The 102625-nt window shown below is 54.5% G+C and overlaps 1 protein-coding gene and 1 long non-coding RNA gene across 2 annotated transcripts; both read left to right on the top strand.

Annotated features, from left to right (window-relative positions):
- Positions 1-7173: 7173 nt before the first annotated feature.
- LOC136023654 (uncharacterized) lies at positions 7174-16058 on the top strand. The gene is made up of 3 exons (XR_010616653.1): positions 7174-7269; positions 8500-8605; positions 12954-16058. It is a non-coding gene; the product is annotated as an uncharacterized LOC136023654 (long non-coding RNA).
- A 395-nt stretch (positions 16059-16453) lies between these two features.
- On the top strand, positions 16454-62531 carry GRM4 (glutamate metabotropic receptor 4). Its single transcript, XM_065698447.1, has 11 exons — positions 16454-16560; positions 23989-24782; positions 32466-32682; positions 43741-43876; positions 46119-46273; positions 46755-46895; positions 51832-52032; positions 52797-52933; positions 53443-54378; positions 59605-59851; positions 62362-62531. Exons 2-11 carry the CDS (start codon positions 24264-24266, stop codon positions 62409-62411), a joined length of 2739 nt encoding a protein of 912 aa, XP_065554519.1. The 5' UTR covers positions 16454-16560; positions 23989-24263; the 3' UTR covers positions 62412-62531.
- Positions 62532-102625: the final 40094 nt, after the last annotated feature.

The following is a 102625-nucleotide window of genomic DNA, read 5'->3' as shown; positions in this document are numbered from 1 at the left end:
GGCTGGGGCGAGGGATTCGGGTCTCCGGAGGGGCTGCGCCACGCACCGGCTCCAGCACCCATGGGTGAAGCATGATGCTCTTCCCTTTCGCTGCATCCCCGCCGGGTTAAGCCTCATTACACACACACCAAAAAAGCCTCCGGTCCCCGTCTGTAGGCTACTGGAGGTGGGGGCTGCATCCCTAGGGCCTCCCAGGCCTGGCGGGGTGGTGGTGTGGTATTTAGTGTGGTTTTGTACTGCAGCACCATAGGAGGCTGGTGTGGAAGTGCTGCCCGCTGAGCACAGAGGGGGTTTAGGAGCTGGTGAGCAGCCCAGGGGCTCTCCCTGGGGTTTAAGCAGATGGTGGGGTTGGTCTGCAGTGAAAGAGCTTTATTGTGAATTCCTGTGATCTGGTTTGAGAGCGGTTTAGGTCGGTCTGGAGTAGGAGCTGGGATCAGCTCTCCAGGTAAGTACCCTGAAACACCATTGTGTCAGGGGCAGGGTTTTCCAAAGCGTGCACTGGGGGTCTCATGGAGTGTTTCTGGGTGGATACACGGAAATCCAGATGTCCTCTCAGCATCGAGACTTTTCCCCAAGCTCCTGCAGAAACTCCAATCACAGATTTAATGGAAGCTCCAGTTTAGGTGCTTTTGACTATCCCGACGTGAAATCTGAAGTTAGGAGCTGAACTTTAAACTGCCTGAAGCTGGATTTGGGTTTCAGGCAAGTTTTTATTAATGAAAAGGAAAAGCACCTTTAAAACTGGGAAACTTGGGAGCATCAATACCTGCGTGTGCAAAACTGCTTCAGTGGGGAAGGTTTGCGGTGCGAAAAGGAACAGATCAACGGAGCCGGGCTCGTGGCACTGGTTTTGCTGATTTTCGCTTGGCTTTTTCAAATCCCCTGCAAATTCCCCTGCCCAAAGCACAATCAAGGCACTGTCCCTTCGGAATGATTAAAAACTGAAAGCAAAGAAGGGGGAAAAACCACCCCTGTGAGAGCCTGACCTGTTTAAAAATGCCTGCACAAAGGGCCGGCATCGCCCTGCTTGCACCAGAGCTGAGCCTGGCTCCAGGTCCCCAACTCGGGAATGGTGATGGATCTCCTTCACCTGAGTGCCTTGCACCCAGATAGGGGGGTGAGTGCAGACCCTGAGTATCTCTTTAACCCAAATCGGTGTTCCCCTGCATTTGGAGGTGCCAGGGTACCATCTGTCAGCAGCAACCCCAGCCCTGCCCATGGCCACACTTGGGCTTCTCCCCTTTGCTGTGGGCCTGGCGAGGAATTTGGTTTCTGTCCCTGGCAGAGGCTCGTTGTTATTAATAACCCTCGTTATTTATTCTGCAGCAGCAGCGAATGGCTGTAACCAGAGAGCTGCGAACAACCTGGGCTGCTCCTTCTTGCTTTAATCCCTGGAACTTTGAGCAATTCCCTGCTCGGTCAGGCCATGCCAGAACCACCCCCCCCCCCACAAGCCGGGTTACCTTTGGGGTGACCGCTTGGTCTTTGAAACAAAACAGTGGTCCCCTGAAACTAAAGAGTGGTGCGGAGATGCTTCCAGCAGCCGTGAGCAGCGTTCCGATGGGAAACCAGCACGCAACTGTGTGCGAGGAGGGGAAAAAGGGGAAATAAACAGGGATTTTGGGAAATGGGATGGATTTGGTGCTCAGGGTATGTTTGCCAGGCCAGGAGGACCCAGGGGATTTTGGAAATTGCCTGGCAATGGGGTCTGCACCCGCGGGAAGGGGGCTCAGGGCAGCATCCCCTGTGTTAAACAGGAAGGAATCCCTATGCGATGCCCATGCAGCGAGGTGGGGAGCGGAGCGGTGCAGGGCGCTGGGATTCCAGCAGATCCCAGTGCTGGGCCCAGGGCTTCAGGCCGGCAGGATCATTTTCACTTTTGTTTTTGGAGTTTTCCCGAGTCAAAGCCTGCGCCCGGTGCGCGCTCGGGGTGAGATCCGAAAGCGACAACGTCTGGAAGCAGGGAAACAAGAAGTGATTTGTTCCCCCTCCTTCCATGGCGGCTGAGCCCAGTGCAGGGGTTGTCCCTGGTGGGGGTGCTTGTGGGGCCGGCCATGGCAGGAGGGAGGACAGGGATGGAGTCTTTGTTTCCCCTCCCGGCTTTGTTTCCCGCTGGCCCCATTGATGAAGTCCCATGTGGCCAAACAGCCCCAGACCCACCCCGAAACTGTCCTTTTAACTTGATTAAACAGCTCCTTCCTTCTCCCCCACCGAGTAGATTTAACACTCACCAGAGCAGTGTTTTCCCGTAGCCCTGTTCCGGGGGCAAATTCCTAAATCACCTGATAATTATAGGCTTAATGCTGGTGCTTTCAAGAGTGCGAGCCCTTGAGTTTGCAGGACGCAGTGATGCCGGATGGGGGGGTGCATGTGTGAATTAGCGGGTATCCCTATTTCTCTTTTGTGTTTCAGGCCCGGAAGGAGATCTGATGGGGAAAAGGGTGCCCAGTGCTTAGGAAAAGCTGCACCTCTGCCAGATCCCCAGGAAAAGAAGGTGCTTGGAATCATTCCCTGCTGCTTCAGCTCAGCAGGGCTCTGTGAAACTGCAGGCACTGATGGACTGCCCTTGTCGGGAGGGATATGGGGGACCAGAGGGTGGCCCTGGGGAGGGGGGCACCTCATCCTGCTCTGCCACTGAGCCCCGCAAAGCTGCGTTTAGGATTCGGGTGCCTAATTCCTGCTGGTGACCCTCGGAAAGGGGAAACTGGGTCCTCTGAGGCAGCTCTGGAAACAATCTCAGCCCAGGCTGTTGGGTAACTGCTGCGGGCTAATGAAGAGCGGGGTGTGTTTGTCACCTCCAGAGCCCTCCTTAATCCGGTAGCTCTATTGTTACCCTCATTGCACTGATAGGGAAACATCAGTGATGCCACCGATGTGGCTCAGAGGTGGGGTGACATGTTCTAGAGCACGTTTCACCATGGTCAGTGTCTGCTCTGGGACTGCACTGGGTCCCTCTTAGGTGCCTTTACGCTACATTGCTGTGATTTTGCTGGCTGGGGAGGTTTCATCGGGTGCTTGAAGCATCCCCCTGTACTGCTCTGGTCCAGGCTGCATCATTGGGACCGTTTGTTGGGGATCCTCCTGCTGCACAAGCCACAGGCAGGACCCAGCACACTCTGAAGCTGAGTTTTCTCATTTCCAGCATCCTTGGGTTGATGCAGGCATGTATTTGGCTCCTCTATATAGAGGAACCCCTCTCCTGCAGCCCCTTGGATGTTCCTGATGTCTCTGAGGAGGGGACACAGCTTCAGGTCAGGGGCAGGAGGACAGTGGCAAGGTCTGACCCAGGCCTGAGCTTATTGCTTCAGTCTTGTCTGTCTCTTCCAGCGCAGGAGTTGGCTGAGCTTGGCATGGCCAGGATCAACGTTCATGGCACTATGGGACCCAGTGTCCCCCCAGTCGCTGCAGGGATGACTGGAGGCACCCCCCACCCCCCCGTTTCCACCCATTTCTGCTTTCTCTCTGCAAGGTAAGTGGTGGCTACACAAGCAAGAAAGCTCTGCAGATGGGTCCATGGTTAACTGCCTTCATTAGTTCTTGCCCAGTGCAATAGCGTGAGCGCTGCGTTTGCCACATTCCGTGTTTCTTAAGGCACTGCAGGGCTGAACTCCTCCTCCTGGGAGGACATCTCCAGCGTGGAGCATCCTGAGACCGCAGCCCTTGGGAAGGGCTTTCCTGAGGTTTGCCACATCCTGAAGAGCTTCCAACACACAAGAACAAATACGCTTCCTCCAAGAAGCAGAAGGACTTGTGTAGCTCTGTGCAGGAGAGGCGGCAGTGAAGCCAGGCACACAGGACCCATCCTTCCTCCCACTGCTGTTATCTCGGAGCTTGCGTGCAAATCCCTGCTGAAATATTTATTACTGGCCACAATCAATGATTAACCCCCAGGAAAAGACGCTGCTGGGAGCCTCTTTGCTTGCTTCCAGAGTGGGATGGGGCCAAGGCATGCGGGTTGCTGAGCGCCTGTCCCCCATCTATACCCAGGGGGGACTGGGTGCTGGGCAGAAGGGTTGCTGGGGCTGTACATGGGTCTCTATGGTGCAAAGCTGGAGGGGAAGGACGGGGAGATTACGCCTTATGCCTGTCTCAACCCTCCGGCACTGAGGGGCCCGGCTGACCAAGAGCGTGGGTGCCCTTTGTGCCTGGAGAGAAATGGCCAAATCTGCCTGGACCAAGCCAAACCCATTGGGCGCTGTCTTGTTTCAAAAGCTCTGCAGGGAAGTCTCCCCTGGGGCAGCTTGGGTGAGAGTCACAAGGCTCATCCCGGTGCTGCCAGGCGCTCGTGGCACGTTCCCTCCCTCCTGCCCCTCTGGATGTGGCATTTTGTGTTTGCGATGAGGAGGTGATGGGGGCTTCATCCCCTGCCTCCGGGAGCTGCGGGTTTAGGGGAGAGCTTGTCCACTTGGCCACAGGTCCGGCCCTGCCATGGCAACCAGAGGTGAAGCCATCCCTATGGGCACAACGCCCCTGGTGGGGGGACAGAGGCTGGGGCAGGCACAAGGCCCCCTGAGCAACCACAAACCTGTCCCTGTCTCATCCTTCCTCTTGTTCACAGTCCCTAAAACCCCTGCCTTCAGGGGTGTTCAGCTGCTGCTGCCTTCCCATACTGTGGGGCTTGGGCTTCAGACCCCCTTGATCCCAGAACCAGGTCTAATTCCCCCTCCTTCTTTAACAAAAAATTGGGATTTGCTTGCTTTTAATCTCCTGCCCACAGGAGCTGGGCTTGGATGTGCTCACCGCCCCAGCTTGCTGCTGCCCGGGCCTCCAACATGTATAACCTCATATATGTAAATAGAGATGTAAACCTCATGTGCAGCTCAGGGAGTGCTGGTGCAGGGGGAGCCGGATGAGCCGGTGGGGCTGGAAAGCGGCTCTGGCTCAGGCGGGGACGATGCTGCCATGCCTGGGCACCCCCCCGCCTGCACGCCCTGACCTGCTGCTGCCTGTGGGGATATGTCCCTGCCTGTGCACCCGCTTGGTGCGGCAGGGGCTGCATCACCAGCCTGAACCCAGCGGGTGCCTCTCCCATCCCCTGCGATGGCGAGGATGAGCTTTGGGTGCTGCTGCCCAAAGAGAAGGGGTCCATGGGGGAGGCTGCTTTGGCTCAGGCACCCCAAGGTGGAGCATCCCATCGGTTCTGGGGGGGCTGCTCGGTGTCCCGCAGAAGGGTACCCCATGCTCCTGGGCCACCGGCTGTGCCACCTCCCCGGGTAGGCTGCTGGGAGCTGGGATGCTCTGGGGCTGCAGCCACACTGCGGTGCACAATGGCCTTTTGTCTGCGGGGCTGCCCCAGGAGCATCCCGACATCCCAGTTTTCCAGTAACATGAAACCTCCTCGGGGCTGCCTCCAGGAGCACAAAGACTGGGGCTGCTGCGGGGGGGGGGCCTCTGCCGGCACCGATAGAAAGGGGTGGCATAAATCAGGGCACCACCAGGAACGGAGCCGTGTGCCAATCCCTGTGTCCATGGATGCACCCAGCCCATGCTGGGGGGATCCGGCACCTTCTTCACCCCGGCGCTCCTCATCTTTAGCTTTAGCCTCACCTTTGCTCTCAGGTCACCCAGGGCACATGCCAGAGAGTGAGTAAATACTTGTGGGTGCTCCCTGGAGCCCCTTTTCCCTCTGCAGCTCTCACCAAGCCTGCCATGTGCTGGGGCTAACAAAGAGGGGTAGGAAGAGAGGTTCCGGGCAGGAACTTCTGTAAATCATTAACGGGGGACGTGGTGGAGGAGAATGCAACGGGGCCATTACTTGAGGACTTGCGTCTGACTCACGCGGAGTCTGATTTCTGTTTAAATCAAGGTGTTTTACTGTGAGTGGCGCATCAGAACAGGGCAGCAGAGAGGCTGGTGGTGGCTGCAGCATCGCAGCGGGGCAGCAGGGGCAGCGTGGAGGGAAGCGTTGCAAGGGACGGGGGGCATATGGTGCAAGGGGTTGGGGGATGCACTGTAAGGGGGTTGTAGGAAGCTGGAGGGCCTGTGGTGCAGGGGGATTGGAACACACGGTGCAAGGGACAGGGGATATGTTTCTCCTGCCCTTCCCCATTCAGGACTCTGTGCTTTGGAGTCTCTGCAGGCCCCGTGTGATGGGTAAGGAGCACCGCAACCTCCCTGGGCTGCCGGTAGCTTCACTGCCCTACGTGCAGACCACCCATCCCAAGCTGTTCCTACTGGGCCCCAGCTTTGTGCAGGGGCATGTCCTGAGCTCATCCTCCCACCCGGCGCAGCACCGCAGGGGATGCTCTCAGCCGCATCTCTTGGTACCTCTGGCACCCCGCGTCGTGGCCCTGTTTCCCTTTGGAGGGGTGCTCCTGGCAGTGCCCCCCATGCGGGTGTACGGACACAGGCGCCGTGTACTTGTTTGCTCCGGGCTGCGCTTGCTGCCGGTAACCCCGAGTTCACTGTGGCAAAGGGGATGTGAGGAGAGGCTGCTCCTTGTCGGGGCTCCAAGAAAACACTTTTCCAGCCAAATTCTTTGACACTTTCCCTTTTACTCAGCTCCGGTTGGAAAAGCATCGGGGTCCGAGGGACTTCCCTCCGTCGCGGTGACTCAGGTACTGGTCACGGGTGACTCAGCCGCTGGCGCTGTCCCCAGCTCCGGGGGTGACCACAGAGGCAGGGACCGGAGGTGGGAGGGGACACGGGGGGGACGGGGACAAGCGGGCTGCGCTGTGACAGAGGGAGCCGGGGCAGCCCCGCTCTCCGCTGCGGATGCCGTGACTCGTGTCCCCCCCCACGGGCCGGGGGGGGTTAAACCCCGCCTTTGATGGGGCGGGCGACGGCTGCAGCATCGCGGTCCCCTGCTGCCACCTAACGGGGAGCGGCCTCCTGCAGCGGGGCGGGCTTGGAGGGGGGGTAAAGCCCTTTCCCCGCGGCCATGCTCCCCTGTGGGGTGCGGAGCCCCCCCCCGCCCCGGGCTGTGTTTGGTCGCACCCGAACCAAAGGGAGCATCCTCCTGGAGCGGTGGGGTTGAGGGGGGACCTGCGAGGCAGTGAGGGGAAACTGAGGCACACGAGGGGCTGGAAAGGGACACGGGTGTCCTGGTGCTCATCCCAGCCCTCCGGCAGGGTCAGCTGCACCCGGCGTGGGGCTGGAGGTGCGGGAGCGCTGGATTGAGCCCAGCTGGGAGCCCACGAGGTGAGAAGTGGGGCTGGTCCCTGCTCCTCAAAAGCAGAGTGGGCAGCAGCCAGCCCTGGGTAGTCTCTATGCTGCACCCTGTGCTGCTGGGCTTTGTGCCCTCCTCCTGCCCGCAGGCATGGCCGCATGGTGAGTCTTAGCCTCCTTCTCTGGGGCGCAGGTTGGTTCTGAGGTGGGCTTGGGGATGAGGTAACGCTGGCCAGGACTCAAACCGCCCCTGCTTCTCCCATCCTGCATATGGCAGTCCTCACAGGGGCTTGCTTGATCCCCTGAGGACAGGATGGATGGACAGGGGATGCTGGTGGCCCGGCTCCAGGGCTTAGCTCTCCACAAACTGCTTGCTTTGCCCCCCAGGGACCGCAGCAGCAGCATGTTTGTCCCTAGCAGAGGGCAGCCCTGTGCTGTGGCTGTCCTGTCCCTGGGGAGGGTGTGATATCCAGCCTGGCCAGAGGATTAGGGCTATAATGGGCCGGGTGGTCACTGGTCTCTCCCGGCTCCGGTTACGTGGCGCCTGGCCTGAGTGCTGCCTGGTGATGCTGTGGGTCAGCTTTCAAATGGCATGGACATGCTGGAAGAGGAGCAGAGCATGGAGGGAGGGGGTGAGGGGCTGGGGGCATTCCACAAGGCTGGAAGCCACCATGGGGCTGAGCATTGTACCCTTCTGCCCCCAAACCTGCAGCGCGAGGACCACTGCAGCCCCTGCCCGGTCTGGGGTTCTCACATGGTGCCTGTGCCTTCGTTGTAGTGGGCAGGAAGCTTCTCAGGTGCTCCGGTGCCTTCCATCCATCACTAGAGCAGCTCGGTGGGAGTTTGTGAGGCTGTCACCTGCCTTCCCAGCCAGCTCCAGGGCCTGATTAATTGCTCACTTAGCAACTGCTGCTCTATGTAGGTGCTGGAGCCGAAGAGGCGCGTGTGCATCTCTCTCTGGAGCATCACGACGACACGGGCTGGGGGGTGGCTTGGAATGACTCGAAGCAGCGTTCCCATTCCCGATGAGAGGGCCCAGGGTCCCTGTGTAGGGAGAGCACCCCTAAACCAGGCCAGCACCCAATCATTGCCACTGAATAGAAGCATGTATTTAATGGGTGCCTGCTCCAGAGCAAGCTTGGGGAAAGTGCTTGGGATGCATTGGCTGGGGAGGGGGGTGGTTCCTGAAGGTTTCGGGGAAGGTGCTGAGGACATGATTTGTGTGGCACCATCTGCAATGAGGGTGCTGGGAGTTGGGTTGTGCTCATGCTGTGCAACACCCTTTGCATGTGGGGCAGGAGAGGACAGTCCTCACCATGGCCATGTGTGAAGGGGGTGTTAGGACACTGAATTGCCCCAACTGACTTTCTCCCTTTTCCTCCTGGTCTGAAGGGAGCCCAGCACGGCTGGATCCATCCTGCCGCACGCCTGCAGTGAGGACGGCGGCCACAGGAAGGCACTGGAAGCCTGGAGATGCGAGATGCTGAGTCGAAATATGGTACCAGAGGGCTGGTGTGGGCTGCGGTATGCGGGAGGCTGTGGGTCCGGCTGGGGCCCCCTGGGGCTGGCACTGCTCTTTTGGGACCCCTTCATCGCTGCTCCCGTTAGATCCTTGCTCAGTACAAACCATCCCACCCTGCTGAGCCCCATGGAAACCCCATCCCTTGCTCTGGATGCTCTCTTCTCTCCTCTCCAGTACCAAGCACCCTCGGAGCTGAGGAATGCACCTGCCTTTGTCACCCCCTCTTCCCCTTGTCCCAGTGGATGGGGGCTTTGTTGGACCTTACCTTGCTATCACCAATGCACCCCTTTGGAACCCCTCACAGGGATGCAGGGATCTGTGCTGGCCTGGCATGGTGAGGTTTGGCTGCTGCAGGCAGGTTGGTGGCGAACGTTTGTTGGTTTTGGGCGATGTTTTAGGTGCTTCGCCTGCTTGTTTTTAACTGGCTCATGGTGTAGGAGCTGTGCGATCTGGGCCATGCTTTATTACAGCACAGGTTGCACTGGGCAAGATGCGAGTGATGAAACACGTGCTGCTTCTTGCCCAGCCAGTCCCTGAGCAGTGGTTAAAGGAGGCCCCTGTCACCATGCTGGGGGCTCCGCTTCATTGCGGGTGCCCCCATGTGCCAGTGACTGGAGAGATGTCCCCAGCCCCACTTGCCGCAGGGGTTTGGTGCCTGGTGGTTGCTGAGCACATCTGGGTGCCAGTGATGGCAAAGAGAAAAAGGAGGCAAAAGTAACGCTGCCAATAAAGGGTTTGAATATTGAGCAGGCAAAGGGGGCCAGGGCCCTCTGCTGAGCTCTGCAAATGGAATGAAATATGAAGGAGCTCTTCGTTAATTGTCCAGCATCCAAATTGTGAGCAGGAAGGGGGTTTGGAAAGGTGTGTATTTACAGGCATGTTTGTACTTACAGGCACATTCAGCTGCATGTAGGAATGAGAGAGGAGATGGATGTGACTGGGACGGAGCTGGATTTGGGTTGAGGGGATGCTGGGGGAGTTGGTCCCTTCTGGGGTGGCTTTGCTGGTGCAAAGTGATGCAGCCATGAGCATGGGGAATCTCTTGGGATGTAATTTTATGGTACAGGATCCATCCCGCCTCTTCCCAAGCCCTTTAATTGCCCCTTTCAAAAGCCTCTTTCTTGCATGGGGGACGCATGCTGATATCGGATGGGGGGACCTTTCCCAGTGCAGCCCCTCTTATTGCGGCATCCAGTCGATGAGGAACATAATTACTCCTGCAAAGGCAAATCCGTGCCAGCCCCGGCTGCTTGGTCGCACTCCAAGGAAGGCAGTGTTTCCTTGCAAAGTATGAGCCCATGAATATTTAATGCCCAAGGAAGATATTTCTTTCAGGAGGTTGTTGCATGAATTATGGAAAAGTTGGGAGGAGAAGACGGGTGTTGTTGTGATGGGGTCGGCTCCATGGGGGAGGCTGCCCTGGTACCATGGGGCTTTGCTTGCCCAAGATGCCTTTACCAGGATGGGGAGGGAGCTCTGCCCCTTGCCCCCTGCTGCAGCAGCAGGCAGAGCTCGCTGGAGGAGCCCTTGGTGCAGATCCATCCCAATTTGGGGCATTTTGCTTTCTAGCAGAGCAGGTTGGTGCACATGGAGTGAATGGGGCAGTTTTGGGGGTGAGCACCTTTAGGTGCTGGCTTGGAGGCCTTTGAGAGGGGTCCTGCAGCTTCCCCAGGCGCTTGTGGGGAGAAGCAAAGCGATGCAGCCTCTGCAGCCTGTTCCATGCTCTCCTTGCTTTCCCAGTCTCCTGTGTGCCCTCATGCCTGGCTGGTGTTGGAAATGCCAATGCTTGATGCTGGGCTCATCCAACATCCTGCAGTTTTCCAGTGCTGGTCTCTCCCTGACAGCTCATGGCTGTTCCTGGCTGGGAGCTGGCAGTGTGATGTTGATGTGCTGCTCTTGGGTCCCCTGCCCGTGCCCTGCATCCTGCGCATGGCTGGTCAGGAAAGAGGAGGGGGTTAGTTAGTACACAAAGCTATTCCTCTGATGCTCTTGCTGGTGCAGAGGGAGTATGTGCTGTGTTAATTTTACCACCAAATGTGCTTTATCCTTCCTTTTCTTCCCTCTTATTTTAATCTTTGATTTCCTCAAAGAAAGCATTTCCAGCTGCCGATGGTCCCTGCAGGTAGAAAAACCTCTCCTCCATCCAGCTGGAAGTGCAGAGAGAGCAGTCTGCCCCTTTTCCCTGTGAAATTCCCCCGGAAGACATCTCTTCCCCAAAGTAGCCTCGCGCTGCTCATCCCTGAACCCGCCCCATGCGAGCCCATGCTCTGACACAGAGCGGCTCCTCCAGAATCACTGAATCAGCCACGGCTATTTGGTTTTTAAGGACCGTTTAAAGGGTTTCAGGGCTGGAAGGTGCTGCAGGGTGTTCGCTGCTGCTTGGCCTTAGCCAGAGAAGCATCCATGATGTTCCATGCCACGGCTGGATCCTGCTGCAGATGGCTGCTCGTGGGAGAAGAAGCCTGTCCTCTTCCCTCTTCCCTTTCACCCATCAGCTCCCTTGGGAGGATGGGAGCAACTTGGGTCCGTTTCCAGTTTTCTCTGCCTCTGGGTGACGGCTGGCATCTTGCTCAGCCACACATCCCTGTAGGAACGGGAGGAAATCGATGTCAGAGATGTCCATGAACGCACACACCCCACTTTGACAAGGCACAGGTTCTGCCTGGAGATGTCCCAGCGCATCCCACACTGGTAGTGGGTGAAATAACTGTGATTTTCATGGTACCGGGTCACGGTGTCGGCAGCTTGGATTTGAGGGACCTGGCCTCTGCCCCCCATGTGGGGGCCGTGGGGCTTCTCCTTGCTGGCACTCTTGCCGATAGGTGGGAGTGTTGTCGAGGAGAAGAGCGCTGGTGCTGCCTGACTCGGAGCTCAGCGGGGTACGGCAGCCAGGCAGGAGGCCTTTGTCCTGAAGCACGGAGGCAGTGAGGTACAAAGGGGAGCCTTTAGGCTGCGTACACCCAGAAGAGTGCAATAAACCCTCGACAAGAGGCTCCTATGTGGCAGCTGGAGGAGGTTTGCCCGGGATGGGTATTGCCACAAACCATCGGTGCTTGCTCCATCCCCTCAGTGTTGTGGGCATGGGGAAGTCCCCACCTTGGTCTTGCTGCTTGGACTCAGCTGGGGTTCTTCTGGAGGTCCCACATCAATGGGATGTGGGTGCTCGGCAGGACCCCAAGATGCAGGGGAGCCACTGATGGGGCTTAGGAGCTCTCAGTGTTGGTGAGGGGTGAGTGGGGGGCTGCTGGGGAGCTGGCACGGCTGCAGCAGCCTTCCTCACGAGGAGGAATTGTCATCACTCACAGCCTGCAGCCAAATCATCCCTCTTTCATTGTTATTCCTCCCTGCAAGCCCCTATGGGCTTCCCCCCCTCCCAACTGCTTTTCTTTAAAATGCAACTCTTTCCGTCAAAATCCAGTTAGTCGTGAAGTCTATAATGAGTTTTATATATATTTTAAATGGTCTGACATTCGGCATCCCATTATCCTCCCTCCTCAAGAGAAACATGGACTCGCTGTGTGAATGTTGATCCAACGCGAGTGCGGTCGGTGCCATTTTTGCTCTCCGAAATATCTGTATCTATCACCCGTATTCATGCGCTGTTTGTGTGTAGGAGTCTCTTTCTTTCAGAACGAAATCAAAGGCTGGGTTCTGGTGGTTTCTTTCCCTCGGGCCTGCTATTTAGGTACCTTTTGAGGGCAAGATGAATTATTTCGTTGCTTGGTTTTGTTTCGCAGTTGTGTTGATTCCTTCAGTAACTCCCATCCCTGGCTCTAATTGCCCAGCGCAGGATAACTCAATGGCTTTTGCAAGCAGCTCATGCAATTTCTGCTGGTACATGGCAGTGGGGGGGCTGAGCCGGGTCACCCTGCCCTATAACCAGCCTGAATCACCCTGCAAGCTTCCAGCAGAGGCTTTTCCTGTTCCCCATCCTCTTGCTTAAGGCTCTTCTCTGCCTGCCATCACTGAAAACCTTCCCTTTGCTGACATAAAAGCCCCCAAGGAACATGATAAAAGTGTCAATGTGCTCCTCGTCCGTTCTTTTTCCCTCTTAAATCCTTCTCCTCCTCTTCTCTTTTCTTGCAAACCAGCTTTTTGTTTCCTCCCGTCACTGAACACTGCGCAGGAGGCATCGACCAGACAGAGCCCATGTTTTTCCCCCAGATAAACCAGGAAAACATTCCCAGCCCCTCTCCCTTTTACCCTGCAAACTTACTTTGTTTTAAATACACATGAAAATAGCTCTTCCTGGGACTCCGGCTTTTTAATTGTGTGGATATTGCACCTCATTACAGCTCTATTAATATTTCACTTTGAATTAAAGGTTTATTTTCCCCACTCTCCTATCCAAGAGGGAATTAAATCCACACCCAAGGCAACTACAGGCGCTGGCAACGTGTCCCACTCTGTCTGTCTCTGTGATCCATGAAGACGAAGGTGGTGAGTTGGCTATGAATTATTCAAGGTCCTTCTGCAGAGCAGAGCTGCAAAGTCCAGTCCATGAGATGTGGTTTCATGTTTTCCTGTATTAAACACAAGCAATGAATTAAAAATGGCAAATCTCCCTGTAAGTGGCTTTAGCAGTGGACACAGTGACCTTCCTTGTTGGAATGGGGCCCAGGCAGTGGGAGGCTGGATGCTGCATGGCCGGAGCGGTACCTGTCTCCATGGACTAAGGGGGCTCTGGGAACACCAGAGCATCCTCCTGGGGTCTGCCAGCCCCAGAGGCTTGGGAAACGCTGATGGGGACCTCGAAGAGGCTGGAGCACCCTGAAATCCCTGGATGGAGTTGAACATGGAGCTGGGAATTGGCTTGGGGTGCACACCTCCAACCCTGGAATAGGCAGTGACTTGTTCAGTTCCTCGTCTTGAGGCTGATGAAGCCGTATTGATCCCACGGAAGACAATGCTGCATCCATTTGCTGACAGTATCGAACTCTCCTGGAGTATGTGATCATCTCGTGACCTGCGTGCCCAGGCTGCAGCACCAGTGACCTTTGCTGAACCGCTCATGGGGTCAACCCATTAACCCTGTGCATGGGCTGCTTCATGGTATCTCCGGGTATCTCCTCTTGGTCCCTACTCATCCTGCTCAGCCACTGGGGGAAGCTCAGCAGCACTGTCCTGAGCCAGGTTTCCAAATGTTGATTGGGTTTTGACGCTCTTGATGGTGACACAGGCACTGTGATGATATTTTGGCTTCCGGCTGATGGCAGGGAGAGGGGTGTGAGAAGGGGAGATGTGTGGTCCATGAGGCTTGGAGAAGAGGAGATGCTGCATGGTAGTAAGAGCATCCCCCACATCCCTGGGACTCTGGTCCATAAGGCTGGGTAGGGGGGGCCTACATAGTGATTATTTGCTATTGGAGCCAGTGAGCACCAGGCATCTCCAGGTAAGCAGGCTGCTGCAGCAACGTGGGTGATGCCCAGACACCTTACCCCAGCTGTTCTTCAGGACCTGAGCAAAACAGAGCAGGCACAGCCTTGCCCTGTGCTGCCAGACCCCAGGCTGTGATTGAGATGCCCTCATTTCTCCCTGAAGGCAGAGCACAGGTCTTTGAAATCCCCTGGGAGTTCAAGGCTTCACCTGACCTGGAGCAGAGCTCTTGACCTTAGGGTGCCTCTGAGAGCTGCTTTTGGCAAAGGGATTTATCGCCCAGTTTATCCCATGGTGGCTGGAGCCCCCTCAGCCCTGCCTTGTGAGTGACCTGAGGATCTCTGGGGCATGAAGCAGTGGCACAGACTCCTCTCTTCCCAGTGGCCCTGGGCACTGCTGGGCGCAAACCCCCCTCCTGCCTTTGACTGTGCCCTACTGGTCCAAGCAGCATCCTTGGGTCACCAGGTGATCCCATACATGGGTCCTTGTTTTGGTCCCAGGGCCTCTTCCAGCCCCATTGCAGTGTTTCAGGTGCTGCCTGTGGTGGGGACAATGTGGCTCCTTGATGTTCAGACCCCCCCACCCGCTGCTCTGCTCCCTGTGCAGTGCTTGCCTCTTTGGAAGTAACCCATGGACCCCCAAGGCAGGCAGACGCTGGGTGAAAGCTGCTGCCCTGAGGCCCTGCTTGGGGACAGGACACACTGCTCCTGGTGGGACAACTTGAGGCTAAGAGCTGGGCTGTCACCATCATCCATCCTTGTGTCCCCTCCCCACAGCACCAAGGCCCTTTTGCTTCCATTCCTGGCATGGATGAGGGTTGCGCACTGTGCGTGCAACTGGGGGTCTGGATGGGGCTGCCCCTGTCCTGGGGCTGCACTCCCCTGCACCAGAGCAGGATGACAAGGAGGACTGCTCCGGCTCTCCCTGTAAATGAAATCACTGCAACAGCTTGGTCTGTCCGCAGGAGACGGTGCTCTGGCATGATCCCGTGAGCATCTGAATCCATGGGAATATTGCCACTTATTTTAATGGCAGGAGGGCGGCTGGCCAGCTCTTCAGGTGAGTGCATCTTGCCGGAGAGCACGTAGCTCCTCCAAAGGCTCGGCCAGGGAACTGTGTTGGGAGCCGGGCACTCCTGAGTGCTTCTGGAAAACCAGATTGTCTCCAGCCTCCTAAATAGAACTTGAGCAACAGGGCTGCCAGCACCCAGCCATCTGCAGCAGCTCCCTTGCTGCCTGGGACCTGGCTGATCCCGCACCAGGAATTGCACTACTCCAAGCAAGCAACACAAATCAACTCTTTGGGAAGATGAGGCTGGAAAAGTCTATTTGAAGGCCTGTGCTTTGCTTTTTTATGCTAGGAGGGGCATCTCGGAGCCCTCCCTGCAGCCAGATCCTCCCTTTGTGTGCAGGGACCGAGGACCCTATGGGTTGAGTGCTGAGAGTGTGACCCCTAATAACTCCCGTGACCAATTCTCTTGCATTCATTATTGTGATGGATTGGAGCACTTAATGTGTCAATGGCCATTACCAGGGGGCTGTGTTTGCTCTGGATTAATGAATTGACACACCACGATGGGCTCCTTGGAGCTGCCTGGGGCTGGGGGGTGATTTGGTAGGGAAAGGAGGTGATGCACAAGCAGTGCTCCATGAGCACGTGTTCAGAGTGGGATGCTGGCATCATTTTCTGGGCGGCTGAAGAGAAGGGCAACGGCTTGGGGTGACGAGTCCCTTGTCACTGCCTTGGGGAACTGCTCCCACCGTGGGGAGGGGAATTTGGGGACGCCAGGCCTTGGCAAAGGTTGGCGTGTTTGCGCCTACGGGAGCTGCTGTGGGCCTCTGCTTCTGCAGATGCTGAAACTGGACACTGTGACCTGCGAGGAACTGTTTAGCACAGCAGGGTCTGGAGGCCCCGGACTCGGGCAGTCCTGCTGCTGTGCTCATGGCCGCGGTGGTGGCTGTAGGCGATGGGCAAGGATAGAAGGACACGTACAAGCAAAATACGTCCCGATGCAAAGACCAGGAGTGGAGGGGTGCTGGGGCTAGCAGGGCATGAGAAGAGCCAGGTCCATCCCCGTTCCTGCCGGCCGGGGTTTTGGAGCCCTTTGTGCCCGGCGGAGGGGGATTTGAGGGGCTATAGACCCCTCCCCGCTCCGGAAGCCGGGTCCGGGTGCGGGGGGTCCCCCGCAGCCTCCCCGCCGCGGTGCGCTAGTGCTTTAAAAGGCTGGCAAAGCCGGCGGCGGGCTTCCCAGCGCCTCTTCATGCAAAACTTCCACGGCCCCGGCCCTCCTCCCCCTCCTCTTCCTCCTCCTTCTCCTCCTCCTCCTCCTCCTCCTCGCCGCGGCTGCGGTGCGCGGAGCGCGGCGGGTCCCGCCCGGCTGCGGCTCGCTCGGCTCCCCGGGCCGGGGCTGGGGGCCGCGGCTGCCCCCGCCGCATGCCGCAGGGTCCCCCCGGGGTGCCCGCGCCCCTCCGGGGCCGGAGATCGATCGCGGCACCGGGCAGCGGCCGCGGGAGGAGACGGGGTCGGCGGCGCCGCCAACTTCGCGCTGCCCGCGGGTAAGTGCGGGGCGGGCGCGGGAGGGGCGCGGAGCAGCCCCGGGACCTCCGGTCCCCCCCCAGCCTTCCCGGCGGGGCTTTGGGGCGCCCCCTCCGCACAATCCCTGCGGCCCCGCTGCTCCCGGCCCCCCTCCCGCAACGCTCCAGCAAATTTTCCGCCTTTCCTTATTCTTGTTTCGGGGGGGCTGCGACAGCCGCGGCTGCAGCAGGGAGAGACCCCAGCGAGCCCCAGCCCATCGTCTGCAACCCCCCCCCCTCCTCCCCAGGGTGCCCCCCACCTCCCCGCGGCTGCGCCCCGGCTCCCCCCTCTCCCACTCGTGGCATTTTTGGTGGCTGTGGGGCTGCTCCTGGCCGAACCCCGCCGTGGGGGCACGCTCCCTGCTCCAGTCCTCAAGCTTGTCCCCAGAGGTACCCAGAGCTCGGGGGATGGCGGGGGGGGGGGGCTGAGCGGGGATGGGGCAGGAGGCACCGGTGGCTGGGGCTGAGCCGCCGGCGGGTGCCTGCCCTCGCCTCGCCGCAGCGGCCGGGGCCCGCAGAGCCCATTGCAGGGGCAGAGAGCTGGGGCTTTGCCCAGGTCAGTGAGGAGGGGGCTGCCCGCTTTGAGCTTGGAGGGGCTCTGCGGGGGTGAGGCCTCTCCGCGGAGCTGGAGGGACCCCGCGGGGGCAGCCCCGGTCCCGCTGTGCGCGGACACCAGCTCCGGGTTTGTTTTCCTGCCGTAGCGCTCCCCTGCTCCCCGATGCTCCTCGGGAGCGCGGATCCGCGCAGCCCCGGGAGCTGCTGGGGAAGTTGGCAGCCGTGGGAAAAAAACGGAGAACTCTCCCACCGCCTGCCGGGGCACAGCCCCGCCGCCCTTCCTCCTCCTCCTCCTCTTCCTCCTCTTCCTCCTCCCGCTGTGATGAGTTTGCCGTGCTCCGCCAGCCGGGCTGTTTTGCTCTGTGTTCGAGGGGAAAGCCCGGCTGCCCTCAGCGGCGGCTGCGACAGAGGCTGCGGAGTGAGTCACTGCCACCGCTGCCGCGGGTGACCTGTGGCTCGGGGCTTGGCCGGGGGAAGGCTCGGGTGGCCCGAGGAGCTCACCGGTAGGGCCCTGGGGAGGGAGCGAACGGAGCCGATCTGTTGAATGCAGTGAGGAGCTCGGGAAGATGCCAGGAGAGCTGCCAAAAGCGAAAAAAAAAGCTGAATTTCCTTTGCTCCCTGTAAGCAGGGATTTATCTGCTGGGGTGAGACCCTCCTCCCTGAGCTGGGAGCTGCGGTCCGATGGGATGTGTGGAGATCCTGGCTGCTTTTGGCTACCCTGGTCATCCCCATCCCTGGGAATGCAGGGCAGGGCTGTGGCATGAGGGGGTCTGTCTTTGCCAAGGATTCCACTTCCCCACAGGCAGCAGTGTGCTCCAGCTGCCCCTGGCTGGGGGGGGCACAGGCGAGCTCGTTATGGGGAGGGCAGCAGGCGCTGGGCTGGGGGTGCTGAGCTGCACCCCAGGGTGTCAGCGCAGTGGAGGGGGAAGCTTCAATGGGATTTTACAGCAGGAACCGAAGCTTGGGTGCAGCCGTGGTCCGGTCCCGCATTCCAGGAGCCAGCATCACCCTGCGGAGGAGCTTGCTGGCTCCCCAAAAAAGAGCATCACGTGCTTCAACTTTGGCATCAGGCAGGAGGAGGATGGATTTGTCAGCTCAGCCACCCCCTTCCAGCTCTTCCCAGAAAGGCAACGGCTTGGAGATGTGGCAGGTCCTAATTATAACACATGCAAACCTGCTCCTGCCGCCCTCCCTGGCTTTCGCACCCACTGCGGGCACCGTCTCTTCCTCTTGGGCTTCGTGTTTAGTGGAGGGGTTTCCTCTGTGGACTGCTCCAGTTTCCTGCTGCACAAAGCCAGGCTCAGGACTGGGGTCTCTGCCCCCGTTGGGCACTTCCCATTGGGCTGGTTATGGGCAGGGGCTCGCACTGGTGTAGGTGTGATGGGAGCAGAAGCGCTGCGCCGTGCCGCGGGCACCGCTGGGGACTGGCAGTGAGGCTGCGCTCCCGCTCCGAGCCAGCATCGTCCCAGTTTGCAGAAGGTGATCAAAAATTAACAGTGGGATTTTGCTGCACGTGGCAGGAGTGGGGATGAGTCCCGGCTCCTTCCCTCCCTCCGGCTGCTCCCACCTGGAGCTCTGTGCCTTGGCTGCTGGCAGAGACCCTGCACTGCCTCCTGCAAGGTGAGCCACTGCCATCGCTGCTTGCTCCGTGGCCGGATCCTGCTCGCCTTCTCCACACCGCTCCATCTGATCCTTCAAAGTGAGGGATTAGCTCTGGCCCTGCTTGGCAGCAGGGAGGGAGGGGAAAGGAGGGAGCTTGCTTGCAGTTAAGGATATTTTATATATGTATATATATATATCTTGCATGATAAATATTCCCTTCTCTGATGGAAGCTTTTTCTTTGGTTTTCAGCATCCTTTGGGGGATGCTCAGGGGCAGAGAGGAGGCTGGTGACACCCGGTTTCCCCGCTGTGGGGCTGTGATCCGGATGCTGGCAGGACCTGCTTGCAGGGAGATCGAGTCAGCACCCTGGTGATGGGCTTGGGCTTATGCAAGCATTGCAATACCGGTTTTAGCATCGATTGAGGGGTTCCTTGTGGGGGGGAGGCTGTGTCTTGGGGCATGTTTGGTGGGTTTTGATGGTAAAAGCTGGGGTCTTTGCTCACCGCTGCCTGCTGAGCCATGGCCTTGCTTTTCCTCCAAGCGAACGCTGGGGTACTTGACCTGAATACTGAAGGTTTTGCCTGTAGAGAGAACTTAACCTGGCGTCCCCTCTCTCCGTGTCAAAATTCTGCTGTATTTCATGGCGCTTTTGCAATGAAAAACCAACCCAGGAGCCAAAACAAACTTCCCTGGAATCGTTTCGAGGGTGGGGAAGAGCAAGTGTGCGCTAATTGGGATATTGTGCTGGTGCCGGCTGGCCCTGCTTGCCGAAGGAATTGCAGGTGGGGAAAGAAACGGCCTTGATTTTCAAAGAGCTGCCGGCAACGTGGCACAATCCGGCACAGCCCTCTCAGTGCTGGTGCTGGGCTGGGAGGTCCCCATGGGGGTGAGCTGATGGGTGGTCTGCTCCTCGGCAGCCAGAGATGGGGTTGTGCTGGTGAGTGCTGGGCGCAGGCTCTTGGCTGCTTATTCCTGCATCTTCTGGACTCCATCACCCGCTCAGCTTTTGCCTGGTTTAACAAACCCAATGCAACTGGGTGGGCTCAACGCAAAACCAGTGGGCGCCCTGGCTCTGAACTGGGAGCCAACAGGTCCTGTGCAGCTGAAGGAGCCCGGTCCTGCTGCAGGCAGAGCTCTGTGGTCCATGGGAGCAGGGTCTGCGTGGAGAAAGGTGGGATGCTCGGGCCACCGTGTGATAAGCCCTGGCTGGGATGCGGATAACTCACCTCCGGCTTTGCCCGCTGCCGGCGGGCGGTGATAAAGCCGCGGTGATAAACCCGATGATTAGCGCTTAGCCAGCGCTTGGGTTGACGGCACATGAGACGTGAACTCGCCTGCCTGCAGCGGCACCGGCTCCACGGAGCTAATGACAGTAAAATGACTTGGTTTTGGCTGGGAGTGGAGAGAAATGGGCCGTTTCCTTCCTTATTTATTTATTTCTCCTTCCCCCGAAGGAGCTTTTTCATTGCTGCAAAATCCCTGCTCTGTGTGTGGGGTGTCAGCAAAGAGACCCCTGTGCTGTGCAGCCACGATGGGCCAGGTCTCCTCTGCCCCCAGGACTGGGTGCTGGGGTCGGTTCGGTGTGACCTGGGGGTCTCTGTGGGCTCTTTGTTCCAAGGGCTATGGCAGCACCAGGCTGGGGATGCTCCAGCTGCACCTCCTGGAGATGCGCCCACCCTAAGGAGTGACCTGGGCACTTGCCTTGGCTCCAGAGCTCTGGGGTCGTGTGTCCGGGGGCTGCATCCCAGGGCCTGTGAGTACTATGGGACATGGGGAGCCCAGGCTGTGCCTCGCTGCAGCCCTGTGGGCACCAGTGCAGAGCTCACAGGGATGCATGGAAGGAGGATGGGAAGGAACTGGGGAGGTGAAGCCCGGGATGGCCGGTGCCTGCCTCTGGGCACTGGAGATGGTTTTGCAGCAGGAGCTCAGTGCAGCGCAGGGAGGGGGTTTGATCAGTGTTCACTTTCTCTTGCCCAGCTGAGCTTTTGCCCTCTCCCGATACAGGGGCCTTAGTGGATGGTGATGCTGGTGCTGGCCGGTGGCTTGTTGGCACGGCCACCACTAGAGGGGAACAGGATGACACTGAGCAGGACTGGTCCTGTGTCCTGCGGTGCTGGGGACCCACAGGGCAGAGGCATAGTCCAGGAGCACTGCCTGTGGCCCTCCTGGCTCTGCAGTAACCCCATTAGATCAGTTGGGCTCAGGCAACATCCCATGCCCAGGGTCTGGAAATCTGCTCCGTTTGATTAATTCTTGCACTGCTTTCAGGCTGTGGATCCAGCTGTGGGATGGCTGGGAAGGGGGTGATGGAAAGGCTTGTTCCTCACTGATGACATGCATTGGGAAGTGGGAGGAAGCAGCATTGCTCCTTCCCTTGGTGCTGTGATAAGTGAGCGTTTATCCCACTCCATTATTACCACCTTGGAGTGTGTGCCTGCACCTGACTTGTTGCAGTGGTGCTCCCCCGGGGCTGTGCAGATGGGGCGGGAGGGTGCCTCTGGCCCCTCGCTGCCTGTAGCATGTTCCCTGCTGTTCCCTGCTCCATGATCACCTGCTGTAGGCAGGTGTCTCCTTCCAGATGTGCATCTCCTTCCAGATGTGCAGGACCAGCCTCAGGACCCACTCGGGGCATCCCCAGCACAGCTGGGACCAAGATTTGGGCTGCGGCTGTGAGGATGCTCGTGGCAGGGGGGGAATGTGGAGGGGGGAAGCGAAGGGGACACTCATCTCCTGCCCCTTCCTGATGGGCCTCAGGCCATTCGCAGCACAGGCTTGTCGGGTAATTCAGGCTGCATCTCCCCTAATGATTCAGTGAGGGATTCAAACCAGCTCCTCCTCCCCTCCCCATTATTTGCGCTTTCTTCTTGCCTGCCGTGATATTTTTACCTTCGGTTCATTCAGATTATATGATCAAAGGAGGCACAAAGGGGAGAGAACACAGAGGAGAAGGCTTAAAAGAAGAAAGGGAGAGGCTGTGGGCTCCGGGGGCACTGCCAGCTCTGCCGTGGGCTCGGAGGACTTCCCTAGGAGCGGGTCCATGTGGTGACCATCGCACCCTCCCCGCTGGGCAGAGGTGCCGCAGCTCCAGGGGTGATGGTGTGGGAAGCGACCTGATTTCAGCTGGTGCGAGGCTGCGGCTCTTGAGCATCCCGGGGTCTCCCCATCGTCTGCCTCCTCGCCACAGGCAGAGCCTGACCCGCTTCCAGTCTATGGCAGGAGCTGCTTTTCCCCGCTGGTGATCACGGGGTGGCTCTTGCAAAGGAGGGGGACCATGCAGGGGGGTTGATCATTGGTCCCCATCCATGTGTGCGTGGGGCTCTTCCAGCGGTGGGGCAGGTTGGGGAGGGCCGTTATCGTGCTGCAGCACTCCCGAGCTCCTGCCTTTTGAAGCAGAGCTCGGCAATGGGTAATTCTGGCTGCTTAAAAGCCCTGGCTGTCAGAAACGCTTTGGAGCTGGGCCTTCAAGTGGCTCCAGCGGGCAGGGATGTGCATAATTTATGGAGGTGAGTTGAGGCAAGGGCCCTCCTTGCCTTGCAGAGCTGGGAACCTCCTCCATGGTGTAAAGGGGCTCAGCAAGGCCGGCTCTTGCGGGCAGCACCCATGGGGGTGGATAAGAATCTGACCCGGCAGGCACAGGCTCGGATACCGGGCTCTGCACTTGAGCTAAGATTCATTTAAGCTGTTTCTTTGGTCTTGCTGTTGCAGCCCGTCCTGCCTGGGGAATGCATTTGCCTGCTTGGCTCTCCTCTGCTTTTTGGTGCCTTGCATTAATCATGCGCTGCTCTCGCAGCATCCATCAGTGACTGCTTGGAGACAGCAGGGATGAGCTGCACAGGAGAGCCTTTCCCAGAGGGGAAACTGAGGCAGGGGCTGTGCTGGTTGGGCAGGGGCAGCTGTGTGGCATGGGGAGATGGATGAAGGACTGTACTGCAGTGATCTGGGGCTCAGACTGTGGCAACATCCTGTGCCCACTCGAGTGGCTCAGTGGTGAGAGCAGAAGAAGCAAAGTGAGGGCACAGGGGGTTGCAGGAGGATGGTGAGAGGTAAGACCCCCCTCAGCTGCGAGCAGAAGGCTCCTGCAATGGTGTGGGGCCCGGATAGAGGTGTTGGGGTGTGGGTCAGGATGCAGCCTGTGTCCATGGGCACAGCCTGGGGGCATCTCACTGCTCCCACGGCCTTCATCACCAGTTTTCCCCCATTTCCCAAGGGACCATTCACTCCCTCCTTCCCCCCTTATGGGCACCCAGCTCAGGGTCTGAGGGCCTTTACAGCCCGATGCTCTCAGCACACAGCTGACCATCCATCCTTGCCGCTGTTAACTCAGGCAGACCCCCAGGTTGCTTGCATGGGGCAGCCAGGGAGCCAAACTCCTGCCACGGCTCGGGTGAGCCCTCGGTGCTGTCGATATTTGCTGCTGGAAGATGTCGATAACGGAGCTTGCAAAGAAGCAGCTGCTGGTTCAGGAATCAGCCGTCTGGAGGAAGAGCGGTGGGATCAGCAGTGCTTTGGGTAGTGATCCACATCCGTAACGCTGAGCTTCGGCAGTGATGAGCTCTGAGCCCACTCGGGTTGTGGGGACTCATGACAGGCAACTGACAACCGCATTGGGAAACAGCCCCAGGTCCTTCAGCAGGGGAAGGTGGTGCAGGGAGGAGGCTTGGGGGGAAATTCAGCCTCAGGCTGCTTTGCTGGGGCAGGAGGCTGTGTCTGGCTGGGCCATCGGTGGGACAAGGGAGGGGATGCTCAGGGGAGGAGGAGCGGTTTGAACACCAGGTTTCTCCCCAAATCAGCTCAGGGTCTAAATCAAGCTCAGCTTTAAGTCTGCTGTTTGGTTCCTGTGCTCAGCTGTGCCCTGGGGAAGGAGAGGTGCTGTGGGGCAGGCAGGAACCAGGGCTGTGGGTGCATGTGGTGCCCCCTCCGAGCACTGTCTTGGGGCCTGGCAGCTCCCTGAACAGGGGACGGGGTGGGACGGGGTCCCAGGGCTGCCCTCCAGCCACAGGCTGGCCGCCGACCTTGCTGCAGAGTGAGCTGGGGGCTCCTCACCAGCCCCTCTGCCTGAATGCAGTTTGGGCTGAGCCAGAGCTGCTGCTGTGAATCAAAAAATCAAATGAATCCCAAATCTCCTCCTTGCAGTGACCCCCGGTGCTAATTCCTGCTGGGATCCCTGATGGAAGCTCAGAAGAGCTGATGCCTTTCTCATGCTCCTGCTTAATTTTCTCTCTCCCTCCTGTTCCCCCGTCCCCCTCCCCAAGGGCTCTGGAGGAAGGACCTGAAGCATTGCTCGGGCTCGCATCTCCATCACCGCATCTTGTCCCGGCGTAGCCATGCAGAACCCGGCACCCTCCTGCAGCCCGGCCGCCCGCTGCTCCTGGTGGTCCAGCACCACGGGTGGAAGGCGCTGATGGGGCTGTGAGCAGAGCACACTGGGAGCACTGGGAGCCATGCCCGGAGCCGTGCCGCCCGCCCGCGCCAGCCGCGCTCCCTGACTGCTGCCGGTCTCGGCTCGAGCTCTGCCCCAGCGTTGGCGATGAGCCGGGGTTCCTTTTGCATGGAGCGTTTCTCCTTCTGCCTCCTCCTGAGTGCCTGGAGCTGGGGGTGGGCGCCCGGGGGTGCCGCCAAGCCCAAGGGCCAGGGCTACCCGCACATGAACTCCATCCGCATCGACGGGGACATCACGCTCGGGGGGCTCTTCCCCGTGCATGGCCGGGGTGTGGAGGGCAAAGCCTGCGGGGAGCTGAAGAAGGAGAAGGGCATCCATCGCCTGGAGGCCATGCTCTTCGCCCTGGACCGCATCAACAACGACCCCGACCTGCTCCCCAACATCACGCTGGGCGCCCGCATCCTGGACACGTGCTCGCGGGACACGCACGCCCTGGAGCAGTCGCTGACCTTCGTGCAAGCCCTCATTGAGAAGGACAGCACCGAGGTGCGCTGCGTCAACGGCGGCCCCCCCATCATCACCAAACCCGAGCGGGTGGTCGGCGTCATCGGTGCCTCGGGCAGCTCTGTCTCCATCATGGTGGCCAACATCCTGCGGCTCTTCAAGGTAGGGCTTGGCGAGGGTATCGATAACCACCGCGGGTGGTGTTGCCGTGTTCCTCCGTGCGTGCCTCTTCCTCCACGGCTGGGGGCAGGCAGTCTTTAAAACTCTTCTCCTGCCTCCCCCAGGTCCCTGGGGATCCCCTCCATCCCCCTCCAGTGATGACACTGTTAGCAGGAGGATTTTGATCTCTTCTCCCCCAGCTTCGTGGTGCGGGGGGATGGCGATGCTCCTGCTGTCAGCGGGGCTGCGGGAGGGAGGTTGAATTGCAGGGGGTGGGATAACTTGGGCTGGAAGGGACTGCTGGGAGGGGGGGTGGTGGGCTTATCCTGCTGGGGGCAGACTGGGTTGCTCAGGGCTCAGTTGTGGTGGATCTTGTAAAGCTCCGAGGCTGGAGAGAGCTCAGCTCCCTGGGAACCCCTGTCCCTGCCTGTTACTTGATGGGGCTTGGCCGGTCTGTGTGATCTGGGGGTACCTTGGCTGTGGGACACGCTTTGCCATCGTATGAGACACACCGGGCACCTCCCTGCCCGTGCTGTCACCTATAGACCGATGCTCTCGACTTGCCTACCTGCAGCAGCTGATGGAGCATTTCGGTATGGACCTCCCTGACACTGCATAGCGGGTGGCTCCATAAGGGGCCGTGGGTTTGCCACCCAAAATGTAAGCTTTTGGCTGGGGAGCAGCAGGGTTGCTGCATTCCCTGCTGAGATGGAGGGGTTGAGGATGCCTGTGACCGCTCTCTGCTCCAGCCCAGGGGACATCAGCCAGGCTGGGGACACTTGTCATGGGGTGTGCAGTGGGGAATGGGCACGGGGCTGTGAAGGGACGATGCTCTCCCTCCTGCTCTCTGTGCCAGCCGCAGGAAAGCCGAGGAGTTTAGGACTGCTTCCTCCCTCGCTCTGCATTTATTTATCTGCAGCAAGGTCCCTGGGCTAGAGAATGTTTGAACAAGAGCAGGTCCCAGCGCCCCGAACCCCTCCGCTGTGCAGGATTGGTGCCGTTTTCCCTCTCCTCTCCTTCTGGTGAGCACTGGGTGCCCTCTTGGGAGGGCTGGAAGCTGTTAGTGAAGATGGAGAAACCAGATCGCTGATGGAGTTTGATTTTTTTTCTGGGTCCCCTTCTTTAAAACGTGTGAATGTTCCAGGCCGTGAGCGAGAGGCTGTTCAATAATTAAAATAATATAAATTAGAGGGAGCGGGAGGAACTTAAAAGCTATTTGCTGAGACAAAGAAGATTGAATGCTTGCTGTGGAGAGGAGGAGGGAGGCAGGCAGGCAGCGGGAAAGGAGGCAGAGGAGTGACAGCTGGAGGAAGGGGGGTACCTGCACCCTTCCTAGGTTATTACTGATTGGGTTTTTTCTCCTCCTCCTCCTCTACTTTTGCTCTTTGAGCAAAGCTGCTGTGACCTGTGCAGGAAGGAAGGATGCTGCTGGGCTCGGGTGCACCAGTGTCCCAGCCTTGCAGCCTGGCACTGGTGCTGCTGGTGGCCCACTGAGGGCATGTCTATAGCCCTGGGTGTCCCCAGTAACTTTAATATCCAGCCCAGCATGACAGTGAGGTGGGTGGGCAGGTAGAGGATGGAGGCATCAAATCCCCGAGGAAGGGAGGATGCAGGAGAAGCTCAACCCCAGCAGTGAATCTCTGTGTGTGGTGAGGGGTGCATGCACTCCATGGTGGTCCCTAGCACAGGGACACCATTCCCAGGGGATGTGAGGATCTCGCTTCACCTCGCTGTGCACAGCCCGTTCCTGCGGGAGCTCCAGGACACATTCCCCAGGACACATTCCCCGCTGCTGCTGCTCTTTGTTATTCAAATAGCGGGTTTATGGCAGGGACATGCTTCCAATGAAAATAAGGCGACTTCCATTTCACGCTGCCGCTGACCTTTAAGCACGGGTGACTCCGCTCCGAGGTTCAGCAAAGCGTTTGCCTTGCGGGCGCCGCTGCACAGGCAGTTGCCTTTGCCCATTCCCTAGGGAATGATGCTCGCCAGAGCTCTGGCTCCTGCTGTGGCCTCGCAGCTCGAGGTGAGCGTTGCTCACTGCTCGTGTCCCCTTCAGCATTCTTGGCCCTCCAAGGGGGTGCTGGTGTGAAGAGCTGGGAGCCGAAACAGAGGGATCTGCACCAGATGCTGGGAAAGCACCAGGGCTGCTTGCCCTGGATGGAGCTTGGTGTCCCCTACAGCAGAGGGAAGCGCAGGGGCATTCCAAATGCCCTCTAGGTCCTTTGAGGCTTACACTGCTGAAGTGATTCTCTGGCAGGGCTGTAGCACATCCAGTGAGCTGCACAGGCACAAAATCAATTGGAAAGTCCAACAAGGCGAGAAGCAGCTTCCCCCTGGCCTGGTGAGCGCTCGCACCTCTGCGCCCATGGGATCATCCCTCCCTTTGCTCCTTCACCCCGCTCCAGCAGCCATAGGTGGGTCACAGCAGGTCTGCATCCCACCATGCAAGTGCTGCAGAGCCCTTGCACCTTATCCTGGGAGCTTGGAGCAGCCCCTTCTCTATCTCCAACCATGTGCGTGGTGGCAGAGGATGCTGTGCCTCCAGGATGGTGCTGTCCATGGACCCTCGCCCCATCCCATGCTCCCTTCCCTGCTCCCTCCGCAGCCCATGGTGCTCCCAGCGAGCCTTTGCTCCTCCTGCCTGGGGTTTGCCGCTCCTGCGCTACATGAATAAATAACGTGTCCTTCATTAGATGCCACTGCCTAATTAAAGCTGTACATCAGTGGAACAACTTGCAGATGCGGCATCCTCTGTCCAAGCTGGTTTCGTCACTCCTCATAGCTCTGCCTGCAGAAAATCCTTCCCCCAAATCCCCGGTCATGGCTCTTCGCGATAGCATCTCTCTGGCGTCACCGAGAGAGCTTTCTGGCACGCTCCAGCTCCTTCCCACCCATTCCTCTTTAGCTCTCCAGCCCCAGCTCTTCTCACTTTCTCCTGAGCCACCACAGTGATGATGGTGTAAAAGGAACGGGGTCCATCCCCTGCAAATGGGATCCCCAGAAGGCTGCTTTAGGGTCTAGGGTGCATTTTTCCACCCCATCCAGAAAGGGCTGTGACCTGGCAAAGCCCAAGCCGGGAGGTGAGGAGCATTGACATGGGCTCAACATGTGCCAGACGCTTTGAGGCACTTGGTTTTTTTTTCATGGCAGTGAGTGCAGCAGCTTTTTTTAGTGCAGGGGTGTTCTACAGCATGAGTAATTCACCTAACACAAGGCGATGCCCATTGCGTGTGCAAGGGGAGCTGGGGGTGCTCAGCGCCTGTGGGCATGGGAGGTTTTGGGACCACGTTGCCATGGCCAGGGAGGATGGGCAGAGCTGGGTCAGGCTTTTGTCTGCCCCCCCCCATCAGCGCTGCCTGGAGGCTTTGGGGATGCTGGGGCAGGAGGGATGCTGCATTTGGCACCGGGCTTCCCACTTGGTGGGTAAATAACCTTGGTGAAGCCAGCAAGGTGGAGATCAGCTGGGGGGCACTGATTAATCACCCACTCCTGCCACTTCATTTTCTTGTTCTTGACTGGGTTTACGAAACAAATTGCAGCTGCCCCGGCCCCACAGCATCAGTCCCTGGGCATGGAATGGATCAGCGAGGAGGAGCGGGAGGCTGAAGGCAGCGGGGCAGCAAGCCTGGTGATGCCAAAGGGCAGCATCTGCGGCTCTGTGCACCCTGCGCTTTGCTCTCAGCTGGGATGAGTTGGTTTTGGTCGGCTGCAACCACCCTCTGGCAGCACCAGGGTTTTACCTCCCCGGTGTGGGGAGCTGGGTCCAGTAAGAGAAAGTTTTCTTTCCTGTAGCTGGTTTTACATCTGCTGCTGGCACCCCCGGATGAGCCCTTCTCCTGTTGCTGTGAGCCGGTGCCAGGGCTGGCCGGGAGCTGCTCCCGCAGCTGCTTCCCAGTGCCTTCTTTCTTGACAAGAGCCAGATTTACGGAAGGGATGGAGCAGCCTGAGCCTGGCCAGTGGCAGCCCCGGTGCTGAGCTGCCCGATTTACAGGCTTCATTTCACGGGTCATGGCAAGGGGAGCCTGCTGCTCCCTGTGTCACCCGGGAGCGCTGCCTTGCAGTGGCATCAGAGCTGTTATCGGCGCTGTTATCGGCTCTGCAGTGTGCCGGTGCGTGATGATCTCTGAATGATCCCAATGGGAGTTGGAGCAGCTCCCATTTTCAGCTGGGGAAACTGAGGCACAGAGACCTGGTGAGCAGCTCAGGCTCTGTGCGTTGTGGGATCTTCATCGCTCTCTGAGATGCCAAAGGCTGGATCCTGTTGTGGCGCTGGATGGGGCTGTGGGATGGGGGCTGCAGCTCGCTCTGTTCCTATGACAAGACCCGGCCATCTCTGCTCAGCCCCCTTGCTCCTCCAAGCCCCTGCGGTGCTTTACGCTCTCCCTAATTAAAAGCTGCCGTCCAAATGGCTCGATGATGGAAATTCTAATTAAATCAATTCCATCTTGTCGGTGAAGCAGAGGTTTGCATAAGATATGCATGAAAATTAATAATTATGGTTAGGGAATTAGCTGCTCCTGACCTTGTTTCTGGCATGGGGGGGCTGCTACAGGAGCCCCTTCTAGTGGAGATGCTCCTGACCGGTGTGCGTGGCTCTGGCTTTGCAATGGCCTGTGTGCTTTTTGGCTCCTTCCCTCCCGGCTGCTCAGGTTGCCGTTCACGTTGATGGTTTAAGCCTCGGCGGGGGGGCTGTGCTGAAATCACCACCTTTACCTAATTCTCCCCAGTCTATCTGCCACCGGTAAATGCTGCAGCAGCTCGGAAGTGGTGTTAATGAAATGGGTATGAAATCCAGGGGCTTTTGCAGTGCATTTGCGGTTGATAATACCAGTCCATTGACCCAGGGGCTGGGGGCAGCAGGGTGACAACCCCCACTCCAGCTCCTGCCTGCTTTCTTACCCTGAGGGCCATTTATCCAGGCTGGGGGTGCTTCTGGATGATGCTGACTCTGTTTCTTGGTTCAAAATGGGAGGAAGGAGGTTGTACCCCTTGCCCTGGGGCTCCTCCCCACTCTTGATGGGACAAGGGAGCCTTGGGATGCAGGGGAGCTGGTCCCACTGGTTTCCCTACCACCACTGCAGTATTTACCCCAGGCTGGAGATGAGCCAGGCCAGGTACCAGCAGTGCCCAAACATGCAGCTGAGATGCTTCCAACTCCCCCTCCCCACTGCATCCTTCTTTCTAAGAACCTCAAATTCCCTGCCTGCGTTTTGCTTTTATGGACCTAAAAGAACTTTTGTCTTTTATCTGAGAAAATAGCTGGTGCCACGAGTTAGGCTATTGTAGACCAGGAGATCAAAAAGGCAGAGGGAGGAAAAAGGCAGAAGTCTATGAAATGGTCATTTGGGAACTGGTACTTTATTTTCACTTCCATCCAAGGCAGAGGAGTGAGAGAGAACTGTTCTTTCTGTTCACCTGTTAAAATACAGCTGCCAGTTTGTAGCCTGTAGATCACAGGTATTTTCTAGGCTTTATTTTCCAGCAGGGCTTTGAGCAGGATGGGCAGCCAGGGGTCAAACGCAGCCATGCCCCAGCTGAGCTGGAATGGGATGGGGTGGGATGGGTGGCAGCCTCCATCACAAAGCTGCTGAGCAGGGAGGGATCTGTTCAAACTAAACCACTCTGCAGAGAAAAACCATCCTTGGGAAAGGATCCTCTGGAAAGGCAGGATTGCATCCCTGGTCTCACATCTCCTTTGACATGGGCACTGCTGCTTTCCATGCCTGTTTGCCCTTGTTGCACGGACACGTTGCACCTCCATCCCATGTGCCCATGTCCATCCTTTGGCTGGCCCCGCTGAATGCAAGGAGGAGGTGAGAGCAGGATGAAAGATTGCCCAGAGAGCACCTCACCTGCTGAGCTGAATTCTAATCGAGCCTCATGCACCAGCTCCGGCCACAGATACCCCAGGAGCAGATCACAGCCCCTCGGAAAGGAGCACAAAGCAGGCAGTCACAGAGAATAATCCCATTTGTGCTTTGATAAAGATTCCTTCCTTTCCCTCTCCTTCTCCATCTCTCCTTTTTTTCCCATTGTACATTTTGCAGGGAGGTAGCGGGGTGGCTGCTCCTTTCCAGGGGCCTCTTAGCATTCAGGTGGAGTCGTGGGTTTATAACACGGGTATTGCATTAATAGAGAGAGAAGATGGGAGTGGAAGAGGGGAAAATAACAGAGAAACAAAGGAGAAGCTGTAAGGTGCAGCCTGGGAGCAGGAGCGGAGGAGGATGGAGTGCGCTGTGGGAGCTGGGAGGGTTGGGACACCCGGGAGGCTCTGTGGGGTCTGTGCAAGTCTCCCCATCCTTGGGCTGCTGCTACCCCGCAGGGCTCCCAGCAAAGTGACTTGGTCTTTTAACACCAAATAGGATTCCTACAGACCCCAGACCTTTCCCTGTCCCCTCCAAGTCCACCCGGGTGCCTCTGCTGCTGGGAATGGGCTAATTGCTTAATGGGGAATGGTGATGAGTGAGGCCAAAGGCAGCCTGAGCGCAACGCAGGTGCCTGCTGAGCCTGTGGGATTACTGGGATCCATTGCAGTCCCCTGTGGCTCCAGCAGCGTTTGTGTTCCTGCAGGCTGCGATTACTGAATTATTCCCAAAGTGGATTAGAGGGAGCAGGGGAGGGGAAAGCCCTCTCGGAGCTGGGGATTGCTGCTTGCCCTCAAGACATGGGGTGGTTTGGGATCGGCGATGCCCTGGGCTGTTCCTCCTCCGTTTGCTTTGTCCTGGCATAAAGCAGCATCTGCAGGAAGGTGAGAGGGCAGCGGGTGGCTGGACCCTTCCCAGGGCTCTGCCAGCCCCAGGTAGAGCTGATGCTGTCTCTGCAGCCCCATTGATTGCCCCAGGGTTCCAGCCCTTCTGATTATATTGATGCTGAACTTAAAAGCTTTTGGGCAGGGCTCTGCTGGCCCTTGCCTGCTCCCAGGACCGGTACCTGCCTGTGCGGGAGGAGAGGATGATGGATGGGGCTGTCTGGGTGTTCGGTATGTCTTTGGTAGGGAGCTTCAGGCTGGTAGGGAGAACCTGGGCTTGATAATTTAATAAGCCTATTCCATCTTTAAGATAAATTAAGATCTGTTATGTGTTTTGGAGATGTGAAGTGCTGTGTAAGTGTTAAGCGTCGCATGATCCTGCGGTACTAAATCATTCTAATGTACTGTGTGAGGTGCAGCAGCTCTGCTTAATTTAAAAGGCTTATTTATGGCTTGGGTGGACAGGACCTGGCAAGGTGGGGCTGGATCTATCCTTCCTGGGGCAGGAAGCCAGAGGGAGACCTTAGCAGTGCTGTCTAGGGCAGAAGTAAGGTTTTCTCTTCGGCCTCTCCTATGCTGGGCACATGTGATGCTTGGGAAACCCTTCTGGGGTCTTGCTGGGTGTCCCTGAGCTCCAGGCGGTCCCCAAGCTCCATGGACATGGAGCATGGAGGGGGATCAATGCAATCAGTTAGGGAGCACATCATATGAAGAAATGAAAGCTTGGGATGCTCTGAAACTCACCCCATAAAGCCCAGGGCTGCCAGGCTCCTTGGTGGACCTCAAGGAGACTTGTTTGTGTGTGCTCTGCCCTAGGGCTGGTTTCTGTTCTCCTTTGGGAGATCCTGGAGTCTTTCTGACTAGAAGCATCCCCACCAGTGTGGTGAGATCACCTCTTTCTCCTCATGCTTTGTCTTTTCCCCTCTCCATCCCAGATCCCACAGATCAGCTACGCCTCCACCGCTCCGGACCTCAGCGACAACAGCCGCTACGACTTCTTCTCTCGCGTCGTCCCATCTGATACCTACCAGGCCCAGGCTATGGTGGACATCGTCAAAGCACTCAAGTGGAACTACGTCTCAACCTTGGCCTCCGAGGGCAGCTATGGTGAAAGTGGCGTGGAGGCCTTCATCCAGAAGTCCAGGGAGGATGGTGAGTGGGTTTCTCCTGGGCTGGGAGCTCGGCATGGTCTTTGGAGCAGGTGAGGCTGGACAAGAAGAGGCTGCGGATGGGGATGGAGGGATGCCCCCGGTTGAGCTTGGCCTGAGCTGGGATGTGATTGTAGTGTGCGAGCAGGGGTGGATGACACGGTTTGGGGGATGACCCTGGTGTGATGCAGGTTTTGGGGCTGTTCTGTTGCAAGGGCAATGTGGTGGCCAGCAAAGAGCTGAGCTCTCCAGCAAGAATCAGGACCAGCAATCCCAAGCTATCTCTGCTCTGCAGGGCAGGTTGCTTTATTGCTGCCGGCTCCTTTCGGAAAGCATCTCGACATCCCATTCCCTGCTCACCAGGAGACCTTGGATCCACTGAGCTGGTCAAACCCCTTCCCTCTGTGTCTGAGCCATGGCACTCGAATACTCTCAGGTTTTGACAGAAGATAAAAGTTGGCACCAGTACCCACATCTCCCAGTCTGAGTGGAGTTATCCCTGAGGGCACGTGCTCTAATTTACCCATAGGCTTTGGGCAGGCAGAAAGTCCATGCTCAGCAGAACTCCCTGAGAGGATTTGTCTGGAGCCAGAAAGCATTTTGCTGACGGGAGCGCTGAGATGCTTAGGGGGGATTAGCAGCCTTGGGAGCAGTGACGAGCCTGTGGGCACCTGCTGGTGGCCAAGCACCAACCTTGGACCAGCTGGGATGGGCGAGGAGCCCTGGCTATTGCTGCTGTGGATGCTATTACCATGAGCCTGAACCTGCCCCGAGACCCTACAGAGAGACTGGCGCAGCACCAGGGTCTCTCCTGCCTCTGGCATCACTTGTGCTCTGCAGCATCATGTGCGTGGGGTAAGATGGGAGCTAAAGAGTGTTTTCTGAGCCAGTTAAAACCCTGCAGTGCACAGGCTGCTGCCTATTACTGGCTTAACTGTATCTGAATGGCACATTAAGTTCTGGCAAAGTCGGTGGGACACCAGCCTATCTGGAGCTAGTCAAACTGTGTTATGGCCTTATAAATGGATAAAGGGAATAAAAACTTCTAGGTGACGAGCTCCTAATCAAAGCCCTATAAATAGGAACAGTGTTAATTCTGTCTCTTGCGCGCGCCCTGGAACTGGGAACCGGCTGTGCTTTTAATATGCAGAGAAACCCATCTGGGGATTCAACCTGGAAACTGCTCTTCAGGATTTTAACTTGAAAAGCAGAATATTTTCACGGAGCTGTGGTTTTGCAAGGAGCAGCGTGCGGGGATGCTCTGGAGTAGGCGGGTGCGATGCTTGTTGTACGCTGGGTGTGCTGCCTGCGTGCCCCGTGATGGGGATGCGGGTGTGAGCGGTGCTGGGTTGTGTCACACCAGGCAGCGGTGACAGCGAGTTGCTGCAGGGGATATGTGGATCTGTAGATGCAAAAGTGCTGTCGGGTGTGTTGGCAGGTCCAGGGGAGTTAGAGAGGTGCCCTGGGGAATGGGGTGTCCCATGGAAGGGCTGTGAGCAAAGGGCTGCATTTGTGTCTCTGTGAACGGCTTCCCCACTAACCCTACTGGGGTTTGTGAGTGCTCACAGCAGCCCCATCTGGCTGGTGGTGATAATGAGATACTCGTCTGAGCACAGGAGGAATAAGGGAAAGCAGTCTCTTATTTCTGACTGGGAGGGCAGTTTTCCATCATCTTTAGCATTTTTCCATCATCTTTAGCATTTTTCCACCTCAAAAAGGAAGTTTCTCTGCCCATTTGGGCAGGCAGGTCCTGCCCTGCTGGGTGTTTGGGGCAGGGTTAATGGGAGTGCTGGATGACGCAGAGAGGTAACAGTAACATTGGGTTCAGCAGCTTTGCTAGCCCATTCCTGGCCTTGTTATGCCCTTATCCCACAGCAAGTGTGGCTGGAGGTTGCTCTGCACCCTCATCCGTGGCACTGGAACCTGAGGGTTCCGATGCGGGGATGCACATGGCTGGGAGGAGTGGGTTGATGCACAGGCACAATTTGAACCCATGCTCCTCCTTCATAAAGCACTGGTAAAGGAGCATTGCTTGTGACTGGAGCCCACCGCAGCATGAGCACTTCTTTGAGATACCTGTGGTTACCGCAAAGCCTTATAACCAGATGGTTAATGATATGACAGCGTAATTGCAGAGTAAACGAGTGTACATAGAGTCGGAATGCACACGTATTAATCCAGGGCTGAGGCAGTCCTGTAATTTGTGTATCCTCATAACCCAACGATTATGTGCATTAGTGATAATTTAGTTATCAAAAAGCATAATTCCACTGTAATTGCAGTATAACAGCGGTGTAAGTGCAGCCTGTGCGTTATCAGCAGTGACACCGCTGCAGGAACATGGTTGTTTGTGAGAGCCATCGCGTACCAGCCCAAGTGGGCTCCAAGCTGCTGCCTAAAGCATCTCACCTGGGAGGGAGCGCTGGGGGGTTTTGCCCATGGAAGATCCCTTCCACAGCCATAAATAACGGTGAGGCTGGAGCAAAGCCAGCTCTGCAGACACCAAATACCTTTATGTACCGGCACAGAGCCACTGGGAATGGGTGAAGGGTCTATCCCCTCTCTTATAGCCTGTTTGTATACACCTGGCTCTCATATGTGCTTCTCCGGCAGCATAAAGGGTCCTGTGATTTATTGCTGCTTCAAAGAGTCTCCAGCCATCAAAGTGAGGTAAAAGGGCTATTGGATGACTGAGGATCTGGCCTCTGCCGAGGGCTTGCCAGCAGTTTGTGAGGTGTTGAAATGTCCCCATGGAGGGGCATTTACATGCGGCAAGAGGCAGCTCCTGCCCTGGGGGCAGCACTGACTTTCCTGGGGGGTTTCTCACCCAACCCCAGCATCAGGGCGAACACGTTCCTGCTCTCCTCCCGAGCCGCGCTCTGCTTCATTCCTCATGCCAAGCCTGAGTCTTCGGAGTCAGTTTTTATTTCCATCAGGCGATAATGCTCATTGCTGTAGTTAGCAGTTAGCATTCAAGCTGTTTGCTTTCTGATGCATTATCAACTTGACCTTCAGTTTCAATTTTTAGCAAAGCCTCATATTCGAGCCTTCGCTGTCGCAGTGGAAAGCGCTTCTGCTCAGGGCACAAACCAGCCCCCTCCGCCAGTGGAGGGAGAAGAAATTCACCCTGGGGACTGGTTATTCTTACAGCTGGGGCTGCCCCTGTGCTGCTGAGACAGCCTGGCCTGGCTGGGACATTGCATCTTATATATTGCAATTACCCTGGCAATTATGCTGTTGGCCCCTGGCAATTGCTAGTGGCTGCACTGATGCCCAGGCAGTCTAGAACTAGATGATCTTGAGGTCCTTTCCAACCCTAACTATTCTATGTCTATTCTATTACTCACTAGAGCCATAGTTTTTTGGGTGCTAGCATTGCAGAGATGTAAAGCCTGCAAAGGATGAATTTTGCTTGGCCGTTTAAAAGTGGTTTAGGTGCTCCCTCAAAGCATCCTGCAGAGGCAGGGGATGTCAGGTGTGTTTAGATTTGGTACCGAGGTGCAAGGCAGGGCCAGCATTGGGGTGTCCCCATCTCCAGCCCTTCTAGCATAGCATCTCCCTGTGACCCTGCTCCGTGGCATCCTTTCGGTGGACAGACAGACCCATCTGCAGCCCTCTGGCTCTGTGTGCATTGACATCTCTGCTGTCGCTGAGCTCTGGGAGATGAATTATTAGATTTATGTTTATGTAATTTAGCTGGTGAGCACGGCATGTTATGCCATGCGTCGTAATGTGCAGCACTTGGGTTTGTGAAGAGGGTAATATTTCCAGCCAAATGCAAGACTCCTTAGTCATGTGTCTGGATCAATTTTACGCTGTCATTTCCCCCCTCTTTTGTTTTATCCTTCGCTGAGTTTTCTATATTTTTACTTAAGAGGCTGATACATATTTGTGATGCATTTGTTCATCCCCATGTGACATTCACGGCTGTCTCTCTCTGGTTTTAGCTGGGTTCATTACTTTCGGTTGATGCAGCAGGATGCTGCCCCCCAAAAGCCGCTCCCAAGTCTTACGGCGTAAGCAAGCACAGAATAGATGACTTTACGGCCGATCTGTATATGCAGACGTTTCCAGTCCTGGTTATTGGCTGGCCTTGGGGAGTGCCATTGTTCCGCATCCCATGGATGCCGTCCCCATGGGACAGCTGGGATGGATGGGTGGATGATGCTGGTGGGTACCTGCCTCCATAAAGCAAGTGACCTTCACCCCATGCCAGCGAGGTGTGCCCAGCAATAGGGCAGAGCAGGGCTGATCCAGCTCCCTTTCATCCCTGAGGACGCTGTTCTTGTGCAGTCAGCACTCAATTACCGCGGCTCACCGAGGGCTGGCATTTGCTGCCGCCGTCTCGGCTCCCCAGCCAGATCCTCCCGCTCAGCAGCCAGCACAGAGCTGGATGCTGTTCCATGGCACGATGCCGAAAGCCTGATGTGTCCCCGCGCTGTGGTACTGCGGGGGTTTGGGTGAAGCTTTTCCTGTGGCTGTTTTGTGTCTGGTAACACCGAGGGTGGTGGCATCTCTGTCCCCTCTGGGGCTCGGATGGACCATCTCTGAGAGGTCCTTTCACAGCGTGGCTTCGGAAGGGTCCCTGGTTATACCCATCCCCTGAGTTTCTGTGCTGTTTCTATCATCCCATCCCCTGCCCAGAAATTAGCCCCAGCTCTTACTGGATGTGGCACCTTTTGGGGCATCTGGAGGGACAGGTCTGGTCCCTGAGGCTCTGCTGCCATCACCACTTTGGGTCTTGCAGGGGCAGAAACCACATTTCCTGGGTTTTTCTCCTACTTCTTTCCCCCCCCCCCCACTGCTTCTTTTCTTTTTGCGGCTGTCAACGCTGTGTACACCAACACAACCTGAATTTCCTCACCTGGAAACTGTCCCTGCCCTCGAGCTGTTTGCTGGTGGATGCAAAGTGTGTGGCAGGCTGGGACTGGGGCTACTGGGCACTGCTGCTTGGGAAGACACCCACTGCAGGCCTGGAGCTCGCGATGCCTTTGCTGGCTGAGACCTGCCTATAGATAATGCGGTCCTCACCTCTTAACTCTGCCCCTTGCTCCCACATCTCACAGCTCTCTATGTGATGGAAGCAGGGAGGGAGGCGAGTGGGGCTGGACAAAAAGGAGCTGTTAGCTGTGGTTGAGGCTGGCACGAGAGCTCTGGCTAGGAGCCTGGGTCAATAACTTGCTCTTTAGTATTATGGTGTGTGTCAGGGGCTGCCTGTGGGTGACCCAGGCTGGGTCATGCCAAGCAGATGCCGGCGGCTGTGTGGAGTGAGGTCCGGTCTGAGATGGGATGAGGAGGGAGATGCAGCCCTTGGGGATCGGTGAAGCAGAGGCCATGGATGCTCTCTGTGATGTGGGCTTGGGTCAGGAGGTAAGGGTGCAGAATCTTGCCATGAACATCCCTAAAATCCCAGAGTCTCCCGGCTCTTCCCAATTCAGGGCTGGAGCAGGATGAGGGGGACAGAGACAGCCCAAGGGGCAGCTCACCCACAGGGGCTGCAGGAGCTGGTGGGGCTTGACCCACCGGAGTCCCTGGTTAGGTCTTTAGCAGAAGATCCTTCCTGTGGACACAGACCGTGGTGTTATTTCCTACATGAGAAGCCTGAACTTTCTGCTCCCTGTTGTCCTGCCTGGGGCCCTGGGTTTGAGCTGAACACTTGCTTCTTTTCTCCTCCTTTTCCCCTGTTACAAATTCATTAATTACTGATTTAGCCCAGCAACGCAGGCAGCTGAAAAGCAGGCTCAAATTGCTCAGATTGATAATGTCTGATGAGATTTCAAAACCCTCGGGAGCAGTATTTGAGCTGGTTCCAGGGATGAGGCAGGCAGCAAGCGCCAGGGGCCTCCAGTGATGGGGATGTGTGATACAGAGCCCATGACACACAAGGAGGGACCCGCCGTCTCCAAAGTGGATTAATGTGGGGATCGGTGAAGCTTCCATCACTCCCTGCTTCCTAGGAGGGAAGGGGTGAGATGCCCACCTCAGAGCGAAGCGCAGGAGGCTAAGAGCTGAGATTTGGCTGTACCAGGGGACGCACTGTGGGTGATTTTGTGTGACAAAGGTGTCCTCAGGCTCACCAGAGCTGGTAGTGGTTGTGCTTTGCCATCAGTGGGGCTGGGGCTCACGTGGTGTTGCAGTCTCTGTGCTGGATAATCTGGGTATCGCTGTCATTAGGGCTCTGCCACAGCAAAGGAGAGATTACAGCCATGTGTGATGGGACCTGGGATGGTTTACCAGCACTGCCATTATCCCTTGGCTTGTGCCATGGCATGGGGCTGTGTCCCCATCAGCCTGGCTTGTGTGTGGGTACCTGTGGGATGTAGGGAGCCTTCCCCCCATTGCAAAGCTGCTTTGTTGCTGCAGTGCTGAGGGTGAAAGGGCAGATGGATGGGTGAGGTAAACCCTGGCCTGCGCAGGACATCCCGTGCTCCATGGTTACACCAAAGCGTTCCAGTCTCCCGATGGCGCAGGAGCTCTGCCTCCACGAGGGCAAGGAGCCGTGTCCCTGATGACTTCTCCTCTAATGAGTTGGCTCCTGGAGGCTTTGAAGTGATGTGAATAATGAACCCTGGGGCAGGGGAGCCGCCTGCCGCTCGCCAATTAAGACTCTGGGTTTGGGAGTCTCATTTGAATGCTGGGGTTAGGAAGGGGAGGCTGGATGCATGCAGGGGGAGCTGTGCAGGTGCTGCCTGCAGAGCCTGCTCCCCTCCTCCCTGGGGCTGCCCGGGGAGCACATCACGCCGGGGGGAACATGCACGTTGCTGTCCCCAGCATGGCTAAGCCAGGCCCCCCCTTCTCCAGCACCCCAGGACCATGCTCAGCAGCTGCTGGCTCTGCGGGAGCCCCGGCAGCGCGCTCCCTGATGGATGGCGCTCGGCAGCGACAGCAGTCGGATACCTGCAATCAAGAGGGTGCTTCCCGCAGCTCCCACCGAGCCTGTAATGGTGGAGATTAAACCCGACCTGTGTTTGACAACACACGTTAACCCCAGCTCAGTGAGCAGAGTCCCGCGAGGCCCCCAGCAAGTGGCCAGCAGAGCCATAGGGATGCTGGGGCCAGGGGGTCTGAGATCCCACTGGGCTTTGGAGATGCTGGTGGGAGGGTGACAGCCTTGTGCTTGAGGATGGTGCAGGTTTGCTCCAGGGTGAGTGTGATCCTGTAATTACATCCCCTCCATTTATCTCTCCCTGTCGGTCTCTGATTCCCTGGATGCAGGCTGCTGAATATTTCATCCTTGGCTCTTCCCAGCAGCCTCCCAGTGAAGCTGCTGGCTCTGTCACCACGGGACTAGGCTGCAGGGGTTCCTGGACCAAGCTCTGGGTGCCTGGCTGCTGCCCCAGCCCATGGGAGGTTTGGAGATGGGCTCAAGTTGGGTTTTCAAGGCTGTTTCTCACTGCAAGCACCCTGTATCCTGTGCTGACGTCCATCAGTGATGGCGTGCATGGGACCTTGGCTGAGCACCCTTAAATTGGGTGCCCATCTCCAAACTGCCTCTGGTAGCTTGCTGTGGGCTGTTGCCCTGATCTTGGAAGCTTTCCCCACTATTCCTGCTCCTCTTTGGTCCTTTCCCAAAGCTGGGGGAGAAAAGGGATTATGTACCTCACCTCCTGCCTTCTTCTGGGGCCAGACCTTGGGGAGTGATGCTGTGCTGTCCCACAGGAGGAGGGAGAATATCTGCCTCCTCCCCATCACCACTGCCTCCTCCTCATCACCACTGCCTCCTCCCCATCACCACTGCCTCCTCCCCATCACCACTGCTTCCTCCCCATCACCACTGCTTCCTCCCCATCACCACTGCTTCCTCCCCATCACCACTGCCTCCTCCCCATCACCACTGCCTCCTCCCCATCACCACTGCTTCCTCCCCATCACCACTGCTTCCTCCCCATCACCACTGCCTCCTCCTCATCACCACTGCCTCCTCCCCATCACCACTGCCTCCTCCCCATCACCACTGCTTCCTCCCCATCACCACTGCCTCCTCCCCATCACCACTGTCTCCTCCCCATCACCACTGTCTCCTCCCCATCACCACTGCTTCCTCCCCATCACCACTGCCTCCTCCCCATCACCACTGCCTCCTCCCCATCACCACTGCTTCCTCCCCATCACCACTGCTTCCTCCCCATCACCACTGCTTCCTCCCCATCACCACTGCCTCCTCCTCATCACCACTGCTTCCTCCTCATCACCACTGCTTCCTCCCCATCACCACTGCCTCCTCCCCATCACCACTGCTTCCTCCCCATCACCACTGCCTCCTCCTCATCACCACTGCCTCCTCCCCATCACCACTGCCTCCTCCCCATCACCACTGCCTCCTCCCCATCACCGCTGCCTCCTCCCCATCACCACTGCTTCCTCCCCATCACCTCTGCCTCCTTGCTTTGATTTCTGGCTTTGAAGCAGCGTTTTGCCTAAATGGATATTTTGTGCAAAGACAGCAGGAGCATCGCTTGGCAAATCCCCCTTCCCACTGCAGTGCCTGGGGCCATGAATAATGCAGGCACTGAGAGCTGCCGGGGGTGAGCGGGGCCACCTCCCCCGAACCCCCTTGACCTCTTTTTTTCATTATTAAGAAGATTTCATTAGCAAAGCAGATAACGACGTTAAGTGGTGTTGTCAGCATCAGTGTGCGGGCTGGAGGGAGGGTGCTGTGGGAATATGGAGCTCACAGACCCTCCGGGGTTTTGTTCCTGGGCTGGGTTTGTGTTATTTTCAAGCTTAGAGAGCCCTGATGAGCTTTACTAAACCTGAGGGCCTGGGCGGTGCAGCCAGAGACTGCAGACATCCGGGTCCCTCCGTTTTCAACCGGCATCCATCCGCTTTTCTGTGTCCCCGTCCCCCCTGGCCTGGCCATGTACCCCTCACGTGCTCCGTGCCCTCCAGCTGCCATGTTAATGAGGTCCTTACTATATCCTAACTGCTCATATTCCCTTTTTTGTTTCATTCCTCATTTGATTTAACAGAGCTGCCAAGTGACTTGGTCGTATCTGAATTGCCGTTGATTTAGTCTCTTATTCATGGGCCCCTCTCCTTTTCCCATACATGTTCACTCAAGGCCACTTGCTGCCTCTGCAAGTGCCGCAGGACCCTGGGGGTGTTTGAAACCACTGCTTGGAGCGAGGGGAATCATAGAATCATAGAATAGTTAGGGTTGGAAAGGACCTCAAGATCATCCAGTTCCAATCCCCCTGCCATGGGCAGGGACACCTCTCACTAAACCATCCCACACAAGGCTTCATCCAACCTGGCCTTGAACACTGCCAGGGATGGAGCACTCACAACCTCCCTGGGCAACCGATTCCAGTGTCTCACGTATGGTGCAAACCGGTGCTGCTGTCCCAGGAGAGTCTCAAAGCTGGGTTTGCTCTTGCCATGTTGGGAAGGGACCAGTGCCACAACTGCCATGTGCACGCCTGGGACCCCCGTGTCCCTGTGTTACACACTCAGGAGCGTGCACAAGCAGCAGAGCACAAGCAGCACAGGAGCCTCACGGTGTTGGTGGTACATGGGTACGTGCTGATGCCAGCCCGGAGCTGTTGCTCCTTGTGCATGCCCCTGCCTGTGCTGCGCCGGGGCTTTTGGAAGGTTCTCGTGTTTGCAAACTGCTGCTTTTGTTGGATTTTCTCCTTTTATTGCCATGGAAACTGTAATTAAGCTGCACCGGCTCCTTATCTGGAGCACTGTCACTGCTGGCACAGCCGGTGCCACGCTGGCCTGGCTGGGGCTCAGCAAGGACCAGGCCTGGGTGCCCCAGGCAGGGCTGTGCCCATCCTGCTGGTGCTGCTGCTGCTGCTGCCCGCCTCGCCTGGCTGCTCTGTCTGTCCAGGAGTCTGTTTATCCAACTCCCTCCTCTCCATCCATCTGGCTCCCCATATGGGAAACAAGCAGCGAATTGGCCCAATTTCTTACTGTAGGAAAGGAAAAAGAAACCCCCCTCTTTGTGGCTGGGGGGTGCGGAGCTGGGGTTGGGTGATGCTCCCCCCCCATCAGCAAGTATTTGCTGGGGGATGCTGTTGTCCCCAACCTTGTGACCCTCCCTATGTGCTCAGCACCCATCGCATCCTTCTCACTCTCTTTTATTTGGCTGCAAGTGGTCAAATCATGCCAGTTTCCTTCTGTTGGAGGGAGTGAACTCTCCCGTCCCAGAGCCCTCCTTGGTGCCTGTCCCCATCCCTGCTCCTCTCCAGGGCCATAAGCTGGGAAATCTCTCCCTGCTGCCATGTGCTAATTACTCTGACCTTTGCTTAAGTGAGGATCTTTTAATGGCAGGGAGGTATCATCCGTGTCATTTACTATGCAAATTGAGACCATCAATTACATCCACAAGGTCCCACAATGTTTAATTTTCTCTCCCATCTCTCTTTTTTATTGGCATCTGCAAAAATGCAGGAGCAGGAGGGCTCCGGCTTTCCGGAGCTGGAGGCTGGGAGCCCAGCAGCCGTGTGTGGGGACTCTTCCAATTGTCAGCTTCCGATTGTCTCTTTTAATTCTAATGAGCTGCTTTTGCAATTGCCCCGTGGAAAACCGGGCTGGGAGCTTGGCCAGTGCTGCGGGGATGGGAATGGAGCTCTTTGCAGGGCCAGGCTGCTGTCTGCGGGTGAAGGGCTTGCGTTGGGGCTGCAGCCCATCCATCGTCCGCACTTCCCATGGGCTGTGTCTGCCAGAATCTGACCATTGCATGTGCAGAGCTGGTCCTGTGCTAGGAAGGGGCTGGTGCTTGGAGCCTCTGTGCGGGTGGGCTGGGACCGTGTGTCTGTTGGGGGCACAGGGTGTGATGTGGTTGTGTCTCCAGATGGCAGGTACAGAGAGGAGTGGGTGAAGGTGGAGCTATGGAGATGTGGGATGGGAGGGGAGGTGATGCAGAAGGGCTGAGCTGTGGGGCAGAGGAGGGGTGAAACCAGCGACCTGGGAGAGGAGGTGTAAGGGGAGGGCTTGGGTACATGTCCCAAAGGGCTGGGTGGTGGCCGTGGGGCTCCCTTTGCCTGTTGTGGTGCTGAGGAGCCCGGGGCGATGGGGATGCAGGATGTGGCTCATCGGGGGGCTCTCTGTGCTGCAGGGGGTGTGTGTGTGGCCCAGTCCGTCAAGATCCCGAGGGAGCCCAAGCCCGGAGAGTTTGACAAGATCATCCGTCGCCTGCTGGAGACCTCCCATGCGCGCGCCGTCATCATCTTCGCTAACGAGGACGATATCAGGTGCGGAGGGGCCGGGGGGGATGGACTTCAGGGCACCCGCAGCGAGCGCCACGTGAGCCCCGCGCATGGTGCTGGCCAGGGTGCGGGATGCTAACGGCAGAGCTGGGCACTGTAACAGGAGCCAACCGCACCTGCAGTGTGCATGTGTGTCTGCAACGGGGTGTAAAGGCACCTGTGATGTGGTGTAGATGTGTCTGCGACATGGTGTATCCGACGTGGTGTAGATGTGTCTGCAACAGGGTGTAAATGCATCCGCAACGTGGTGTAGATGTGTCTGCGACGTGGTGTATTTAACGTGGTGTAGACGTGTCTGCGACATGGTGTATTTAACATGGTGTAGATGTGTCTGCAACGGGGTGTAAATGCATCCGCAACGTGGTGTAGATGTGTCTGCAACATGGTGTATTTAACATGGTGTAGAAGTGTCTGCAACATGGTGTATTTAACGTGGCATAGATGTGTCTGCAAAGGGACATAAATGCGTCTGCAATGTAGTGTAGATGTGTTTGCGACATCGTGTGTTTAACATGGCGTAGATGTGTCTGCAACGTGGTACACATCCTGTGGCAGGATCCAGACGCTGGTTCTGCTCTGCTCTGCAGCTCAGCCCCTAGCATGGAAGAGGGACAGGTCCTGGGGGGCCTTTGGGGACCCCCTCTTTCCGCTTTGCCTGCCTGATTCACCTGAGGATGCAGCCCGGCTTTGAGGTGATGAGCTGCTCTGCAGGCGAAGCGATGTCTTGCAGCTCCTGTTGTTTATGGAGCAGAATGATTCACATGGAACTACCCCTGATTTCTTAAGTATCTAATTTATTAATCAGCAAACATTATGTAAATGTGGGTAAACTGCGATCTGAAATCAGTTTACATCAGATGCTCAAACGCTCCAAGTTTCTTTTTCCCTTCCTTAATAGAAATGTCTGCAAACCTGACATTTAGGCGGGTGTGTGGCGAGAAGCGGGGGATTTACCTCGCTGTGTAAATGGCAAGCCCCATTAACTGGGGTTTGTAAATATTTACCCATCCAAATAGGATTCCATCCCATGAACAGCCATTTCCACACACCCACCTCGCGCAGGGTGAGCGTGGGTTTAGCCCGGGCATGGAGATTGCGGATCCTGGCCCTCGTGCCAGCTTGGGCTATGGAGCCTGGAAGATGGAGCTGCCTCCCCTGCAATGTGCAAGGAAGATGGTCCGAGAATGGTTGTTGCTTAGATTTCTGCCTGCCTTAGGTTGGGTGTAAATCACTGATCCCACAGGAACATCTTTGATTTTCCCTGGGGAAATCTGGCCCTGCACCATGACCATGGATGGCTGGAGATGCTTGCAGTGGGACATGGATTTTGCCGACTTCCCTGCGATGGGATGAGCGCGGAGCATAGGGCACGGCTTCCTGCTGTTCCCATAGCTCCAGCACGAGCCTAACTCTTCCCATCTTGTCTCCTCTCTCTGATTTGTATTTATTGTTATTTCTCCCTTATCCCGTGTTTCAAACACCATCTGGACCTGAAATGATCAGCTCCCGTGAGTGACACAACCTGCTTCCTTGCTGCATTAAGAGGACGAAGCTGCCCCAGGCTCCGCTCCTGTGGGGCTGGGGACCCACATGAGCTCCCATGTGGGGCTGGGAATAGAGAGCTCGGAGGGTTGGATCCAGGAAAGCTCCCATCCACCTACTAAGGCTTTCGGAGCTGGTTGGCACTGGTGGAATGCACAAGCACATGTGGCTGAGTGTCTGGCCACGATGGGGATGCTCAGCAGGGCGGATGGCATCTCTGGCTCCCAACTGCTGCCCAGCTGAGCCCCGCAGAGCCTGGTTCAGCTCTAGCCTGAGCACTGGCAGCACTGCCTGGCTTTCTCCCATGGCTTGCAGTGCTGATTGGAGCTGAGAGCACACTGCTGCTGCGTTTCCTGTCTGCTGTGGCACAACCTGATTCCGTGTCGTCGTCCCCCCCCCCCCAGTGTTGTGTAATTAAGGGGGAAATTCAATTAGCAGTCAGCAAATACGCAAATGATGTGGGAGAAGCAGCCTGCGTGCCCAGGCTGGGAGGACAGAGGGTGCAGGAGCTGAGCAGCACAGTTTGCTCTTGTCTGCACACACACACCGGCTTGCGGATGGTGCCAACTGAGTGCCTGGAGTGGAGATGCAAACAGCGCAGAGTCCTGCCCTGTGCCGGTATCCTGCTTCCATGGGGCTGGACATGGAACCCTGTGGTGCCAGCGCCTGTTGCTTCTCTCTGCAGAAGGGTGCTGGAGGCGGCCAAGAGGGCGAACCAGACAGGACACTTCATCTGGATGGGCTCGGACAGCTGGGGCTCCAAAATCTCCCCCGTCCTTCACCTGGAAGAGGTAGCCGAGGGCTCTGTCACCATCCTGCCCAAGCGGGTCTCTGTTAAAGGTAAGGGGCTGTGCTTGGTGGGTACCCTCAGCATCCCCCATGGTCAGTTGTGCCCCTGAAAGCATCCCCTTAACTGCCAGGGTTTGGCTGTAAAATAGTCCTAGAATGGTTTGGGTTGGCAGGGACCTTAAAGCTCATCCAGTTCCAACCCCTGCCCCGGGCAGGGACACCTTCCATAGAGCAGCTTGCTCCAAGCCCCTGTGTCCAACCTGGCTTTGAACACTGCCAGGGATGGGGCAGCCACAGCTTCTCTGGGCACCCTGTGCCAGCACCTCAGCACCCTCACAGGGAAGAGCTTCTGCCTAAGAGCTCTTCTCAGTCTCCCCTGGGGCAGGTTAAAGCCATCACCCCATGTTCTATCCCTACAGGCCCTCCCAGCTTTCTTGCTGGCCCCTTTAGGTACTGGCAGTTTCTCTAAGGTCTTCCCAGAGCCTCTGCCATCCCAGAGATTTATCCCTTCCATCCCCTCTTCCCTGGGCAGGTTTCGACCGCTACTTCTCCAGCAGGACTCTGGACAACAACCGCCGGAACATCTGGTTTGCTGAGTTTTGGGAGGAGAATTTCCACTGCAAGCTGAGCCGGCACGCGCTGAAGAAGGGCAGCAGCATCAAGAAGTGCACCAGTAAGAGCTGTAGGGATGCTGTGGGCAAGCGGAGGCTCCTGGGTGTGTGTTGCTGTATCACACAGGGTGCAAAGGGATGTGGAGGCAATGGCAAAGAACCCAGGTGGGAATTGGGGAAGGCTGGAGAAATACTGGAGCTTCTGCATCGCTGGAGAATGAGGGTGATGCAGGGGCTGCCCTGTGCCTGTGCGGACACTCTGGTGTTTGCTGGGCTCCTGACAGTGGCAGCTTGTCTGAAAGTGGACAGGAAAGAGGCACAAAACTGCCTTTGTGCATCCTGATGTGCTGTGTGTGGTGCAGGAAGCATGTGGAGCCTGTTGGTCGGTGCGTGTGCAAGGGCATGGTCCCCATGCAGGGCTCCCAGGGCAGCTTCCTCTCATGCACGCTTCTTGCACATCTCCCATTCCTCGGCCCCTGCTTCCACGGGTACAAACCCACCCAGGTTTGGGGTACTTGGGGATGAATTCTATGCTATTATGCAGCATTTGGTCAACTGCCTCTTTCTCATCTTGTGCTATCACAAGCACCATTGTCCTGTGTAAGGCATGAAGCCACTGGAGCATCCTCGCTCCCTTGCAAGCAGCTCCTATCTCACTGGAGCAGGCTGAAAGACAGGGTGGTTGCAGAGGAATGGGGCCAATAGGTAGCACAGGGTCAGGATCTGGCTCTTGCTCAGCCAGCACTGATGCTGTGGCAGCAGGAAGGGTGCTGCCAGGCCCCATGGCAGGGCGCAGGGTGCCCACAAGGGAGGCACTGCTGTAATGGTGTTTGCCTGTGTCCGATGGGCCCTTTTGTCACTGCGGGCAGGGAACCTCATCCCTGCAGAACCCGATCCCAGGGCCCCAATCTCCTCTTTAACCCCCGCATTTTTACCCATTTCCAGCTTAAAAGAGGCTTGTGGGGATTAATGCAGTAAACAAGGCAACGGGGGATCTGTCTTGCTGACAGCGCTGCTGCCGAGGTGATGCTTGGAAGCTCGAGGAGGTGACATGTTTACTGAGAGATGGGAGAGATTTACTGCGTGCCTGGCACCGGCTGAAGGCAGATAACGACGCGGCGGCTCGCAGGCTGCGATGTGGCAGGACTGGGGACATTTGTATGTGTGTCCCTTTCCCTTGGGAGGGATGCCTGTGGAAGCCATGGCGTGCCGGCAGGAGGATGGACCCGGCCGTGCCTGGGAACTTTGATCATTAAGGGTTGTTTCTTGCCCCTGCTTTCACTGCTGAGGATGAGGATGATGCTTCCACATCCTCTCCCTTGCAGGCATTCCCCACGTGTTCAGCTGATCTGGGGACATCAATTTGGCTTTTGGACTGTAGCTTCTTGTGGCTAATGCATAGGCATGAGTTGAGTAAGCAGCAAGGGGTGTGCAAGAGAGCTTGCCCGTATCCATGGCCTTGGGTAGCTGAGAGCTTCTCATCTTTCCTGACTGCGTCAAGAGGTCCCCAGCACTGGGAAATGCATGAGCAAGTCTTGAAAACCACTGATCTCTTCATCTTCATCGTAATGTAGCGTTTAAACAAGCAATATTTCAGGGCCAAGGTATTAGTGGAGGCGGCTGAAACCACGACATGGCAAATGTCCTAGGAACTGTCTTTAGATTATCTGAATTTGTCAGCAAATAAATTATCTCCTGAACGTTTGCTTGGCAGATAGAGAGGGGAAATAACACGCGATGAAGCAAATAACCTGTCCGTGCGGATCCGTGCGCTCCTGCTTTGCACGGCTTACGCAAATGTCCCCTTTGGGGCTGTTTTCTAGAGGGAATTGAACTGATTTTCTCCATAAGCTTCAAGTTTAGGTAGAACCCAGCATGTACAGAGAAATGCTGGGTTTGCTTGCTTTTGCATCCCAAAACCCAAACCAAAGGGTCCCATGGGAAGGTGAGGGGTGAGGGCTGGGGTGGGCACCAGGTTTTGGGGCAATTCCTGCTGGCAGCTGCTCATGTTATCCCCGAGACCAACCCCAGCACCCATCGGGACCTGTGTGCCCATCCCCAAGCAGTCCTGCTAGGACCAGGATTAGGCCAGGACCTGCTTTTACATGAGGATCCCCTCAGCATCCTTCCCCACATCCAAGCTCCCTCCATTGGGCTATACATATATGCCCTTATATATAAGGGTCCTGAGGGAAGCCCTTGCTTGCATTGGGACAGGATCCTGCCAGTGCTGCTTCATTAATAGTTCACACACATGCGGATGCAGACGGGGAGGAGCTGGGATGCTGCGAGTAGGATGGAGGAGCCAATGGGGTGACAAGAGCAGGAGGATGAGGCATGGCTTGGGGCTGTGTCCCTCCCTGTGCCGCTCACAAGGGGACTGCAGGATGCTCCCAGGCTCTACGGGCTGCTCTTTCTCCAGGAGAGCTCAATAATGTCCTTCATTTAGCAGGGCTAGATGGTGACTCTGCTTTGAAGCAGGATGGGGATTTGCCTTTGTTCACCCCTGCCTGGCCAGGCTGTGGGTAGATGTCGAGCAGCAAAGTGGACGCAGGGGATAGCAGCTTTTATTTGATTTTCCTTCTTTATTTGTGATTCCTCGTATTCTTTCCCTTTTCTGTTTTGCTTCTCACTGCTCTCAATATGAGGTTGGGGCCTTTTTCTGTGGCACTGGCTGTTTTCCAGCACAGCGTGCCCCAGCCAGGCCAATGGGGAGGATTTGCACTGCTCACTGGTAGTTAAGATGACAAAAGGCTCCTGCTGACTGCAGGCAGGTCATCCCAGCAATGCCTCTGCTCAGCATCCCTTCAGCTCCACCAGCTGTCCAAACAGGCACTTATGCCCTCGTTGGGGAGATGTTTGCAACGAGCATCCGTCTTACAGGGACAGTCACTGCTGCTGGATGGGCTCCCCCAGCCCAAAAGCATTGTGCTGGGTGCTGCCGCCAGCACCCATGAGACTTGGAGTTTCAGAGGCAACACCTTCCCTACCTCTCTGTATCAGCACTGAGGGTGATGTCGATTCACTCTGCCGAAAGCCGGCGATGTGATGGGGATTGATGCTAATGCCATCTCATCCACTGCCTGAGGAGATGGCTGCGCCCATCCTGCAATGGGTACCCGCAGAGGCTCATCACACGCTTGAAAATTATAAGCTCTGTAGAAGGATGCACGGCCCTGCTATTGTAATCAGTGGGGTCGCGTGCCTTTTGTTGTCCTAATCTACTGTGAGTTTGGCGGAGATTTATTGTCTCCGCATTGGGAACAAGCCTTCGCTTTCTGCTCCATGTTGTCCCCTCTGTGCACCAGCTTAATTCCTGTCTGCAAACGCAGCTGGGGCTTGGGGCAAGGCGCCGATGGAGATGCACAGCCTTGGAGGTGTCTGCTTATCTGTAGCGGCTTGGCTTTGGCACTAGAGCTGGGTTCTCCCATCTCTGCTTGCTGCAAGCCAAGGGGTGTTTAGGAGGCAAGTCCAGCCTCCGCAGCCGGTGTTATCGCAGTGGATTGTATTCTTCTTGCTGGGACCTGTGTGGGATTTGAGGTGCCTGCTGGGAAGCTGAGGAGCTGGGATGGGATAAGTCCTGAGTGTCCCCTGGGCAGGCCGCCAGTCCCAATGGCTCGGCTCCCCTGGACAGTCGATTACAGCCTGTGTTTCAATGGATAATCGTCCTGACAGGATAGAGAGGATTGTCGGCGCCTTGAGAGCTGAATGCAGGGAAAGGACCAAAGTCGAGGGAGGAGATTAATAGCTCCTGTCAATAATGTGCAAGAAAAGATAACTTGATGGGTTTCACATGAGTAATCTCCATGTATACAAAAGCATTTTCATAACTTTGAAGGATGTGCTAGAAATTCATCCCCTTGATGTCATCTTTCCTTGTTGGTCAGTTCACTGTTCATTTGGTTTAGTGTCCTGTCAGTGGCATGTTTCCCTCTCAGTCCCAAAGGGACCTTTGGGCATATGGCCCTTGGGCTATCCCCACTCAGTGGAGATGCTCCGCATCCAGCACTGGTCTCGTCCCACCTTCCTGCAGCAGGAAAGGGAGGAATCAGCAACTGCTGCTTCCGTATGCTTTTCCTGTGCCCATCTGCACAGGCTGTGTGGCTGGTCCCCTGCGATCCCCACCTTGCATCCGGAAGCATCCATGTGCGGTGGAGTCAGGATTAATTTTGGATGCTTTTACATGGATTTCTGGGGTGGCTCTGCCTCTCCAGAGGAGGAAGCTCTGCCTTCATCTCCCTGAGAAACTCCTTCCCTCTTGCTGCTGTGGCCCTGCTGCAGAGGCAGTGATGGAGATGCAGAGGCTGTGGCTCTGTCACGGCATTGCCCCATGGGAGGCTCTTTCTTAGCTGTAATTAACAGTGTGCTACATTAATTGGTGTCTCCTGCTAAATGATGAACGTGTTTCTTGTCCCATTAAGGGTGGTGATGACAGGAGGGGCAGGGAGCTGTCACTGGTGATTACCAGATCCCTGCAGGATGCTGCAAGCTGGGATGGCCACGGAGACTGCAAAGGGCTGAGGGTCAGCAGGGTGGGAGGGCAAGAGGGGGTGACGAGGGGAGCAGGGTGACAGGAGGACAGTGATGGACATGGCCTGGATGCTCCTTTGGTGCTACTGATAGACACTGAGCTGGTGGGAGCTCCTGGCAGAGCGGGTGAGGATGGGACACCAATCACAGCCCAGCCCATGTCCTACTGGGAGTACAGGGATGTCAATGCCACTGGGCCGTGACATCCAAAGGACTCTTGGAAGAGCGGCTTGAGGTGTGTTTCTGCCCTGCTCCTCCTTCCTGTGGCATTCCTAGGTTGTGTGTGTAAGCTTCCCACTAGGACAGAGGTGCCCTGGCTGGTGATGGGTTTGTGGGTTTGGGAATGGGGTCGGAACTTCCAACTGATTCGGTCCAGAGCGGGCTTGTTTGCACGGGTTTGGCTGCGGTGAAGGTGGGGAATGGCTGGGACATCAGGGAGATGCAGCCTGGCTTTATGTGTGTCTGCAGACCGGGAGCGGATCGGCCAGGACTCCTCGTACGAGCAGGAGGGCAAGGTTCAGTTTGTCATCGACGCCGTCTACGCCATGGGGCACGCTCTGCACAACATGCACAAGAACCTGTGCCCTGGCAAGGTGGGGCTGTGCCCCAGGATGGACCCGGTGGATGGTGTGGAGCTGCTCAAGTACATCCGCAGCGTCAACTTCTCAGGTCTGTCCATCCCTGGGGCTGGGTGGCTCCAGTTGTCCCCATTATGGGTCACACAGCAGCATCCAGAGTTATCCGTGATACCATTTGGCACCCGCTGCAAATACTGGGTGGTTTTGCAGCACATCAGCAGATGGGGAGGTCTGAGCTTCCACATCCGGAGCCTTTGGAAAGGAACCCGGCATCAATGCTGCCCTCACCCTGCTGTCCTTCTGCTTGTGTCCCCACTGCTGCCCCACTGCCTGGCAGAGGTCTTGCTGCATCACGAATCATGCTGCTGTGTCCTTGTCTGTGTTCGGATCCCCTCTGGAAGTACATCTTTTTCTCTGCTCTATCTCCTTAAACATTTTCTGTCTTGTTCTCCTTATTACTTCTATTTATCTCTGCACTGCAATCTCCTCTGCACTGTCTCTTTTATTTATTTTTCCTTCTTGCTTGATTTTTCTCTTCCTTTCTTCATGTTTTTCTGCACAGTTTTACTTGATTTAACTTTTCAGCTGCTTTTCCCCTTTCCTTATAAGAAGCACTAACCCGGCTGCTGTAACTCCTCAGTGCCTGGCGCTGCTCCCTGAGCTCCAGCTCCTGGGGCGGTCAGTGCATCAATGCTATAAGGTCCTTGCACCACCATCACCCTGGCACCTTGCAGCACCTCCAGCAGTGAGAAACCCCACACCAAGAGGGAAGCATCAAACCAGAGCCCCCTTCACCAACACCCAGAGCAGCCGGTGCTGGGGGTGCTGGGGATGCTGAGCCTCCCTCTCCTGCAGGCATTGCCGGGACTCCTGTGACGTTCAATGAGAATGGAGATGCCCCAGGGCGCTACGACATCTACCAGTACCAGATCAGGAACTCCACTCCCGAGTACAGAGTCATCGGGCAATGGACTGACCACCTCCACCTAAAAGTAAGGCTGGGGTCTGGCTGGCGCCTGGTGCCAAGGGGAAGGTCCTGCAGGTTTGTTCTGCACCCACTGAGGCCACGTAGCCTGTAGCAAACCCAACTGAGAGCCAGGGAGCCCATGGGTGCGAAGTTTGACAGCCAAACTTTGGGGGTTCAGAGGGGAGGGTGTCCCTTGTGGCTCAGCCTCAGAGACCCACCGCTGTGTGTGTGGCCATATCCCATGGGCTCTGGGCATCTGACTTTGCAGCTCTGATAAGGGGACCAGAGGCCAGAACAGAGCAGAGGGGTTTTCCTAGGGAAGGAGGGACTTTATTTGGGGTTTCTGGTGTTGACTTTTCCCAAAAGGTGGATGGAGAGCTTGTCCTGTCCCCATGCTGGGTAGGCCTGTACATGGGATGTACTGCTGGGGCAAGGGGTCGGATCCAGGCACCACTGTTCTGAGCAGAGGTGCCCTAGGGATGCTGGTCATGCCCAGCTCGATGTCAATGGGGCTGGTGCCGTCTCGCCCCACAGGTGGAGAACATGCTATGGCCTGGGGGTGGGAATCAGCTCCCCAGCTCTATCTGCAGCCTGCCCTGCAAGCCAGGCGAGAGGAAGAAGTTGGTGAAGGGTATTCCCTGCTGCTGGCACTGCGAGCGTTGCGATGGCTACCAGTACCAGCTGGATGAGTTCCACTGCAAGCGGTGCCACTTCAACGAGCGGCCCAATGAGAACCACACCAGCTGCACCCCCATCCCCATCATCAAGCTGGAGTGGAGCTCGCCCTGGGCTGTGGTTCCTGTCTTCATCGCCATTGTGGGCATCATCGCCACTCTCTTTGTGGTGGTCACCTTTGTGCGCTACAACGATACGCCCATCGTCAAGGCGTCGGGGCGGGAGCTGAGCTACGTCCTGCTGACGGGCATCTTCCTCTGCTACGCCACCACCTTCCTCATGATTGCTGAGCCCGACTTGAGCACGTGCTCCTTGCGGCGCATCTTCCTCGGGCTCGGCATGAGCATCAGCTACGCCGCCCTGCTCACCAAGACCAACCGCATCTACCGCATCTTCGAGCAGGGCAAGAAGTCGGTGAGCGCACCCCGGTTCATCAGCCCCGCATCCCAGCTGGTCATCACCTTCAGCCTCATCTCGCTGCAGCTCGTGGGCGTCTGCATCTGGTTCATCGTGGACCCGTCCCACTCTGTCATTGACTACGAGGACCAGCGGACTACAAACCCCCACTTTGCCCGGGGCATCCTCAAATGTGACATTTCGGACCTCTCCCTCATCTGTTTGCTTGGGTACAGCATGCTTCTCATGGTCACCTGCACTGTGTATGCTATTAAGACCCGCGGGGTCCCGGAGACCTTTAACGAAGCCAAACCCATCGGGTTCACCATGTACACTACTTGCATTGTGTGGTTAGCCTTCATCCCTATATTTTTTGGGACGTCACAGTCAGCGGAAAAGGTAAGTGAGGAGGGACAGGTCTGGCTGGGGGCTGCCAGGAAGGGGGGCTGAAAGAGGCTGGCATGTCCTAAGCAAGAAGGGGGCCTGCCAGCTTGGGAATTGCATGGGAAGAGTTGCTGTAATAGGGAGCAGAGACTTTCTTGTTTCATTTCTTCCCTCTCCCTCTGGTTTTCAGTGCCCCATTGGCTGCTCTGCCCCTCTCCGAACAGGGTAGCAGTGGGCAGCAGAGGCTGCTGTGGGCTGGGGGAGGATGAGTGCCTGGGACAGATCTAGGTTCCCAGTGTCATGAGCACCATTTCTGCAGGGAAAAGGGATGAAGGGCTGCCCAGCAGGCACCTTTTCCCAGTGCTGAGTCAGTGACGGAGAGCGGAGAGATGGTGCTGCCCTCCAAAATCCATGAGAGCTGAGAGCAGGGGAGGGCAAGGGGCTGAGGGGCTTGAGGAGGAGCATCCCTGCCACTCCAGTTGTGACTCAACCATCCAGGGTAGACAAGGCCAGATACAGCCTGTCTATCTGTCCATCCTCCTCCCCATCGGCAGCCCCCAAAGGGTGGTCCCGGTGCTGGTACCTGCGGGACTGAGGCCAGCCTGGATGAAGCTCCGTGCTCAAGTGAGAGGGATTGAGAACAAAGAAGAAAAATCTCATGAGCAAGACCCAAATCCCCTTTGCCTGCCAGCCAAAACAAGAATCCCATTTGTGTTCAATGCAAACAGCTCACGCCTGCCAGCCCGGAGCTGCCTGTGAGAAATAAACCTCGGCGTTGCTGTTCCCTGCGAATCCCCAGGGTGACCCACTGCCCGGATTCCTACTGGAGCCATCACAAGTGGGACCATTTCCCCTGGATGTGCCTGCTGGGATGCTGAGCTGCTGACGCCATGGCTTTTGGAAACACCTACTGCGGAAGGGCCAGGAGTGGTTTGCTGGGAGATGTTTCAGCTGTGTCCTGGAGGCTGTCTCTGCTCAGAGCACCAAACCCCGGAGCTCAAGGTCTGCACAGGCACCTCTAACCTTGGCTCAGCCAAAAAGCCTCTACCAAAGCAGCCCACCCTGGCTGGAAATGTAAAGGATTGAAGGAAATAAATGGAGCCTTTTGCAGCATTTCCATTTTGATGAGATGGCAGGGGAGATACTAACAAGAAAGCAGGTTTTTTAAGAAATTATTGCAAAACAAAAGCTCCCTTAAAGCCTCTTTAATGTGCTCGGCATACTGTGGGTAATAAAGATGGAAATGATAATGATTGTAGATTATGCGCAAGGTTGCTCACCTCTTCACTGCAGCTTGTCATGGGATAATTTAGGGCTGCCGAAAGCTGGCTGTCAAGCAGCAGTTCGACAATAGGCTGTGCCTCACTTCGGGGGCTTGTAATATGCAGGGCTCCTCTGTTATTAGGCTGCTAACAAGCTGATTAGAGGCGGAAAAAGTGATGTTCCCAACTCCCCTTGGACGCGGCTCGCTCTCTCAAAGCCTGCGGCTGCCACGGCATTCGCTGAGCACTCCCAAGGAGGGGTTTGTGGTGGTTCAGCTTGGTGCTGGGCCGTGCTGCCATGGGCTGTGTGCTTGAGCATCGCCGGGCTGCGGCTGGAGGATGATGGATGCGCTCAAAGGGGCAGCCAGAGGAATCGGGTGCTCGGTGTTGCCCTGATGCTTCAGCTGCTGGTTTGCAGTACTGGGGAGGAAAAGGCCAAAAAGGTGTCGTTACGCAGCCTGCACAGAAGATCTGGTGTTGGCATCACGCTGTGGTGGTGCCGGTGCTGCTGGGATGCTCAGGGGGATATCCCCATGTCATCGCAGAGAGGGATCCGCTCATCTTCGCCCCATTCCTGCAGGCACATCGCCCACTGCTCTCCCCATAGAGCACGGCTGGAGATTCACTGGAGTCCTGAGGATGCCACGGGGCAGACTCACACCTCCAATCGCTGCCGGCAGCTCTGTACTGACCCCATCTGAGCTGCTGATGGTCCGGAGGAGATGAATAAACCCCTTTGGTTTAATTGCATTTTGCTTTACCTTGTGCCTACAACTTTGCATGGAGGTGGCATATTATTATAACAAGTCCCCCAAGCCTTTTCTCAAAAGAACCTCTTATCCCTGCCGATCCCAGCGGATTACAGAAATAGCAATAACAGAGGATCTAAAGAAAGAGACAATTTCCTGTGCTGATAAGGCAGCAGCTGAACAGCGGTGTCATTGTCTGCTGCTCTGTTTATCACATTTGCTTTCAGCGAGGGAAAAGAGGGAGAGAGAAAGGACTGAGAAGGACTGACTGTCCAGTGGTTTGTTCAGCGGGGCTGGATGAGGACTAAGCAGGTTTTCCTTCCCTGGGTTTAGAAGGGGGGAGGTTGCCAATAATGGCAGAGATTTGCTATGGGACAAACACAAGCTGTGCAAAGTTGTGCCTGGAACCTGGTATGCTCCCATGGGGCAGGATGGGCTCATCCAGCCCTGGGGCAAAGGCTGAGTGCAGCGCTGGGCTTGAGGATTGTATGGGGTCATTTAGGGTGGCTGCGGTCCCTCGACACAGCATCATCATCTTGAGTCAGAGACAGGCTGTGGTCTTTGATCCTATCCATGAAGCAGTGGATGCTGCTGTGCTGGGAGCTGGAACTTCTTTGATAGCTGCAGCGCACACCTCAAAGGGCTCTGGGGAAGCTCAGGTGTCAATAGCAGAGGGGTAAAGTGGGGCCTTGGGTTGGGAACTGATTAAGAGAGCAGGAACCAGAGTTGTGAGCAACGTCATTTTTTGATGTTACCGGTTAACTGTGCAGTGCTTCAAGGCTGTGCTTGGGTTCCAGGCTGAAAATACTTCTCTCTGAGCTGGAAAGGGGCCTGATGCAAAGCTGAGGTTAGAGTGGGATGTAGAAAATGGGGCTGTCTGGCGAATGCATCATTAGGGTGCGGGGAGCCACGGTGGCCATCTGAGACCCCGAAAGTGCTGCAGGGCTCAGGGATGGGAGGAGTATGGGGTGTCTGGAGTTGGTGCCACTCAACAGGGAGTCCCTATCAGCGACGGAGCCCGACATGGAGATGTCTGAGCTCAAGCTCGATCTCAGCTGCTCTTTCCCTCTTTGCTGAAACGCCTCCGAGTCCCAAGGCGCGGGTGGGAGTCGCTGCAGAGGCAGGAAACATGGAAAGTGATGGATTGAGAAGTGAGGCTTCTTCAAAAGGCATCTGCTGAGAGCAGGAGGAGCAGGAGCACGGCAGTGGGGGGGGGATGAAGGGCTGCTGAGCCTCAGCCGTGCCCCGTGGGTGCTGAGCAGAGTTGTACCCATCTCTGGGGCAGGGGCTTGGGGTGCCTGGAGGTGATGTCCCAGTGGTACCCTCATTCCCAGCATCCAGGTCACCTGCAGCAAAGTCTGCAGAGTCACAGCACGGGTTAAAAAGAAGAGAAGCGTAAAGGAAGCGGAGCTATTCTGGCCCAGGGATGTGGTTTGACTTTTCTTGATGGAATGGCATTTCTATTTCCATAAGGTGCCTAGATTGACTCTGTGTACACGTAGAGAGAAGGTGGAACAAACAAACCAGCGCATGTGACAGCAAGAGGTTTTCTTCTGGAGACAAACAAAACTTTTCCATTAACTCAAAACCAGCTTTTTTTGCCTTCTTTTTTCCCCTTTTGGGTTGATTTGAAATGCTTTGGGTCCGTGTGATTTGTTTTCTTTGCACTGTCACCGGGACCCATGGTCCTGCGTGGGATGACACCCCCAGGATGCTGCAGCCCCCCAGATCCCCCTGGCTCTTCCAGGTCCTGCCACCGTGCGCAGGACTAAGTCCCATGCGTGAAACAACTGCAGAAGAAACCCCAGACACCGCGCTTTGAGCCATGGGATAAAGCTCAGAAACTGCATTGAGTCTCCTTCTAAAACCTTGTTGGCAACCGGCAAAGCAGCCCCAGCTCCAGAGCACAGATGAAGACACCAAGGTGCATGCAAAGGCACATGAAGACCCAGAGCCCTCTTGCTGTCCCAAGAGACCCAGCACGAGCTGTGTGGTAGAGGAGAGGATGCTGCAGCTGTGTGCCTAGAGCAGGGATGCTCACGGAGGGGCTGCTTGCCCAGGCTCCTGTGTTTCTTGGGTGCGAGAGGTGGGGATGAGCATAGGGAGGGTGTCTCTTCGCCTCCCATTGCCCCTAATTCAGATGCCCCTGGCTTGTAAGGAGCCTGCCAAATGCTTTCCATAGAAAAATGGATTATTCTGCAGCCAGATTAATGGGCTTTCATTTTGCAAAACATCTGTCACTGTTAGTCCTGGACAGTGAGCGTGAAATTAGTTTTGACTGCAGAAAGGCAACGTCAGTGTGTAATATGTGACTTACATGACAACGGCCCAGGGAGCCAGATGGGGAACGGGAATTACCTGTTGAAGGAGCTGGGGAAGCCGGGGGTGCCCTAGGCAGGACTAGGAGTGGGTGTTCTCTCTGTGTCCATCACTGTAGCATCAGTGGGCTGTGAGTGTGGGGAGGACAGAGGGAGGGTGATGAGGTGCAGGGGTTCTGTCCCTGCTGATGCTGGGGTGCTGGTGGGGTGCTGCTGCAGCAAACATGAGTGTGGGGAGGGCTTGGCACAGGGAGGTCCTGAAACGCAGGTCCAGGCACTGGCACAGCATCCTTGTGTCTGCAAGGGGGTAAACAGTGGAAGTGAGCCAAAGGCCCATGCAACAAGTCGAGTCTGATGTTTAGGGTCCAATATTGCCACCATTTCCAAGCCTGGCTCCCCACCCCTTCACTGATTTAACCCAAACTTTTCCATGCTCCCCTGTTTCCTCCTTTCCCTCTCTGGATAGGAGGATCTGGAGGAGAGAAGGCTGCGTGGAGACCTCAGAGCAGCCTTCCAGTATCTGAAGGGGGCCTATAGGGATGCTGGGGAGGGACTCTTCATCAGGGACTGTAGTGACAGGACAAGGGGTAACGGGTTCAAACTGAAACAGGGGAAGTTTAGATTGGATCTAAGGAGGAAATTCTTTCCTGTTAGGGTGGTGAGGCACTGGAATGGGTTGCCCAGGGAGGCTGTGAATGCTCTATCCCTGACGGTGTTCAAAGCCAGGTTGGATGAAGCCTTGTGTGGGATGGTTTAGTGTGAGGTGTCCCTGTACATGGCAGGGGGGTTGGAACTGGATGATCTTGAGGTCCTTTCTGACCCTAACTATTCTATGATTCTATGATCTATCCAGATCCTCCTGGATCCTACAGAGCAATGCTGGGTCTCAGCTCGTCCCCTTTTGTCTTGCAGATGTACATCCAGACCACGACGCTCACCATCTCGGTGAGTCTGAGTGCCTCGGTGTCCCTGGGCATGCTCTACATGCCCAAGGTGTACATCATCCTCTTCCACCCGGAGCAGAACGTCCCCAAGCGTAAGCGGAGCCTCAAGGCGGTGGTGACGGCGGCCACCATGTCCAACAAGTTCTCTCAGAAGGGAGGCTTCCGCCCCAACGGCGAAGCCAAATCAGAGCTCTGTGAAAACCTGGAAACACAAGGTAACGTGGCTGCCGGCAGGGCTGGGAGCCCGTCCTGCTGGGGACCAATGTAGTGCTAGGAAACCCCAAAGCCCTGGCTCGCTGGTGGGTCATAGCCGTGCTCTCCTCCATGGGCACAAGCAATGGGATATCTCAGCTCCCTCCTGCCCCATGGCTTTGCCATCCCCCAGGACCAGCATGGGAAGGGATGCATCTCACGCCTGGGGGTCACTGGTCCCCGCCATGGCCAAAGCCACCCTGGGGAGGGAGGTGTGCTCTGGTTATCTGTGCTCCAGCTGGCGCATGAGGAGGGCTTCCTGGCTGTTGGCTTTTGTCAGGCTGACACCGGCCTCCCTGGGAAGAGGCTCGGGAGCCCTTGGGAAGCTGCGTGCGTGCCCGTTTTGTGTTTGGGTTTCCAAAACCAGAGCCTTGCAGGAGGAAGGAATGATTGGAGCCAATGCTGCTGGGGTCCTCTGAGAAGGGAAATCCCATCCAGGCTAAATCTGAAGGAAACCCTGTGGAAATACAAATGTTCCTCATGTTCCAGCCGAGTTTCTGGGTTCCAGCATCAGTGGGATGGAGTCCAAACAACGTTTCATGGAAAGCCATGATTGTCTTTGTAATCCCACGCTTGCTGTCTTTCCATTCTGAGCTATTTAATATCCCTTGGCATCTCCATCGCTCTGTGCAATGGCTCTCACTCGCAGTAGCTCTGTATGCGACGTCTCTCTGTAGGAGTCCCTCTGCATAATCGACTCTTCCATCTACCTGTCTGCCTTGTGAAGGGCTGCTACGTGGTCAGATCCACCAGCACCCATGCTTTTGAGAGCCGCCATCACAGATCTATGAGGTCTGTGGTCCTATCCCAACGTGGCAGTGGGTGCTGGTCCCCCCGTTACCCCCATTGTGTCTGTGCAAGAGATGCTCCATGCAAGGCTGGGAGTACCAATGGGCTCCCCACAATAAGGGCTTGCCAGGAGCAGCCCTGTCCTGGAGGATCCCCATGGCATCGGTGTCACAGGCTGTGATACTGTGTCTGTGTGACCTTGTTTCCCTCCAGCCGCACATGGCTCCTGCCCAGGGCTCTGCTGGCACAAAGGGCTCGGAGGCATGGATGCATTGAGCACCTCATCTGGGACCTGAACCCAGACATTCCCATATGCTCTCAGCTGCTCTGGGCATCCTTTCCCACATGGGTCTCACAGCAGGAGCCCCTGGGGCTTGTATTTGCCAGGAGCAGGGAGACCTGAGCCTCCCGTCTGCTGCATCCCAGCTCTGGGAATATGGGAGCTCGGTGTGAACAGGGCGTGCAGCCAGGCATGGCATCAGTGCAGAGGGCAGAGGGCACAGGGGGGGTACCAGCAAGACCAAGGGGCTGTTCTTCACTGTCACTGACAGGTCATATATCATTAAATAAGCAGAATAAGTAATTCTCAGGGCTTCGATGTGGGCAGGTTATGGAAACACTGCGGCTAACCGCTGGCTGTCAGCTCTGATTTCTTAGGGCCTATCTAATTGTTATCTGGGAACACCAGAACCTGCAGCAAGGTTCATTTGTCAGCGAGGCACTGAGACAGGGAGAGCTGCTGGGTGCCCCCTCAGCACAATGCCATGGTGTCCACAGAGGATGTATTTGTGCTGCTTGTGGTGCTTTGGGCTTTGCTGTGCGTGCTGGTGCTTGTCCATGTCCTTGGATGGAGGGTGTCTGTGTGTGTGTTGAGCCCTGTGGTACCTGGGGACCTCATGGGGGGATCTCTACAGCCCAGCCAAGGCTCTGCAAGCAGCAGCCTCCACCTCCTGGAGCTGTGGCTGCCTCTAAAAGCAAGCGAGCCCAGAGGCCGGGCGCAGGAGGATTTATTGCTATCTGGTGAAATCTATTTATTGCTTTCCTGGCTCTGGGCCTTGCTGCGGCTCCCTGCTGTCAGCCTGGGGCATGCGGTGGTTCTGTGGCCACTGCTTCCCCCGCTGTGATCAGCCCCATCCCGAGGGCTGGGGAAGCTGGAAGGTGGCAGCAGGTTTGTGTAGGTGCCCTGCTCCTCCAGCACGGGCACAAGCATCCTGGGTGAGGGATGCAGCCACGCTTCATGCCACCACTGAGGGTGCTGCTGCTCAGGTCCATGGACCAGTGTGCAGGGGTGCAGGCACCCAGCTTGGACCCCAAACCTTGCCCTGCAGGGCTGGGGGGAGCTCAGCTTTTGGGAACCTCTGTAAGAGGTTGCTGAGGGAAGTGAATGGGAGCTTGAAAGCACATTCCCCATGGCTCGTGTCATGTCCTGGGGGCTCTCTTCATGATGAACTGTGTTCAGAGAGCCCCCATGGTCTGCCATGGGGCTCAGCCCCTCTGCCAGATTCATTGCCCTTGCAGGGAATGATCCCAAGTGCCAGCACTGACCCATCCATGAGCAAACCCAAATGTCACCTCCTTGCCAGCATCCCCTGGCATGATGGTGAGGTCAGGGTGATGGGCTGGGTGCCAGGAAGGGATGATGGACTTCATTAATGATACATGTGAGGTTTGTCTCTCTTTCCAGCACTGGCTACCAAACAGACCTACGTCAGCTACAGCAACCACGCGATTTAGCTCCAGGGATCACAACCGCCTGGCATGGAGGGAAGCTGCGGATGCCCCGAGGGAGCTGAGCCGCATCCTCATCAGGGGATGCTGGAAGGGACAGGGAGGTGGCAGTGGGGGGAGGACACAACACGCTCCTTGTGGGGCCGCTGGGGAGAGCTCCTGGGGGAGACGAGCAACAGCAGCAAAAACAAGTGCAAAGAAAGAACAGCAATGACCCAGGGAGCATCGTGATGGGGCGTGCGTCCCCAGGAGCAACAGTCGGACAGGGGGAAGGTGGTGCAGGGAAGAGGTGATGGACTTTGGCAAGTCTTTGGTTTTTTTTTTTTCCTGTATCTTGGCAAAAAAAACCAACCAATACCCAACATTTTCCCTTTTCTGGAATTTGTGAGATTGTTTGTGGTTGTGCAGAACCTTCTGTTTGCTCTTTCTTTTGGTTTGAATCCTCCCTTTTCTTTGGTTCCTGTCTTCCCCCGTCCCTCTTCACTCTCTCTCCCGTCTCCCACCCAATCCTATATGTTGCAAAAAGGAAAAAAAAAAAGAAAAAAAAAGAAATAAAAATGCATAAAATTCAATTTAAAAAACAGACAATGAAATAAAATAAGATAAAACCTAGACTGTGTTCAAAGTGCTGATTTCTATAGGTGGTTAATTAATGTACGTGATGACCATATGGATTGAAATATGTCTGCTTTATGTACTGACCAGTCAAAAAACAAAAACCCACAAAAAAAGAGAAGTTCAGTGCCTGGATGTTTATGAACCCTTCGAGGACTGTGTAGAGCATGATCATTTTTATACGAGGAGATTTCTAATAAAAGACCATGGTTTTGCACTCAGCGTTTGCTGTCTCTTGGTCATTGTTCGTTCCAGGCTCCAAGAAGGGACTTGGGTTTGGCTGCTGGGGAAGGTTTTGGGGGGCCAAATGCTCCGGGACAGTGTGTGGTTTGGTGTCCTTCTCCAGGCTAATGGGGACCTTGGGAGCAGGGATGGGACAGGGAGAGGAGAGCTCAGCACCCCCCTGGCACAGTGCATTGGGGCACACACTGTAGCCTGCGCTGCACCAGTGCCCAGGGGTTGGGGCAAGATGAAGGGCAGAAAGGGATGATTCCTTCTTCTTTGCTGTTTCCCAGCAAATGGGCTGGGGATGGAGCAGAGAGGAAAGGAATTTCCCCTTCAGGGGCAGGGCCAGCTCCACCCTCCCCATCAAGACCAACCTGGGTTGATTAAGGGGCTCCCAGCTAATAAAAGCATCTCTGCCCTTCCTATGGGAAGGGTTCTTTTATCCTGGCTCCTTGGGATAGTGCTGCCTGCTGTGCAAGGTATGTGGCTGCTCCAAGGGCCCAGGGTTTGCCTGTTTTGGGGGGTTTGTTGTGTCTGATGCCTGGTTCTCTGTCCCTGTGCTCTTGGAAAAGGGGTGGCTGTGCTGCTGGGTGAGGAGGGGATGGTTTGAGCTTGTTTGTTTCCTGTAGAGCACATGGGAGGTGGGGAAAGGAGGCAGGGGAAGATGCTGCTGCCTGCCCTGGAGAGCTGTGCTGCCTCCAGCTCCTGGGTAGGTTCTTGCTTTATGTGCCCAGCAATAATCCTGGTGTCCTGACTTTGCAGAGGCTACTAGAGTGCTGGGATGCCTCCCATCCCTTTCCATGCGTTCCTTCTAGACTTATATCCATCCCTTCTTTAAGCCTCAGTGAAGTTACCCTGGTGTTTTGCATGTTTCCAGACCTATTGGTCTATTAGCCATAGCTCTAGTGGGTCACTCAGGCTCTGTGCCTCAGGGATGGGAGGCCTCAGTATCCCTGGGGAGCTTCGGCCCCGGATCAGTGCTGGAAAGAGTTGTGACTATTCCAAGCTGGCTCGGAGAGGACAGAGTGTGGTTTGAAGGCAGGAGTTCAAGAAATAGAAAAGAAGTGTAATGAAAAACTTGAAACTTTTGATAAGATCACAATTGTCAAAAGAGCTGCTCAGGAGAAAGAGCTGCTCCCTTCTCACTGCATCCGTCACTGCTGGATCAGATGTGAAATGCTGCCTGGTTCAAAGGGCTCCCAGAAAACCTGAGCTGATGTCTCTGGTGCTGTTTCTGGCTCTGCGGTACTGTTCTATTGGTTTTACAAGCAGCTTTCCACCCTGAATTCTGCCTGGTAATGACTGGAAAGGCTGATTTTACCTTGATTACAGCATTCCTCTCCATTCCCTTGCAATACCTTCAAGGAGAGATGTTCTGAGTCCTCCTGTGGATGGGGACTGACAGTGCTGCCTCTGAGCACATCTTCCAGGCTTGTCTGTCCTCTAATGGTCCAGGGGATTCTGCAGGGCATGGTGCAGACACCAGAGCTGGACAGGGTGTGGGGAAGAGACCTAGGTTGAAGCTTTCTATCCAGGCAGGGCGCACCGAGCTGCGCTGATTGAACTGCTCTGCTTCGGTAGTGAATGCACTGGATTGTTTTCACATGCAAGCACTTCTTCACGATGTTGTTCTACGTCTTGTTCTGCCTTCAAACTGCTTCCGTATCAACGCAGCCAGCCTGGAGTGTGTCCTGCCAGAAAGGTGTGTGGAAATGAGGGCTGTGTGACCGCTGTTGGCAGCCAGCAATGCACAGCAGCTCCAAAAGCCATTACGTTGAATGGTGGGGTCCGGGCTTCAATGGCTGGGCTGGCACAGTCCAAAGGATGCTTTTGATGCTTGCTTGCTGCTTGGGAAGAAGTCACTTGGCTAAAATTCAAATGTGGCTTCAGGTAGATTCATGCTCCCCTCTTGAGTGAGACTCTATTTAAACACAATAGCTACCCTGATTTCTTGATGGATCTGGTGGAGTGTTAAATCAAAAGAGTCCTCATGTGGGTGCTTATTTTGGTTATAAGAGCGCTTTCCAGTGATTCGGTCGTATTCCTTACAGACTTTAGCCTAAATGATATAAAGAGGCTCTTAAACACATGCAAAATATTTGCACAAATCCAACCTCACTGCTCTCGAAACAGGATTATCATTGGCTCCATTCCTTATCAGCCAAACCCTACAGTTAATGGCAACGTTCCTGTGTGCTGCTGAATGGGCCCGAGTCCCTCCCAGCACCAGGCGTGCTCCAGCGGCAGATGCAGCGACCTCTGACCGTGGCTGGTTAATTTTACCCAACGTTTCATGACACACTGCTGTTTAATTCTAGACACTTATTGGATTATGAGAGCTAATTAAAAGGGAGCAGTCTAAGCAATTGAGATGGATGTAGAGCCACGTGGATCTGGGCAGGCTCTGGTGCTGATAGCTGCAGAGGTGATGCTGCTGCTGGGGTAGCTTTGGGAGCACGCTGATTTCTGAGATCTGGTTTTTGCTTTGCTTAATGTTTTTGAGGGCAGTTCTGCTTGCGGCTGAGCAGAAGAGCGGGGTAGATGCTGATTCTTAGATACCAGATTCCTAGTTCCTAGCATATGCGTATGTGTATATATATTATTCTTTTCAACAAGGCACCTGTCCTGAAATCTGTGCTGCTCTTTCTCTTTCTCACCTCCCTCAGAGCTTAAAAGCACTTGTCTGACTTTCCCTTTATTCCTGTGAAGAGCTGTTGAATTTAAACAGCAATCATTGTCCGAGTTCCCTGAGGGAACCTGGGAATCTGAGAAGCAGGGGGGAGAAACCGGGGCTGGTGCCATCTCCCTCCATCACCTCCTCCCATCTCCCCCTCTTTGAACTCCCTGTTGGCCTTGGCTGCTGTTCCTAATCCCCGCTTTTCTCCTGAGCTCCCTTCTCCAGGGACAAGTGGGAATTTTTGGGCTCCCATTGCCCTTCCCATGGAGCTGGACTGGGGAGCTGTGTGTGGCTCCTCTCGCCATCCTTGCATGGAGCAGCAGCATCAGCATGGAACCTGTTATTAGCTCTCTTCTGTAAGGCAAATTGCCTGCTTTAGTGGCATAATTAGGCCAACTTGATAGGAAATGGAGAAACAAAACAGCTCCAAGTTTCTTGCTCTGTCTCCACCTTGTCTCTTGCTCCTCCACGGCACTGACTTGGGGAAAAGTCTCCTGTGGAGACGTGCTGAAGCCACAGCGAAGCTGTGTAGAAAGCAAACCTGGAGGATGCAGATGGAAGGAGCAGGGCTGGAGCAGAAAGTGGCTTGTTCCTTGTTCTGAGATGGGTCTTTATCCAGCTCCTCTTGCACACGGAGAGCCTGAGTCCTGTTATGGCCCCTGGAGAGCCGAGTGCTGCTCGGAGCAAGGTGTGACTTGCATTTATAGCAGAAGGCAGCAAAGCCTGTGACAGATGTTGCGGTTCATTACCCAGCGGGGGACCAGCTCTGCTGTGAGTGTGTTGAGCTCATTGCTTGTGCTATGAAGCATTTCTCCCACCAAGACCCGCTGCCAGCCCAAACTCTTGGCCTGGAGCATCAGACCCTTCTTGGGCCATTGGGAGCTTTCAAGATGCAAATGGAGACCTTGAACTGAGTTATCCTGTGCTGTGGGAAGTCAGCATGAAGGATGGAGAGCTGCGATGGGCACATCAGTGCTGCTGAGCGATGGCTCTGGGTGGTCTCAGGGGGTCAGTGGGTAGCCCAGGGAGAGGTGGAAGCATCCCCAGCCCTGCAGCTAGGGAAGGACCAGCAGTAGAATAGAGCTGGAATCACCAAGTGCCTGTTTTCCCCTTGGTGAAGCCATCCCTGTGGCTGCAGATGGGGGCACATCCCATGGTGAGGGTCTCTCCTCAGCACCAATGTTCCCTCTATGGCCGAGCGAGTCAATGGCAGATTATGTTGAAATCTCACTTCAGTGGCGGAAGCTGCAATTAGCATTTAATGAAGCTTCTGGCTTTTATTTTTAGGTAACCTCCGATTCCCTGACTGTGTAATTTAGTTCTCCATTGCTTGGAGATAATTAAAGTATGTCACTATAATTTGCTTTTTTTAAAAGCCTGTAATTATGTTTTTATTGAGAATAAAAAAGGGGGGGGGGGAGGGGGAGATGAAAACAATGTTGGGGCGGAGAAGGCTTTGGATGGGCAAGGGGGATTTCTTCCAGCTTGAAGGCTTAGGAGATCTTCCCAGGTTGCTGGGTAGATTGGTGACCAAGGAAGGGCTCCTGTGTTAGTGTGGGTAACAACCAAGTGCAGTGTTTCAAGTGGAGATGTGAGAACTTTGGGTGTCGCAGAATGAGCCAGGCTGGAAAAGACCATCATCAAGTCCAAGCATTCCCCAGCACTGCCAAGGCCACCAGTATCCCGTGGCACTGAGGGCCTTATCTACATGGCTTGCAGGGACGGTGACACCAGCACTGCCCTACGCAGCCTGTTCCAAAGCCTGAGCACCCTCTCTGTGATGATATTACTCCTAATATCCAGTCTAAGCCTCCACATAAGTCCTGATCATGTTTGGCTGCAGTGTATCTATGGGGTGTGTGGGCTTCATGAAGCACCGGTGCTGTTTCTGCTGCCTTGGTTGTGGTCTCGGCATCATTCTCCTTCCAGCACCAGGAGAGGGGAAGTCGAAACCTGCAGGCTCCATGTGGGAGCTGCTCAGGATGGGCTCAGCCTGAAGCAGAAGAGCCGAGGTCCCATCCTAGCTCCCAACCCTCTGGTTCTTTGCGGTTCAGTTCAAGGGGTCTGGTCCCTGTGACAAAACAGGCTTTGCTGATGCAGGACCGGGGCTGTGTCCTCCCTGCACAAGAGGGAATGAATAGGGAGGGATTAAAAGCATCTTAAAAAGCAGGGCTTAAACATCTTTAAAAGGCATCACTAAAAGGAGGACTGTGTTGCTGCTGGGGATGCTCCTTGCAGCTTGGGCCATGTTTGCATCTGTAAATGCTGCTGCTGGGTGTCAAACAACCCGCATCCCTCCAAATCCCCCTGCTGCTGTCTGACACTGACCATGCCAGCTACAGCATCTTGCCTGTGTAATGTGGAGTGCGGCCCTGGGCCAAGCATTGCTTCCAGGCAGCCCAGTGGAGCTGCTTCCACACAAACTGGTCTGAAATGGGAGCGTGGCTGTTGCAGGAGGAACTGCTCACCTCCAGTTCCCAGCCTGGAAATTGGCTGTTGGAGGGGAGTTGAATAACACATAAATTCAAGATAATTGATTGGCCCGTGGCCAGTTCACAGCCAGAGTGAGCTGAAATGAGTTGGATTGTTGGCTTTTTTGTGAAGTTAGTCTTGCTCAAAAATATGAGTGCTAAGAGGTTACATTTAGTTTAGAACATATTTAATTCATTAAAACGTTGATCTTCTCTGCTGCAGAGTTCAGCTCTGATCCCAGCCTTTATTTCTTATCTAAATGCAAAGGTTTCTTGCCAGAAATACAAAGCAAGGTGGGGAAAAAAAAGCACCAAGACTTTATTCTGCCTAGGAGAAGTGATTTGATGAACAGAGCATGGTGAAGGACTGGCTCCAAGCTGGAACGTGCTGCAGTTTGAGCTGACATCCCCGGCGCCGTGTGCCCAGCTTCCTTCTTGCCCATACTGGGATGCAGCTGTGAGGGGCTCTCACCCAGTCCCACAGTGCTCAATGTATCCTGGATGCTGCCAGCAGCATCCTGGGGTCCCTGCAGCCACCTCTAGCACAGGGTACCTGGATGCTGTGGGATTTGATGCAACATCTGCAAGACAGAAGTCTGGAGTTGGGGCCAAAGTGACTTGTGAGGGTCTGTTTGAGCAATATCGGGTCAGGGATTTATGTGCAAGTGTGTCCTTAGGCTGTGCCTCCATCCCACCCATACCTGCTCTGCTGGTGCTGAGCTGTGCTGGGATCAGCCCCTGCAGCCTGTTCGTGTCCCCCCTTGCTGTGCAGAGCCCCCTCCCCAGCCAGTGTCACACCACCTCCCCGCAGAGCCTTTGTTACCTGCTGGGGATAACAAAAGGAAGGAGCAGCACTTAAACCCCAATAAAACCCACACACCACCATCAGCTTTTGTACTGGTTGCTATGGGAACCCTATACGTGCACCGGAAACGCTGGAGTATGCAAATGAGCTTCTTAATTAGTTCTCCTCTGTCTTTCATGCTTGTGGTGCAGCGGTTTGATCATTAGATGAACATGCCACCTAATTAGCAGCAGCTTAACCAAACACAGGCTGGGGTGACCCTTGGGAGGGTGTCTGGGGAGCTGGCTGGTGGTGCTGGGATGCTTTTCCAGCAGCCTTCCCACTGGTGGGAGGTGCAGGATGGTTTCCTTTGGAGAGGAGCAGCGAGCTGGGTCCATGTCTCCAGCCTGCTCCTGCCTTGCTGGAGAGAGCTACACAGATGCTGTGGTCCCCACTGGGTACCTGGAGCAGCCAGGACTGAGCTCCTCATCTTGCTGTGGGGCACTAGTGAAGAGCTGGCTGGAGACCCCAAGCGCTGAGCCCCATCGTGCCATGGGGCAGGTTGCAATGTCACCCTGCCTCTCTTGGCCTTGGGGTTGATCTTGCTGCCTGCAGCGCAGGGAGCTGGTTTTGCAGAGCCAGATGCCAGCTGGGCGCCTGTGTGAGCTCTTGCTATAAACGCTGTGAGTTTTTCCACCAAACAAGCTTCATTAATCGTCTAATAACCGGATTAATTAAGGACACTGAAAGTAAACAGCAAGAATGTAATTTGCCTCTGATTGCCATGTAATTGCGGGAGTTTGGTCCTATTTGCATATGCAGAAAGTGGTGTTGATGGAGACCGTGGGACAGAGAAGAGCAGCTTATGGAGGGTGAATGTGCCCTTGGGGTGTGCAGACCCCTTCAGCCATACTCTTTGCTGCCTGCCTGTGTTTTTCTCTGTGGCTGTCTGACTTCTTCCAATTAGCCAACTCTCCTGCTATTTGCGGAGCTTTCCGACCTATTTGCTTGGGCAAATATTGATGCTCCAAATAGACCGGCAGATCAGCTTGGGAACACGCCTGTGTCCTGCAAGACAGCAGAAATAGCTGGGAAGAAACCTTTCCCTAAGGGCTGTCCTGCTAAGGGTTAGGACCAGCTCTCCCTCTGATGCTGCTTACTTAGGACTTGGAGATTTTGGTTGAGCTTGGCCAAACCTGCTCTTGCAAACCTCAGAGAGCTTCCAGTGCCATGAAAGGAGACGGAGACTGAGAGGTGAATTAGGGTCATGCAGAGAGGAAAGCAGATGCTGTGTGGATTGGAGGCAGAGCCAGGGACTGAGTACCAGTGTCCAAGTCCCACACCATCTCGTGCCTCTGGTGTCCACCCCTCATCAGCTGGTCTTTTTTTCCAGCTCTTCTCCCCTTCCCTGCAAGCGCAGGCATCTGGACGGTGACTCATCTTCCAGCCCTCTGCCTCCCATTAGCCCTGGGTGAGCTTTCTTCTTGTATTTGACCTTGTCAGCGCTAGATCTGGACCACTTGAGGAATGGGAGGATGGGGTGCTCTGCAAAGATGGCTACGCATCCTTCCATACACACATGCACATGCCCAGAGGGGAGAATTCCAAGGACTAATCCCATTTTGGAGAGCCCCAGGGTTATATTTTTCTCTCTGACAGACACGGCTTGGTGGACACCTGTAACATGGAGGGATGCTTTCAAGAACAGCCTAGAACATCTACGCCAGGCATGGTTTCTAAGTGTATCCCTTTTTTTCCCTCATGGTGATGATGAGGTCTGTGTGCTCCAGCTGTTTCAGCCTGTTCTCCATGTGTAGATGGACTTGGATTAAATCAGTGTGTGTTGTTTGCTTGAGACAGGTCCCTGCTGCTCACTTGTGTGTTTCGCACTCAAGCAGGATGAGAAGCCGTGAATACAACCCTTTGAGCAGTTGTTATAGAAGAGAGCTTGCTGACAAAACGGATGTGGGCCAGTGACAAGTGTCTGTGAAGGAAAATGAGGACTCGGACCTCCCCTACCTGTCTGTGGGCATCTTTCCCATCAACCGTTTGTTTCCTTGCAGTATCTGAAGGCCTTGAGCCAGTTTCCTATGGCTTTAAGTGCCGTACCTGTCCCGAGCAGCTGCCAAACTCCATTCATCACAGACAAGGTTTTGTTTTCCCTCTTCTGGAAGCTTGAAATGTTTAGAAAGAAATCCAGTTTTCCTTTGAAATTCAGTAGGGAGAGGGGTGGACGGAAGGTAGCCCTCTGTTTACTTTGCACTGCCTTTCTGGAAGCTGCTCTAAACAACCTGTCATCGTGTCTCCAGCAAAGCAGTTGAGCAGGCTCCCCAGGAGCCTGTGCTTGGTTCCTTGCCATGCAAGGTCTTGTTAGAGGTGGTGTTTGCTTCTGGTTAGCCATGGACTCCCTTTGAGCTTGAAGAGCAAGACGGGGAAACGGCAACAATTGTGATTAGGGTTTTCTTTTGAGCTTGTGAAGCCTCCATTCCCTGCAGTGAGCAGCATCCCGGAGCGGATGGAGGCTGCACCCCACGGGTGTCTCACAGTGAAGTGTTCAGAGATGAACAAGGGAAGCAATCAGCCCCTCCTGAGCATCGACGGGGTGTGGGTGGTGGTGCCTGCTGTGCCTTTGAGACCTCTCCTCTTGTCAGCATGCTTTCTTTGGGATGGAGGCCAACGTGAGGGCTCTGCCGCTGCCATTGCCTGCTTTAAGCTGTATCTGAATGCCTTCAGACCTTCTCTGCAACAACCTGGGCTTGCTTCTGCAGCAGTATTGCTGCTCCTGCCTGGGGTAAGGCACTGCTGCTCAGTTTTGAGAGCAAGCCTTTTCCTCCTCCTGCATGTTGGCTCCGAAGACCAAGTTTTTGGTCCATCTGGAAACTTGTGAACATAAGTCAGGTATTAAGGCTGAATGTTGCTCTCATGGACGTTTCTCTTCCCCTACCACACTCCCTCCTTTTGTGTGTTGGAGTAGGCTTGAGTGATCTGCAAGAACTTGACCTTGGATAAACACTGGTGTACCCGAAAGGATGACCATGTAGGTCTATCGCTGTGTCCTGGCTCGAGTGATCCTTGGCTTTGAGGATACTGAGATTCTGATTTAATCCCCATGAGCAATTCCTCTTTGCCTGATCTCGCTCTTGGAAATCCTTCTCTTTCCAAGCAGCCTCTGTATTCTGGTGCTGTTTTTGAGGCTGATGGGGAAGCTGCCTCCGGTCTGATTGTCAGTGCTGCTGCTTTTCTATTATGTTTCAGATGCCTTGTGTTTTTTTTGGGGGAAAAAACCCTCCAAACCCTGCTTTGTGATTATTCTCTTATCTGTAATTAGATGTAGCAGTGATCAAAATATGTTGCATTGCACTGCAAGCTTCTCTGGGCAGATGTTTCATCACCGGAGGAGAGATGACTTCATCCTTTACATTGGGGGAAAATTAAGAGAGGAGAAAAGGAAAAGGTGAAGGAGAATGCTGGATTTCCTGTTGTGTGAATGCATTTCATTAGGCTTTAGGGGAGGCGCATGTGAGAGAAGAACCAGGGCCAGAGGAGGGAGGGGGGCAGATTTCTTTAACTCTGTTAGCATTCAGATCTTGAGCAATGCACCCCTTGGTACTGTCTGTGCTGTAAAGGCTGAGCACGGTGGCCGTGACCCACATTGCTGCTTCCCTGCAGCATCCCTTGAGGAGGGTTTTCTGCAGAGTGCAGTCTATTAGCTCCACAGTTTGACTTTCTGGGGGGACAGAGAGCCCCTCTACAGCTCTTACCTAGGAACTCTGAGAGCAGCTGGGGAGGTTGCAAAGGTGGCACCAAGTCCACTTTCTGTCCATCAGCATCTGGAGCTTTTTGGTCCACGGTGCTTTCTATTGATGGCAAGAATGGATCAATTCCCCAAATATGACCAATAGAAGAAGGTGTGGCAAAGGCCTGTAAAAGGCTTCTGTTTGGGCTGCCAGCACCAAATACCACCAGCTTTAGAGCAGAGACTTGGGTTTGGCTGGGGAGAGGATGAACGTGCAGTGGAAAAACGTCTCTTATGCTGGGAACACGAAGCACAATTCCTCCAGCTCAGCTCAATAAAAGAGCCATCAGAAGTAAAAATGACAGCAATTCTGCAGTCAATATAATGTGGCTGCAGGTTAAATAAATAATGTTTGAATGATAATTGCAAAATGATACTATTTCATCCACCACAAACATGTGGTTAAGCTCTCATTAGCTGAGGCGGCGAGCTTTGCGGGGAGCAGAGGCTCTCGGAAAGCAGATCTCCTTGGATTATGCTGCTATAGAAATTCCTGGGCTGCTTTTGCAAGTGGTTAATAATGCCTGTCAGTAAGCTTGCTCGTGGGATTGAGAGGACAATAGGAAAGGGCAGCACCCTAAAATGAAGCTGAATATGTATTTATTTGAGGTCTGCTTTTCTATGTCCTTGGGGCTTCTGGAAAACTGAGTTTATAATTAAAGGACTCTATTTTATATATAGATATTTATTTAAAGGACTCTATTATATCTATAATTAAAGGACTCCTTGAGCTCTGTAGGAAAAAAAGTGTGTATTTTTTGCTATGTTTTCCATACAGAGTTTTTCCTTATAGATACCTGTATACAGGCAAATCCAGCCACATCCAGCGTCGTTTTGTCTGAATTTCAGGTTTTAACAGAAGGATGCTCTGTCCTGTCCCATCTTCCTCCATTGCCCCCTCTTGGTGTTTCTGGAGCCATCCTGGGGCAACGCTGTCTGTGCCCCATAGAGAAGGTGCTCAGCACCTCACCAGACAGGGCTGACTTCAGACTTGGCTGCAGTATTGATCCTTACTTACCACAGTAATGAGAATCTGCTTCCCTAATCAGGGTAGGAAAAATCTGATTTTCCAGCTGCTGGAAGAAAATGAGCTTTGTTGAATCGTGTTGGATGTGGGTATGGAGGTGGGTGATGCTGGCTTGGCTTTGCTTTGGTCCCCTCAGTGCCGGCAGGAGGCTTGTGACAGCTTGGGTCGCGGGTTCTCATCTTGCCTTCTCTCTTACACCCTGATGGCTGGGGTGCATCCTGCTCATCCTGCAACCCAGCTTGTGTTCTTATGATGACCCCCACCATTCACACTGCTGCCTTTGAACCCCAGGGCAGGCGATGGCTTTCCAGCATCACAGAGACATGGGGCAGTGTCTGCAGCTCCTCAAATCCCACCCTTGCACCTCATCTTCCTCATCCACTGCGTTATTGAGGGGGGGGAAAAGCCTCTTTGCCTACTGCCCCTCTGCTCCTGGTGTGGGGAGCTCCCGGGCTGGCGCCTTGCCGGACCGTCTGCCTGATGGCAAATTGTTTCTTGATGGCTGCCTCGGTACAACTGAACTCAATTTGCCTTTCAAAAGCAGCTAATAGTCACATTAAAAAATCCATTTTCGCTTGTGATTGAATTTGACGGCCGCTCAATCAATGAGCGAATGGAGTGTTTCACACGCTGTACCAGCGGCCGCTGCCATGGCAACGGTGCAAGCACGCACGGGGCCGGTGAATCCCCCCCTCAAACGGTGTCACCGGCCCCGTCACTGCGAGGGGCTGCCCCGGGCATGTGCTGTGATGTGAAGGGAGACCCTCAGCGGAGCGCTGCCAGCATCGATCTTGTTCCTGTTCCCCATCTTTGCCACTTTAGAGGATGAGGAGAGCTTTGGTGGTAGCTGGATGTGGCCACCCTGATGGGGACAATTCATGGCACCCCAGCCGGGCCCCATAGGCAGAAGTGGCTGTTTTGTGGTGATGGAATGGTGGCCCAGTGCATTCCTCAGGATGGGGGACCTGCCCGTTCCTATGCTTTTCCTTCCCAAACCTCCTGGCTGTGGGATGGAAGGCAGGAGGACAGCAGCGACTCTAGGGCCATGGTTGAGAGGGGCAGGGTGAGAATGGAGCTGGCAATGAGCTTTCCTGAGGGGCTGGGTTTTCCGTGGAGGGGGAAGATAAGTGAGGAAATGTGTGTGTGTGTATATATATATAATAGATATATATAAAAACATACATGTTTTCTATATATATACACACATTTGTTATTTATATATAAAACCCATATATATATATGTTGTTTTTAATAGGGCTCGTTTGCATTTGATGACGAGCGAATGTGGCACTTTGCTTCGTGACAATCAGAGTGGTTCCTTTCAGCTATTGTTTGCGCTCCTCCTATTGTAGTGTAAAACGAAAATGAAATGGTTCAGTCAGGAATTCTGCAATTGTGATTGTAGTTTTTCTTGCCAAAGCAGTTTCCTGGGGGATTTTAATTAGAAGCTCTCCCTCTGCGTGCTCCTGAGGTAGGGATGCCAATGTGCACACCGGCACTGCGGCCCTTCTGTTGGCCTGGTGCAGGAGCCCCCCTGCAGCCACTGCCCGGCCTCTTCCCTGCTTTCCTTCAGCCCTCGGGGTGTTCACATCATGAAGTGAAGAAGCTGCTTTATAGCACGTTGGTGTTTTCTCTGTAGGGAGTTTGCCTGAGGCTCCAGGATGCCTTGTATTGCATCACTAAAGCACACACAAACAATGCAATGCTGTCTTGGAGCTGATTTACATAGATTGATCGGCACTAGAAGGAAGAATAAAGAAGTCTGCACTGAGTTTGAGCTAGAAGAAGAGGAAAGACAGCACCCTGGGCTTCACTTGAGCTGGCAACTGGAATTCACCCCCACTGAGCTTGAAATGGGGTTGAACTTGTGCTGCCCATCTCAGTTAAACCCAAGTCCTTTGCTGTCCCAGCCATCCCTGCCGCTGCACCAGACCCAGATGGTTTCTGGACCAGGGAGGGTTCCTGGCCTGCCGTGGTGCTGCGTTTCTCACCTTTCTCTCCTTTGGGGTGTGTGCTGTGTCCTGCAGGGACCTGCAGAGCTGGAGCTCAGGACATGGAGCTGATGCTGTGTCAGCACAGCCTCTTCCCTCTTCTCCGGCACACTGGAGGCCGTGGCACTCTTGCTGAAGAGGGCAGGAGACTCTGAGTTTCCAGCTCTTTTGCTGAAGGCTTCTGGCAGAGGAAAGAATCCATTTCCATTAATTTCACAGGCTGTCTCCACCATGCCCATGTTTGCCGCTGCTGGTGGCTGAGGATGATTCTCTTTTCCCAAGGAGAAATAAACCCCGCGACAATGGAACCTGAGCAATCTGCACGGCCCTGGAGGCAGCCTGGAGGGTCAGGGCTTTTGTTTCCTGACTGGTACAGGGCTCCCCTGAACTCATTTCATTGTCACCAGGAGCTGATGTCTTTGTTTTAGGTACTGGAAGGAGCTGGCAACAGGGCTGGTTTCAGTGTGTGTGTGTTAGATATGGTCTCTTCCACCTAAGAGCACAGCTCTGCAGCATAGGAGCCACTCTGGATGCGATGCAGTGATGGAGGGACCCAGTCCTGCTTCCGACTCAGCTGCTCTACCCCAGCTTTGCCCCCCATTATCTCTCCCCATGACAAAGAGTGTTCCCTTGTCCCTGCACCTCCTCAAAACTGGGTGACGATGCTTTGGGGGGATCAGAAATGGTTGAGGGGTGAAGTTGGGCTCCTTGTCTGCTCGGTGCAGGGGGGATGCTGGCTCCTCTCCCGGTGTGCATGGGGAAGCCTCTGTATGGCTTTCCAGCTTGTGCCTGCTCAGAGTATTGATGCCTTCCTGACCTTTGTGCTGCTAATTGGGAGACTTCCAAAGGCACCGTGTTCTGATGTGAAAAGCTGAACTGAACGGAGGGGTGACTGCGCTGGCAAGATGTCTGTGATCTCCTGCACTGCTGCCGCCTGCACGGCCCTCGCGGGGAGATAAAGAGACCCAGGCGAAGCCCTGCCTGTGTCTATCTGAGCTTTCTGCTTTCAAAGCCACGCCAGGCCCTGCGAGAGAGCTCAGAGTCAAATGGTTTCTTAGTGCTCCTTTTTCTCCAGCCACAAAGCTGCCGAGGTGTAATAAGCTGAGGGGAAGGCGATAAGCTGTTCGGTCAGCTCCGCGTGCTGCAGCAGCACGTGTGCTGGCATTAACCTTTGGAAGCTTTATCGCATGTAAAAGTCACTTGGGAATGAATTGTCTGCTGGTGCAGCTCCTGTGGGGAGATTGGCTGTTGCATCTTGGCTCATTCAGGCTTGGGAGCAGGGGAAGCATTTGAATCACCATCATGGGCAGACCCTATCTGAATGGTTGGGGACCCTCGGTGCTGTACCTAGAGCTGGGGATGGTCTATTCCAGAGATGAAGAAGTGGAGGAGAAACATTCCCTTAGACGAAATGAGGTACTGAGATCAAATGATCTGCTTGAGTCGTGCAGGAGATCTAACAACGCTTGGGTGGCGAGCTGGAGGCGGTGATGGGAGCTCCGGGTTGAGGTTTACAACTTGTGATGAGGCTTAACAGGCATTGGCTGGAGGAGCTCAGAGGAAGAAAGCAGCATCGCAGAGGGTGCTAGTGTGGAGCCCTGAACTAAATCTAGTCAGACTGGGTTGTGTCATGCTTTGGGCCAGGCCACCCTGGGCTAGAGGCTTTTAAAGCTGAGAATGGAGCCCGGATTTGCTGAAGCTGCTTAAAGAAGCTCTGTTCCTGGGTGTTAGCGTTCCCAGCATGACATTAGTGTTCCTGTCAAGCTTGGCACAGGATGGGCTTGTGTGACAAGGGATGAATCTTCCCCTGATGCCAGCACGCATCCATCAAAGTCAGTGAGGACAAGGGATGTGTTTCCCAGTACAGGCGCTCCGGGAATTGCTGCTGTGGGACCTGATGTTGCCTGAAACAGGAGGAGAATGTACCTATCACCCACCTATGGTGTCTGCACCACAGCCAATTGATTTGTGCCCATTCACATGAGCAGCACCACATCAAAGTGGGCTTTGGGACCTGACGTGTGAAATGATTTCCTGTCTCACATGGCTGCGCAGTTATTTCCATTTCTCTCCCCTTTGCAGGCACATGGAGAAGTGTGAAGTCATGAGTCTTGCAATGCTACAGAAATAAAATGAAGGAATTAACATGGAAGGAGTGGAAGCAGTTCAGGGCTGAGCTGGCATTGTGATTAATTACAGATCAGCTGTTGCTATGTATGTGTGACAGGGAAGCTGGCCTCATTGAAGAGGGCTCTGTGCATACTGATGCAGGGAAACCCAGACAAGACCTGGGACAAGCTGCCAGAGCAACAAGAACTCCTTGACCCTGGAAGGCACTTTTCTTCTGCCTCCCTTGCTGCTCCCTTTTGCTTTGGGCTTATCTATGTGCAAAAGGGCTTCTTTTCCATTAATAGAGCTTTTGAGAGAAATGAGGCGCTTGTGATTGCATTCTGTCCATCTCTCCTGCCTTTTCTAGCCCAGTGATCTCTTAACACGTTAGCCAATTTGAACCACATTTGAGAAAAGAATCAAGGTCTTGGAGATGTCCCATTTTATAACTTAACTCAGTTTTTCTGTTGACAATAGAAAAAGAGGAATCAATTACTGAGGCTTTTGGGACAGGGGCGGTTTTCCTGTTCTAGAGCTGCTCTGCAGCCAGTATGAAGGAGTACTACTTGCCTGCTGACATCCATGGCCATCTCTCAAAGCAATTGATAACAAGGGGTCTAAATTGAGATAATATAGAAATAAGGGTATTATTTTCTCCTGTGCTTTTTTCCTTAGAGAGCCCTTACCTTGAGGATCGCTGCCATAGTCTTTCCAGCTAACAACTGCTGATAGCTCTGCATCAAGCAGCCCTTGCTTTCTGCCCCCTTGCTTGTAGGATGAATGCCTCACTCTACAGCCTCTTTCCCTGGAGTTGAGTCTTGTCCTTTTGCCAGCAAAGCCCTTACAAAAACCCAGGGAAAAGCATATTTTAGCAATTCCTTTAGGAATTGCTAAATTCCTCCTGCTGAGGAGGAAGAGCTGTTCCTAAGGGTGTCTTTATTCCTCCTTGAAATGCATCAGTCTTTCAGCAAGTGTGTTGGAGATGATGCCCAGATCCTGAGGAGCAGCATGCACACAAGTGTGTGCTCTATCCATCCCTGCTTCCCCAGCTCGGGGACCTGCCAGGCTGGGCAGGGATGTCTGCCTGGTGACTCAAGGCTTTGGCACCTGCCTCTTGCACAGGGACCGACTGCACAGATGACAGATAAGACAGCCTTGGAAGAGAGACCTTGAGCGAGGTGGAAGACAGCAGGGTTGGTAGCCTGGCTCTTGTGAGACAGGGCTTGCCAGCGCTGCTGTATCTGCAGACTTCCTGAGGCAGGAGAGCTCCTTTTGCAGATGATGTCCTTTGGAGGGGTTGTGGGAGCAGAGATGCTCTTCTGTGACTGGGCACATCCTGGTGCTGAGCGGTGTTTCTGGGCATCAACTCTATCACCAAACCATTGGGAAACTCAGACTTTCAGCTTTCTGCAGTCCTCCATAGACAGGAGACTTGCACACACATGTGTTAAAAAAGCCCCATAGCTCGTTGGTTTAACTCATGGCCACGGAAATGTTCAGCGCTGGTGCCTGCTGCACTTTTGCCTTCTGTTCTCTGCGTAAGTACTAGGAAGGGAGCTGAGATGCGCTGCCTCTTCCAGGGCTGGATGCAGCATTTGTGCAAAGGGGACTGGCTGAGGCACGGCTCAGCTTGGCCTTACAGCTTTAATTGTGCTGTTAATGTCAGAAAGCACAGTCCTAGGAACCTTTTCATTAAAACAAACGCATGAGAATACCACTGTTACCGAATGCCTTAAAACATGTCCGGAAGAGGAATGGGGAGGGCAGCTTCCAAATGGAAGCGCTGGCATGTCCCTAACCCAGCCGCTTGCTGCTGGCTGGGAGCATCGCAGGGGGTTGTGCCACCACTTCAAGATGCTGTTCTGTGTTGCAGCCCTGGTTGTTGGAGCTGAATAGCTCTGAGCAATTCACGAACCGCCGTAACTGCGTGTCTGTGCTGTGTATAAGCTCTCCCCAGGGGGAGAAGTGTGTGTTTGAATGTCTTGTTTTGATAGGGCATTGCTGCTGGTTTTTAGCATGCACAGAACACAGCCTGTGCCTGGGATCTGCCTTTGTACGAGGATCAAGAGAGATGAACCAACCTCTTCTGTGAGCTTCAGAAACATGGGCCTGCCATTTCCTTGCCTGTTCTTTTTTTCCTGTGTGTGTACGTGGGAAGGGATTGCTGTTATTTTTATTTACTATCCCTGGTTAAGCCCCAGTCAAAGATCTGCCTCTCTTTTGCATGCCCGGTCCTAATTACAGCATGGGCATGTTTGTTTTCTCTAAGAGGCTAAGCTCTAAAGCAATTTTCATCTGCGCCTTTGTTTTCCTCACCCTGCAATGTGAGAGATCTGAGCAGCTGTCTCTGGTGCTTTGCTCAAAGTGGAGAACAAGCCCTAGTGAGAAGGGCAACTGGAAAGAGATTAATTAACCTGGCCTTGGTTGGCCTTGTAAATGGGGAGAGAAATCTCCTTCAAACTGCCTGTTGCTTATTTAGCTTGTAAAAAGCTGCCTGATCTTGCACTCGGTCTTAATCCAATCCACCTCCCCACAAAGCTAATTGCCAGTAATTTGCTTGCACATCTCTAGTGTCCTTCTCTTCCTGGCTGGCTTTACCAGCCGGGGACCAAGGTGATGGAGAAGTACACTTTTCCTCTCTTTGGGAACAGAACAGACAGTAAAAGTCTGTTGATCAAGCCCATTTATCTTGATAATTTCAGGGAGATACTTGTCTGAAACCGGTGAGAGGAACACGGAGCAGAGGTGGTAGCAGAGAATGTCTCTCCACTGCTCCTGACGTATTTACAGTGTGATCTCATTAAATGAAGGCTGGGTAGCTCAGATCCATTGATTTTCATCAGTGGCAACCTTGCCATGTTATCAGAAGTGAGTAATCCCTGCTCTGTAAAGCAGACATTGATAGATCAATAGCAGAGAACATGCTGTACCTCCTGGCAGCTCCATCAACCTTGGAGGGAGAGCTGTCAAGGGCACCATCATTCCACTTCCCTTACTTCCAAAGCTCCATTGCCTCCTTCCCCACAGTTGCTGCACCTTATCTTCCTCATCACTGGCACAGGCTGCTCATCAGCCCCCAGCCTGAGATTCCTAGAAGAAGTTCAGGTATTTTCTTCCTACCCCACAGGACTATATGCCGTTAAAGTAATCTCTCTCTTGGTTTGGTTGTGCTAATTGCTGTGTTAGATCTGTTACTTCTAAGGGCACAGCACAAGAGAGTGCCCGAGTTGAAATTTAGGCTTTAGAAGGCAGATGCTTGGAATTGTGGAGAAGACCCATGGATAAAAGGAGAGAAGTTAACCATGATGGACCAAAGGTTTGGGACTGTGTTAGGCCTGCTGCAGCATTGAGCGTCTGTTGTGCGAGGCACTTGGTGGCCCCAGTGGTCTTGCCAATAACAAGACCCTGGTAACAGTGAAGAGCACTGATTTTGTGTATGGCTTGTGCATGTTCTGCTTTTCTCTTGGGAAATGGGGCTCTGAATGTCAGACTGCGGCTGAAAGCTTGTAGGACAGGGGTTGATGGAGAGTTGATTTTGAGTTAAAAAACCCTCCTTAGAGCAGCTTTTCATCTGGAGTTGCAACTAACAGAAGGTTTTATGCCATTAAGCATTAGACGCACAACTCGGCTGCAGCAACTCACAAAGCTCAAAGCAGGAGGCACAGAGAGGAAAGGCGGTGGGGTGAGAAGAATTAAAGCCCATCAAGGGTGTTACAAGCCCCTCTGAGCTCTGCTGTTGAGACTTCTGATAACATACTTGGTTTTGAAGATTTCACGCGGTGCTGCTCCTGGCTGGGGAGTGAGAAGATGCTATGCTTGCTGCAAATTGTCTTGATGGAAAATAGTGGTACTTTGGCCATTAGCTGCCTGAACAACCACTTTGTTTTGCTCTAATCGCTTTGCCTATACATAATTTGGTGCCTAACACCCCACTACAAACACTGTGATTATTCTTAACAGTCATATACAGTACATATAATTTGAGGGTGAATGTGGGAGCTGTCAGAAGGAAACGTCTAGCCTGTGAATAACTGAAGGTCATGTCACTACAGTGAGAACTCTTCCTCACGCTTGCAGTTAGGTATGTGAAAGCAAATTCTCTCTGCCAGGAGGTCTTGATCTGTGTGGGACAAACAGGCAGGAAAACGGGATGCAACTGCCCGCTCCCATCAGTGTTTGCTTTGGAGAAGCATGGAGCCCAGTTTTGTCCTAGGGAATCTTGGCTGTCGGTTCCAGTATGAGGCCAGGGCAGCTCTGCTTTGCTGCCTGGCTGGTGTTCATTGTCCTGCTCCACACTATGGAGCATGGGGAACGGGAGCCTTCCCTTTGCCATGGGAGCAGGGGAGCGGTTGCTTGAGGCTCACCTGGAATTAAACAGGACAAATGATCAGCTTTGCCTCACCTTGAGGCGTCATGCGTCTCATCCTCTGTGTGACGACGGGGCTTGCTGTCCCTATGCCACAATCTAGGTTTGTTTTCTGCCTCATATTCCTTCTGCTGTTCTTGTAGCTGGTTAATAGAATGCTGCAAGCCAGGGGGTAGAGTCTTAGGAAGCATCAAACCCCCACAACAAATAGCTGCTGAGTGGTTCTTCTCTCGCACATCTTATCTTCCTGAATTAGACACGGAGAGACAATCAAAGTCAATGCCACGCTTATTGTAAAATCTTTACAGCGTGTCCCTGCAGAAGTTATGAGTGTCGAGCTGTTCCCTGGCTGAGGGAGGGGGGTTTTTATCCCTTGCTTTGAAGCTCGCCAGCTGGGATTGCAGCTGGTAGGACTCAGATCTGTATTAGCTGAGCAGGAGAAGCGCTGGCCACGCTCGTGTTGGCATCCGCAGCTCTGCCTCCTTAGCTTCTGCCTCTGAGAAGCTTGGGAGGCACCAAATGTCACCGGTGAGCCTGCAAATGCTTGGAATGAGAAGCCAATCTTTCTGCTTTGACTTAGATATCACTGAAAAATGGGGCTTTGGGAATGCGCTTGATCCTGTGGCACCTGGAGGACTTTTTGGGAATCAGATGGGATTGGAGGCTCCCACCGGGACCGAGCCCTTGGTGTTTCTGTGCAGGAGTCTGAAGAATTGGAGGTGTGGGAAGGGAGGGTGTGGAGAGTGAGTAATTGGAGGTCAAGAGGCAAAAGTGTCTGACAGCACAGGATTGATTCGAAGCTTTTCACTGGAACACTTGCAACAACAACAAAAACATAATCAATGCTTATTCCCTGGGCTCAAGAGTGTGTTTACTGTATTCAGCAGCTAACATTAAAAGTGAATTCCAGAACTTGCAATTACAGCTTTCTCCCTTCTTCCCCCTCCCCGCTCCCCTTCTTGCTGGCTGGCTTCCGTCATGTTTTGGAGCCTAAGGCAAAGCTAATGCAGTCAAACTGAAAGTGGTTTTATAAATTACAAAGCCCACCTTCCCCCTTCCTTTGCTTTCCCTCAGGATCTTCTTTTCCTGAGCACTGTCCAACTTGATTCAGCTCAGAGCCATGGAGGTGCTTGGCCAAGGAGACCGTGGGGTGCTGAGCTCGGCTGGAGCTGGGCTCGGTACAAGGCATGTACTAAGCTGTGTTAGTCCCGATGCGCCCTGATAAGACCATTTAATTTCCTACTGCCTGATGGCAGCACAGAGCTTTGGTGATGGGGGCTGTGTGTGGAGGGATGTGGTGATGGGGAGATGGGAGGAAGGTCCCTGTTGCAGCACCGGGAGGGCATCGCCCCCATCCTGCACCAGCCTCTAAGCATCAGCCCTTGGGCTTGGGAGCTGCGCAGGGTGCCCAGCGCTCCCCATGAACCCTTCTGACTGGTCCCAGTAGAGGGCACTGATGTCTGCACTGATCCTCTTCATTAGCCTTTAATTAACGTGGAGTCCTGCGCTGGTCCCAGCTCTGGACAGAGCATGGAGACAGGGAATGTCCTGCCCACTGCAGGAGTGTGGCTGAAGCCTCGCTGCTGGGGTCAATGGAACAGGCTCCATTGGCAAGGGTGACTCAAGGAGTTGTCTTCAGTGAGACAAAGGAAATGAGTTGGTTTGGTTGGCTTTTTTCCCCCTTTTCTTTGTAATTTTCCTCCTTGGTGTGGTCTCTGTAGCTGCACAGGAGGAGATGGAGGCTCCCAGCTTTGTGAATTAGCAAAGCAGTTGCAAGCATGCCTTCAATGTGAGGATCTTCTGTTGGGGGTTTGGGGTATGAAGTGGAAAGGGCTCAGCTTCACTCGTAGACCCTGGCTTAAGCTGGGGGCTCACATGCATTTGCTCTTGCTTGTAAGCTTGAGTGGTTTTCATCTGGAAGTTGCTGGTAGAGAAAATGAAATAGGAGGAAATTGGGAATCCACGGGTCCTGCTCTGCTTTCCTGACTGCAATGGGGGTTTGAGGGGGTTTGGTTTTTAATTTATGTGTTTTATTTCAGTTGGTTTGGTGATGTTTTGTTTGGGTTTGGTTTTATGCGGATGTGTGGAATAAGACAAGGGAATACTGACTGTATGTTGCTTGTGCTTTCCATCTATGTATTGCTCTAGCCTGCTCCAGATGAAGAACTCCAGAAGTATGTAAACCTGCTGCTTTTGGGTGTCAACGGGAGCTTCTGGTCTGTTTGTGGGTTGTTCTTTATGCTGGGGGTTTGTTTTTCCATGCTTTGCCAGTTGAATTCAAGGATCAAGCTGCTTTTCGCTGACCATGTGGTTGCCACTTGCAGGGGTTTCCATGGTGGATGCCAGTGATGCCTGTTCATGGCTCCATGAGCGACGCTGGTGTCAGCCTTTGCTCTGCTTGTTGCTTGGGCTCTGGCAGAACATCTGAGTTGGATTTTGTCTCCCCTCCCTGTGACTTGTGCTGCAGAGCTCTGTGTTGTCCAGTGCAGAAGAAAGCACTTTGCCAGATGAACTCTTCACATTCGAGTGCCTGGGGTTTGTAAACGCCTATGAGAGATCGTGTAAGGAGCAGCAGTATTTACCCAGCTCGATCCAATGAACACACTTCAGAAGCTTCCCTTGTGAGCTCTTGCTTCTTGCTCTTAGCTGGGAATAGGGAAAGATCACGTTATGTGGAAGAAGCTGGGGGGGCAAAAGGGGAGACTGCAGTAAAAGGCCAGTGTGTGCTGCTCTGGAGCCATAGGCAGCGCTGGTGGCTGTGAGCAGCCCCTCTGCCCAGGGCAGCCTTTAGGCAGCAGCTTTTGGAAGTGTTCACCCCCTTGAATTTGCTCTGGGTCCCGAGTGCTTTGCAGGATCTGGCACTCAATTGCAAACCCAGAGCGTGAGAGAAATGGTTTTCCTCTTGACTTTGAGGGACGTTGAGCCGGGGACTAGGAAATAGACTCTGATGGCCTGACATGAATTAATTCTGTCATCTGTTTTCCTTGGCGATGCTTTAGAGAGGGAAAATTCGTGCTGAGCTTTCAAACGAAGCCTTGTGCCTCTTTGCACGTCTGGAGGTTGAGCAGGGCTGGGCTGCGGAGCCTTGGCTTGGTGTCAACTGCCAGCACTGTGCACGGAGCACACACGGTGTTGCTCTTCCTGAGCAAAGGAAGGGCTCCAGATCTTCAGAAATCATTGGAGACATCACCGAGGCAAATCCAGCTTTTCCTGCGTGGCGCAGGAGTGTTTGTTTTGTGGAGTACCTCGATAAAGCTGCCACACACAGCAAATGCATATTGACCCCATCGCTGTTGTTAAGACCCCGATGAAGCTGAGGAATCCCTTCTCCAACTGCTTGCAGCAGCAGGTGATGGATGCAGAGAAGGGAGAGCTGCTGCAGGTGCCCCTTTCCACCACTTCCCCTGGGTATTTGTGACTGGTGATGGAGGTGACCCCAGGCCCGCCCGGCCCCCTTAGGCTGTGACAAAGCAATACCGGGATGGTCCAGTGGTCAAATCCAGCTTGGAAGAAACATCTTCATTTGTCTCAGAGGAAGAAATAGGCTTGGAACGTGATTTCTCAGCCAGGGCAAAGCTGTCAGTGCACGGAGAAGGCACTGCCTACCTGCTGCTGGTTCTTCCCTTCCCAGGGATGTCCTTCTCCCGCATGGAATGTTGTCTGGAATCAGACAGCGCACAACAGCTGATCCTTGGAGGGGTCTGCTGACACACAAACATGTTTCCTGGAACAGAACAGGGAGGGATTTAGAGACTTGGAGCTGGGCTGCGTGGTTTGGAGGTCCCACTGCAAGCAGGTTTATCCTCTCTAGAAGCAGGTCATGCTTCTAAACCTGCGGACCCCAAGATAAATCACTTCCTGCTGTAATTACAGAAACTCATCTGCTGTGATTAAGCAGCTTGGTGGGAGGTGTTGGAAAAGTGGTGCTTCAATTAGGATAAAAGTGCTTCCTTCTCTTTCTCCCACAGCTCTCACTGGGCCTTCCATGAGATCTGATGGAGGCAAGTTACTGTTGGCTTGACCCATTACTGACCTAACTGAAACAAGTTCATTCAGTGCAGAGGAAGCTTTAGGATGTAGATGTCCTTTAATTGCACAGCTTAGTGTATGTACTGGTGCGATTACCCCATCCCTGCTGGGCAGCAGGGTGCCTGCACCAACTCTCTGCAGGTCACCTCTGCAGGGATGGAAGGTGAGGATAAAACACCTGAAGGAGGTGAGGAAAGAATGCCCTGAGGCTTTGGAGCAGTGGTGAACAGGGTGGGGGTGAGGCAATAGAGGTTCATCCCTTTCCCCATCCATTATCATCAGCAAATCTGTGCAGGTCCCTTATGCAGTCCCAAAGCAGTCAGAGAATTTGAGGATGTGTGATCCCTCTGCACTGGTGTCCTGCAAAGGCTTGAGAGCACGGCTGTGTTTCCGGTCTCCCAAGCATGGTGACTGTACTGCCTGGTTTCCTGGGATGGCAGCATGTTGGATAGAGGCTGTGAGGATGGCCAGGGCTGACCTGGAGGTGATGGGGATCAAAGACAGGTCCTCCTTTGGCAAACCCAGAGAGTGGAAAGAGTCCCCTGACAAGCTCTGTGTAAATGGAGTAAAACCAGCTCCTTCTGCAGACTTCCCTGCCCTTTGCTGTGAACTGGGAGCAGTCTCGCAAGCAAAGAGAAGAACATTAATCTCCCGGTGTCAAAACCCAATCCGAGTTCCTGTGCTTGTGCAGAGCGTGTTCCTTTTAACGTCCCACGCTCCCCAACAGGAGCCCGGGGACACTGATTGCTTGTGAGGGCTCTCTGAAGTGCTTTTCTTGGTGGATGGATTTGTGTGGTCTCCAAGCAGAGACCAAGTGGCAACCAGTGAGCGCTCTGATTCAGCACCGATCGATTTCCATCGCCTGTGCTACGTGGCTTGGAGCCCGCAGCAGGAGAGAGCTGCTCGGGGTCGAGGTGGGAAGTGGTTTAGAAACCAATGCTCGGTACAGCCAAGAGAAAGCGAGGAGTCGCAGTGGTCCCCTGGGTGCACTGGCTTTGATTTCTCCCCTCTCTCTGTGCTGCTGTTTGCTCAATGCCATGCAAAAGGGCCACCAAACTTGAGTGTGGATCAGCCCAAAGCTCTGCACAAAGCTTCCTGGTGGAAAAGTTCTCTGTGTGGGCCAGAGAGGCTCTGGGTTGGATAAATGTGGACCTGGGCTGCTCTTGAGGACCTTTCCCCAAGGGTGGCCATGTATAATGTTTGCAGATGGAGCTGGGGCTCTGACAATGCAGTTGCAAGGCGCAGGTCTAAGAGCCCAGCCTTGGCACCTCTCTTGGTGCACGGCTGCTATTGCAAGGCTCTTGAGGATGGGTAGGAAACCAGTGGGAAGGTGACTGCCCTTTCCCCTCCCTTTTATTTCCCCTTTAATTTGTACTAACAATTAGATTCTTGTGCTCCTAACAGCAATCAGACCTTTGTAAACTGGAGCTGTCCAAGCTGGATGGGGTTGTGCTCTTAGTAGATGTGAAAGATGCTGCGATCTAAACAGGGAAGACGTTTAGACAAAGGAAGAGCTAAGGGACAGCAGATCAGTGCCAAACCCAGGGCATGACCCTGAACTGTGCCTCAAACCATCTCTGCTTCCATCTGTCTGCTGTGGCCCAGATGCTGGCATGGAAATCTCTTGCTCGCACCTTGAATGTGGGATCAAACTGGCTTCCTCCTCCTCCTCCTCCTCCTGCAATTCTGGCCTCATTCAGTCTTACCCAGAAGAAAAACCTCTTTAATAGTTCATGTGCCTGTGCTGCTGTGGCATGTTCACGCTGTCGGCGAGGACAGGGAGTCCCTTTGGCACTGGAGTAGAAAGAGACCTCATTTCAAGTGTGGCTGCAGGTGGTGGCTGAGTCCCTGGTGCCGCCTTTGAGCATCCTCCTGCATCCTTCACAGCTTCTTCCCTGCTCTTGCAGTCAATGGGTCTGGCAGGGACCTGCCTGGGGATGTTAGCACTGCCCTGTGGTGTCCAGGACCAGAGGATGAGGCCAGTGTGTTCCCTGTTACCTGGTGGTTGTAGGATGCATCTTTGCTTTCCCCATCAGGTCTCCTCGTGCTCAGGGCTGGCAGGAGGGGATGGGACATATCCGTACCTTGGCGCAGGGAAGCTGGGTGGGAGGAGGCAGAGTCAGTTCCTCCCTCTTGCTGGTGACAGCAGTAAGAAGAGGGGAGGCAGGAGCTGTCTTGCCTTTCCCCAAACAGCGTCCTGACAGCGGTGCCCAAGGCAGGTCTTGATTTCCCACCTGTCCTCAGAAAATGCCCACCTTTTCCTATCGAGTGAGCAGGCCCAGCCTTGCTCCAGCTCCTGAGAGGTCTAAAAATGCTCATCTCTCCCAGGGAGAATCCCTGTGCAGCCCTTCCCAGTGCCAGGCACAGGGAGAGGACCCATCTGCCTTTGACTGCATCCTGGTGCTGGCTCTGTCCCTCCTGTCTGCCTGTTCCAGAGGATGTTAGAACTACATGCTAAACAACTTTGTCTTTGGCTCCTCTCCCTTTTATTGGCTGTAAAATGATGGCAGAGATTGAATAGAGGGTTTGCAAAAACAAAGCAGCACCCTAAGGCAGGCAGTCACTGGAGGAACAAAGAAGCATGCGAAATACCTGTAGATCTCCAGACTCTGTTTCAATACTGCAGGATTTTCTCTTAATGTCCCCTTTCTTTATTTTCAGTGGGAATTATATCCTGGCAGATGAGCAGCATAAACTGGAGCATCAGTTGTCAGGCACTGGAGAAGGGCAGGATTTTGTTAAACACCTTCAGGCTGAAGGCTGTATCCCAATAGCTCTGTGATTCTTTCTTTCCTTAGGGCTTCCCAAGCCTGCTGGTGTGGGAGGGTAAAAGAGGAAATCTGCAGCAGGGAAAAACCCTTGTTGAGGCTCTGGCTGTGTCAATATGGTCCCTGTGGTACTGCAGAGCACAGGAATGGCAGCTATGGAGTAAGGCATCGCTCCTGCTCAGTACACAAGGAGGTGATGGACCCCCCTACCTTAGTTTTCCTTAGGATTAAAATTGATGCCTGGCTTTTGTCTCATCTCTGCTTCCCTCTCCCTTGAAGCAGCAAAACCCTGCTTCGTGCCTGTCACTGCTGTCAGGCTGTTCCGAGCAGCCTTTCCAATTAGGCTCCTTGTCTGGCTCCAGGAGCCTCGAAGGGCCCTGTGCTTTCCCCATCGATCTCCAGTTATGTTCTGCCTCTGTGTCAGCCTGGTAGGGTTTGGACAAGAAAGACTCCAGGTTGCTGCTTATAGATAATAAAGCTGTGGTGTGAATTTCTTTTGGAAGCAGATGTGTGTTGGGTGCCCTGGACTACCCTGTCTGTGCTGAGGAAGGGAAAGGGCTGGCTTTAGGGTACCAGGGACTGCAGATGCTGCGGCCTGATGTTCTTGGCACTGCTGGGGCTGGTTCTGTTGCCATTGACATTTGCTTTGCTGCAAGATGGAAGCTGCTTTTCCAGCCAAGGGCCAGGTCATTCTCTGTGACCGCAGGGAGCAGCAGCTGGGGACTGCAGCTACAAGTCCCCAACAAATACAGACCGATGTGTGAACGCGTTTTAATGTCAAGTTTTGATTAAAAGTGGGCTAAGAGATTAAGATGTTCATCTGCCTCGGAGAAAGTGACTTTATGAATCACAGCTTGTGCGTGCTCACGGAGCGTTGCTTCTCTCCATGCTAGATCCAGATCGCATATGCATAGACTGCTGCTTGTGTAACCCTCTCTTTCTCCCAGCAATGAGAGCTGGGGCTCAGCAAGCCTTCCTTCCCCTTCGTGGAGCTTCCCACTGATACAGACCTCTTGAGTCTCCTTCCCCTTTTCAGACTCTTACACTTGCCTTTGGTGTGCTAGAAGCCCCATGGTCTGGTCAGGGGCTGCACTGGGGTCAGCAGAGCTATGGCTGATATGAGACCCTGGGCTCTTGTACTGAGCATTATTAGGAGATGCTTTGAATGTTGCAAGGGTGCAGTGGCCATTGAGAAGGCCTATGAAAGCAACTGCTTTCTGCCATGCTAAGTTGTAGTGGTGGTAGAGATTTAGGAGCATCTGAAAGTCTTATCCTTCGGCCTCTTTCTTAAGCATGAAAAAGTCATCAAAGGATTGGAGGAACTTTGGCAAGAGATGATTTGATTCCTGTCTTTTCTTTCCTCCTCTCTGCTTGCCTTTATCCTCTAAGTATTCATCCAGAAATCCCCTTTGGGCTAAGGTTGGGTTGATGGCTCTGGGAGGATCAGTTGTATTTGCCTGCTTTTAGAGGCTTTAGAGGCAGTAAAGTTGGGTCCTTGAAGTGCTGTCAGTAATCATTTTTATGGTGGTCAGATTGCTCATTAGCACATTTGTTTTCAGATATTTAAACTGGAAAGAAATCCATAGCCCTTGCATTTTTAACTTGATAACCACTCACTAGAACAAATAGAGTTGGTAATTGGAGCAGAGTTGGACTGGAGGAAATAATCCTGAACACTCACCTTTTACCTCAAAGGTCTATGGAGACAAGTGCTTTGAGAATACAACCTAGGGGAACACATTTATTCCCTGCCTACGGAGGTAATGAACCCGTAGGCTGGCTGGGATTGGAGGTAGCCCTGAAGCAGGTACATCAAAAGCTTCTGCTCTGAGTTTGGGAGAAAATCAGAGCATTCATCTTCAAATGAAACAGCCCCAGAGGTCCTAGATGATGGTTCCCAGGACCTGGAGGCAGATGGATGGAAAGAAATCAGAGGATGTGGTGCAGGAATGGCTTTTCCTAAAGGCAGGGGCCTTGGTGGCTGATTAGAAGCTGCTCCACGTCCTGGTATGTATCCTAGGAGATGTCCTGGGATACAGGGTGCCGTGGCCCAGAGCTGGGCACAGCTAAGCATCACATTGAATCGGTATTTCCCCCCCCAACACACACACCTCCTGTTAGGGCAATAAAATGGTAAAGGGCTGGGGTGTTGTGTTGGGATATTCTTACTCTTACTTTTTGGGGTTGAGTTGGAGGCAAGGTGCTGTGCAGATGCAAGCTCATTAGAAAACCATTATCATTATTTACCTGCTGTGCCTGTCTGTCTCTAAATAGCGTTAGCGGTCAGCCCATTTATCCACGTTTCCCCTCGTAACCATTATAGTTGCAAAACACCAACTTGCCCCATCTCCCAGCCCCTCTGCACTGGTCACATTGGGCTGTGTGTTATGGGAGCTGGAAGCCAGATTGTGCCCTAGGTTCAGTCTATTCTGTGCTGAGAGGAAAACCCAAGGGTTGCTGTTGAAGCTTTGGAAGGCACTGAACGTGCCCAGGCAAAGTGAGTTCCCCCATCCCTCATGTCCCCTTGGCAGTGGGGCTTAGCCCGTGCTCTGCATCGTTGTGGTTGTGTTGCTCAGGGAAGATAATTAGTACAGGAAAGCTAAAACTTTGTCTGGTGCTTTTTACAGCCTCTAACCCTATTAGTCAGGTCATTTGGAGTCTGGGGAGGGTTGTTTCTTGCTAGAATGGATTGCAAATGGATTGAGTTCCATTACGTTGTTAATTAAAAGGAATAGAAAAACAATAAAAGGAAGAGGGAGGAGGAGAAGAATGGAGCTGTCTGAAACTTTGGAAGGAAAGTGAAAGTATCTTGGGTATTTTCCAGTGGTGCATTGATGTGCATTGCCTTGGTGCTCCATCCAGCCCGGGCATTTTGCTCTTCAGCATCAAGCATTTCCCTGTCCCACTGCCACCCCACCTGGGAAGCTCCAAGTCCTGGCTGAAGCCCTGCAGGGTCTAGTGCAGGATGGGGCATTCAGGTGATGCAGCCGCAGGCCAGGATGGCAATGGAGAAGAAGGAGGCAGGAGCCAGCTCAGGTTTGGGCAGCCCATTCCCACAGCTGGGATGCTGGGAGCCATTCCCCATCCATCAAGGCAGCAGCATTGGACTTTCATGAGCGCTATCGGTTGCCCAGAGCACTCAGTGCACTTATTCTGTCACAGGGTCCTGCAGCCTGTGATGTGCCAGACGTGTCTAAGGAGCTGCTGTGCTTCTTATCAGCCTTTTGCACTGTCTCAGAACCCTTCTGCTAAGCGTCTTTTGTCCCCTAATACACTGATAAACTGCTGGTAATCCACTGATTGCTGATAGCCAGGGCAACCCTGCTCCCTTCTGCACAGATAAGGCAGCTCTCTGCCAGCGGGCAGCGGGTGATACAGCAGCACCCTGCAGAGGTGGGAAAGGGTGGGTTGGGGGGAGTGTGGGGCCTGATCCAGTGTGTCCCTGGCTTATGCTTGGAGAGGCGATGGGACTTGATTACGGAGCTATTAGGATGGGCTTGCCCAGCTCTGTTGTCACCTGCTATAGGAGTTTTGCATCTCTTGGGCAGGGGGCTCATTGCTCATGTCCTGGGTCTGTCCCGCAGAGCACAGGCACAACTCACCCTCCCAAAGCTGCTTCCTGCTCTGCCATAAACCCAGGAGCCCCCAGGGAGCCCCCTGACTGCCAGCACTGCAGTGCATAGCAGAGGGTAATGAAAAGAAGTGGGAGGAGGGAGGGAGGGAGTTACAACGCTGTTTCGCTTGCTTCAGTCGGGAGATGGGCAGGAGGGAGCTGCGGAGCTGCTTTCAGTGTTAATTACCTGAGGTCTTCCCTGTGCATCCAAGTTGCTGCAGTACAAACAGCTGCAGTCCCAGGTCTGTCGGACACTTGGCATGTGTGGGGAGCAAAACCAGGCCCAGTCTCCTTGTATCCAGAAAAGTGTGGGGCGAGGGGCTGAAACACAGCATCGCTTCTCCCTGGGCACCCCATGGCCGCTTCCAGGGCTGGTACCCAGGTACCCGTCTGCCTGGCTTCATCACAGGGGAAGCCCCCAGCCCAGGCAAGGGACCACCGTGCCTTGTCTGGCTGCACGTGCTCGCATCAGTCATTAAATCTGCCAGGCAATAGGGATGTAGGGAAAGGAAGGTTTCATTTCATGCTTTTACCATTTTGTTGGCATCCTCCTTGGGGGAAAAGCTGATCTTTGGCCTGTTGTAGCCACAGCCCTTGTTTAGCTGAATGTGGGCTTGTTCTTCTTGTTTCTTACAGTGGAAAACAACTCATTAGCAAGGTATGTGGGAGCCCTAGAGGCTCTCCTATTCCACTGTTTTGCACAGTGCAAGGATGGAGCATCTTTCTCCCGGCACTGAGCAACTTCGTGGGCTCGCCTCCGTGTCCTCCTCTCCTGCTCGTGTGTTTCAGGGTTAACGCTGGCTGCTCCCTCTCTTTGATACAGGGTTTGGAGCTGTGGGCATAAAATCAAAAGTAGGATCAATTTTCCCCCTGCTTTCTCTCCTTAATTGCGTGCATTTATGTATCTGTTTGCTGCTGCTGGAGCGAGGGGGCTCAGCCCAGCAACCTGCTGTGTGGGGATTGGAAATGAACTATCAAGAAGATGCTGACAGCCTGCTCGCAAAGGTTTGATCAATCAGTATGTAATGGAAAAATGGCTCTGGCTCCTATCGGGAAAGGGAAGCAAAGGATTTGATTAAAAAGACAGACAGTAGCTGGTTGGAGGGGACATCTCTTGGAGGAGGATGAATCATCAGATAGTTACAGAGAGGAGCTTTGACTTGAGAGCGAAGTGGGGGGAATCGCCTGCACCCTCAGGCTGGGGAGCAGCATTGCACATCCCGAGTCTTCCTGCCCTTGTCCTGATGGAGATCCTGGGTTAGCAGAGGCAAAGTTGTGGGCAGAGCCAGGGGTAGCTCTGCACCATAACACGGATGGACCCTGTGCAGAGGGCACTGGTGTTATTGGGAAGCATCAAACCCAAGGCCTGAATCCACTTCAAAAAGAGACCAATTGTCCCCAACCCACAGCATCCTGAGTATCAGAGCCCCGCTGTGGGTCCCTGCTCCTGCCCATGAGGATGGAGCTTTGCTAGGTTCCTCCTGTTATGGGCAGAGCCCTGCTGGCATTTGTTGTGGGTGAACAGGCACTACGTAATCGGCAGCCCATCGATCCAAGGTCACCCATGCCAAGGTGTGATCGATAGGAACGGACAGCTGAGTGGTTCTGTAATAAAGTGCCTTCACCTTAGTGGATTTGGGAGAGAGCAAGGGTGTAGGAGATTAAATCTTCCTGCCATCGACAGCTCATCAAGCAAAAGATGTATTAGTGAAGAAAAACTGTGCTTCCTGATGGGAGGAATCGAGCTGCTCGGAACTGTTTGTGCTCTTTGGGGCAACATCAGCCAGGACAGGAGCTCTGTTGCCTCCCAGTACCCTGCTCCCTGCACTGGGTGGTGCAGAGCTTATGAGCAGCAGTAAAGCCTTTGAGGGCTTTGAAGGGATTAGGGAATGAGCAAGGGAATTTGCCATGGCTGTCGCTGCAGCCCAGCGCGAGGCTGTGGCCAGAAGGCTGGTGTGGATGTGGCTGTGCCATCTTAAAACCCAGCTGCCATCGCTGCCATTCTCAGCCTGATGGGCTGTGACAGGCAGTAAAGGGCATCACATCATGACCCCGTAGAGCCTGGGCTGCCCTGGGGGCCTCAGAAGAAGAGAGGCTGGGAAGCACCATATTCCAAGCAGGTTCCAGGTCCCCATTCCCGTGTGCAGAGGGAGGGGAAGGCAGTGTCTGGATGACAGCAGGGTCTGGTAGGATCAGGCTGGTGATGTCTGAGGCAGAGAAATGAGAGGTGCAGGGTTAGATCCTGCATCTCCAGGCTGCCCTGCCCAGCCCTTACCTGCTAACCCCTCCTTTGCCTGGCTGTAACCTTGCGTCAGGAAGGCAGGAAAGTGACCACTTGAGCCCCAGCCCTCTGATACCTCCTCAACCTGTTCTTCAAGACAAACTCTCTGCTGTGACCCACGCAATGCTTTATTGAGCTCTATTTCCTCCAGTCTAACTACAGAAGGAAACTGGCAGCAAACGCTCTCGCAGGCGGCGTGGAACGGCCCCTGGGGTTTTATTGCCCTGCCAGACACCTACATCATGGTGACACGTACATAATTACATATCGGACCGGGGAGGATGAAGCGCCCGGCACCTCCTAAACGTGTCAACATGATTTGAGAGGTTTGGGCTCGCCTGGACTTCTCAGGCATTAGATTTTAGACTCCAATCACACCGTCATCTGGAGGATCAATAGCTGCGCACCTTCAAGCAGCTGGCTGGAAGGTGGTGAAGGTCTGGGGCGCGCTGGGTGACAGGGAGGGTGATTAAGTTGATGTATGAGTTGGGTTTGGGGTTAGTCGCTTCTTTCTTGTGGGCAGACTGAGTTGCAGCATCAGCATCCCACCTCCATCCCGTGTCAGCGCGCAAGCTGCCCATGGATGCTTCGTAGCCCTCATTATGCAGAAAAGCATCCCCCAGATTCATCAGTAATGCCATGTCTCAGATCCAGACAAGTCCACGAGGATGGTCAGGGGACTGGAGCACCTCCCGTATGGAGACAGGCTGAGGAAGTTGGGGCTGTTCAGCCTGGAGAAGAGAAGGCTGCGTGGAGACCTCAGAGCAGCCTTCCAGTATCTGAAGGGGGCCTATAGGGATGCTGGGGAGGGACTCTTCGTCAGGGACTGTAGTGACAGGACAAGGGGTAACGGGTTCAAACTGAAACAGGGGAAGTTTAGATTGGATTGAAGGAGGAAATTCTTTCCTGTGAGGGTGGTGAGGCACTGGAATGGGTTGCCCAGGGAGGTTGTGAGTGCTCCATCCCTGGCAGTGTTCAAGGCCAGGTTGGATGAAGCCTTGTGTGGGATGGTTTAGTGTGAGGTGTCCCTGTACATGGCAGGGGGGTTGGAACTGGATGATCTTGAGGTCCTTTCCAACCCTAACTATTCTATGATTCTATGTCACTTCATGCTGACACTAAAAACCTGTTGGTACAAGACAGAAGCATCCTCTAGCTGAGCTCCATCTGATGGCAAGCGCGGATGGCTGCGGCGCAGGGAGCATGGCACCATGGTGGGAGATGCTGCAGGTTGTCTTGTCTTTGGCCTGAGACTGAGCAATGGGAGGGAGCAGATGGAGCTGTGATTTCAGGCCCTTGTGTGGGCTCTTGCTGAAGCTGTGTGGGATGGAGCTACCCTGCTTCGGGCATCGCTGCCCTCCATGTGCACTTCACGAGCTGCCCTTGGAAAATGGGGGGAACTGAGGTGATTTGTGTTATTGAGGTTGGGAGGAAGAAACCCTAAAATCAGGAAATTTGGGAACAGACCAAGCTGAGGTTTGCACTGAGTCATCTTGTGGTAAGCTTTGGGAATAACTGATTTGAGCTCTTACTGCAAAGAGCTGGGGTTCCTGGAGTTCCCATCCCCTCCAGCTCCACATGGGACTTTCTAGTGATTGATGAACAGTTAATTAAAATACCCATTAATTACTCATTAGCCCTGCATGCTGTGCTGTGGGACAGCCCTGCACCCAGACCTCTTCCATCTCTTGCCTGGGGCAGCTTATCCACAGCAGGACCTCTTGGTCCCTTTCCCCTCTCTTTCACATCCTCAGATGGAGAAAGAGCAGACTGTTCCTTAGATCCCCCATAGGACCCGCACCAGGGAGGCTTTGCCTGTGCACGAGCCCAGCCTTTATCTCGCCCCATTCCCTTGACATGACAAGTTCATCTCCCTGATGCACAAGCTCTTCTCCAGCCCCTTGTCACGGCTCACAAACCATCCCCAGCCCAGGCGGTACCGTGCTTTGTGGCACCTGCCTGGGGCTCCCCATGGGCTCTGCCAGCCCCGATTACCCAGCGCGACTTAAGGGGAAAACACCTGCAAACAAATTGAATGCTTCTGAGTGCAAATTGGATTTTCAATTGCTCAAGATTTAAAGTGGCACTACTGCAAAATAACATTATTTTTAAGGCCGGTGTCTTTGGAATGTGGATTTTTATTGGTTTCGGGTTGCCTTGGAGGAGCGTTGTGCAGGGAGCTGGGAAAAGGCATGTGGCTTGGGTTGTTTGGGGATGCCGAGTGGAACGTGGTGAGACTTTAGCCGGCTGCTGACAGTGTACAAGGCAGGCAGGTCCTGGGAGGCTGGTTGGATTGGGATGTCTTGGATCGCTGTCTGGAAACAGGCTGCGGGTGAATCTCACACCTGCACTACTGGTCTCATCCGCTCCCAGTCTGATGCTCAAAGGGAGGAAACACGGTACCCTGGTGTGAAACGAGCTGAGAAGTGCCCGTGCACCAACTGCCTCCTGTTCACGGGGATGTGACGATCCTCTGCTCGTGCGGGGCTGACCTAGGCCCTGTACCTAATGCATACAAACTGATGGATGCCGGCACTGCGGCTCGTGGCGGGGCTCTGAGCGGAGTTCAGCACCGCTTCAAGCTTCCCCTTCTCCTCTGCATGATCCCTGCAGTCTCCATTTCCACTAAATCACCTAAATTGGTTTCTCTCAGCGGTAGGAGAGCCACGTTCGGAGTTTAACGGTTGATCTTTTATGACATTTACCGCCACTCATGTCAGCGCGAGCGCCTGTTTAATTCACTTGTTGCTATGCCATCCGTCAATCACTGTGAATGCTATCACAGCAATCTGTCACCGAGGGGGGTGCGCGGGGATGCAGGGGGGTGTTAGATGGGCCCGAGAAATGATTGTGCTGCCTCTGAAATGTCTGGGGCGGGGGGATCTGTGTCTGACCATTGCTGTGGGGTCCCTTTGTCACTGCCTTGGCAATGAGCTGGTGCAGCACGCTGCTTCGATTTGCCTACAGCTTCTTTATTTGCTTGCAGCTTATTTGCTTTCAGCTGATTTCTTTGCTCTTTCTGGTTCTTTGCTGCTTGTTCCCCCCAGCAGAACGTCCCCTCTTTTGGGAGCAGGAGCCTTCTGATGAGATTTCAATCAGTGGAAGTTTGAGTGGGTTTGTGGCAGTTTGCATCCCCAGCAGCCCATGTAACAGCAGCCAGCAGCAGCAAACAGCCCGGCAGCAAAAACGCATGAAGACAGAATAGCCTTAGGTTTCATTCCTTGCCCTTTGCAAGAAATCATATTAATACATCTGCGAGCTTGGGTGTAATAACGAAGACGAAATCCCAGCGATGCCTTGTTTGGGTGAAGGCAGGCTTGGGGAGACGTTTGAGCTCGCTTTCCCTGCGAAGAGTCAGCGTTTTGATTGATCTTTCGGCAAAGAGATGAAAGCGCGCCAACTCGGTGTGACTTATTTCTCGCAGTGACATTTGGGACGGCTCCCGTGCGTGCCGGTGTGGAATGAGTGACGGGATGAGTCCCACCGCACGTGGCTGTCGCTCCACGGGGCGCTGCTGACGTTATAAACACCCACTGAAAGCTCAGTGTTTCCTGCAGCACTGATTGCGCTGAATGGGGGTCCCGGCTGAGCTAAGTGGGGTCGGGAGAAGCCTGGTGTGGGGTTGGAGGGAGGTGAGCCGGGCCGGCAGCAGGATGGCACGCAGGAAGCAGATTGGAGCTGGCTTCTGCTGTCAGAGGAGGTGTTGGAGCTCAGCGTGACAGGTAAAAGCCCTGAGCCTTCACCTCCTGACTTCGACATGGAAAGTGTTTCAGATGCTCCTTGCACAGTGCTCGCTCTTGGTGACAACTCTAATTAAGAGTGGCAGAGTTAATGAAATACTAATTGCCCCCAAGCTCACATCTGCGCTGGTCTTGTTGCCTGCTGAATGGATGGGGTGTCCCTGGGTCCTTGGGAGTGCAAAAGCAGCTTCCCTCTCCCGTTATTCCCCTGTTATTACTGTATTTTCTTCTTCCCATTTCCTTCTGCCCTCCCCAGTGATGCTCATCTCAGTCATCCCTGCCATGCTCTTGCTGCTGTGAGTGGATGGAGGAGCAGGCCTGGGAGATGCAGACCCCATGCAAGCCTTGTGCTCCCACCGGGGTGGTGCCTGCACCCCAAAATCCCCCCTCTCGGGGTCTTCGCAGGTTGGTGGCTGAGAACTGAGCAATCTCCTGGGGTTCAGCCCCAGGGAACTGCTCTGAAAGCAGTGGGAGCATCACTGGACCAGCTGCCAGGGCTGCTGGGCGAGCTCTGAGCCTGGCTTTGTGGCTGCTGGAGCAGAAGCAGCTGCTTGGTGCGTTTCCAGATGTTCTGAGCAAACCTTTAATGCTCACATCTGGGCTTTGAACCTCGAGGCCGTTCTAAATCACTGGCACCTCAGACGTGAGCCTGGCTTGGGAATGAACTAACTCATGTCCCTGTTTGGTTTTGAAGTCTTGGGTTTTGCACCTCTTTGAGCGATGGATTCTCCTTTGCTCCCCATCCCAAGCAACAGGCTCACCGTATCTCTCCAAATGAAAGCCAAACCCTGAGCCCCTCATCTGATGGTTCCAGGTCAGCTGTGCCAGTGCAGAATTGCTGGGCAGGGACACAGGGCACAGGCTGCTCCAGCACGGTGCTGGTGAGGGGATGCTTTCATCACCTGGCTTGCAGGTAGCTGGGATTTACCCTCCAGAGCTGCTGGTTTATGGATGCTGAGTGCCCATGGGGTGTATTACAGGGGGATGAAATGAGGAGAAGAGCATTTCCAGAACCAGAAAGCGATGGCCAGCCTGGGCAGGGACAGACTCTGGCTGGAGCAAGTGCTCACGGCTGATTCCCTAAACCCTTGAACATGAGGATTTATAATGGAGAGGCTGCCAGAGCAGGAGCCTAGGAGGGTGAATGGCGCTGCTCTAATGGATATTAAGTGATTTGTGAGCATGCTGCTTGCAAACACAGCTGTAAATAGAGCAAGAGGAGGGGGGAGCAGATGAAAAGAGGCTCAGGCTCTTTAGCGGCGTAGCGTGAGAAATGGGGAAAGGTTCTTGTGCAGGGCTTTGGGCAGGGAGAGAAACAAAAGCCGTGCCGTCTATTTTCATATCTTTTATGTCTTCCTTGCACTTAATCTTGTTTAGCGCCGCAATTAAATTTTAAGATGCATAAGAGTGTTCGCTTACACACTTGGGTTCTTCGCAGATTGAATTATTTAATAGAGTGCGGAGCGGCTCCATGATCTCGGAGCTGTGGCACCGAACGCAGCCAAGTGGAAAATTAATAAACACTGCCTGCAGTGCCCGCTCCTCTCCACCCCTTCTCCAGCCTTTCCTCTGGGCTTCCCTCCTTCCTTCCCTCCTTCCTTCCCTCCCTCCCTTGCTTTCCCATTTGGTTTTGCCATTCACCCTCCTGCTCCGCACCCCCCTGGGGTCTGTTTCAGCTCCTCGGTCTGGTCTATGGGCTGCTCTGTCCGTGCGTCCCATGGGCTGGAGGTGTGTGCATGTGAGATGCAACGTCCAGTTCATGCTGATGCTCCTCGGACATGTGGGCTTATAGGACCCCATCCATGGCGGAGCTGAGATTGCTCTATCCCCATCAGCCGTGGATTTGCCTGTGCTGGGGAAGCCCCAGCATTGTGAGGAACGGGACTGGGCTGCACCATTCTATAACTGCATGCCTTGGCCTGAATAAATGGCATTTCGAATGCCATTGGTTTTCTCTTTCTCCTTCTCTCTTGTTCCCCAGTCAACAAAGTTGTTCTTCTCTCCTTTCCTTTCTCTTTTGGTAACCTTTTCAGGCAACAAATTGCAGGGGGCAATTATGCTGTGTGCTAAAGAGAGCATTAAGCCAGCCACAATTTCCTTAAAGGATGTTGCTCAGCAAACAGCAATACAAAAGCAGCCTATGAAATTCATCAAATTGCCTGTTGGATAAAGGCATACATTTACAATGCACTTGGAGCCCTTGTGAATTATCTGAATTCAGTCAGTTATTTCTTTTCCTTTAAAGTTCCTGTTTTTACAAGGAACCAAATAAAAAGGTTGGAAAATTGCTGTTAAAGAAGGGGTCTGGTATTTCCTTCTTCAGAGATGGCAGTGGTTTTCCTCTGTTGATTCTTGGCAGGGATGTGCTTTAATGTAAATCTCCATCAGTCCATCTCAGAGCCTTCCATCCCAGTTCCTGCTGTTCCGATGGCTGTTGGATGTCGCGGTGGCGTTTCATGGGGACATCTAACATAGGTGATGGCAAAAGGAGGAACCAGCAGGTTAAACTGTGTGTGCCCAGGGAGCTGAGTGGTCTCCGCGTCCAGCCCCATGCCCAGCACCTTCATGGAGCCACCGCCTGCGATCCGCATCGCTGCTCTCCTCACTTAGTGAGGTGGCTGCTAAAGAGCATCCTTTCATCCTTTCCTTCTCAGTAGCCAAAGGGAAGCTTCTTGGATCGAATGGAGAATACTCATTATTCTTTCCCGAGTACTTTTCTCTTCCCAAAACCTTTTCCACTCCTCCCTGAGGCTTTCTGCCGAGAGTGAGGGCTTGGATGTAGGGCCACGGGGTCAGGCAGTAATGCTTCCCAGCCCTGCTGCCGGGTGGAAATAGGACTTGCGCAATTGAAATTCTGGAGGGAATAACAGGGCCACAGCAGAGAAGCAGCTAAAACACCTCTCTAATTGCTAATCAATAACCTAAAGAAATGTTGCCCTGGCTGAAACCTGCTCCTAGGGAAAAAGAAATCAAAATCCACGTGATTTGTTTCGTGATTAGAATGAGATTTTGGTTGTCTGGCTCCTGCTTTGGTTTTCCCCCTTCGCTGTTCTTCTGGGCCCTCCACCCCCCCTGCACTCAGCTTTATGAAGTTATCACCAGCTCCTCGGTTCAAAACCCCACTGAGAAACTTTTGGCTTCGCAGACAGACCAACACTAATCTTCTGTGTAATTGAATCATCATCGTGGATATTATTTGGCTGCTTCGAAACAGTTCTGTTTCTCAAGTAACATTTTATTAGCTGTTGGTACGGTTGCAGAGCGGTGTGTTTGTTGGGGTTTTTTTTCCAGTAGTAATATTATTTCCTTGCTTCCAAACGCTGTTTACAGCGTGGCTCTTTATTGATGTGCTACAAGGATTTTGGTCTGCCTCAGAAAGCAATCTGCCGGCACGTGGAGCTGTGAATCCCATGCTCTGGAACAGAACCTGTGTCTCTCCAAGGGCAAGCAATGAAGGGACACGACCAAGGAGGGTTTGCCTGCACATAGCTGCCTCTGATCTCCTCCATCACCAGTCTGCAGCTTGGTTTGGGCAAGTTGCAGCTCTGTGGGGTTATCACCATTCCCTGGGTGTCGGATGGATTTCCTGCATCCTTTGGGGATGGGGAGGCAGATGAATGGGGCTCCCCTGACCCCAAGGGCTCTCTGCAGCTCCCATCCAAAGGGAGGGATAATCAGACACCAGCCCCGATGCTCCTGCCACCAGGGGAAGGAACACCCCTGGATCA

The sequence above is a fragment of the Lathamus discolor genome, chromosome 19 (genome assembly GCF_037157495.1).
Source record: "Lathamus discolor isolate bLatDis1 chromosome 19, bLatDis1.hap1, whole genome shotgun sequence".
Taxonomy (NCBI): Eukaryota; Metazoa; Chordata; class Aves; order Psittaciformes; family Psittacidae; genus Lathamus; species Lathamus discolor.
Note: the sequence above shows the minus strand (reverse complement) of the source record. Positions and strands in the feature narration are given on the sequence as shown.

Excerpts from the sequence above, each read along its gene's own strand:
- GRM4 (XM_065698447.1), top strand. The coding sequence starts at position 24,264 with ATGAGCCGGGGTTCCTTTTGCATGGAGCGTTTCTCCTTCTGCCTCCTC. Across the intron at positions 52,033-52,796 it reads CCGCAGCGTCAACTTCTCAG|GCATTGCCGGGACTCCTGTG; the intron begins GTCTGTCCATCC and ends CCTCTCCTGCAG. Across the intron at positions 59,852-62,361 it reads TGAAAACCTGGAAACACAAG|CACTGGCTACCAAACAGACC; the intron begins GTAACGTGGCTG and ends CTCTCTTTCCAG.